This window comes from Prunus mume, linkage group LG1 (genome assembly GCF_029339155.1).
Source record: "Prunus mume cultivar Tortuosa linkage group LG1, ASM2933915v1, whole genome shotgun sequence".
Taxonomy (NCBI): domain Eukaryota; kingdom Viridiplantae; phylum Streptophyta; class Magnoliopsida; order Rosales; family Rosaceae; genus Prunus; species Prunus mume.
The window spans coordinates 23,029,105-23,156,549 of record NC_142698.1 but is presented as its reverse complement, the minus strand read 5'-3'; the positions used below and the strand labels follow the sequence as shown (position 1 = coordinate 23,156,549).

Sequence of the window (127,445 nt, the reverse complement as noted above, 5' to 3'; positions counted from 1 at the left end):
TGGCTACTTCTTTTGAGTTTTTTCCTAAATTTCGCTAACAATTGACGGTGAAATATCAGCTTTTATATAAAATATTAATTTTTTAATATTAAAATTGTTTATTTGTAGTCTGTTTTTGAATAATACGTAAAAATACAGATAAAATATGCTATAATATTATTGCAAAATATTCAGAAAAACAATGTGTGTTATTCGTAAAAATATGTAAGCACATGTACAATATGCAAATAATATGTTGACTTAAAAAAAACGTATACTTTTCCTTATCTTGAGAAGTGTACAGAAAATAAAATATTTTCAAAAATACCTACATACGTGTATAAATACTAAAATTACTAACCCGGTTGCAAACACATATGCACATGTCCAATGATGTTGTAAACTGACGCGAAAGAACTAAGGAAGTATGAATTTATTATTATTATTTTATCTATTTATCAGTATTCGAACTTGAAACATACTCAGACATTTGGAAAAAACAAAAACTACCAAACAAATCAAGAACTAATTGGTGATATCATTTACTTTCAATAAACCATACAAGGAGTGAAAATGATGAAATATTAAAGACGCATTATTAGAACAAGTAACTTTATATACTATAGGCTTAAACAAGTGAACAAACTTGTAAACTACAGACAGCCAGGAAGCTAACCCTTACTCTGTTTTGTTACAAGAAAGTTTATAGTTAAAAAAGATCCAATCTAATAAAACAGCTCACAGCTTCGTCACTAGGAGATCAACTCCATGCTCTGGCTCCACAACCAATCTAAGAGCCGGTCCGTATTTGTACTTGGGAGAAAGTGAGAAGGAGAAGTTGGAGACTATGAGGGCTAGGAGAACCTTGAGCTCAACCATGGCCAAGTTCTGTCCAAGACACACTCTTGGTCCAACCCCAAATGGCATGTACAAGTGGGGAAGCTTGCAAGCTCCTGTGATCCCATTTGCAAACCTATCTGGGTTGAATTCGTAGGCATCTGGACCCCATATTTCTGGATCAGTGTGCAGTGTCACTACTGTGGTCCAAACATTGAAACCCTTTGGAACATTTATGTCCCCAAATTTCATATCCTTGAAAGCCTCCCTTGACACCACAGTAACTGGTGGATATAGCCGCAGTGATTCTTGAATCACCATTGTTAGCTGCACACATTCAACAATAGTCAAGTTTTTATGTTAATTAACTGATATTTTCTACCTGTGAAAGTAAGTCCAAACATGTAAAATATTCACCATTGTTAGACTAAATATATCATGTTGTTAGATTGTAAATTAATCAGGGAAAAGATTTTAGGTTTTTTAGGTTTTAGACATGTCAGATTGTTTGACAACCTAAACTTATTATTTTCATGTCAGATGCAACCTAAACTTATTATGTTGCTACTGCAAGTTGCTCTAGAGCGAAAACATGATGGAAAATGAGACGTGTTTTAACGGTTTCTTTTGACAGACACTTCTTGTTTTCTGTCATGTTTTCCCTCCCTACACTTAATGACGAGCCAATTCACAACAATATATAGGAGGATAGTTACTCTTATATCTTAAATTCTTCAATGGTGTAAAAATATATACCTGTTTCATCTTGCGAACCATTTCATTATCAGGTATCTGGCCTTGGCAAATTTGAAGGACCTCTGCCCTGACACGTTCTTGCCATTTTTGATTTGAAGCCAACAACATGAGGCACCAAGTGGCTGAAACCGCTGTGGTTTCATAGCCGGCCAAGTAAATGTTCTTGCAATTATCAACAATGAAGCGGTCTGTTGCTTCTGGGCTGAGATCAGTGTTTCGAGCACCCTCAAGAATCATTTGCAAGAGGTCTTTCTCATATCCTGCTGCTTGTCTTTCCTTGACTACTTGCAGGATCAAAGTGCTAGCCTCCTTTTCTAATGCCCAAGCTTCCCTGTTGCTCTTCGTGGGAAGGTGTCTGCAACAATATATTATAGCAATTAACTATAAGATTGTGGGGAGCTATATGTACAACATTTATTGACCATATATTTCACAGTACCTATAGGCGAAACTACTTTCAAGTGGAAAATGAGAAAGAAAAAAATTAGTCGTTTGCATTGCATACACTCTCTCTATTAGAGTGCCAAAGTCTCTACCCTAATTTTCTCCAATTTTAGTTGTTTGGTCATGAATTTATGTAAGAAAACCTTAAGCCCCAATTGTGAGTATAAGGTACCTCATTCCAGGAACTCCAGTCAAAAAGATTTTCTTGGACATAGCCTCCTGGAGATTTCTTAGTTTCTGAAATATCTCTTCCCCCTTGGAGTAGTTGCTTCCAAAACAAGCTCTTGAGATTACATCACCAGAGAAACTTCTTATGTAGCTGTCAATTTTTATGTCGGCAACTCCTCCCTCTGCCTCAATCCTACTGTTCCATGAATTTATCAGAGTAGCTGTTGACTCTGTAATTAAGTTGATCATTCCCTGCAAGATTTACCATAGTTGCAATCACAACAATTCTTGGCAGCATTTGCTATGAATTATATAGTAATATACAAATCAAACCTTCTCTAAACATGACATCCATTGTTTATTCAAAAACGGTTGTCAATACGATATCAAGATGTGAATATCATTATTCATAATCTGTCAATATTAAAACATACTATCCACAATATCAATACAAAATACATACCTTAACTTTCTCCATGTATAGTTCAGGAGCAATGATTTTACGCTGGTGGGCCCATGAGGCGCCATTTGAGGTCAAAATACCTTGACCAAGCAAAGGGCCGCGCTCTTTATATTGATAAGTAGGCTTCCCCAAGTCCAAGGACGTGCATGTTGTAATCTCCCTCACTGCGTCTGGTTGGTTCGCATATAATATCTGTGTGTTGCCAAGTGCAAACACAAACACTTCACCTGCAGATAAGCTAATTATTTAGTACAAACAATAAATAAATTAAGATTCACTGAAAATACTAGCATTTTTTTATGAGTTTTCGTAGTCATTTTTTTATTATGAATTTTCTATGGCCCAACGCTGCCTCCACTCTGTTAGTCTCCCTCACAACAACCCACTCTCTGTTTTTCTCTCTCGCTCCTGAACTCACTCTCTGGTTCTATCTGCTTTATTCTCTCCTCCATATTGATATCCCTCTCCTTCTCTCTCTCCCCCCCCTCCCAAACTTTCTCTGGTTCCCTCTCATTTTCTCTCTCCCCCCTGATCTCTCTCTTATTCCCCTTTGAAGTCACATATCCCCTTCGAAGTCACAAATCTCCACTTGGTTCCACTGAGCCATGGTCGGTGGTGAATGATTTTCCGGAAGGTTCAATTGGGTTTGACAGTGGTGGTTCAATTTGGGTTCAACTGGGTTGTGGTTCCACTGGGTTTGAATTAGTGGTGGTTCAATTAGGTGGTGGTTGGTTCGAGTGACTGGGTTTGACGACGGTCTGTGGTGGTTCGACTGGGTTTGTGGTCGTTACCCTAAATATATGATATAGATGAACAACATGTATACTTAAAACGAACAGTAATAATACCATATTGCTTCCTCCACTTCTCAAAAAATGGAAAGAGAAGAGCAGCACAATTGTGAGTGGTGGGAGCTTCCCCCTCCCTGGAAACATTGCTGGAGTCTCGAGACTTCTTTATCTCCATAATGTTTCCTAGAAGAAGAGTAGGCGGGGGTCCGCTAATCCCTTGCTTGGTTAGCAGGGACCTCAGCTTCTTCGGCTTCGCCACAAGCCCATTGTACAAGCGCACCAACAATCCTATAAACCCTAGCAGAACAAGGGACATCAACATTTTCACATCAACTTGAAGAAGCTCCATTAGAAAGGAAGAAAGAAAGAAAGGAAGGAAGGAAGAAGGAAAAAACAAAAACCCCCCGATGCTTCAAACCCTCTGAGAGTGAGAGAGTTCAGTTTTTGTTGTTGATGATTTTCAAATTTTGCAGACTCTCATTGATATTTATACATGAGTTTTAATATTCACAGTAGCTTAGCCGCTTGTCAAAGGCGAAAGTTGCCGTCTAGAGCTGTTCGTTGAAAGTAAAAGTTTGAATACTGCAAATTCTCAATTTTTTTTTTTTCCATTTATATTATTTTTCTGACTTTTCTCTATAGTGATCATTCCAATCTGCTTTTTCCTTTTCTATCAACCACATCCGAACAAAAAAGAACAGGAAAAAGTAACAATGCTACAGAGTCTACAGGGACCCCTCAAACTCATTTAATTTCTCACTCTCTGCTTCATTTTCTCCTGCATTCACCAAAATCCAAGAGTCCATATGAAAATGTAAAATAAAGATCAGATGGTAAAAAGATGTATTATTCCACTGTTTGAGTATATGAGGAAGTTATAATGTTCGTTTTCTATGAATTCCTGAGAACTAGAGAGAGAGAACTTAAGAATCATATGTTGGCGAGGCTTTGTTTATTTAGGATTAACACATCTATGTATAAAAAAGATGAGTGATTTAATTTGGTCCTTAAAGTTTGGCTGTGCTAGCTGATAGAGATAGGCATAAGACTTGAGAGTTGTGAATCTGTGACGAACCAACGGATCCCACCACGGTGGTGGATCCCCCCCTAAGGCACTTAAGATGGAATCTCAGTGGGGTATTCTTTCCTCCAATGTAATGAAGAAAAAAAAAAACAGAAGTAGTTATGTGTGAATTGCTGTGCAGTTAACGAAATTACTCGGAAATCGTTTGCTCACTGCTTAGCTTTGATTTGGTCAGTTGTAAAATGAAGACTATCAACTAGTCAGAATATTATTTTGTTTAGACCTGCATTACGGGGGAAAACTCCTTCATTTCATTTTAAATGATGACTATGTGAGCAATTCTTTTATTATTATTATTTCCTTAAGATATTATTCCCTCAATTACATTTTGCGTTTTTTCTCTTCCTGCCATTTCCGTCAAGTGTGAGATTATTAATTCATTAAATAAAAATCATATTAAAAATTGTATAGGAAGAAACTAGCTAGTAATATAGACTGTTTTGCATGTCTATGGTTCCAAGAAAAAAACTTGGAACTATGGACATGCAAAACAGTCTATGTCCATGGTTCTCTATAGAAGTAGAACTTAGCGATATTAATTATTGTTTGGCATAGTTTCTTGCTCTATTTTGTTTTCTTATACAAGCGACATTAAGAAAGGGAATCGAATCAGTGCAAGGATAAGCTGTTTTAACCACTGAGAATAAACCTCTTGCATAGTTTCTAGCTTTAAATTTTGGTATGATGGTCAAGATTGGCAAACCCCGCACTACAATAAAGCTTCATTATTTTACATAACAAATGGGACTGTTAAAATTTCAACAACATGAGGTTCTCAAAAGAGGAAAGGAAGGAAGTCAAGGGGATTGCCATAGCAATCATGCTCTCACCATTATTCGTAAAATTGCTTGCAATTCCTCTGAGTCAGTGGTATTGAAATGCCTAACGCAGACAACTTTGAAATGTATTGACAAGAACAGGAAATTGGGGGGGTACTGTAGGTTTGATGTTGCTAGGGAGTGAGAGAGACTACTTTCTACATCATGATTCATTGGTTACCCCACAATGAATTACTTCTGTATTCTACCAGACTAACAATTTCAAATCTTCAAATTTTAAATGCTCAAAGTCCCCACCCAGTCAAGGGCACTGATCTGAATATTGAATATTGAATTTTCCAACCATAGCCACTCATATAGGGACAGCAGATCTGAAGTCATATTTAGTCGTATTATTCCAAAAGTGTGCTGCTATTTTCACTCATCTGTCCTATTTTCCCACTCACTTATCTTTAAACTTTTAAAGACAAATTTAACCCTATTGTAAAATGACTTAAAAGGACTTAAGGAAAAAGAAGAGGAAAAAAATAGAGGCAAACTTCTCAATTCTCAAGTAACCCTATCGTTTGACAGAGAGAAAAAAAAAACACAAGAATACGACTCCTTTCTCATGAGAAGGTGAAGAAGGCGAGTATTGTTGTTTTTCCCTTATATGTTTGGCTTTGTACTTTGACATTCTCATGTCTTAAGAATGGGTGTTATATATATATATATATATTTATTATATATATATGTATTGCAAAGTTCAATAGATTTCTAGTCCTTGGATAACTCTGGAGAAAAAGTTTATTTACAATAGTAGAAAGCTAAGAGCATAAATGTGATTATATTTGCATAATCCATATTTGCAAAAATAAAAATAAAAATTACAGCAAAAAACTGTTTTAGTTTAGTAAACATGGGAGATAGAGACAGAGATGGAGTGTAAAAGATGGAAAATAAGATAGAGCAAAAATGAGAAAGAGATGTGTGGGCTGTAAGAGAGAGAGAGAAGACATGAGCATAGAGAATAAAGGAGAGAGGAAATGAGGTAATAATTAGAAGGGTATTTTAGGAATATTGGTGTGTATAAAAATAGGATTGTATTTTTTAAAATTTATATGGTGAGTGGGAAAATAAGATAGAATGGAAATAGCAGCACTCATTGTAAAATTGCTGCCTTAATTGTGCCCATTGATGATATAATATCTTAGATTAGTCAAGTCAGGAAAAGGTCACTAAGTTGTTAAACTCATGTGCTTTGAAAAATGCGTAGTCTTGCATTACTGCACAAAACATATATTTAAGGACCATTTCTGACTTGACCGAAAAAAAAAGGACATTTCTGAAAACAGACTAAAGCAATGCAACAATATTGTTCTTGTCTTATTTCGGATACGGGACTTAAAAATTGAAGTTTGTTGACTTACGTATCAATTTGAAAAGTTTTGTTTGCTACTTTAATATTTTGTTCCTTATAAATAAGAAGTTAGGGGTAAATCTAACCAAAACTATGTTGAGAAAAGTACGGAGAATGTTTCTAGAAAAATAATAATAATATAGGAGTAAAACTCACTATTTTTCTTTTAATTTTTATAGTTTGGATTCTGAAAGGCTTATAATCATTTTAGACGCTACACAGTGATTATTGAGTTTCGAAACTAACGTGGTATGTAGTGTTATATTTATTGTATTCCGAAGTATAATCACCTACCGTATCATTTGATAGCTACTATATTTATTGTATTACTACTATTACGTATTCTTTTCTAGCAATTACTTTTTTTTTTCTTTCACAAAATCAAAGGTGTGATGATGTAATTCTAATTTCTACCAGCCGATCGATCAACACAGGTTTGCCTTGCAAGTTGCAGAACAATTACTATAAACAGTATTCCGACCCATTTGGTCATAAACCCAAATTTCCCCCTCCAAAAAATAATTATTTGAGTTTTGCTTGGACTCAAACTGTTTTTTACCCCAACCCGTTAGACTCAAATTTTAAGCAGCAATTTTATTAAATTTTTTTAAGAATGGTTTAAGTCTAATTTTCTTCATCTAATCTTTTTAGATAACTTCATAAGAGTTTAACTAAAACACCCAAAATGGGGGCTGAAATTATAAAAAAACCCAACACCCAAAACACTTTATAAACACACCCAAAACCCATCATTACACACACTCAAAACTCATTTATAAACACACCCAAAAAATATACAATTGTTGATTTTGGGTGTGTTTCTATATTAAAAAGTGCTTGGGTTTTTTTATAAATACATGTCTAGGATTGTGTTTATTTATAAATTTGTATTTAATTTTTTGAACAATTTGACCTAAAAAAAAATTGAAATTCCACAAATATAATTTTATTTAAGAAATAGGTGGGTATTTATAGAGTTTACGGTTGGTATGATTTAGATTAATTTAAAATATTATTTTAATTCTTGAATTTAAATTTTAGCAATTAAATTTTTTTTTTACCATTAAAATAATTTGAATTTAATATAAATCGTTGATTTGAGTCTTTGTTGGAACTAAAAAACTAAAGCACTACAACACCAGTGCGCGACATCATCTGCAACACAACAACCGCGGGCCCTCCTTGCATGCGGACTGCGTCTTGGTCAGTGGAGATGGCCTTATATCCTGCTTATCTTGACTCAAATGTAGTTATATTGACTTGGAAGTTCAATTTCTCTTGTTCTTTTTCTTTTTTAATAAAAGAGGAACTAATGTATGATGACTTGTTTGAAGTGAAAATTTATGAGCAAATGAAAGTCTAAAATATAAAGAAATAAAACAGTGTGATGTTAGTGGAGATTCAAAATTTTAAGAGTTTTTGGGTAACTATATATACTAGTTGCACGTTCTTTGTTTTATTTTATGATGATATGGTCTATTTTTTAGTTTTCTTTCCTTTGTTTTAAGTTTACTGTTTTTTTCAACTAATAAAATGTCTTACGTTGAGAGCGTTGGTGTAGCGTTGTGATCCGGAAGAACATAGAACAGACTCATGCAACAAAAAAGAAGAAGAAGAAGAAAATAGAACCAAACAAACTCCATAATACAATGTAGAAAAGTTGTAATAGGAAACAGATTTGATCCTCTCTCTCTCCTTGTGAACATTTGGAAGTTTGCATCCGTTAGGCATTTCAATACCACTGGCTCATAGCGCCCATTGGTTGCGTAGATTTTGACTGCTTAGGGATCCTTAACATGTGAGCTATTCTTACTGTTGTTTGAATTGGGCTCCAACTTGTGCTTGTGTTTATAGAATTATAATACTTAAACTTTGGAATTGTAGTTGCATTTCATTTTCTTAACAATCAATCTAATTCTCTCTATTTTTTTTTCCTATCTCAGCCCCAATCAATATTCTTGAAAGAGCAAATGTGGGGACCAAATCTCACGTGTCATGGCTTAACCCATATGCCATGATTAAAAGACGTGTGATGATTGAACTTCCCTCCCACTAGAGAAGTGCATAGCGAGGGAAGTGGGGCTAAACTCAAGAACTCGATGCACTATTGAAATCCGGCTAGACCTCCAGCAAAGGTACGAGAAATTTAATTGAACACTAAGAGTTCGTTGCACAAACATTGACTTGAGCGTCAGAGTGGCTTTTGCAGATACTCACCCCATTTCCACCGTTCGTCCTCGGGAACGCAATTCAGAGTTCTTTTTCAACCAAGGAAGCGTGTGGACTTCAGTCAATAACATGTGGAGGTATTTCTTCTTGAAAGAAATCCTGCTCCAACAGTTGGAGCCGTCTGTGGGAATCGCACAAAAAGTCATAAGGAGAAGCCATGGATACACTCTTGCCTTGGAAGCTACGATGGGGGCATAAATTAAGTCTCCCAACAGAGAAGAATCTCTATACTCTTTTATCATTTCACAACTATAAATTTTTATTACAGTGCATCTTCTTGCCATAACACAATGTGAATTGGGCTATACCAATCACAATGCGTGTCCTCGTCACTGATGGGCTCCCATGCCCCCCTACTAATTAGTTCAATTTTGTTTGGGTTAGAAGCTGTGTTCTAGACTTGCTTTGAGTTCTAGCTGTTTCTTGATCCAACTCTGTTTGTATTGCTCCTTCCCGTTTGGGTTGTTCAATGACATCAGATTTCGACCGAAAAAAAAATTAACGCACGGCTCTAAAATCTCACAAAAGAATTTTCGTGAAATGAGCCTTCAACTTTTCAGAGATTAGTATCCAATTTTTATTGGGATGTATGCAACCGTTTGTAACAAATCGATTGAATTAGGGGCACGAATGGGGGCATGAATTACTGCCCCCAATAGAGAAGAATTTCTACCCCATGCTTTTGGTAGTTTCATGACCTAGCAGCATTAAGTTCGAAATCATATTATGTAGTTGAAGAAGTCATAGCACTGAATTATGAATTTGGAATTGGGCAACAAACCAATTTCTATGGAGGCACGAGCCGAACTGCAAACAGATAAGTTTTCTATTGTCACTTTCAGGATCCACGAATTATAGCATGGAACATGCTTACATGTTTTATCAATGCATATCTTCATGTCTTTCTAAAGTTTATCATGGCCTATATATCTTATGATGTAGATGAGAAGGGGTTGTAATTTACAAAGGAACTTTTCTGTAAAAAATTCTCAAGTTTCATAAAGATAATTGGTATTCAAATTTTAACTAGAACATATGCAGATCATATTCCACTTGTGCAAAAGCCATAACTTTGTGCCATGAATCTCTGAATTGGAGGCAGGTGTTAAATCCTCCAAAGCCAAGGCTCGCACATGATTGAACGAAACCAGAAAAATCTTGTAGGGGCTGAGAATGGAGTAGAGGCATATATGCAAAAATGCTCTGAGAAGGCAAAACCAAAGTTACAGCTTTCATTCGAAAGTAACATATGTCGATCAAAGTATTGGTGATGCCCTTCTATTCAAGATTTCCTGGAAGACATGATACTTGATCAATGAGAGCCAAGAGAACCACGTGTGATGTCTACACTGTACAAAAAGGCAGATTTACCAAGGCCAGTGAAGGTGACTGGTGCAATGCCTCTTGGGCCCAAACATTGCTGCCGTCGGAATTCAGCGGGTGCGCGTCGGAATTCAGTGATAAAGAATGATGATATCAATCCTGGTCTTATGACTCATGAGCTTATGGTATGTCTAGTGCGATTTTACAAACAGCTAATTTTTATTGTTGGTGAAGCCATGGCCTCAAAGACGTATGATCAGAAGCTTTTAAATTGATTATATATACATCTGACACATGCCAAGGCATTTTACTTATTGCTCTTGCATTTGGAAGATGATAACAGTTGCATGTATGGCCCTGAATTTGAATCTAGTCATATGCTGCTCAATATCTAGACACTACTACGCCTACGTATTCTGATTTTTGTTGATGAAATCAACATTATTATCGTGTGGTTAGAATTTGGCAGCCTGTTAACCTCTTGACTACATTTGCGTGGTCAGGGCAGCTACTGCATCACTCAGGATAATCCATAAACCTATTTCTATACGGTGGCAATTTATGAAGCCAATTGCACCGAAAAAAACTTTGTTGACGAACACATTGATAAGCGATAAGATTTTGGGGCTGGGGGGAAACATGCAGACAAAGAAGAAGAAGAAGGAGAAAAAAAGGCTAGAGACATTAGTTTAGGCGTTAGTTAAGTTGGGTTTAATTAAGAGTAAGTTGGGTTTTAATTTTAAGGATAGTGTGTCCAATTTAAATCCCTTAGATTAAATTTTACTAAGGTAGCATGTGGAAAACAAAATTTAAGTAGATCATGGCAAATAAAATCAAAGCAGAGAATCCGGATCCTTTTTTAGCCCAAGAGGCCTTTTGCCATGACAAAAGACCATGAGTGGAAATGCTCTTAAACCAAATATTTTTTTTTAATAATGAAGCTCAATAAATGCATTACGAGGACATAAGATCATACAGGATCCCCTATTCCTATATTAGAATTTCTCCGTCAAATGTGAAAGACATGTTGCATTGCTGCCACAAGCAAGACAAACGCCAATTGTTGGTCAGCTTTGGTACAAATTGAAATTTGATCACAACTTTTTTTTTTTTTGGATAAAAAGAGGGGGACAAGCCCCAAAACAAAACCCGAAAGCCTATTCAGTACAAATCAAATGGCCCCGAGTGACCCCCAACAAATCATCAGCTAACGCAGAGCTAGCCCAAATAGGAGCTGAAGCAAAAAACTGAATATCCAAGTCTAGATTATGGCTCCATTTGGCAAGGCAATCCGCCAATCCATTCTTCTCTCTGAAAATATGCTGGATATCCCAACTCTCAAAATGTCTAAGTATCTTCCCACAGTTTGAAAGCAAAGCAGTTAGAGGATGGAAACAAAGAGAATCCCTTTGTTGGAATAGATTCACAGCAATCTGAGAATCCATTTCAATGAGGATCTTGGTGAAGCCCTTAGCCACTGCTAATCGGAGGCCAAAAAATAAACCCCAGATTTCAGCATCCAAAATACGCCATTTCCCCAAGTTCACAGCAAAACCTCCACACCACTCCCCAACACAATCTCTAATCACACCACCAGCACCAATTTTCCCAGAAACATTCATGCAGGTGCCATCCACATTGAGCTTAACCCATCCATTTCCAGGCGGCTCCCACCTTAGCATAACCTGAGTTCTAGGCATATTCCTACAATTCATACTAGAAGCCTTAACCCAATCCAAAACAGCAGCACAAATAATCTTCCTAGGATCACAAGGTAAGTCCTCAGCATCATTAAAAATGTACTTGTTACGCCACTTCCATACATACCAACAAGTGAAAACAAACATGATATTCCAAGGAGACCTCCCTTCCCACTTAGCTTTAGAAAAGAGATTGCTCCGAAGCCACGAAGGATAATCATATAAGAAAAAAAACATGGAAATTACTTGGAGGCAGAACAGTAAACCTTAGCACGCCCACAATCCCTAAGAGTATGAATGATATTTTCAGAGTGCCAACCACAAACAGAACAAGAAGACTCCACAGCTAAATGTCTCCTAACTCTTTGCTCATTAGTTAGGATCTTACCTTGGAAAACAAGCCATAAGAAAACTTTCAACTTAGGCGGGATAGACATACTCCACAGACCCTTCCAACATGCATTAGACCAACTAGAACCCCCATGGATCAGCTATAACAATAAAGATGCCCATTAGAAGTAGGGTTTCATATCTGAGCATCTTGACTATTACCTCCAAAACCAATAGGAAAACAGGTGATCTTTTGCACCATATCCTTATCAAGAACAGCTCTTAACTTCTCAACATCCCACCACCCTTCTTTAAAGAAATTAGAAACCTTGCAATCCAAATCGATCCCTGACTGCACCCCTGCATACTCTAACAAAGGGAGATCAGCCACCCAATTGTCCTTCCAAAAATTCACCTTGTCCCCATTCCCTACTCTCCAAACCATTCCCTTTCTCAGCAACTCGACACCATAGAGAACACTTCTCTAAGTAGCAGAACAATCTTGCTTGGAGACCCTAGGAGTATCCAAGATAGAGCAGCCCTTTAGGTACTTCTTTTCATAAATTTGAGCCCATAACCCTTGATCACGAGTGTGCATCCTCCAACCAATCTTTGCTAAAAGGGCCATATTCATGTCTGCAGTTTTCTTGAATCCTAGACCACCCCTACATTTAGGACGACAAACCAAATCACATTGGCATAAATGAACCTTCTGCTTTTTTCCATTGCCTCCCCAAAAAAAATCCCTATTAATTCGATCAAGATCTTCACAAATGCTACCTGGTAACTTAACAGTCTGCATTGTATACACAGGTATGGAAGATGTGACAGCTTGGATGAGGGTAGCTCTGCTAGCCAAGGACAGACACTTCCTTTTCCAGGCAGCAAGCCTACTTTGCACTTTATCGAGCAGACCATTATACGTACGTAACTTTAGTCACACGACTATGCAAAAAAAAAAAAAAAAAATAAAATTTGATCACAACTTTGATTTTTATTGGTAGAGAAAAGGATGCATTTACATGAATTTTCTTTCACTACCCACAAAAGTCAGAATACATCTGTAGCTAATAGAGTTGAGGTCGATCCCACCGTACATATACAGTAAGTAAATATGAACTGTGGGGATATGAAGAACTTCTCATATTGTAGTTAAGAAATTTTGAGGACTTATAATTAAGGAGTTAGATCACCCTTCCATTATTAATTAATTTTGGAGTATAACCTCAACTTTTCTTCCTGTATATTTATGCTTCACGTTTCACTTAGTCATGATAATTCTTAATTTTCGTTTAATCACTTAAAAATAGAAAAATTAGCAGACTATTAAATATTAATGAGGATATTGACTTGCAGGGTGTAGAAATAGTAAATACCAACTTGCTAGTTGATCAGTGGGCAAATTTAATGTTGGAGGTCCCAACCATCACCTAACCTCACCCACAAACATGAATTATTAATTTACTGCACAACAAATCACATCAGAAAATCACTTTTGGTTCATCAAAACAGACTCTCGAGTTTGAACATACATGGATGTACTCATGGGTGGCCCTGAGGGAACCAATACTCAACCTGCAAAGCAAGGCCGCAAACTCTATGCTTCCACTTTGACGAATTGGCAACCCCATGAAGAAATTATGCTGCCAAATTAAATGACCCATCTTCTCTCCACTATTTATATGGCAAATCCACAAAGTCTGAAAATCATCAACAACAAAAACAAAAGTCCCTCAGAGGGACTGAAGTATTGGGGTTTATTTATGTGGCTTCTTCAAGTTGATGTGAAAATGTTGATGTCCCTTGTTCTGCTAGGGTTTATAGGATTGTTGGTGCGCTTGTACAATGGGCTTGTGGCGAAGCCGAAGAAGCTGAGGTCCCTGCTAACCAAGCAAGGCATTAGCGGACCCCCGCCTACTCTTCTTCTGGGAAACATTATGGAGATAAAGAAGTCTCGAGACTCCAGCAATGTTTCCAGGGAGGGTGAAGCTCCCACCACTCACAATTGTGCTGCTCTTCTCTTTCCATTTTTTGAGAAGTGGAGGAAGCAATATGGTATTATTACTGTTCGTTTTAAGTATACATGTTGTTCATCTATATCATCTATTTAGGGTAACGACCACAAACCCAGTCGAACCACCACAGACCGTCGTCAAACCCAGTCACTCGAACCAACCACCACCTAATTGAACCACCACTAATTCAAACCCAGTGGAACCACAACCCAGTTGAACCCAAATTGAACCACCACTGTCAAACCCAATTGAACCTTCCGGAAAATCATCCACCACCGACCATGGCTCAGTGGAACCAAATGGAGATTTGTAACTTCGAAGGGGATCTGTGACTTCAAAGGGGAATAAGAGAGAGATCAGGGGAGAGAGAGAAAATGAGAGGGAACCAGAGAAAGTTTGGGAGGGGGAGAGAGAAAAGGAGAGAGAAGGAGAGGGATATCAATATGGAGGAGAGAATAAAGCAGATAGAACCAGAGAGTGAGTTCAGGAGCGAGAGAGAAAAACAGAGAGTGGGTTGTTGTGAGGGAGACTAACAGAGTGGAGGCAGCGTTGGGCCATAGAAAATTCATAATAAAAAAATGACTACGAAAACTCATAAAAAAATGCTAGTATTTTCAGTGAGTCTTAATTTATTTATTGTTTGTACTAAATAATTAGGTTATCTGCAGGTGAAGTGTTTGTGTTTGCACTTGGCAACACACAGATATTATATGCGAACCAACCAGACGCAGTGAGGGAGATTACAACATGCACGTCCTTGGACTTGGGGAAGCCTACTTATCAATATAAAGAGCGCGGCCCTTTGCTTGGTCAAGGTATTTTGACCTCAAATGGCGCCTCATGGGCCCACCAGCGTAAAATCATTGCTCCTGAACTATACATGGAGAAAGTTAAGGTATGTATTTTGTATTGATATTGTGGATAGTATGTTTTAATATTGAGAGATTATGAATAATGATATTCACATCTTGATATCATATTGACAACCGTTTTTGAATAAACAATGGATGTCATGTTTAGAGAAGGTTTGATTTGTATATTACTATATAATTCATAGCAAATGCTGCCAAGAATTGTTGTGATTGCAACTATGGTAAATCTTGCAGGGAATGATCAACTTAATTACAGAGTCAACAGCTACTCTGATAAATTCATGGAACAGTAGGATTGAGGCAGAGGGAGGAGTTGCCGACATAAAAATTGACAGCTACATAAGAAGTTTCTCTGGTGATGTAATCTCAAGAGCTTGTTTTGGAAGCAACTACTCCAAGGGGGAAGAGATATTTCAGAAACTAAGAAATCTCCAGGAGGCTATGTCCAAGAAAATCTTTTTGACTGGAGTTCCTGGAATGAGGTACCTTATACTCACAATTGGGGCTTAAGGTTTTCTTACATAAATTCATGACCAAACAACTAAAATTGGAGAAAATTAGGGTAGAGACTTTGGCACTCTAATAGAGAGAGTGTATGCAATGCAAACGACTAATTTTTTTCTTTCTCATTTTCCACTTGAAAGGTAGTTTCGCCTATAGGTACTGCGAAATATATGGTCAATAAATGTGGTACATATAAGCTCCCCACAATCTTATAGTTAATTGCTATAATATATTGTTGCAGACACCTTCCCACGAAGAGCAACAGAGAAGCTTGGGCATTAGAAAAGGAGGCTAGCACTTTGATCCTGCAAGTAGTCAAGGAAAGACAAGCAGCAGGATATCAGAAAGACCTCTTGCAAATGATTCTTGAGGGTGCTCGAAACACTGATCTCAGCCCAGAAGCAACAGACCGCTTCATTGTTGATAATTGCAAGAACATTTACTTGGCCGGCTATGAAACCACAGCGGTTTCAGCCACTTGGTGCCTCATGTTGTTGGCTTCAAATCAAAATTGGCAAGAACGTGTCAGGGCAGAGGTCCTTCAAATTTGCCAAGGCCAAATTCCTGATAACGAAATGGTTCGCAAGATGAAACAGGTATACATTTTTACACCATTGAAGAATTTAAGATATAAGAGTAACTATCCTTCTATATATTGTTGTGAATTGGCATCGTCTTTAGGTGTCGGGAGGGAAAACATGACAGAAAACAAGAAGTGTCTGTCAAAAGACACCGTTAAAACACTTATCATCTTCCTTCATGTTTTCACTCTCGAACTTCATCACAACATCCAATGGTGAGCCAATTCACAACAAATATGTGGAAGATTACGTGATTTATGTTATAAACTCGGAGTCCAAATGTCATACATCTGGACTAGTAATATTTTTTTGTCAAATATATCAATTACGAATATAGAGCAACTTACAGTCTAGCAACATAATAAGTTTAGGTTGTCAAACAATCTGACAAGAGAATCTTCTCTCTTATTAATTTAAAATCTAACAACATGATATATTTAGTTTGCCAAACAGTCTAACAATGGTGAATATTTGACATGTTTAGACGTACTTTCATAGGTAGAAAATATCAGTTAATATTAAAACTTGACTATTGTTGAATGTGTGCAGCTAACAATGGTGATTCAAGAATCACTGCGGCTATATCCACCAGTTACTGTGGTGTCAAGGGAGGCTTTCAAGGATATGAAATTTGGGGACATAAATGTTCCAAAGGGTTTCAATGTTTGGACCACAGTAGTGACACTGCACACTGATCCAGAAATATGGGGCCCAGATGCCTACGAATTCAACCCAGATAGGTTTGCAAATGGGATCACAGGAGCTTGCAAGCTTCCCCACTTGTACATGCCATTTGGGGTTGGACCAAGAGTGTCTTGGACAGAACTTGGCCATGGTTGAGCTCAAGGTTCTCCTAGCCCTCATAGTCTCCAACTTCTCCTTCTCACTTTCTCCCAAGTACAAATACGGACCTGCTCTTAGATTGGTTGTGGAGCCAGAGCATGGAGTTGATCTCCTAGTGACGAAGCTGTGAGCTGTTTTATTAGATTGGATCTTTTTAACTATAAACTTTCTTGTAACAAAACAGAGTAAGTAAGGTTAGCTTCCTGGCTGTCTGTAGTTTACAAGTTTGTTCACTTGTTTAAGCCTATAGTATATAAAGTTACTTGTTCTAATAATGCATCTTTAATATTTCATCATTTTCACTCCTTGTATGGTTTATTGAAAGCGATGATATCACCAATTAGTTCCTGATTTGTTTTTCTGAATATTTTGCAATAATATTATTAGCATATTATATGCAAACCAACCAAACGCTGTGAGGGAGATTACAACATTCGCGTCTTTGGACTTGGGAAAACCTACTTATCAATATAAAGAGTGTGGCCCTTAGCTTGGTCAAGGTATTTTGACCTCAAATGACATCTTATGGGCCCACCCAGGGCCGGCCCTGAGTGATTGAAGGCCCAAGGCAAAACTCTAAGAGTGGGCCTTTTTATACATAATTTTTTTTTTTCAAATAATTAATTTTATTCAGATTATAAGAGTTATAAGAGTTTTAATGGATGTCCAAGGTTTATTTGCTTCTCTTGGTAACATCACTTGCAACACCTATAATTCTAAAAGTAAATCACTTGCATCCACATCCGAAACATGGTCATTGTTTAAAACATTTTCTAGATTCACACAAGAAATTTTCAATTCATTATCATCTAATCAAGTCAACTTTGCAGCATCATATAAAAACCCAAAAGTGTTCATCAAAGGGAATTTGAAAATAGTTTCTCTTACAGGACCTTTTTTTTTAAATTAAATCTCTCATTTTTTTCATCAAGATTATCCCAAACTCTAGGAATAAAATGTTCAAATCGTTTGCATTCTCACATTCATTTGTGTCATTCTCATTTTCATTTGGTGGTAAATCCTCTGCTACATTTTCAAGTGAACTATCAGTTGTTTATTAAAATATTTATTCAAAGATCCTCTTAAACTTTGAGCAATCTCTTCCTCTTTTTTCTTTCTTTGTCTCTTGAGATTTCCAGAAAGTTGTTTTGTAAATGTGTTTAAATTTGTATCATAAACACAAAACAAAGAAAGCAATAGCAAATTAAATTAGCAATAAAAGTAGAACTAATTAAATGAAGGAACAATAAAACATGAAGTTAGTTGCTGATGCCCATGGGTAGCTGATACAGTTTCACTAAGAATCAGTTTTTCAACTGAAAATTAATTTGGATAATATTTTGGATAAGATTTCCCAGATTTTTAGCGGAGGTGCAATATTGACTAAGTATGAAAAATGGTTTTTCGGAATAATCATTTTCCAAGATAATTTTTGGCTTTTATTCCTTACACATCAAATAAGAAAACTTGATTTTATGATTTTAATATGAATATATATTCACTTAATGAGCCATCATTTTTAGCCTAAATCGTATTTTGCACTAAAACCGATTTTTATATTTTGATTTGTGGGAATTTGATTTTCTAGTATTTTTATTTGAATCCAAATGTACTTATTTACATTGTAAATTTAAGTAAATGGAGTAATATAAAAATAAATAAAAATAAAAGGACAAAGACATTTACTTAAATGTTGAAAATGGAAATAAGGTATAGAGAGGAAAAAAAAAAGTAATTTTTTTCAATTTTATTACAAAAATATTGGCCAAAAGTGAAGAGTATTGGTTGGTATTTATAGAAAAAATTCAGTATTTTTGGGTATTTTTACATTTTTTCGATTTTTCATTTTTATTGCTGCCAGATCTTTGTTAAACCCCATTTGCCCCCAACCCTCCTTGGGCCCTTTGCTGAAAATGCTCTAAGAATCAGTTTTTCAACTGAAAATCCCAGTCCCACCCACTCTCTCTCAGAGAATCACTAAAAAATACTTTCGAGAGTCTGTTTGGTTTATTTTCAGGACAATCCCACCCACTGCCACAGTTTCACTGCTGCCGATGGGTTCTGCTCTGCTTGGTTTATTTTCAAGATTGTTCTTCCTTTATAAATGTTTAGCAGACTTCTGAACAAAAATAAAATAAACATATCCTGGCAGACATACTCATCACGCATGTTTCTTGGGCTTCTTAAGAAAGAATTAAAAAAATAGGCTTTTTGTAGCAATAGTCCCTGAATTATACCCTTCACTCAACTCTAAAAAAGCTGTAAAGATCCCCCAATTATGTATAGTGTTGGTGTTGCATTACTAGTCCATTTCGTCTAGTCTGTCTATTTTTCCATTAAATACATGGATAAACTTAGAAATTCATTCCAAATATGAGTTAATTACTATAGACGTCCTTGAACTTGACTCTCATTTGCAATTGGGTCTGTGAACTTTTTTTTTGGGCAATTACATTCGTTAACTCGATAAACAGTTACAATTATGTAATGTCGTCCAAATCTGTCAATTTGTCCGTCAAAATTAAGGGTAAAAGCGTCTTTTCAGTTAGCATGGATGAACTGCTCCTTCTTCCAGAATTATTTACTGTGCTGGAGAAAAGGTAAATTTAAAACAAAAATAATAATAACAAGAACAAATATATCTTAAAGAATAAAATAACAAAAAATTCAAAAAAAATAAAACTTAGAACAAGAACAGTCGCACCAAACCCAGAAAAAGGCACCCCATCCCAACCTCCCCTTCCGCGTACCCATCTCCGATGCTCAGCGACAGCGGAAACCCGTGCACCCCGCCCACCCGATGACTGCCATAGTGACTGCGACTCCTCGTCCTCCGTCGTTGACGACGGCGATGATTGCGTCATGACGTCGTCGTTTCGGAGTCTCTCCTTTGCCGTTCGATCTCGAACCTTCGGTGAGGTTTGTGGTGATGATAATTCAATCCACCCCTTTATGCCTCTAATTACCGTATGGATCTCAATAGTGCTCCCCCTTTTTCCTTTTTTTAATTTTTTTTTTCTGCCCTTATTTTCTAAGGAAGATCATTATTATTAATAAAAATTAAAAAAATTTAAATATTATTTAAAAAAAAAAGAAGAAGAAGGGAAATCTGGTACTTGGTGGTTGAGAAGAAGAATTTGAGTTTTTTTTTTTTTTTGTTTCCTCTGGTGTAGAAATAGCATATGGGTTTTCATCTTCAACTTGGGTCTGACTGAGGAGGTCTTGGTAGCTGTGAGAGAGATGGGTATTGAGGTTCCTACTGAAATTCAGTGTATTGAAATCCCAGCGGTGCTTGATCAGGTTGGTGAATAGGATACATAGGGCGTGTTGGTGAATGGGGGTGAATGATGACGATGGAGAGCTTGATCGGGTTGGTGAATAGGATACAGAGGGCGTGTACTGTGCTGGGTGACTATGGAGGCAGTGATAATTCTTTTTCTTTGTGGGAAGCTTTGCCCTCTGTTGTCGTCGTAGGTGGCCAAGTCTATCTCTCCCCTCACCGCCTTTGAATCATTTTGTCCCATTTTTTATGATCTTTGTTTGTTAAAGAGGGTTTTAAGTAGAAAAAGTGAGAAAGGATGAGACTTTTTTGGTAGATATTGATTGAAAATTACTTTCAGTGAGAAAAAAAAAACACGAATTTTGGTTTAAGAGACAAAGTGGAATTGATGTTCTTTTTATTATTGTTGTTTTTTAACGTTTGGTTTCCCACTGAACTTCACACGCGGGATTATCCAGTGAAGGAGACTCTTGGAACTTAAAATGACGCTTTTACCCCTCATTTTAACAGGCAAATTGACAGACTTTGATGACAGAACCTAATTGCAACTGTTTGTCTAGTTAAAGAATATAATTGCCCGAAAAAAAGAAAAAAAAATTCACAAACCCAATTGCAAATGGAGGTCAAGTTCAGGGACGTCTACTGTAATTAACCCTTCCAAATATTTATAAAAACGAAATAACAAAAAATAAATAAATAAGGGTTATTTGTAAAAATTATCCTCAATTATGCTCGGAGTTACATTTTGGTCACTCAACTCTAAAAATAATTATAAAGGTCACTTAATTAAGTGTTGTATTGCACCATTAATTCCTACCATTAAGTCTCTCTAACGGTAGGGACTAATGGTGCAACACCATACCTAATTGAGTGACCTCTATTTTTAAAGTTGAGTGACCAAAATATAACCATTGTTACAAAAAGAGTTTCAAAAACACCCAAAATGGTTGAAATTATAAAAAAAGCACTATTAAAACATATAAACACGTTGACTTTGTGGTTGATTTTGTAATTTTTATTTATAAATTTGTAAAAAAAAAACCTAAAAAATAAAGCCCTATGCCTTTTCTTTTTTTGCTGGAAAGCTGTCCATGCCCGACATATATTAAAAAAAAATGAACTTTCTAGTTTTTTAATGAGGAAATTTAGTTTTTTTTTTTTGGCACATACATATATTATATAATCGGCTATAAATTTTTTTTTGGGCCCCTTTAAATCTTGGGTCCTGGGCGATGGCCCTAGTTGGCCTTGACCAAAGGTCGGCTTTGGGTCCACCAGCGCAAATTCATTGCTCCTAAACTATACATGAAGAAAGTTAAGGTATGTATATTTCAAATGAAACATTTATTTTGGATTGATATTGTTTGTTAAACATTAATGCACACTTGTGTGATAAAATTATAAAATTCTAGAATAATTGAGAGAATTACTAAGTATAAGTTGGTTGACTCTTACTAGAGCCATCCTAATAATTATCTATTGTAATTGTAACTACTAGAATTATAGGACTAACTTGTAGCTAAAAATGACTTTAGATAAGTCGGTTACTGTGCAATCGACTTGTCCAAGTAAATTGCCAATTTAGTTAGTCGGTTAGCATATGTATAAATAAGTAGTCAGCCAACACAAGTAATCAAGCCTTGTACCTTTCCTACTTCATTTAAATAAAACTACTTTGTTACTCTTTCAAAAGTTTTCCATTCCAAGTTAAGCTATTGTCCTAAACACTAAACCAACTATTTCCTAAGCCTCTTCTCCCACAAACTAACATTGTTATACAATAAGTATCAAGAACATATTAGTAATACTGATAAGTTTGCTTGCCACTATAATCACGTTTTAATACTGATACAAATCAATATCAACAATTAGTTCTTTAATAAATAATGAACGTCATGTATAGAAAAGATTTGATTTGGCACACCAAAAATTGTTGTGATTGCAACTATATATGGTAAATCCTGCAGGGGATGATAAACTTAATTACAGAGTCAACAACTACTCTGATAAATTCATGGAGCAATAGAATTGAAGCAGGGGGAGGAGTTGCTGACATAAAAATTGACAACCACATGAGAAGTTTCTCTGGCGATGTTATCTCAAGAGCTTGTTTTGGAAGCAACTATTCCAAAGGGGTAGAGATGTTTAAGAAACTAAGAAATCTCCAGGAGGCTATGTCCAAGAAAATCTTTTTGACTGGAGTTCCTAGAATGAGGTACCATATGTTGAGAGTGTTTGTCCCAAATTGAAATGTTAAGGGACCTAGTTTGGGTTTATAAGGAGTTGGGCTACTCCCCTCATTGCCAATTGATTTTGAGGTGGAACCTCAACTTTCTTCATGGTATCAGAGCAAGACTTCACGTGTTGGACCCAACAGCCACACGTGCTCCCACGCCACCCAATATGTGTTGTCCACATATTAGGCTTGAAAGTTCGCCACATATGCGGGCGAGTTGAGAGTGTTTGTCCCACATTGAAATGTTAAGGGACCTACCCAAAACTATTTGGCGGATTACATCTCCACCATGAAAAGTTACATGAAAGATATAGAAGGTGTATGCAACGGGAACAGGCGTTTTTTTTCCTTTTCCCACTTGTACAGGTAGTCTTATCTGGATATGTGTGAGAGATATGGAACATTTGCTCTATAAATAATGTAATTCCCCACAGTCCTAATTAATAGCAATATTATACTGTTGCAGACACCTCGCCACAAAGAGCAACAGGGAAGCTTGGGCATTAGCAAAGGAGGCTAACACTTTGATCCTGCAAGTAGTGAAGGAAAGACAGGCAGCAGGATATGAGAAAGACCTCTTTCAAATGATTCTTGAGGGTGCTCGAAACACTGACCTCAGCCCAGAAGCAACAGACCGCTTCATTGTTGATAGTTGCAAGAACATTTACTTGGCCGGCTATGAAAGCACAATCAAGAATGGCAAGAACGTGTCAGAGCACAGGTCCTTCAGATTTTCCAAGGCCGGATTCCTGATAACGAAATGGTTCGCAAGATGAAACAGGTATAGATTTGTACACCATTGAAGAATTTAAGATATAGGTTTGAAGAGTTACTAATTGCTGACTATCTATTGTCCATATTATTGTGAATTGACTCGCCATTTGGGGTCAGGATCAAGCTTGGGGATGAAAATAAGAAGAAAAATGAGAAGGGTGTCAAAATACTGCATCTCGTTTTCCCTTCTTGTTTTCACTCCCGAACTTCATCCCTACACCGCATGACTAGCCAATTCACAACAAATATGTGGAAGATTACGTGATTTATATTATAAATTGTGAATCAAATGCCATAAACTTAGGCGAGTAATGTTCTTTTGTCAGGCATATGTGTATATTGTCATTTTTCAACTAATATATTTAGGTAGTCAAACAACCTGACAAGAGAATATTTTCCATATTTAGACGCACTTTTATATGTAGCAAGTAATATCAGTTATCAATTACCATAAAAACTTGACTATTGTTGAATGTGTGCAGCTAACAATGGTGATTCATGAAACACTGCGGCTATATCCACCAGTTACTGTGGTGTCAAGGGAGGCTTTCAAGGAGATGAAATCTGGGGACATAAATGTTCCAAAGGGTGTCAATGTTTGGACCACAGTAGTGACCCTGCACACTGATCCAGCAATCTGTGGCCCAGATGCCTACAAATTCAACCCAGATAGGTTTGCAAATGGGATCACAGGAGCTTGCAAGCTTCCCCACTTGTACATGCCATTTGGGGTTGGACCAAGAGTGTGTCTTGGGCAGAACTTAGCCATGGTTGAGCTCAAGGTTCTCATAGCCCTCATAGTTTCCAACTTCTCCTTCTCACTTTCTCCAAAGTATAACCATGGACCTGCTCTTAGATTGGTTGTGGAGCCAGAGCATGGAGTTGATCTCCTAGTGAGGAAGCTGTGAGCTTCCCCTTGGATCGGATCTGGATTTTCAAGAGAAACAAGACAGGAGAGAGAGAGAGAGAGAGAGAGAGAGAGAGTTATTTGTATATTAACTTCTACATGTTTTAAGCCTATGTTTTCCCTTGGATTGGTGAATGTTTTCACATTGCTTGTTCTCATATTGTAATGATAATAAATGTATTGTATAATGTCAAGTTTGTACTTCCTTTTTTCCCATTTAAGGTGAACCATTAGTTGGATTGGACATCTCCAGTATGTGTTTGCAATGTGTTATTTGGCCTTCTTCAAAGAACACAGGGTGTCTACATTGTGCTTGATATTGAACAAATTAAGGTCTTCAAAGTTAAGCAAGAATTAGCTTGTATAAATCTTAAACAATATTATTAATATAGTTTGCTGATTTCGAATTCTTTTCTACCTCTACTTTTATGGTTTTTCTGAAAGGTAGGTTTAAGCTCAAATATGCTGACATGGAATATCAAACCTAGGAGAAAAATGGAAATATGCACAATTAGTGCTAGATGGACGACATTGTAGATCACATCAAATATAGCAAATGTGTGACATATTTATGCACGTAGATCCTAAATATGGTCTAAAAATACTATAGGACACAGGTGAAATAGCATTTTCTGAAAAGACACGTGGCGACAGGCGAGAGGAGTTGTGGACGGAAGTTAAACAGGCACCAACAGAAGAACAAAACCTCCTTGTTCCTCGTATTTATGTTTGGGATTCAGATTTGAGAGAGAAAGAAAGCATGAACTAGTAATGCGTTAATGAAGGTTGTTTGATGGGATTGTTGCAATTCTTAATCTGTTTTGTTGGTCACATGCATTGCAGGTTAAGTTGTCAAAAGAGTAATTGATGCAATTGTAATTTGTAGCTGTATTATAGATACATAGAAACATTAGAACGTTCATAGAAATGCTGGATCCCGTGGATATGGATATTGCTGATTCTGATTTTCTCAACAACCAACTTGATAATGGAGACTCTTCTGACTCTGACATTGATAATTACTGCATGTCTTTTACTTGTAAGAATCGCTTATTCGGCCGCCAGAAGCCTCTTCATGTTGTCCTCGGCGCTGGTGTATGTACGTAATTGTAGTTTTTCTTAATTTTTCTGATTGCTGTGAATCTCAGAGTGTGATTTATTTATGATCCCATTTGTCTCTTTTCAGCTGCTGACATTATACTTTGGAGAAACAAGCAGATCTCAGCCTACATTTTTATGGGTGCTACACTTACATGGCTTCTCTTTGAGAGGACAGGTTATAACTTGGTTGTGTTTGTTTGCCATGCTTCATTGCTTTCATTGACAGCCTTGTTCTTGTGGTACAATTTGGGTTCCTTCATCTATGTGTGAGCTCCTTAATTTTCTTTTATTTAAACTGCATTTCGATTGGTGTTTTTTTTTTTAATTGGTACCTTCATCATATGCGTCTGTGTTGTGATTTCTGGATAGAATATGATGAAACAGGTCTCCACCAGAAATACCAGAGACTATCTTACCACAACATCTGTTTATGAGGACCGCTATTTCCTTGACAGCTACATATAATCAAGCATTAAGGTCGTTTCGGCATGTAGTTTTTGGGACAGACATAAGAGATTTCCTATCGGTACCGCCCTTTTTGTCCCCACTGAGGCTTTATTTATGCTGCAAGGATAGTAAATATTGATTGAATCTTGCAACTTTGACATGATGAATTCATTTGCAGGTGGCGCTGGTTTTGTGGGTTCTCTCTGTTGTCGGACATCTATGCAGTTTCTTGAGTTTCCTTTACATAGGTTGGTATCAGCTCCAGTTTTTTCATGGCTAGGAAGTTGGATAGAGCATTGGCAATTGGTGACTAGCTTTTTTTGTTTCCTCATGCTGCTCTTGGTTTTAGTCCCCGGTGATCTCCACCATCGTTGTTTTAGTTTTTTGTTTTACAAAAATTGATATTGTTTGCTATGTTTTTTCCCCGGTGATTTCCACTTAGTGTCGAGTGAACAACGGTTTATTTTTAGTTTGCTTAGTATGTTAGCAGAGATGAGTGCTGAATCTTTCTTCTTGGTTGTGCAGTATTTGTGATACTGATGATAGTGCCAGCGCTGTATGACAACCTGGAGGATAGCGTTGACTCCTTTGCAGAGAAAGCACTAATTGCAATAAACAAGCAGTACGCAGCGTTGGATGAAAAAGTTATCCAAAAACTCAAAAAGAGTGTAATTTCTTCCAAGAATGGGAAGCAACAATAATTATTTGAGGTTCTGCTGGACCTTTCCTCTTCGTATAGTCGGTACAGTTCATATGTCGTTCTTGCTCGTTTTGTTCCGTCAGTTAATTTTATTTTATTTGTCTGATCAAATCTGCAAAATAAAGATGTAGAAAGGAAAATATATATGCTGCTTTCTATCTGTTTTGCTAGTAGCCTTGTTTAGTTTTCCTTGAGGAGTAAGTAATCATTCATCATCCTTGTTATATGAGAGAAAATGTATTGTTCCAATTTTGGTTTCTGATGCAAACTTCAAAACAAGGCTACTTCCTCCTTTTTGGACAGATACAACTTCATCTAAACTGTTACATATCTGTTTTTGTGGACATAGACAAAGTTAGTTTCCTGATTTTGAACCTCTCTTCACACGCATTCATAGCAACTACTAAGATTTATTAGCTGAGGTGCTAACCACCCAAAACTACTCATTAGCTACATGCATCAACTTCCACTCCAGTTAGTAATAGATGACAAAACCATGTTGATAAGATTGAAAGAGCAAGGCAAAAAAAAAGAAAAAAAAGTGATTTACACTTTGACCTCCTCGTTCGATCCTGGCGGCAAGAAGGGCCCCCACCACCCAGATTCGTACTTGGAATAAGGTGCTACCCATTTCTCCGGTTTCTCAAACTCAATGTTGGTTGGAGTGGAGGCCAATGCCTCTTCTAGACTCTCAGCTTCAAAACTTTCTGCTAGCACTCTGTCCAGTCTCAGCTTCATAAACCTGCAGCCATACAACATTATCAGTTGATGTGTCTGGATGATAAAGAGGGATATTATTATTATCCCTTGTAAGAGTCACAACTTTCATATTTCTACTAATGTACAACCACATGAAGATTTTTCTTATATCACCAACATCATATTCTGTAATTTCTTGAGCTATACTCGCATATTTAACTATGAAACAATAGACTTAAATCATGTACAAAGTCATACTTATCATAAGTCAAGGTGTTAGCTTGATGACATTGTTACTCCATTTCTCTAACAGCTCAAACTATTGGGGCTTAGCTTGATAACATTGTGGTCAAAACCTCTAATCTCTATTCCCCATTTGCTCATTTATGCTTATCTTTGTCTACCTCCGCACGTGTAGAATGGGGCTCTACACGAACACGTTGTCAGCTTGATATACCGTTCCTCTAACAGATTAAGCTTTCGGATTCTAATGGTTGTCTAACAATGAGTTCTATGGTAGAGATCAAGCCAACTTCTTATAATAAAGTTACTTGCACAATTGATTTGGTTCAGCCAGTGATTCTACTACATCACCAATTAAAGTAACAAATATGTTTAGCTTGCAACAATGGCTATCTAAATGAACTTGCGTATGAAGTGCAAGAGGTTGCAGGCAAACAAAACACCAAACTGAAAACAAGCAAAGCTCAGTAGACAATGGTGGCAGGTGCTTACGTAATCCAAGGTCCATTGGTCGAAACCAGAGCCACAGCAGGTCTTCCTAATCTCTTAGTAATGTTGGGAAACTTATCCAAGAACTTGGGCTCGATCACAAGCCAAAAGTCCTGCTCTCTGTTACGCTCTCCATAGTAGCGAAGCCGCTCACACAATTGCTCCTGGAAATGCTCCTCCTCGTCCAGCATGAACTTGGCATTCGCAACAACGAAATAGTACCTGCTCGCCTTTTGCTGCATTGAGAAAAAAGATGAAAACCCAAAATTCAAAACAGGTTCTTGCCTTCTTGGATGAGAAATCAAAACCCATTAAATTAAAAGTTGAATTCATATGAAAGACTGAACCTTTTCGGCGGAATCGGAGGAGCTGAGCTGATCGGAGTCTACGGCGGCGACAGATGTACGGACGGATGAGGAGGAGGAGGGTTTGGTGATGGCTTTGGGGCTGAAGGAGAAGAGGTTGCGGCTGCAATTAGCTGACAAGGGAAGAGCTAAAGATTTGGGTTTTGGGTTTTGAATTTGGGCTTGGGAAATGGCGGTCTTTGCCTTCTTCACCTTTACGCCGGCAGCAGCCCAGCATGCCTGACCAAGAGTTGCCACGCCTGACATTTCTCCTCCTTCTTCTTCTTCTTCTTCCCTGTGTCTCCTCCGATATAATAAACAGAGCCAAAACCTTATCTAGTGTTATCTACATTTATCTTTTCATTATACAAAAAACATGTATATTATATTTATATTTTTTCCCTGGCTTTTTATGTGTTTTCACTTTATGTTGCCTTGCTGTCACATTCAAACTTTCTAAAATTTTCCCATCAAGAGAAAAAAAAAAATTGTCATCATATTTTTATAGTTGGATTGTCTTTTTATTGCATCCTTGTCTCTTACTCTTCTATTTTGCTTCCCTTAATTCACTTGGTTTTGATTGCAAGAACAATAAATATATGCCTTCAGACTCTCAGATCAATCTTAACAACAAAGAAAAGATGAAAAGTATGGGTTAACTCTCTCTGTTGGTGGATGACTTGCCTGATCTTGCTAGGCCTGAACTCATGAGCGGTGTTTAGTTATTTTCTGGGGTTTCCCCCCTATTTCACCAAAAAAGGGTTGTTTGTTAGTTCAGGCCAAACGAAAAATGAGAAGGGTAGTTTCACACTTTCTTCTCCTTTAATAAAGCTCCATTACCAACCAACCCAAGCAACCCGCTTACTATGCCAAAAAAAAAAAAAAAAAAAAGAAGCAACCCGCTTACAGTAATGGTTTTAAGCCTGTATCTATCAACCAGTTAACAACAATTTGACAACCTAAAAGTTCATGACTGGTTTGTAATTGCACGCTGGAGCCATGATAGACAAAACTACCTGCTGCGTTAAGGGTGTTACCCTGTGTGCAGATTCAATTATGTTATGTGTTTTCTCTTTGTATATTGAGTTCAAAAAACCAACTAATTGTGGATTTGAACATCATGGTCCATCCAGATGGCTGAGATGGTGCAAGTAGGACATCCATTTTGTCATTGTTGAGACCCAAAAAAATACATGGTTGGGTCCGAATAAATTATCAGCCTAAAACGACGATCCATTAGGAAAAAGCGTAAAGCAGAGTGCACCGAAACCTATCACATGCGAATTACAATGCACGTGCCACGCTAAATAAATAAATTTGCTCGGGGTTGAGATAAAATATACCATGTTTACAGGCCCATGTAAAAATAAGCATCGCATGACGATGAATTAAAACATGCCAAGCAATGTGCCCTGCCAAGCGCAAAATCATTATCGCACACCCAATCACGCCACAAGCCTAAGTGGGCCCAAGCCACTCAAAAACCGGACTTACTTGAGTGGGTTGTGGCATGGATAATAAATCAATATGAGGCCCATTGATGGGCCGAAATGAAAAGTCTCGGGTTCTTGGGCGCCTCATTTTTAAACATATGGGTAAGATAAGAGAAAAAAATAGCCCAATACCCAAGCAAAACAATCCAACCAAAATAAAGCCCAAACTAAGAAGCCCAATGTTTAATAAAAACCCTTTGCTTAGAAAATCACCTTGGCCCATATAAAAATCCTAAAATAGTCCACAAAAACCTCAGCTTTTGTTTAAAGAAAACAGAGGACACGTGAAGAGAGGTTGGCAGACTCCTTAAGAAAAGCTACTGGAAACAAGTCCCAAGCCAGAGACATCCAAAGAATTGATGAGTACTATCCCGCATGTCGAAGCATCCCTTGGACCAAGATGCATCTTCACTTCCTTTCCTTCGTTAGATTTGGTTAAAACAGAGGAAAGGAAAGAAGAAAAAACAGAAATCAAGAGCGGAAGCTCCCACTTGCACAGCTGCAGGAAAGGAGGATGTTGAGCCCCAAATCCCCTGAATTCATGCAAATAGACAGAAGCAATCTTTGCCAAGAAAGGGAAGTCAGAGAAGAGGAGGAGAAAGGAAGAAAAAACTTAGCCAAAATAAGTAGAAGCCATTAGGGTTTCTTGAAAAATGATGATTTCCAGTAGTTATAAATTGAGCCTTCCCTTATCCAACAAAAAAAACCCACAACTGCAGAGAGCAAGCTTTCTCTCTAACTTGCAAAACTCAACAAACTCGTGCACTGTTCATCTTCTTCTCCAATTTGTTTTTCTGGCAGCTGCCAGAAGAACTCTGCCTTTCTTTTTCCTCTTTCCCTAGTCAAATTCCTCACAAAACACCTCATTCCTTACTTAAACACTTTCTTTTCTCATAAACCAAGCCTAATCTCTCTCTTAATGCTAAACTCATGTTGGTTTTGCTCCCATGCCACATGCCACTCATGCTGAGCTAAAAAGACCATCTGTAAGCATGCCAAAACTATCTGCAAGTCACCATTATCCTCGTTGGTGAAGATTATCCAAAATATCTCCTAAGGTTTTGCTGCCCTTTCGAGGTATTTTGGGGCTTAATTTTCGAACCAAAAAAAAGGGGCAATCTCCTTAGTCTGCCTTCTGCAGCAGCCCAGCCCATTAGCTGCAGGAAGAAAATGTACCCTATAGGCATATTCAAGCATTGTGATTTCTTCAAATTCTGAAACAAAGAACAAGCAGATTATGTGTATCCGTGGCCACAAGAGGGAAGAAAATGCATCAGGCAGAGCACCAATTACAGTAAAAAAATGCCAGGTGGAGCGGAAAGACAAATCTGAAGATGACACAACAAATAGAACAGAGCTGCAAGCATCCGAAAGAGCAATTTATGCGATTGTTTGCATGAAAAGCTTTAGACATCTTATATTTGCACTGAGGAAGGCAATACATGAGAGATTGTTTGCAGCCAAAAGCTAGACAAGCTCAATGTAGGCCATAGGCGCATTATCCCCTTGCCTTGTTGGCAGAGTTCTAACAATTCTTGTATACCCTCCATTCCTCTCCCCATATCTGTCTGGAACCTCTGCAAACAAGGCATGCACAATCTGCTTCTCGTAGATAAATCCGAGAGCTTCCCTCCTTTTATGAAGAGTTCCATCCTTTGCCAATGTGATCATCTTATCAATGTACTTCCACATTGCGCTTGCCCTGGCTCTAGTAGTTTTGATATGACCGTGTCTAAGAAGCTGAGTTGTGAGGTCTTGCAGCAGTGCCCAGGCGTTGGTCAGGGGGAGTTTGGGGACTCGCCTCCCATGTCTCATGGCAAAAACTCGACTGCCATTGTCAATAGTAGTAAAACAATGCTCAAAGCTGCTAAATTCGGTGCCAACAACGTAGAAAAAAAAATCAAGATGAAGAATGGAACACTTGTAAACAGGTCCCATCAAACCGTCACATAAAACTAGGAGAAAGAACCAAAAATGCTGAAACTGAGCACATATAAATGTTATACAGATGCTGGCATTTCATGAGTAATCTAATAGGGCAAAAGGTGGATAAGAATTGTTGCCTTTCTATACAATGTTGGCTCAAAATTCTGGTTGCAGGTGTGGTTCGAAACCTCCCATCCCATTCCCCACTTATTTGTTAATTGCAAGGTTTAGAGTTAGGCTGTAGGCAAATGTTCTATTTATGTCTGCATTTTGTATAGGCTTGACTTGACACACATTGTTGGCCAATTTCATAAAGTGCAAGCTTTTGTCATTGGTTCTTTAACAAAAATTATCCAAAAAGGAAGAAATTAAGCAAACTTTGTATATCACTATCAATAGCAGAACATACTGCAACCACTAACAAGTTAATAGAGCAAAAGATCAAAACTAATGATAGGATGCTAAGGGAACGGGGTTTTAACAACTAGAGGACTGAAGAAGCAGCAAAAGCAAGTAATAAAAAAACCCAAAAGCCGCAAGAACAACCAAATGAAGGTACTATGGTGAACCTTCACAGAAAGACAATCCAAAACAAACATTTCCCATTTTCCATATCAATAAGAGTAGAAGGGAAGGGAGGTTGAGAAATTACCTGGTGAAGCAATAGTGCGGAGAAGGGGTTTAGGAGGAGCAAGGCCAGTAAAAGAGCGCAGCACAGCCACTTTGGACGCTCTTAATCTTAACCCAGATGAAGAAGAAGAGGCAACGGAAGGCAGGGCAGATATTAGAGATGTCATGCTCCATGTGCTTATGGAGGAAGCAAAGCAACTGCATTGCAATCCCATTGCAGACGAGCCACAACCAGACTAAACTGGCTACGTGTTATAAAGAAGAGAGAGGCACGTGCCCAGCCCATTCGATTTGAACCTGCTTATCGAGGCCCATACGTTCTGAAAATTAAACACAGGGCCCAAGGGAGCAAAACCCAGAAAGAGGAATCAGTATCAGCTCAACTCCAACTTCCAAGCGCAAATGCTGCTCTCAACTGTGGCTTCCAGTGTTGTTGGGTGTTTCATTACACGTTCATCAAGAGTCAGAGGCATCCCTGATCCTTCCTTCTTCGCCACCTCCACCAAGGTAAGACCAATTTCAACTATGCCTTGTTTTTTTTGTTTTGTTGTTGTTGGTGTTTTGAATTTGATTTGGGTTTGGCTGCAAAATGGATACAGATGGCTTTGGAGCAATTTACGTTCGGCCCTTACAAGATTGACAGCAGGGAAGTGTTTTACTCTACTCATCTATCCTATGCCCTGGTCAACTTGCGTCCTGTTGTTCCTGGTATTCATCTTTATCTTGCACTATATTAAAACATGAAAGTAAATATGAAATTAGGCACTTGATGATCCATTTCTCTTTTTGCCTTTGCAGGTCATATCCTTTTCTTTGGTCTGAATTATAATGTTGTTTTGATATCAGTCAAGGCAATATTGTATAAGAAAAAAAGTTGGGAAATTTATTTCTTTTGTTCCTTTTCTTGCTTGAAAAAAGACAACATATGAGTTCCAACTTCTTGATTGATTGGATCATGTTTGTGAATTCAAGATATGAGTTCAAAGAAAGGGGTCTTTTTATCAGGCTTGGTTTTGGGTCCAAAATGGTTTCTCCTTGGCACTGAAATGTAATCGATAGTGGACTGCTAGTTGCAATACTCAATGGCATGCTTCTAAGTGCATCATTTTGATTAAAAGATATTGACTGGCTTATTTGGGCAGAGCCTGTTCCACAGCTCTGTATCTAGTTTTCCGTGGACCTATATGTGTGCTTATCTCATCTGCTTATTTGGCTGAAGGATGACCAAGCATCATGTGTATTTATATTGTTGCACTTGCGTGCCTATATACCCGCCCAACATTTTGATTAGTCCTCTTTTGCATGTAATTATGTGTGCAAATTATACCCATTTTGTTGTACAACTATAATCTTAATATGGTCGATTCTTCAACTTTGGTGTAGACTTAACATCATGTACATGTGCTTGTCTGCCCAAGGCGTGAAGTGAAGCGCTTTGTTGATCTCACTACTGATGAGACCAGTGATCTTTGGATCGCAGCGCAAAAGGTTGGTAGTCGGCTTGAGACCTACCACAAAGCATCGTCTCTCACACTTACAATTCAAGTAAGCATGGAAGACCTTTAATTTTTTCCGATTGATGTCAATGTTTATCTGTTTGGCCAGGTTTTCGGTTATTTTTCCATTGAGATCTTAAGGGATGGGATCATTTAAATGTTTTAATGTGTTATTGTTACTAAGCTATTCCTTAATCTAAGGGTACTTGTTGATTAAACCACAAGATATCCTATGTAAAATCTCATTGTGATCGTACTTCAAAACTTCCTACAAGCTTTTAGGTTTGTTCTCTTTCATATATTCAAGCTTGTGTGTCCCCTAAAGCCAACTCCATCATCATTGTTTGAACTGTAGGATGGACCCCAAGCTGGACAGACTGTGCCCCATGTTCATATCCACATCATCCCACGGAAAGGTGGCGACTTTGAGGAGAATGATGAAATTTACGATGCAGTAAGATTCGACATTTATTTCACTGCTTATCAAACACTTCCTAATTCCTACATTTTGGACTCCTGTATTTACTTTCTGTATTTCATCAATATTATAGCTAGATGAAAAGGAGAAGGAATTAAAGCAAAAGCTTGATTTAGACAAGGACAGGAAGGACAGAAGCCTTGACGAAATGGCACAAGAAGCTGAAGAATACAGAAAGTTGTTCTTGTAGAATGTGGATGTTCCTACTTGCAGCGCAATATGTAATTTATTTCTCACTGGATATTTTCAACCTAGTTTAGTTATGGTTTGCGCATTGGATGGTTTGCTATGGTTTTAGCTGGATTAGAGTCCAAGCATCATAGTTTAGTTGTGTTAACTTAAAATCGTATATTATCATTGATTGCTAGAGAAATTATGTTTTCTTTATCATTTCTATGTTTGCCAAAAGAGATAAAATGGTTGACGTTATGCATTATGTAGCTAGTTAAGTCTTAATTGGCGTGGAAATTTTCTCTTGTGAGACAATTTGCTACGTTATGCTCAGACTTTGCCAAGTTAGATAAATATTTGCATAATCTGGTTATGTAATAGCTGCTCTTCTAGGCTCAGAAGCTGGTGAGCTGACTTTGCTTGTTTTGCAGAGTTATGATAAATTCATGTCTTGAGCCTTGGATATGCAGAGTGTAAGCAAAGGTTCACGATTCCATTGAGTTCACGTGGTGTTACGGTCATATACACAATTTTTTTTAAACATAGGCCTAATCAATAGGTCCACCTACCACTTGCCACCAACTGAACCCAAGATAGAACATATGATCAAAATATCATTCACATTTTAATCTCTTTTTTCTTTTTTGAGGACCTTTCCTATTGACAGGGTCAACAATATACTAAACTTATATACACTACACGAATGCTATGACTCGAGCCCGAGACCTTGCTTGAGAAGCAATTTCTTGAAACAACTACACTAGTGGGTCATTTGCATATTAATCTCTCTTTTAGGATATTGATCCACAACTTAAATAAATAAATAAGATAAAAACAAGAAAATAGTCACATTGGGGCTTAGGCCCCTAGTTGCAAGCCCAAATGGAGCTTGGATCATCAAAACTTGGGCAATCTCTGTGGTTATTTGGGCCCCGGGTACCGATTTCTTCCTCAAATAAATGGCGGGAGAAGGAGGTACTGTACTGGTAATTGCTTTAATCAATTAATTTTGAGGCTATATATATATTATCTATTTAATGCCCTCAAAACCTCAAACGCCAAAAATAAAAAAGCTCAAAAACACAAAAAGCATTTCTTTCTCCCTGGTCCTGAACTACACTAATCGTCTCAAACGGAAAAGCTGATAAAATGATAAAAATGCAGTCCATGCAAGCCGTTCTCAAGGTGATGAGCTTATCTTCTTCTTCCTTTTTTAATCTTTAAAAGGAAAATTCAATTTTAGTCATTTTGTAGTTTTTCAATTTTTGTTTTTTGGGTATAGCAATACTTTGGGTTTTCTTCATTTCGGCCATACCAAAAGGACGTGATAGAGAAAATCATAGAGGGAAACGACTCATTGATTGTCATGGCCACTGGAAGCGGCAAGTCCTTGTGGTAAAGCCTTCTCCTTTTTCTCTATCGTTTTAGTAGGCTTTCAGAACTGTTTGATTTATTGGGTTGATTTTTGACAGCTACCAAGTGCCTCCTTTGGTTGTTGGAAAGACTGGTGTGGTTGTAAGCCCTCTTATATCCTTAATGCAAGATCAGGTGAACTAAGCTTGTTGCTTTTGTTGTTGTTGTTGTTGTTGTTGTTGATTAGTGCTCAATAATCTTGTTAAACTTTTTTAAATTTTTGTTTCAAGGTAATGTCTTTGAAACAACGAGGAATCAGAGCTGAGTTTATGGGAAGTAGTCAAACAGATTCCACTGTCCAGAACAGAGCTGAAAGTGGTCAATTTGATATTTTGTACATGACCCCAGAAAAGGCATGTTTGATTCCTGCCAGGTACTTTACTACTTTTATTACTTGCCGTTTACCAGTTTGAAATTTCTTCCCATGTGTGTATGTATGATTTTGGATGAAAACTTTATAGTTTTTCCATTATCAAGATTTTTATTGACACTCGGAAGCATTATAGTGGACATTATGACGTCAATGTTATATTCTAGCATTTGTTTTCTTACAGAAATTGGTATCCTGAATCTTATGTCTTCTTTGCAGTTTCTGGTCAAAATTGCTTAGTGTTGGAATCTGTTTGTTTGCTGTTGATGAAGCACATTGCATATCGGAGTGGGGCCATGATTTCAGGTTTGAATTTTATTGCTTCTTTCTATAGTAAATCTTAATAGCTTGATTTTTGTAGACTTAGTTTATGAACTTTGGGCCTCTGGCCTGTGAAACTTGTTTTGGTATCAGTCTCAGTTATTTGACTACATGGTCATCCTTGTGATCTAATCCTGCAACCTGTCTTGCTAGGAATGGGATTGAGATCAACAAATTTAGTTCCCTATTCTGATCCTATGTCAGTTTTCAGCTGAAGTTGCCTGGTCTTTTGGGTGCTTGCACTAGGCTAGTTTCTTGTTCCCAACTTACTATTTTAATGCATGCCTTCCTTGAAAAAATTGTCTTTTTGCTCATCTCCTAGAGGTTCATGTGTTGACTTTGTTCCTTGTAATGATTTATTTTATGCCTACAATTTCCTTAATGTTATTGAGCCTTTAGTGCCAGGTTGCCATCTCTATAATATATTCAAATAGCTCTCTCTCTACTGATTAATCATTTACCTGAATTTCTTGTGAACTTGGTACAAACTACAAATAATAATGCTCTCCACTTATTGATCATTTACCTGAATTCCGTGCACTTTTGCTCTTACCTAGTATAATGTTTATTGTTTCTTTTTCCTATATTTGTTCCTTGTAATAATCATCTTCGGAGGATTTCTCTTTGTGGCTCTACAGGGTGGAATACAAGAAATTAGACAAGTTACGTGGCATTCTTGTTGATGTTCCATTTATTGCCTTAACTGCGACTGCTACTGAAAAGTAGGTTTCTCTCTCTCTCTCTCTCTCTCTCTCTCTGGGCTTCTAATGCTCTTATCAACTCTTGCTTTTTGATTCGAGTATTGCTTCATTTTGCTTAACATCCTCAGAATTCAAGCAATAAAACTTACAACACACTATTGCCGTAGCAAGTTTGTATTATCTGCTTTAGGTACCATAAATATCATAACAGAAATCTGTGCCTTCTTTTCTTGGTCTCCTTCTTGTTCCTTTAATTCTGCTGACCCTGGGAACTTCATAAGTTAGCAGAACAAATGTATGAACTAGGAAGTGAACTAGTCTCTTATGACGTTTTTGCAATTTACTAGAGCCTAGGGAATAATGGCAGTTGAATTTTTTTTGTTACTTGGCCCTTACTCTCATGATCTTTTGTAGCATAATATATATTTGACTATACTCTCTTTCCAATTGGTGAAAACTATAATAATCCTGCACCTGGATTCTCTTCACTATTGACATTAGTTTGCTTTTAAGGCTTTTCTGTTAGGAAGACTACAATGGTTCATCTTCTCTGGTTTTAACTATTCCAGGGTTCGAATGGACATTGCTAATTCCTTGAAGATGCAAAACCCATACATTACCATAGGCTCATTTGATCGTCCAAATCTGTTTTATGGTGTCAAGTCATTCAATCGTGGTCAATCATTTGTTCATGAGCTAGTGCAAGAAGTTTCAAAATTTGTACGCAGAGATGGTTCAACCATCATTTACTGCACAACAATTAAAGATGTTGAGCAGGTTTGTTCTTTATCTGCTTTATATTATACTTGACGTGTGTACGGGATAAGTGTATCCTGAAATGGTCCCCAAGAATGGTTAATTGTCAATTATCCAAGAAACTTAGGACTGAAAAAGAAAAATATAATACTTAACTGACATTTCCATATTTTGATGTATTGAGCATGAATTCAATTTAGTTTACAGTGTTTCGTTTAATGATTTCCAGAAACCAAGTCAGGATGATGTTACTATTTAGGACAAAGCTTAGTTCAGTTAGTTCGGTTGAACTGGAGACTCATTCTAATTATCTAGCTAAGTCAGGGATGCCTCTTTTGGTAGACCTTATGCAACATGGACACTTCAAAGTTTTCCAAGTCCCTTTTTGAAGCAATGTTATTTGGTCCAACTATCCAAGTATAACATGGGATGGCACATATAACCTACCAGGTGTTCCTAACGCATGAAATCAAGTTAGATTCATGGTTAACTAAAAGATTTTAAGGAGGGTTTTCTTAATATCTTCCTATTAATAGATCAAAATTTTAAAATGTGTGAAGTTTCATTATAAGAAGGCTCTATATCATAAACTTAATTTCGAATTTTAAGTATGAAATCTAAAATATGATAAATTCTTACCAACTCAGCCATGTTTCATTGTCCTGACATTTTATAGTTAAATGATTACCACCTATTGACATACTTATCTTTATGTATGTACTATATCTATGTTACTTATAGTTCATAATGTATCATGTTTCTGGTAAGTTATATCAATGTCTTCTTTTATGCATGAATGTAATTTGTTAAAGAATTGGTTTATATATCCTATAATGTTTTTCATCACCTTATCTTCACTAGGTATTCAAGTCACTCAAGGAGCTAGATATTAAGGCTGGAATCTATCATGGTCAAATGGACAGTAAGGCTCGTGCAGAGTCCCATAGGTTATCACTTATATTCCATGTGTATTTAGAGTAGCAATTATAGTTGCTCCATGTGCTATTAGTGTAATTGTTGACTATAGCACCCTTCCCTTTCTTAACCTTGTATTGCAGCAGACTTGACATGATGCTTATTAACCTGAGTACGCTTCTTATTCATTTTCATCAGATTATTTATAAGAGATGAATTAGATGTCATGGTTGCTACAATGGCTTTTGGCATGGGTATTGATAAGCCAAACATAAGGCAAGTGATACATTATGGGTGCCCAAAGAGTTTGGAGTCCTATTACCAGGAAAGTGGACGCTGCGGCAGAGATGGTGTGGCGTCTGTTTGCTGGCTTTATTACACTAGAAGTGACTTTGCAAAATCTGACTTTTATGTTGGAGAGTTACAAACAGTAAGTGTTTCTGTCATTTCTCTTGTAGGAGGTCACTAAATATGTTTCGAAGATTTTCTTTAATATTTTCCCAAATTTTCTTTAATGCAATACATGAGCAAGTTATGTAACTGAATTTGTTGGTTAATTTCATTTGAAAGTGGCTTTCTTTTTGGCATGTTTTTGCTGTTAAGCTTGTGTTTGAATCCATTTCACTGCCCTCATGGTTTTTTGGCTGCTAATTGCCAGGAAAGTCAACGTAGAGCTGTGGTTGAGTCATTGATGGCAGCACAACAGTATTGTTTACTGACAACTTGCCGAAGGAAGTTCTTGCTTGGTCACTTTGGGGAAAAAATTTCAGCTGATAAATGTGGTATGGGTCTTCTTTATTTATTAAAATGAATGTCCTCAAGTCTCCTTAAATATCAATGTTTAGGTTTCAATTTGTATTCATGTGTTATAGTCCGATCATCTACCTAATTTACTCACTGCTAGCTTTGATGCTAGGGATTTCTTTGTTAAGGAAAATTCTGGACCTTTTTTTATATTACTAAATTAGTAGAACATGCTGGTGGTGGACATGGCAGCAATGATAAAATTTCATATGCAACATGATTGGACTGCTTGATAGCTTGATAGTTTAATTGTCGTTTAAGTTGTTTCTCAAAATGTTTTTAAGGTACAATATTAAAATGAAAAATAATTGTTTTACAGCTATAGCATCATATCAGTATTCCACTATAAATAAGCTTTCAGCTTAAATTGAACCAATTATTATGCGATTGATTGAATTGTTCTTGTAGGTATTTGTGATAACTGCATTTCCTCAAAGAGGGAGCGAGACATGTCTAGAGAAGCATTTCTTCTAATGGCCTGCATTCAATCATGTGGGAGTAAATGGGGTCTCAATATGCCTGTAGACATTCTTCGTGGCTCTCGAGTTAGTTTTTATCTGTTTTTATTTTGAAACATATGTTTATCATTGATAAAGGTGCATAATTAGTTCATTCCTTCTTTTTGATTGGCTTTTGCGCTTTTTCATTTGTTACTTTTAGTGGCTTAAATCAAGAATCTCAAATGTAAATGTTTAGCTTTCAATGATCCAGGAGTTCAAAGAGTTGAAAATGCTTTAGTATGGATAAATTTTGCTTTGGCCTTTGATCTCATGGTCTCATTCCTATCTAAGATATTTCCTCAACTCTGCCACCTAAAAAAAATAAATAAATAAGAGAAGCTCGGAGAAGGAGAAACTTATGTTTTTGCTAGTGATCGAGTTATGTGAGTGACAATAGTGGACAATTGTAACTTCTTTGTTTAAAAAAAAAAAAAAAAAAAATAGGAGTGGAAGTTTGTAGTGTTTGATAGGAATTGCTGAAGTCTGGTTTAATTGTCACAGTTGTATACAATTAGCTTCTGTCAACCTCTGTTCTTTCTGAAAGCTCCCATCATGTTTCATTTCCTGTTTCTTTTTCAACTTTTGCGTGGTTGTTGTATTACTGATGATAGTGACTTTCCCTATGGCATACAGGCAAAAAAAATTATTGATCCCCAATATGACAAGCTTCCACTACATGGACTTGGGAAGGACTATTCTTCAAATTGGTGGAAAGCACTTGGTTACCAATTAATTTCTTCTGGTATATGAGGACACACTTATCAATTATAGTGAACTGTAATTAATGCACAACAAGATCTTTACAAATTATTAATGCTCTATCAATTGGTCTCATTGCTCTAAGTATAATGTTTGACTTTTTAATACTTTAGGCATATGAATGCTTAAGAAATTCACGAATTCTTATATGTTACATCTAGGGGTAGTTTTATAAGTTGGACTGTTGGGTGTTAACCATGTAATGGGCACATTGCCTGGGATTGTAGCTTGACATGAACTTTCTACCAGTAGAATGTGGAACCTACTGTAAGGTTCAGATTAGTGGGTTCTGCCTTCCATATATCTGTTTATTACTGTACCCTTGGTGAGTTCCACTGGGTTATTTTGTCATTCAGTTGAAAATTTTGTTACACTTTTGCTCCATAAAATGTAGAGTCTGGGTTGTATGACTGACATGTTTTGAAACTTGATACCTCATATATCATTTAAATAAGAGTTTACTAGGTTAGCGCTATCCTCTTTACCATTACATTGAGGTGACAATTTCACATCCCTCAGAATCATTGGTATTTGGATTGTTTTAGCTTGCAAAGGATGTGATATAACTTTTACTAGGACATACATATATCTATTGATGGATTTAATTTCATTCACTATGCATCTGTAGAATTTTTAGAAGTCTTAGCTACATAGTTACAACTGATAAGTAGTGAGACTGAGAAATAAGCAGTTTGTTTTATTAACTACATAAGTTCATTGTCATTGATTGTTCATCTGATTTATATGTTAAGGCTTCATGTATTCAGTTCTTGCCCTAAATGGAATTTAATTTCTCTGCATAATACAGGTTATTTGATGGAAACAGTAAATGACATATACAGAACTGTAAGGTACAGTGTTCTCTCATTTATACTGTTTTTGTAAAACGTAACACTTTATAATGAATATTTTCCAAGTCTATGCTTTTTAATGATATTGGATGCCATCAGAAAATGACACTTTTCTGTCATTGATAATAGGTCCTTTCTCTTCTTTTTTTTAAATTACTTTTACAAAACTCGAAAAAGAAATTGATAGAATTTTTTTTCTCATGCATCAGTGTTAGTCCAAAAGGGTACCAATTTCTTAGTTCTGCTGGGCCTGATCATCAAGCACCCCTAATCTTGCCAGTGACCAGTGAAATGGTCGATGATGAGGACAATAAACATGCCTCAGGAGAAGTTGGAGAAATTAAAAGTTTGGCTACTGTGGAATGTGAAGGATTTTCAGAGGTTGGTAATTTCAGCACTATTATGTTCATTGACCTCAAATATTCGATCTTTTCATCGTTGTCTGTTGTCATCCTTGACTGTATAAATTGAGTCATTGAGAAAAGGTTGGCATCAGATCTGCCCAAAGAAGTTTCTTGTTTTGCATGCCCTAACAAACACGCTACAACCATGGAAAGTTAAAAACATAATCTCTTTTCTTGACAGATATAGTAAATCATCCTTGTCCTTTTTATTCAGTAGTTTTTCCTTTCCTTCAGCTTCCTTTGAAACGTTGCCAGAAAAATTTAGATGACTGAACCAGTGAGGCATGTGTACTTGAAAAACAACATAAAGTTGTTATGGTTGATCTTGGCATATTGATAAATGTGGGTCCAAAGTTTTTCTTTCACATGTTTGTTTCGCATCTCCCTGTTTTATTATTTGGTCATTCTTACTTTTACCTTCTTTGTGCATTTTTATTGCTCTCAGGCTGAGAAACAACTCTACCACCTGCTTCTAGAAGAGAGAAGGAAGCTTGCAAGAGCCATTGGAACTGCACCGTAGGATATCTTTTTAGTTATATAATCAAGGCGACCAATCTAAAATAATTTATTCAATAATTTGTCTAGAAAGCTTTTTCTTTTAACCAAACATTGAGTTTCATCCATATTTTTCTCTTTGCAGATATGCTATTTGTGGTGATCAAACGATCAAAAAAATTGCTTTAACAAGACCATCTACCAAAGCAAGGTTGGCAAACATTGATGGTGTCAATCAGGTATGTCTTGTAGGGGGCAATAGCAAAGCTTTCTGTATATATGACTATCACCAGTGCGATAGCGAATCATTTCTTAACCAGGATCTTAGCTTTGAGTAGCAAACTAATTAAGCCCTCGTAGTTAAACAATTTCTTTTCAAAATTGCAATTCTTAACTATGAGGTTTTGATACGTTATCAAAGTTTCACATTTATGTGAAACAGGTTTGGAGACTGATACGTCTTTTGAGTTCTGCCACACTTTTACTTATGGCTTCTAGTGCTATCCGGAATATTTACTGGACATGGGCACAACTAACTAGCCAAAAGTTCTTGGGCAGGGTTGAACACTACAGTGCCTTGCCAATGCAAATAATAATAATTATAAACTCACAGTATATTAAATAATCTTACTGGAGTAACATGGAATTTCTACACATGCTTTAATGCATGGTTCAATTCAATACTAGAAGCATTCTTTCTGCAAGAGTTGAATTTTGTAAATGCCTGAATGTTTTTCAAATGCCTCAAAAGCAGATCAAATGTAGAGAAGTGTTGTACTTCTAAGCAAGAGAGTACATAATATGCACTAAACTTCTGCTTGTCCTTAACAATATCCTGGTTCTGTTTCCTTCACGGAAAAAACAGTTGGTTGGGCTCTCATTCCACCTAGTCATAGCTTAGTGCATCCTGCAATTTTTATATATAATTGAAGATTCAATGACTTCATCCGAGAAAAAATATAAAAGGAACCTTTTTTTTTTCATTTAACTTTTCCTGCTCTTTCAACTTTTTCTAATATATATGAAGGCTAAATGTCAACTTTATATATGTTGTAGCACCTTGTAGTGGCACATGGAAACAATTTTCTGCGTATCATCCAGGATCTATCACAAGGACTAAATCTTACGTTGGATGGAGAGGCAACTGTACAAACTGCTGTTACAAGAAAAGTCTATCCAGTATCCAACCAACCAAAAAAGTTAACGCCAGCAAAGTTTGAAGCTTGGAAGATGTGGCATGAAGAGGGTCTCTCAATTCGGAAAATTGCTGTATGCTTTTCAATATTCAGTATTTTCTACGGTTTATTACCTTTCTTTCATGCTTCGATCCTATGTAACTTTCAATTTTTTCAATCATAGAACTTCCCTGGTAGACCTGCTCCTATTAAAGAGCAGACTGTCCATGAATATCTGATGGACGCTGCTCAAGAAGGATGTGAAATTGATTGGATCAGATTATGCGACGAGGTTGGGCTGACGCGTAAAGTTTTCTCAGATATTCAGTGTGCCATTTCAAAGGTTGGCTCTAGTGAAAAGTTGAAGCCTATCAAAGAAGAATTACCAGAAGATGTGAGCTTCAAAACCTTTCCCTTGTTTTGGGAGTTCTCGTTTAATTATGGTGATTAATGTGTCTGTGACTCTTGAATCTATTTTTATATGCACTTAAGACATATATACAGGCCATTTAGTTCCAGAATCTGATTGAAACTGTTTGACTATGCCAGATAAGTTATGGACACATCAAGACTTGCCTGGCAATGCAAAAGTATGGAATATCTCTGGAAGTGATTCCATCTAACCTCCACGATGCACAAAAAGCTGGTCATCTTTCAAACAAGGAAACAGAATCGTCACCATGTTCTACTCGTACATCCCCCATGGAAGGACCGTGTGAAGCTGAAACCTTGGTCCAAAACTCAGTTGCAACCTTGGGTGAAAATGAAGAAACTGCTTCTGTTCCCTTTACCTGGGGACAAACAGTAAAGCTACCCAAAGTACATTTTGAGGATGCACTCTCAAAGAAACGCCAAAAACTAAGTAGTCCAGATAACGGAAATTCTATTGCATTGAAGGCAACAGAGAGTTCCTTATTCAATTGGCTTAAGAACAAAGATGGGGTAAGTCAACTTAGTCAAATGAAAATATTTATTATCCTCACTCTTTGACAGCATGGCAATGTAAAAACTAAGTAACAAAAACGTGAAATGCTTTGCAGGTTACTCTCGCAGAGATTTTGGAGCACTTCTATGGATCTGAAGAGCAATCTGTCATTGATCTACTCAGTTGTCTTGAAGGTGACTTTCTGATATATAGAAAGAACAACATGTATATGATCATCTAATTCTCCTTTTGTTCTTTTTCTTTTTTTAAGGTTGTCAAATTGCTTAATGGACTTGCCCTTTGAAACATGTTTTGGTTACTTGATAGCGAGAGCCAATATGATTATAATTTATTTGCAATGTTCAGCAGCTGCTGTTCGTTCTTTCCCTTTTCAGTAGACCTGAAATTTGAACTCGATATGAAAATAACACAACAATCTAAAGTTAGAAAAGGGTAAACTGTTTGAATCACATTTCACATCTCTAAAACTCGTCTGATCCGTATCCGTACAAGTGGTCATACTTGTATCAAAGATGTGGTTCATAATGTGATCCCCTATAACATACCCAAGGCAAGGAAAAAAATAATGATAGAAAGTAATGAGCAATACGGGATTTGATACAGGCAGCATTGTGCATTCTTACCAATAAGAGAATACAGTGGATGCAACTAGTTAAGCAAAGCAGTATCCATTACATTCTTCCTAGTAAAAGCAGAAGCTGCATGACATTTAGTGCCAAATAATTGAAGGGTAGGTCAGAAACAACGGGTTAAATTAAAAAATTATGGGCCCTACCTACATAAAAACAGGAGAGGCCAGATTGTAACCAACAGAAGTGTTAATAACCTCCTGCGTTTTTTCCCAACCCCCGCCAAAAAAATCAAAATGGAAAGTGTTACTCCCTATGCAAAGCATCGTCCAGCTCCACTTCCATGCCTACCCGATTCTTAATCGAGGCACTCGCATGTAGAGGTGTGCCGCATTTTTTCTGTATCTCTTTGAATCTTTCAACATCAAAATTATGCCTCTTGATGAGTTTCCTCTGCCTCCTGAGAAAAAGCCTCTTCATCAGATCTTGGTAAGTCGGATCTCTTGAAGTGATCAAGAAGTAAGCATAGCCTATGCCTATGCAAGTTGTTGTTGTGAAATATGCAAGTGGTTCCACTACATCCCACGAGAAGTCCCAATATGTTAGCCTGAAAAAGAGCCCGAGCTGTGCCACAACTAGCACCAGACCAGACCAGAGAATGCGCCGAACCTGCTTATGTGCCTGCACATCAATTTCTTCCTTCTTCTCCTGCAGCACCTTTAACTCCTCCCACATGGGGTCATCTTCAGGAGTCAGGACAAGGGGTACTGCTCTTTGAACCAGCTCCACAACCTGAACATTTAGGAATGAAATGGAGCAGCACGAGTCAACATAACGTAAGGCCTTCGAAAATATATATTTGTATTTAATTAAACTCTCATGACTAGCTCAAATTCTTAATTCTCATCTTTTAAAAACACTAGACCACAACACGGACATAAACGTAAGAAAACAGGGAAAACCAATAAATTAAGGTTGCATATTGCATTTGGCTGGTACAAGTTATAGTGGAACCAGCAGCCAGCACCAAAGCACAGATGACAAACAAACTTAACAAATAATTTGCAACCACACGGCGTTCAACTCTGTAATGATGTCAAGAACATAGAACTAGTTAGAAGTAAAAATTCTGGATACCTAGCCATAGGTGCATGGCTATGCACCTCCATTCAAATGCAAACACTTCAGCCTTGGAAAGTACCCAAGCAGTTTAACCAAGACTCTTCAAAATCTTCTTCATTACGTCCAGCTGGTAGGATTTTCTTAAGCAATTTGAAATCATATGGAACCCTTAATATGAGGAGAAGAACAACGAAAAATGGGTAAATGGACTTGCATTCATCTAATTATCGAATTGGAAGTGATTAGAGCAAGCACTGATGGTGAAGTACAGAAGTAAAGTAGCCAGTATAGTAAATAAATTTTGTTAATTATTTTCCATAGAAGGTTTTTTTTTTGGTCGATTTTCCATAGAAGGTAAAATGAAATATGTCAATGGCTAGACCAATGAACTAAATGAGGTCAGTAAAGATACCAAAATGATGCAGGGATGAATACAAAAGGACAATGCAAGCACAGATCATAATGTTGTGGAATATTACTTATCCATATCCAAAACCAAATTACTCTTTTCCTAAATCCAAAAAAACCAAACAGAATAGATCCTGTAATTGGTATTGGAATCTCTGCATTAGACTTGAAAGATGAGAAGTCTAAACACCACACAAAACTGCCAAAGTACTAACGTAAAAATTCAAAATCACAATCACAGACGTGGAACAATAGAAGCTAAAAGCACATAGATTGAACCCCAAAAGAATTATCAAAATACTATGTTGCGTTTGGTGAATACATAAAAACTGAGCAAGAAGAAAAAGAAGACAAGTTGCTGGGATCTGCTCAAATTCCGAAGCACAGGGGGAAACCATAGGAACCTCTTTATAGTCAGAGATTTATTTGAGCTTTTTGATGGGATACTAAGACCTAACAGGGTAGTTAATTAACACTAAAACCTGTTGCATCTCCTCCTACGCTTGGTAGTATTGAATTTATAAAGTTTTCATCTTTGAAAATAATTCTCATTTAGTTTCCTTTTCCTTCAATCTGTAGGTCTAAAGAGATAAAGACCCAACAGGTGATCCTCTGTGCACTTGATAATCACGTAATCACAGCTTTAAAATTTAAAGCATCAACGTAAAAACCGAAAAGGTCAAGGGAATAATGGGGAAAAGAATTGAAGAGGGGCCAGCCAGAGGGCCAACCAAAGCAAATACGGATAAAAGTGTCCCAAACCCTTTTTCCAAGCGGCGAAGGCATCACTCAGTGTTCTTAAAACTAAAAGGGCCAATGAGAAAAGCATAATTTGACATAAGTTGAAAGTTAAATTTCGTTTAAGCTATAAATTAGAACTAGTTGGAGGTGGCATACCCTATTAGGATGAAGGAGGACCTTGTCCCGAAAGAGAAGGATTACACCAGCCTCATCAAGCACTCGAGCAAAAGCTGCAGCCTCCTCTGGAGATCTGGCAACCCCAATGCTTTGACAGGCTTCAATAAGATCAGAATATGGTATGGCCTCTTTTCCTTCAGCACCAAGCCTCATCTTCAAAGCCTCCACATTGACAAGCCTCATCAGCCTCTTGGCCTCTGCAAAAGATATGGTCTCTCCTCCTCCTCCTCTGTTGATCTCTCCTCCTCCATTGAAATCATCAGAAGATGACAGTGTCCTTCTGGGTACAAGTGATGATGAAGATATTGCCGGATTTGTCAACAACCCACATTCTTGTTTTGCAAAACCCTTTAATCCAAACACCTGCCCAATACATGGGTAGGGGCTGTTGGGCTTCCCAAGGTGGTTGCTACCAACCACTTGCTTCATCACCATACCACTGCTTCTCCACCATCTCCACATTCTGTCCAAAGATTTAACCTTTCACTCACCTGTCTGTCAACTCACAGCTATATATATGTATATATATCACCTATTGCCCTATTGCCTATTGCATATCCCAATTTATGGCTGCCAATCCATCAATTGGTTTTGGGATTTTCATGATCTCCGATTTGGAGTTGTGGTCTGAAAACAAAGAAGGAAAGACAAACAATCTTTAGTTAAAACAAGCCATGGGGATAGTTGAATAAATAATAAAGAGGGTAGGCGAGTAAGGTAAGGCAAAAACACTGCAGTTTACAAGGCAAGGAAGCAAAAACGGACCGCCAAAAACGTTGGTCCGTATGTTTTCCCCTTGCAAAGAAAAAACCTAAAAAATTGGGTCTTGCTTTTATGATTTTTGTTTTGGTTGGTGTGTCGATAAATATAGCATCCAATATGGACTCTCTGTCTCTGTCTCTGGTCTCAACGTTCCAACTAACAGCCTCGGCCTCTCACACACAAATTACACACAAAACACACTGAAACTTTGACACTGACCCAAATCGTATAGGAAGATGTATTGGATTCGGGCTTGGAAAGATGGAAAGTTGGAAGCTTTATCTTATGTGCACAGTGCACAGCGCACCGACCAAGAAGTTTCTGCTCTTTTTTCTTTTTTTAACTGGGTTTGGGTTTTGGTTTTTGTGTGTGGTGGGCTCTGCTTTTATCACCCCTTCCTACGCGGCGCTTGCAACCGACTTTCGCTTTCTTACATGACATGACTTACCGTTTTCGATCGTATAATTATTACTTTTTTCCAAATCTACGGGAAAACTTTTATTTTCTTAACACTTTCTTTTTCTTTCTCAGTCAGAACTTTCTTAATAATATTAACTCTTTCAATTTCATTATTTTATCATCTAAGAAAAAGGAAAGTGTAAATGTGAGTTAGGTCAGTTAGTCAAGATTAATTCTTTCAATTTCATTATTTTCTCAACAACATAAAAAGGCAAAATGCAGATGTGAATTAAGTCAGTTGGTGAGAACAGTATACCCGCCTTCTTAATTTATTATAATTTAAACAATCGCTTTGTTAAAAAATATGGGAAAGTAATAGTTAATAAATTGAGATACAGATCCCCTTGCTTATAAATTCTACTTAAATCTTGCCCTTCTTTTATAAAATATTTGATCAGCCCCACGTGCATATAAATTATAATGCAACCTCCAAAAGTAGAGAAATTTTTATATGTTTCGGGTACACCACGTGACTGGTGTACCATCCAATAAACATAGGACATGTGGAATTATTGTCTAACATAAACACCCAAAAGTTACTCCCAAAAGTGTTACCTTTATTTACAAATATAATCAAATAGTTGTGTTTTTATGCACTAAGGGAAAGATGTTTGAGCACCATTGACTTTGCTTCAGAAATGAGTGGATGATAGTTTTCATAAAACGAAGCCTACCACTTCTGGCACTCACTACTTCTGGTATTTGAATGAGTATTTCAGGGGAAACCGCATTTCAAGCCCTGGCAGGATGAAAGCCTTCAATGTCATGAAAGTTGGCTGATCATACATTCAACCATCGTGACTTTTATCAATTCTCTTAAACATCCATATCCATGCATCCCCTTTTGTTCTTTGACATCATATCAGGGTCATGTTCCATTGAAAATGTGAAAACAAATCTTGCAAATCCAATGAATGTTGTGATAGAAGTTTATGTACAAAATCAAATATCACACAAATGAAACCCCTGAAAAGATAATCATATTTATCCACATGTATTTGTTTTTCTATTCATCTATCAAATTCAATCAAGAAACATAATGGGAAAAAGACACTGGGGACTATAATGTACATTTGGGTAAGTCAAGTTCCCGTCTTCAAGAAAGAGTAGGATCACTGACTGTGAGTGGCCTTCGAAACAGTTTTAATTAAACCTTTAACAATCTTCCAAAACCAAACGAGATTCATTACTGCTAACACAGGAGGCACCACGAGCAAGCTGTAAAAGCCCAAAGGGAAAATTGTCTTGACCTGAAACAATTCAGAGATAATAAGTACAAAGCTTTTGTTTTCCATATCTAGCTCTTTCTTTTTATAGGAGGACTATACAGCAATAACTCACTTGATCAAAATGGATAAACATGTGGATGAAAAAGTAAATGAACAAAAGAATCCTTGCAACCTGAATGGCATGCATCGAAGGAAGTCGATTGTGTTAGACATAATAAATTATGTTTAATTGAAGCAATGAAGTAAATTACGAATATATGTATTCATCACAATGCATGACAGCTAAAAGGAACTGATATTTTAAGTTAGACATTACCAGCCACCCCAGGAACAATGCTACACCATTGATGACGTACAGATTAGAGTTCTTCTTACCAGCAACATCTAAGTACCTGAGTATGCAATTACATAAATTATCCAATATTGACAACCAATAACAAGGGAATTTAGGGATATCTCAGTGTTAAAATTACCATCTCAAGTTCACGAAAGGAGTTGTGCTCTCAGAGAACAGAACCATTAGTATGTAAATCTGCCCTTTTCCACTTACAAGGGAGAGAAAGATTGAGAACATAGATAGTGCATGGTGCAAAACCTAAACAAGATGAATCAGATGAACGTAATGGTACCAGTTTATTTGGACTTCGCCTTGCATATTAAAATTTGATAGGTAATATAATTAATCTCCAAAAATTGATCAAATCATGATACTTATTCAACTGGTGCATCAAAATGCAATTTTCTCCCAACTTCACCATATGAAGTTCGGGGCAAGAAATATTGTTCAAGGTTTGAGGGAAATGCCCTATAAGACATAATGGAGCAGAGATTATTATTATGCATATCAAGCAGGCATTATCCTTCCGCCTATGTACTTACATACTCCAGTCCACCTAAAGCAGGAAAATGCCAAAATATCATTCCCAAGTCTGCCAGAAAATATCCAATGGAGATCTGCAAAAAGAACCCAAATATAGAAGAAGAAAAAAATTCAGTTACAACAATACGAGAATATCACATAGTGTGTTACACTATCTCAGATCCAACAAAATTGTAAATTACCTTAATTTTGGATCTAATCTCAAAATAAACAAGGAAAAGAAAATGAAGAAACAAGAGCCTCTTATTACTTCCATAATATGATTAGTCCTCTTCACAGGGATACATATGAGTCACTTATGGTTTGAGGAAACTATCGTCATGTATATAGCAATGAAGATTCAACATGAAGAATAGGGACTGCAAGTTTTGGCACCACCTGAAAACTCAACTCAAACCAATCTTCCAGTAACAGGTTCATTGTTGGCCTGATTGTATTTAGGTTTAATTTTGGTCAACCAACCAAGCAGATATAATCGACATAAGATGTTAATCTTGAGCTGCCTAACCCATGTGCACAAACATGCGTAGACAAAGTAAAATGTAATTTTTCTGCATTAGTGAAAAAATTAATTAGAAGTTAATTTAGCTCAAAGAAAACAAATGAAAGTAATTGAATTCAGTTTTCAGTCACACTAAATAAATAAATAAGGAAAAAAAAAATCAAATTGGGTTTAAAAAGGATGCAAAGAAAACCAGCACAAGGTTGAAATGGGTAGACGGTCGCAGATACAAAATGCAATATAGTATAAATGACATGTTGCAGCACATCCAATCCATTAAAGATTCATAAGCAAAGACACCTAAAATTTGGATGCACATGAACAAATTATAGAAATTAAGCCATGAATGATGTTTCTTTCTGCATCTGCTTACCCCTAATGTTGTATCTGACAAAGTAGATCTTCTACTAATGATTAGCTCATCACGATTATCCTCATGAAAAGTATCAGACAACAGTAAGAGGTAAAAAGATGAAAATGCTACAGCAATAGCATGAACAGTTGAGAACCCCCTGTACATGGAGGAAAAACGAAAGAAAAGGCATCAATACTTGTGTTTTTGAAGAAAAACAAGTTCAATGTGGTGAAATCTAGGCAGATATAAATATGTGACATGCAAAGATAATCACCGGTTGTTCCATTCAACTCTTTGTGCTTTGCTCAGTTTGTGATATCCCTCGAAGCTAAGAAGGCTGATAAGACGTGTTAATCTGTAAACCTTCAAGAGAGAAATTTCATCAAATGGAAAATTAAGAAGGAAAAAAAAGGAAATATTATTTTGGATAATTATTTTTGAAATTGAAGTTTGATTTTAGTGAAAATAAAAAAATGATATTAAAATGTCAAAAGTCATAAGATGCATTCTTATTTTCGTTCAAGATAAACAAAATCCAAATCCGGAGAAAAGAGAAGAAGAAGAAGAATACATTGCACATATAAGATCAAAATAACTACACCTACTTAATAAAAAATCTTAGGAAAAGAATCTAGTGGTTGGAGCAATCAAAACATAACAACCAGATCTAATCTATCCTCTCATACAACACTCACATTAAAACTTATCCAAAAGAATCATCGAAAACTTGTTTTTATTTTTATTTCCCATTCCACATATTGAAACCATAGTGGCATGTATCTAAATGCATGCTCTTGAATCATGATTTCTTCTTTAATCCTTAAAGACAAGAGACCAAACTTTACTTTGAACATCGAAAATGATGACACTACGAAATTCTCCCTGAAATGCTCATTGAAGCTTTTGCTATATTTTAACATAAGCCAAATCTAGGAATATGGTCAGAAAACTAAATGAAAATGGATTTGAAGGGTCATCATAGACAAATTAAAGCCAGATATCAGTTCACTTTTGAATTTGGGGGCATGTTCCAGCGACTGTTAACCGAAGGGTTTGAAGAAAGAAAAGTTTCATGCCAGCAGTAAACACTAACTCGGAGATTGGTACTTACAATATTGCAGAGAATGATGCCAATGGAGGCAGATGCCAGCCAGTGAAATTCTTCGCTAAGGCTGGCATAGCCAGTGATAGAGGATATTAAACCAAGGGGAAAAGGAAATCCCACCATACTGCCTTGTTGGATTATCCACTTACACTCTGCCAAACATGAAGATGAGTTGAGTTGAGATCAAAACCAATTTCACATACACAACAAAAATGCAGGTGGACTCCTAGTTCTTGATAACAACTCTAAAGCTTTCAACTTTTTAAAGAATTAAAAACAAAAATAATAAAATAATAATAACCCTTTAAAAAACAGCCTACATTAATTTCAATTCAAAGGCTAAAGAAGCTCAGTTAGCAATTAGCAGCAGCAAAGTCGTCTTCTTCTGCTTCTTACAGACAGAAATCAAGAGGAAGGATCAACCAGTCAAACAAAGGCCAAAAAATAATAATAATAACAATAATAATAAAAAGAAAAATATATGCAAAAAGAAAGAGCCATATATTATTCTTTGACTAAGAATTGAAGGGTACCAGAGAAAAGCTGAAGTCTTCAAGTGCTGTGAAGAGCTGTGAGCTCTGCGGATATTGGGTTGGTTTGATTGTGCGTCTGTAATTTCTCTGTAAGGTAAAATTTTGTTCAGTGTTTCTACTTTGTACGGTTTCGTGGCCTGTGGTGGGTTTTGATTCTTGAAGCATATAAAAAGGAATTAATTAGTTAAATAAAAAGTTTAGAAAAAGTATAAGAAAATGTAAAGCAATGGGCTTTCCCCTTTGGTTGTCCACGTCCGTCCGATGTGGGTCTGTGCATAATAAGGACAGTTGAGAAGCCAGATGACGCGTTTTAAAAGTTCAACGTCGTTGTAGGCGAGTTTTATTATTACATTTATTGACATTACTGCTTTGACCTATTTCATCAAAACAAAAGGAAGAAATACGTTGTCTCTTGACCAATGAGCATTGAGGGGAAAGTTCATGTTATTTACCCAAAATAAAAGTTATTTAACGTCTTATTTATTTTAATTCCATCCATCCACCTTCAACTTCTTTTTTCACATGACAATACTATTCACCCCACAAAAAAAACTCTTCAATGCATTTCTTCCGTTATTCGTGAACAATGAGGGAAATTCAAATTTGAACATCTTTCAACATTGGAAAAGAAAAGGGACATCTTTCAAGTTCTAATGAAAATTATACTTAAGGCAAACCATGATTCGATTCTTCTCATTTGGTATCTCCTTTCTGTGAAAAATAGGCCAAGGCCCAAAATCAAAGGAAGCTTGCATTACAACAAGAAATATATAGTGAGGGGTCATATATACGGCTCTTATGTGAAGATTATATCTCTTAATCGTTAAATCACATTGGTTAGCCGTTGGATCAAATTTGTTTGGTTCAATGGTTAAGAGATATGACCTCACCTAAGGGTCATAGATAAGACCCTCACTATAGAATTACTCTAGCATTAGTTTATACTTTATATATATTAATGTGCTAGTTTCGACATCTCCAAAGTAGATATTGAATAAAGAGAAATTTCACAGTAAATCAATATGAGAGTTCAATTTTTTCTTTTTCTTTTTTGTGGGAATGTTTGCCTTGTAAGATAGTTTACTATCTTAAACTCACGAAAGTGGTCTTCTAATCTATGTCGGATTGCAAGAACTCCAGATTAATCTAGGACTTAAATCTGTCTCATCCAGCAGCCCTTGTATCAGTGTTCTAAATGGATTACAAGGCTAAAGGGGTTTCTAGTTCTATTAGAATTAGGAGTCACTGTTCTATTGCAATAAGGAAAACTCAAGAAGTCTCTTGATGGGCAAGACTCCTTGAGTGATGCATATAAATAGGGCAGCTCCCTCTAAGAGCCGACATACACAACTCATCAGGATATTCACCCCATCTAGAATTCCAGAGCTAAGGCAATCGGTTATCTTAGAGAAGAGCTGCTCCCCAGGTGTTCGACAGAAGACTTCAATGGCAGAACAAGGTTAGTGTTCAAGTTATAATAGCTTAGAAGACTTACATGTGGTATCAGAGCTTAAGTTATTATATCTTCTACCTAACCAATTTTGTTGCAGCATTTAGAACTTGAAAACTGAAGGATAATTAAGTTTTCAAGGTTAAAGAAACTTGACACAGCAAGAGTTAACACCTTGCTATGACAAACAGAAATTGATCAAAGTTTGTGTGGTTCCTGCCGTGCTCTAAGCAAGCCAAAGCAACTCAGACACAGCAAGATTTGTACATTCAAGGTTTTATGATCAAATTTGTGTTGGAAATAAAGGCATAATGAATGATTCTCTGTCCAAAGATGTAAATGATTTATCGTGCAATTATTTTCAGCAGAACAGCATAAGAGATGAAATACATAGGCTATCAAGGTTGTTCTTCTATCCAAAGATGTGGAACTTTTCTTGTACAGGAAACTTATGTGATTTTCATGTCTTAGTGTTGATAAACATGTTTTGATTTCTTCACCTAAAGGTGAGAATCGATCATGTTTTAAGGATATGGGGTTTTTCAGTTTTTAAATATATTCATACTATGTGTTTTTCAGTTAATCACAACTCGATTAAAACTCTCATTGGCTCCAACTACTCCAAATGGAGGGAAGATGTGGAAATTGCTCTAGGATTGCTGGACTATGAGATAGCTATTGAAGAAGATGCTCCTGCAGAACCTAATGCAGATGCATCTGCTGGAACAAAAGCAAAATATGCCAAGTGGATTAAGGCAAATAAAATGGCTATTTTGATCATGAGGAGGTCAATTTCACCATCTGTCAGGGGAAGCATTACATCCTGTGACAATGCCAAGAAGTTTATTGATTCCATTGGGGAAAAGTTTCGGGAATCAGAAAAGGCTGAGATTGGAACTCTAATGGGACAGCTTACTGATACAAAATACAATGGGGAGAGATGTGTGAGAACACACATACTGAACATGCTGGAAATTGGGAACAAACTGAAGACACTCAAAGTCAATGTGGATGAAACTATGATGGTACACTTTGCTATAAATTCTCTGCCTAGTACTTTCAAGCATCTTAGAAGCACGTATGTGGCTCAAAAGGAGAAGTGGACAGTGACTGACCTCATAAGCATCTGTGTGCAGGAAGAACAGAATATGAAGAAGGATAAGGCTGAAGAAAAGATTAATATGGTTCAGAACAGTTTCAAAAGGGATTTTGGAAAAGGAAAAGATTTTGGGAAGAAAAACAAAGGAGAAAAGGAAACTAAAGGTTGAAACCAGAAGGACTCAAATGCTATTTCTGCAAGAAGTTTGGACATATGAAGAGGAATTGTGACAGATACAAACGCTGGCTAGATAAATAGAAGGCTAAAGGTAAGTCTGATCAAATAAATGTTTGTTTTGAGTCTAATGCAATTGAGATTTCTTCAGATTCATGGTGGTTGGATAGTGGTGCAACAGTTCATGTGGCTAATTGTTTGCAGGGGTTCAAAACAAAGAGGCTGCCAAGCAAGGCTGAGATGAAGGTGTTCGTGGGAAATGGAGAAAGAGTCAAGGTGGAGTACATTGGATTAGCTAGGATTGAGTTAGAATCTGGTTTTGTTTTGGAATTATTAGATGTAGTTTATATTCCTTCCATGAAAAGGAATCTTATTTCAGTTAGCAAGCTTGTAAAGTCAAACTTACAGTTTGAGTTTGATGTTTTTGGATTCTCCATTTTCAGAAATAAAGTTATGATTGATAATGGTTTTCTAAATGAATGGAATGTTTCGATTAAATTGCAAGAAACCAAATCCCAACACTGGAAATCTAAGCATCAATGTGATAAGCACTAAAAGAAAAGCAGAAAAGGAAGAATCTTATAAACTTTGGCACAAGAGACTAGGACATGTCTCGGCTGAAAGAATGAATTTGCTTAATAAAGAAAATTTGTTGCCACCACTTAACGACCATGACAAAGACAGTGTTTGCATAGAATGTGTTAAAGGGAAATTGACAAATTTGAGAAAGAAAGGTGCTACAAGAAGTGAAAAGGTGCTGGAAATCATACATACAGATATTTGTGGTCCTTTTCCCACTCAAACACATGATGGTTTTAAGTACTTCATAACCTTCACAGATGATTACTCTAGATATGGTTATGTATACTTAATATCTGAAAAAACCAATGCACTGGACATGTTCAAAGTTTATAAAGCATAAGTGGAAAACCAGTTGGATTCAAGAATCAAAGTAGTAAGGTCAGATAGAGGAGGAGAATTTTATGGTAAATTTGATGAGAGAGGAAGGAACCCTGGACCCTTTGCCAAATTTCTACAAGAAGAAGGTATAGTGGCTCAATATACTAACCCAGGCATACCACAACAAAACGGAGTGGCAAAGAGACGAAATAGGACCTTGATTGAGATGATTAGGACCAAATATGCTGCACAAAGCTTCCAAAATTTCTCTGAGGAGAGGCTTTAAAAACTGCAAATTATTTGCTAAACCGAATTCCTACCAAAAGTGCAGACAAAATTCCTTATGAAACATGGTGCAATAGAAAGCCTAGTCTCTCACATCTTAAAGTCTGGGAAAGTAAGGCAGAAGCAAAGTTCTATAATCTATTAGAAAAGAAGCTGGATTCCAAGACAGTAACATGCTATTTTGTGGGATATCCAGATAGAACAAAAGGGTACAGGTTCTACTGTCCCAATCACACCACAAGGTTCATGGAAACTCAAAGAGCTATTTTTATTGAAGATGAAAATGATTCAGACACTGAGGAAAATTTTGATTTTGATGAAATTTTGAAAAACAAGGAACCTGCTGAAAAGGAAAATATGCTGAGAGATAAAACTATCTTACCATTCACTGACTTGAATGACAAGCAAGTCTCACCAAATCATGATCCAACAACTGAAGCTCCACAAATTGCACCAGAAAATATGCAGACAGATCAACAAGAATAGCAACCTTCCAACCCATAACTGAGAAGGTCACAAAGAACTAAGAGACCTGCTCTATCAAACGATTATTATGTCTACCTGCAAGAATCAGAACATGATATCAATACCATAGAAGGTCCTCTGTCTTATAAGCAGGCTATTCAAAGTGACAACTGTGATAAGTGGATAGAAGCAATGGAGTCTGAACTCCAGTCAATGAGCAAGAATGGTGTATGGAAGCTTGTTGATTTACCTCAAGAATGTAACCCAATAGGATGCAAATGGGTTTACAAGACTAAAAGAAACTCAAAGGGACAAATAGACAGATACAAGGCACGACTAGTAGCAAAAGGGTTCACACAACAAGAATGAGTGGATTACAATGAAACTTTCTCACCTGTGTCAACAAAAGATTCCTTAAGAGTTATAATGGCATTAGTGGCACATTTTGATCTTCACCTTCATCAAATGGATGTTCAAACTGCATTTTTGAATGGAAACCTTATTGAAGAAATCTACAAGAAACAACCGGATGGTTTCATTCAAAAAGGGGAAGAAGATTTGGTTTGCAGGTTACAAAACTCAATATACATATTAAAACAGGCTTCTAGGTAATGGTACTTGAAGTTTGATGAAGTAGTGAAGTCTCAAGGTTTCATTGACAATCCTTTAGATGAGTGCATTTACCAAAAATTTCAAGGGAGACATTATATTTTTATGATGCTTGTATGTTGATGATATTCTCTTAGCAAGCAGCAATCTGTCACTACTACAGGACACTAAGAGAATGTTATCAAACCATTTTCAGATGACTGATTTGGGAGAGGCAAACTATGTGCTAGGAATTGAAATAAGCCGAGACAGAGAAAATGGGCTACTTAGTCTATCACAGAAGGGATATATAGAAAGGATACTGAAAAGGTTCAACATGGAAAACTGCACAGGTTGTGATGTTCCATTCTCGAATGGTGATAAATTGAGCAATGAACAATCTCCCAAAACTGAGCAAGAGAAGTTGGAGATGCAGGACAAGCCCTACGCCTCACTTGTTGGAAGCTTAATGTATGCTCAAGTTTGCACAAGGCCAGACCTTGCTTTCAGCATTAGTGTTCTTGGAAGGTTTCAATCCAATCCAGGCCAAGCACATTGGGTAGCAGGCAAGAAGGTCTTGAGGTATTTGCAGAGAACTAAAGAATACAAGCTGGTTTATCGAAGAGTTGAAGAATTGAAACTGGAAGGATATGCAGATGCGGACTTTGCTGGCTGTTTGGATACACAAAAGAGTACATCAGGTGTTGTGTTTTTGTTTGCAGGAGGAGCAGTGGCTTGGAGAAGTGTCAAACAACAATACATATCCAACCTCAACCATGCAGGCTGAGTTTCTAGCAATTTATGAAGCAACTTCAATGGCTATGTGGCTCAAAAATTTTATGTCAATGTTAAAGGTCGTGGATTCCATACAAAGGCCAATCCAATTATGGAATGACAACAGTGCTGCAGTTTATTTTGCAAAAGGAAATAAGAAGTCATGAGGATTAAGACACCTGCAGTTAAAGTTTTTATCAGCTAAAGAAAAGATATGAGATGGTCATACAGCTTTAGATCATATTGGAACAGATTTTAATATTGCAGATCCCCTGAACAAAGGCTTGCCTAATCATGTTTTTCATAGACATGTTAAAAGCATGGGTTTGCAGATTAGTTTTGATGTTTAAGTCAGTGGGAGCCAGAGTTAAGTGTGTTTTCATTTAATTAGTTTCAATCGGAGTTGTTCTTACAGTTTACATTTTGATAATGTTATTCAAAGTTTTCTTAAATTGTGTTTTTCCAATTTATAAATGTTTTGGCATATGGATGAAGGAAGAATCTGCAAAATTTGCTAGCACTTATGTTTTGCATTTTCGTATCCATGAAGGAGCCATGATAGTTTTGCTAAGACCTTGGTAGTCTTGTAAGGGTGAGCTAAGAATTGTTTTGATCATCAAACACATCCTAAGGCAGATCTCAACAATTCTTTGATCCTAATTCAGTTGGCCGCCTCATGTGTTGTTATAGATTTATATGTGTGGTTGCAAAAGACTTGAATGTTATTTATTCAATGTGCTTTGACAGTTCCATATGAGTTCATACCAATGACAGTGGCTTGATAAGAAACTGAGAAATTTTAAAGTCCTAAATTGGCCATTAAGTGATTAATCTTGAGTCACAATGATTATTTGACCAAGTGGGAGAATGTAGGATGGTTTACTATCTTAAACTCACGAAAGTGGTCTTCTAATCTATGTCGGATTGCAAGAACTCCAGATTAATCTAGGACTTAAATCTGTCTCGTCCAGCAGCCCTTGTATCAGTGTTCTAAATGGATTACAAGGCTAAAGGGGTTTCTAGTTCTATTAAAATTACGAGTCACTGTTCTATTGCAATAAGGAAAACTCAAGGAGTCTCTTGATGGGCAAGACTCCTTGAGTGATGCATATAAATAGGGCAGCTCCCTCTAAGAGCCGACATACACAACTCATCAGGATATTCACCCCGTCTAGAATTCCAGAGCTAAGGCAATCGGTTATCTTAGAGAAGAGCTGCTCCCCAAGTGTTTGACTGCTTCAATGTTCCAACATTATAATAGCTCTCTTTGTTTTACTCATTCTAATTGTGAAATTTCACAATCCAAGTAAGTTCTAAACCCTATGTTACTATGTATGATATATTTAATTTAATTGAAACCCAATTTATATTTATTTTGATTATATTGTGAGTTTTTATTTTCATTATTTTGTATATATTTAATATATTTAATTTAATTGAAATCCAATTCATGTTTATTTTGATTATATTGATGGTTTGTTTATATTGTGAGTTTTTATTTTCATTATTTTGTATATGTAGAATATATTTAATTTAATTGAAATTCAATTCATATTTATTTTGATTATGTTGATGGTTTGTTTATATTGTGAGTATTTATTTTGATTATTTTGTATATGTAGAATTATTATGGAACGGTTTTTTAAGAGAAAGTCATCATCGGGTTTGGGTAGTTTGGATAATGTTGATAGTTCAAATAATGTTGGCAGTTCAAGAACTCCAAGTTCAAGACAAAGTCAGTTAGATGGTGTTTTGGGTAATCTTCAAGCGGACCTTGGATTAAGAACTCGAATGATAGATTATGATGCTAATATAAGAGATGAGGTCCGAAGATCATATCTGCAAAAAGGACCTTGTCAACCTAGAGGTCATAATTTCCCAATAACTAATATGTCAAGAATTAATCGACGCTTCATTCCCCAATGGTTTGATGAGTTTGATTGGTTGGAGTATAGCATATCTAAATATGCGGCATTTTGTCTCTATTGCTATCTCTTTAAAACCAATTTTGAACAAGTGGGTAGTGAAGCTTTCACTGGAGATGGATTTAAGAATTGGAAGAAAGGGAGAGAGATTTAAGATGTATGTTGGACTGGTTGGGAGTGTTCATAACAAAACTAGAGAAGCTGCTACAAATTTGATGAATCAAAACACACGTATTGAAACGGCAGTGAGCAAACACTCTAACCAAGCTCGTAAGACTTATCGCACATGCTTGAATGCATCAATCAAGTGCACTAAGTTTTTATTACGACAAGGTCTTGCTTTTCGTGGCCATGATGAAAGTGATACTTCAAGCAATATGGGAAATTACTTGGAACTATTGCAATTCCTTGGAGATAATGATGATAAAGTTAGAGAAGTTGTGATGGAAGATGCTTCGGGGAATCTCAAATTACTAGCTCCTTGCATTCAAAAAGAAATTGTGAATTCATGTGCCCTTGAAACACTTAATGCTATCATGGATGGTCTAAAAGACAGATTCTTTTCAATATTGGTGGATGAAGCACATGATGTGTCGGTGAAAGAGCAAATGGCTATAGTGTTGCGCTATGTTGATGACAAAGGGCATGTAATTGAAAGATTTGTGGGTATCTAATATGTTACCGATACTACTTCAAGTTCACCAAATGATGCTATTGACACATTCTTTTCTTACAACGGTTTAAGCATTTCCAAGCTATGAGGACAAGGTTATGATTGTGCTAGTAATATGATAGGTGAGTTGAATGACCTTAAAACAAAGATATTGAGAGAACAACCTTGTGCATATTATATTCATTGTTTTGCTCATCAACTTCAACTAGCTCTTGTTGTCGTGGCAAAGAATAATATAGACATTGCCTCTTTTTTTGCAACGGCTAATAGTGTGGTTAATCATGTTGGAGCATATTGTAAGCGGCGTGATTTACTTAGATGGAAACTCCAAGAAGAGCTTGTGATAGCTTTTGAAAATGATTGCCTTATAATGGGGCGAGGCTTAAATCAAGAAACAAGTCTCAAATGTGCCGGTGACACACGATGGAACTCACACTATGGTACCTTGATTAGCATAAGTTCTATGTTTTTATCCGTGGTTCATGTGCTTCAAATGGTTATTGATGATAATCCCAATGAAATTGCAGGTGAAGCAAATAAGTTAATGATAGAAATACATCTTTTTGAGTTTGTGTTTCACTTTTTCTTGATGAAAGCCATATTGGGACTCACAAATGATTTGTCATAAGCATTGCAAAAGAAAGATCAAGAAATTTTGAATGCAATGGCTTTAGTGAAATCATGCAAGGAAAAACTATATTGGATGAAGAATAATGGGTTCGATGCATTGGTTGATGAAGTATCTTCTTTTTGTGACAAACATCATATTGATGTTCCTAACATGGAAGATGCATTTATACTTCCAGGGAGGTCAAGGTGTAATGCTCCAATAAAGACAAATCATCATCATTATCGTGTGAAGCTCTTTATTTATATTATTGATGAGCAAATTACGGAGTTAAAGGATCGCTTTAATGAGGTAAATACCGAGTTGCTATTTTGTTTGGCATGTTTGAGTCCGAAAGATTCATTTGTAACTTTTGATAAACCAAAGTTACTTCATTTTGCTCAATTTTATCCTCAAGACATTTTGGATGAGGATCGTTTGGTACTTGAAGATCAACTTGAGATTTATACTTATTATGTGCATTACAGTAGTGATTTCTCTCAATTGGAAGGGATTGCTGATCTTGCAAAAAAAATGGTGGAGACAAGGATGCATCAAGTATTCAATTATGTGTATTTGCTCATTACATTGTCTTTAATTTTACCGGTTGCAACTGATTTAGTAGATAGAACATTTTCTGTCATGAATATTGTTAAGGGTCCACTTAAGAACAAAATGAGAGATCAATGGTTGAGTAATAGCTTGCTTGTTTATATTGAGAGAGATATTTTTGTTTGTATTGAAAATGAAGCTATAATGCTTCGTTTTCAAAATATGAAACCTCGTCATGGACAATTATAGCTTGTAATATTGTTTTCGTTATGAATTATGAATGAAAGTACTATGATTTCATTTTCAATATGTTTTTCCATCCTAAATTTTTATTTGGACTTTTACACTAAGACCCCTTGTGGTAAGATTCCTGGCTCCGCCACTGCGTGTATATACTAGTATTAAATATGAAAATGCAAAATTATTTATACGGGTAATAGCCTTGGAAAAGTAAAAACTCAAAGGTGAACAATAGAGACTCAGTTAATGGCCTAATAGTAATGAATAAGGCTCTAAACTACCCTTCTCGATAAACAAAAATCAGAGAAAAACCATTTTTTTTTTATAAAAAAAAAAGATCACAATGTCTTATGTAAAGAGTATAGCCATTCGGCTATACTATTTATTAAATTTAAAATAAAAAAACAACGCAATACAGCCGCAGGGCTACTCTTTAAAAAAAAAATTATCCTGCATATAGCCGACCGGCTATACTCTTTTTATTATAAAACCAGTGTATGGCTGTAGCTATACTATATATATATTTTTTTTTAAAGGGGACCGGCCTAGCTCCGCCATGTGTAAATTGTATAGCCGGGCGGCTATGTCATTTTTAACAATAAAATTCTTCATTTCGCCACTTTTTTTTTATTATAAAAAATCCGTGTATAGCCGCAGCAATACTATTTATTTATTTTTTAAAACCCCTGGCACATGCCACGTGGCCATGTGTCAAAACCAGTATAGCCGTTATTTTAAAAAATTTCCGATTATAGCTACTCGGCAATACTATTTATAAATAATAAAAATGGCCCACCTGCGCCTTACTTCCATTTCTGTGTCAAAAATAGTATAGCCACTCGGCTATACAATTTTAAATAATAAAACCGTATACAATTTTAAATAATAAAACCGTTGTATATCCGTGCAGTCGTACTCTTTTTATTAAAAAAATCCACGAGTCTAGCCGCTCGGCTGTACTGTTTGCAGACCACCCGCTTTGGACCTGAGCCCGCTTCGCAGGTGTCAAAAATAGTACAGCCGATTTTTTATAATAACAAAAGTAGTAGAGCCGACCGGCTATACGGGTGAAGTATATTATATTTAATTGTAATATAGCCGCAGGGCTATACTATTTATTGAAAATAATAATAACGATAAAATGACCCTTCTACCTAACAACGGCCCTAAGCCACTTGATATTATGGTTTCGACGCATGTATAACATAATAAAAGGGTCATTGGTATATGCATGTGTGAAAATTCACCACAGAAGATTTTAGCAAACACAACATTGCTATTTATTAAGCACTTGATAGTCCACAAGTTTGTAATTAGACATTGGGAAATACAGAACCAAACAACCGGAGATGCACAAACAACACACGATATATACAAGCATTCAGGCTTATTACTGTTGGTCATTCCGGGATGTCAACTAAACAGCATCTCATCGTCTTCGTCATCATCATCTAGTAACCTCCTTGAATATAAGCATTCAGGCGGTCTAGCTCCTCCCGGTGCTCACTCACCACAGCACGAACCACATCGCCAATGGACACCATTCCAATCATTCCCGTGTCATCTATTACTGGAATGTGCCTGATTCGGTTATCTACCCATGAAACACATGAATGTCAAGCTTACATTAACTTCCTTGCTTTCAAAAATATAATAGAGAAAGAGGGCAAGTTAGAAAATCCAATAACATGAAGGAGAAGATATACCTGTCATCAGTTGCATTGCCCGTAGAACTTTGGTGTCAGGGGTGACAGTGATAAGCTTGTTCTGCAGTCACCACGTTTTGGCATTCTCCATCATAAGTTGTTAAGCATTCATGAAGAGAAATGTAATAGAACTTTAACAAATGTAAATCGTAGTGAGCACAAAGTCTCCTGTGAAGAGAGGATGTAACATTAACAAGTCATACCTCCTCAGTCATAATATCCCCGACCTTTGTTGACTTGGATGATCTTCCCTGCACTATGATCTTCCTGAGATAATCTACAAATTATCCACCAAAGCAGAAAACACAGTTAATTGTGAGGAACTCAATTGTGACCGAGAATTCAAAAACATTTCTAATTTGGCAATGAGTTATGACCTATCATTCAAGAAAGATTCTTTTGATCATACAAACCCCTTTACTCCTAGCAAACTTTTTTTTCTAACTTCCTTAAAGTTGCTTTTGAGCAGCAATTATTCTAATTATATCAGGTCAGCTATTAAATTGAATTTAAAATGAAAATCATCTTCTAATCAAGGTCCATGAAAACCATACAAAGTGATTGTTCTTCAAACTTTACCTCATGGTTGCCCAACTGTTATTTTCTTCCGATGTGGTTTCCTATAGGTGCTCACTAAATTACTACTCTATTTTAGCTTTTTTTTCTGCAAGAAGTGCATATATGAGTTCATGCATCCTACTCAACGCTTTTTCTTCACCCTTATTAATTTATGAATTTGTTTCTATGGTCAAGACTAAGGCTCAAATTGAACTCACATAAGAGTTGAACAATGAGCTTCCAACTTTCCATTAGTGTTTTCCTCATTCAAAGTGATCTACAATCATTATTGCCTAAAATATTCTCACGAAACAATTATAGAGTCAAAACAGGCAAAGAAATGAGCCACAGAAGCCTTAATATAAAAGTACCTCTCTCTGTTATGATTCCTGCGATAGATTTTTGCTCTCCAGGTTTCACAACCACCAAGGCTCCAACGTTGTGCTGGGTCATCTGAAAAGGAAATGATTGATTAGTTATGAGTCATAACATAAATCCTCCATGCCTAAAGCTTATCAAATCATTGCAATAAAACGAATTTTCATCAAGCTCAAATATGCTTACCGACTTAACAGCATCATAAACAGTCTCATCTGTAGTGCACCAGAGCCAGGAACCGTCAGCACCTTTACCTTTCCCCCTCAAGATGTCTGCAATTCTGGTGCTTTCAAAACCATGTTCTTCTATGCGAGCAGGCGTAGCAGACTCAAAGCGTGAAAACGCAACAGGCTGAATTAGGGGATTCACAAGACGGATGTGTCGCAAAACTCCATTCTTCACAATGTTTCCATGTGATGAAAAAGCTTTAAATGCTCCTTGCATTTTACCTGTCTGAAGAGATAGGTTATATTTTCCTTCACAATGGATTTAGTAATAAGCCTTTCATGCATATGCTAGGGTGATATTATGCCATTGATTCCATTTAATTTGTATTCCTTCTATTTAGTCTCAATCAGTATAGCTTTCCAATTTGGGTTGGTTTTGTTGATCAATTGGTCTTAGTCTCTGGGTTTTGGATCCCTACATAAACACATTGCGCTACGATAAAGCTACAAAATTGGAAAAATAAAGAAGGAAAATAAATTAGCATAAGGTAATTTCTTGGAAGCCAATTACCCTACAAAAAAGAGTCTCATGGAATTGGGTTTACCAAGCATATACCAAACCAAAATAACCAATTCCCAAATCTACTAATCATTAAGGACTTTAAAGTTCCAAGTGTGTAGCCAGCCAATCTCGAGTTAAGTAAGCTTGACTTCTAAATCCATGTGATCAACCAAAGTCATCCAATGCATCAAGACTATTAACAAAAAATGAATACAAAACTGGAAAAAGTCAAAATCTTCAGAAACAATTTTTGACACACTGATAAAAACAAGTCCTAAAATTCCTTTCTTCCATTAAATTAGTATTGATTATATAAATCCACAGATGGAACTTTCCCTTGTAAAATCAGCTTGCAAAGAAAGAGTGTCCAGCAGCTCACATAATCACTGCTAAGTTACTAATATACTTAGCCGATATGGGATCACAGCAACCAAATAACACTTGATTCGATCAGATAAAGTCATATATGAATCACTAACTTTAGAACCCAAAATCCAAAAAAAAAAGAAAAAGAAAAAATTGAAAATCAAGCACAAGCACCAAAGATCAATCTTTGATAAATGAAAAAAGAAAAGAAAAACCTTTAGAAATCATTGATTTATTTCAACCATATAAGTTTCAGATAAGACTTGGTAAGCTAGCAAAAGGTTGAAGAAGGAGGAGGAAGTTGTGTGAGAGAGAAGGACAATTACCTGAGGGGGCAGGGCAGCTGCAATTTCGGCTCTCGGATAGAGATGGACCTGTCTTAAGGATTAAGACCTAGTTTTGACTTCTTCTGCCACCTCTGAGCTCAGGCAGTGGGTCTTAAACGGCGTTTGTTATGGATAAAATAAACCGTTAGGTAACGTTTATCCACTTTTCCTTTGACACGCGTCGGAAAGGCGTGAATCTAAAGTTATCTAACTGTCGTTCTTTTAGACCAAAAATAACGGTTAACATATAAAGACAAGGGAGACTTTGGAAAAATACAAATGAGAGAGAAATTTTGTAAAATAAGCAAAATTAGACAAAATTACATTTATTTATTTTTGGATTCTAATGAATCCTTTACATTCATGTCTTTGATTTGAAAGTTGAGAGGTTTTTCTGTCTAAAAAAAAAATTTTTTAGCTAAAACCTAAATTTACTTAAAGGACAAATAGGAGGGAATCAAGATAAAATAGTTCGGCCCCTCAAAAATTAGACAAACTGGTACAGTCACTTAGTGATATGAAATAACTTATGTCACTCACAAATAGTGACGTTGAACAACTCTCGGTCATTTGTCCAATAGTGATACAAGAGTTATTTCATGTCATCGACGGACGAATCTGACAAGTTTGTCCAATTTTGGAGGGATGAACCATTTTAACATTTTGTCTTGTATGATGGATTTTTTTTTTATTTTTTTTTTCTGTATTATTTATTTTTCTTATGAATTAGATTTTTTAGTTAAAGATGCTTCTCACACTCCCTTTTTATCTACTTGCAATTCTTCCTCTTCTGTTTGTATTTTTGATAATTAAGTAAGCAAAATGTAAATCATAGTATAATGAAACTAGTGTAAAAGGACAAAATAGGATCAATACTCTATTTTCGTTAATTGATCTTATTAGTTTTTATTTATTTATTATTATTATCAAAGAATTGATCATATTAGTTCAATGATGGTTAGTGATTTATGTCCCACTATTTCTCTAAAATGATGAAACTACTTGCCCTTGTAACTATTTTAAGGGCTTGTCCCTTGAATTTAAGGAATGTCTTGACTTGGACCTTGGACTCTACATTTGTGACTTCGAGAGTTTGGCATTAAACTTGAGATCCCATGACTTTAGATTTAGGATGCCAAACATGAGACCTCAAACTTAAGGGGTGTATTCAATAAGGATTCTAGAGCGTTTAAAAAGATTTTAAAAATCCGGGTGTGTTCAATTTGGGTTTTTACAAATTTTCAAAAAGTCTATAACAGTTGTTGTGAGGTATATTCAATCTATTAACTACCAATTATGACAGTTAATTAAGAAGATTTATTCAAGAAAGCTAAAACAATTTAAAATGATCCAGAGCATCTTTCACCAATTCTACTTAATTTTATAGCCAATTAACCATAATTACTATCCTGGTTGGTTTCTCTAATTCAATTAGGCTCACTTTCTCAATTAACAACCCATTCTCTCTCGGAAATTTAAAAACCAAGAACCCATTAAGTTCCCTACAATAAATTTAGTCCCTTCATTCAAGTATGGTATTTGTTACAAAAGGATCATCAATTAAATATTAGCTAGATATTTAAATCATTAAGATAATTGGAAGAGATTTGGTTAGGCTATTAGCCTAGCAAGGGAAATTAGTTCATGACAGAAGAAAATATAAACAAGAGAATTATTGTCATAAAACCAATTTGGCCGATGGACTTGATCTTCAGAATCTTCACAGGAACACCTTCAAAAGCTTCAAATAATGCAGCAGCAAATTCTTGGCTTCCTCTGATATTTCTCTGGTTGTATGATTGGTGGAAAAATATGGTAGATGATGGTGGAAAAAGGTGATCCTTATATAGTATAAAACAACTAAACCCTACTTCAAAAAGGTCTAGAAAAACTCTCCTAAAGCAAAACAAAATCTCAAACAATTAAGAAACAAACTAGGAAAGAATCCTTATTTGACTTGGAAACACGTCAGCCAACTTGCACGCACGTTTTGGGGTTGTTCCACTTCCTAGAAAATTCTGGAAAAATATGAGAAACGTAGCTTTATCTCTAAGCTTTCCAAGCATATATTACACACCACTAGGAAATATCGGAAAGATATTCAAATCTTCACTCTTCCACAGCAGTGCAGTTCTGGGATTTCAACTTTGTCTTGACTTGCAGGTCTGGAGCATTTGGCTTGGTAGAAAATTATGAAACTTTGATACAATGATCAATGTCTTAGCTTTCTTCTACAATTGGTCTTGCACTAAAATGCATTCAAAAAATTGATTTTCAGTTGAAATCCTTCCAAGAGCGCAGAATAGCTGAAAATAAGGAAAGTAAAGTAATAATACTCTTTTTAATTAACTTTCCCCACAAAACCTACATATAAAAGGTGTAAAAATATAGGAAATAATACACTTATCAACAGTTTAGGTGTATTCAATCTAGACTTGTTTGAACTTTTAAAATGTCCATCTAAATGTAGGTGTATTCAATTAGGACTTGGAAAAAGTCCAAATAAATTTACTTGTATTCAAAAGGAGATAGATTTGGAAGGATTTAATTAAGTGTTGGAGTTTGGAGAATTTGTAGGGTTTAAGTATAAATAATAAAGGCCAACATAAGTCCAATCTCCACCCCAAAGATTTCATACGACATGTTTTTTTTTCCTCTTTGCGTTAGAAATTTTTCCATAATTTGGCAAACAATGCACTAAACCATGCACTGACCTTGGGAGGTTACAAGCGTCCTGTATTAGCAAAGCTCCTCCATTAGTGATGAGAGATTTCTCGATCTCCGATAACTTCCCTTGGAGATCATCTAGGCGTGAAGCCAACTCAAGGCGGTGGAAGGTTGAGATATATTTCCATCACACATAACACTACCAGATGATAGGGCCCTTGCCTTTTTGGACAAAAGGTTGGTTTTTTTTTAAATTGAATTTTTGGACGAAGAGTTTGTTGTTCGTGAACAAAATCAAAGGGAAATTTCCAACTGGTGGAAATTTCAAAGAGAAAATCATTGTTTAGGTATGAAAGTTTCCAACTCGTGGAAATTTCAAAGGGAAATTCATTATTGTGCACACAGGTAGAGGAATAATTTGGGGAAAAAAAAGGGATGGTTGACTAGTGGCTAGGTCAACATAGTTTAAAGAAAATAGTGTTGGGAAGAAAGAGTGAAATAAAAGAAAATAGGAAAATATTGGGAAGAAAGAGTCTATGCAAATATATATGAATCTATAACAAAAGTTCTCCAAACCTAAACCCTACAAGTTGAAATCTTTGGGGTATACAAGTTCTTTTATAGACTATAATAAAAGCCTATATAAGTTTATTAAAAATCCGGGTAAAACCTATATAAGTTATACAATTTCAGGAAATTTGTCACTTAAAAAAAATCTTTCAAATTCGTATACAATTCTAATTGAATACACCCCTTAGTATCCAAGAGTTGAGACCTTAAAGCCCTAAATCATACACTCATGTCTCGAACCCCAAATTTAAGGCATTGAACTCTAAAATTAAAAAATCATATCAAGAACTCTAAATCAAATACTTAGGACCTTGGACGAGAAATCCAAGATCACAATTAAGGAATTCGAATCTTATGGATCAAGAATCCCAAACTCATGATTGAGACTTAAGACTCGAACGCCAACTTACACACCCAACACCCACCATCCTAGAATCTGAATTCTTGGATATTTGATCCTATCATGATGGTTAACCCAACAATGAAATGGAATTAAGCATTGATTCTTCAACTAATTCTCAATTTCAACCAACCAAATGGAATTGATAACATTCTCATTCCATTCCAACAATCAAACACCACCTTATATTAGATTTAGATGCAACCAAAACAACTATTTTAAGGCTACAAGTGTTCTATTGGGGGAAAGGAGGAGACATATTCAAAAGTTGTAATTGGTTTGTACCTCATCTTTGAAACATCGTTAGAACTGAGAGAAAACATGAAAAATTATCGATCCAACTGTAATTGGAGTATCATATGGAATTCTATGTGGTGTGCCTGGTGCTTGTTTGATAGAGCTTCAACCCAAGATTTATATAGAATATGCCAGCTCGGAGAAACAAAGGCACGAAAGCTTTCATATTCAAATCAAAACCATTTGCTTGTTCTTAGCAAATAACACCACATAGAAACCATGTTAAGGAAAGCACAAAACAAAACCATGTTAAGGAAACAATAAGTGTGTCATATTTCCCCCACTGCCCCAACAGATTAGACAGTCCATGAAAGAAGAGAGTTAACTCTTTCGGTTGTGGACGGACTTGACGATGTCAATGTTGGATCCAAAACTAAAACCCTAAATTATTCACTTTATAAATTTAAAAAAAATCTGATTTTTTCTTCTAATTTAAAACTTGAGGCAGTGGGGTAATAGCAATTAATAGTGTCTTTCTCGTGCTTGTCACATGATGCAACCGATTATTAAATGTTATGCAATGGACCAGAGGTGGTAGTAGATGAATATTTATGCACAACTTTATTTTATGGTATTTATTTATTTACTTACTTAACTTTGATCTTTCCAAAGGTGGAAATTAAAGAAATGAAAAAGAACCCACTTTGAATAAGAAGAGGAAGAAGGTGAATGAAGGTTGAAGAAGGTCAATAAATTCTTGCAAAATAGGTCACCGTGTACAATGTCATGAAGCCTTTTTCGTTATAATTATAATTATTAAAATTATTTTTATTTTTATTTGTGTGGGTTATTGACTAGTCTGGGTCTGTGACTCTGTGCCAAAGTTTTGTACCTACTCAAATACTCATCTCCCTACAGTGGTCTTATTCTTGTTTGAATTGAATCTGTGAGACAAACAAAACCCACATCATAAGAATCTGTGGATCCGATTTGGCAAGTTGGGATTTTGGTAAAGTATCGAAATAGTATCGAATATCAAATGGGTTCTTGTTGTTCTACGTCCAAAGGCATGGGAAAGAGGATTGATACGGTGGAGCTGAGCACAATAGACTCGGCTGATGATGCTTCTCCAAAGACCAAGAATAGCTCCAAAAGGTGGAAGAAAAAGAAGACAGGAGGTGACCAAGTTGGTTGTAAAGATTTGGGTCAGGAGATTGATATTCCGGGTAGATTGATCGCCAATGGAGGTAGCAAAGTTGCGTGCTTGTATACTCAGCAAGGCAAGAAAGGGACCAATCAAGACGCCATGCTTGTCTGGGAGGTTTGTCTTCACCTACTCATACTGAAAGTTTCTAACTTTGATTGCTTATCAAAACCCCATTTCAGCAATCCTTACTGTTTCTGTACTTGTGAATTGTCTTGTTACATTTGTGGGGACAAAATGCATATTTTTGCAGCTTACTTGGAAAAACCCATTTGGCAAATGTATTTGGTTTTGGACAGGATGATTTGTATAGTAGAGGGTTTTAATGGAAATGGGGATAGATAAATATGGATATTGTTGCTTCAATTGCACTGTTGCTAGGTTTCCTTTCATTGGTGCTATTTTATCCAGGTTGACTTGAATTGTGAGCTACATAAGTCTATTTTTAGATTTTTTTGTTTTGTTTTTAGTTATCTATCTACCCATGTTCACACTTCAGATCATAGATGGCTAATTCAGTACCTTAGTATGATTTTAGAATGATCCTTGTGAGGAATCACGGTACAAATGCCCTGCATGTAGGCACACTGAACTTTGTTGCAGATTTACAATTTTCTAGTTAGTCTGGTATTACTTTTTGTGCTGCAAGGCCCCTTCTTCATCCTGCCATCCCTGTGTGTTTTGGTTAGGGTATGGCTAACTGACATTTCAAGGGTTGGGAGACTTGAATCAAAAGAAAAAAAGGGGGCACTTGCAGAACATATTCAGGCCAAGTACCATACCTGAATCGATATAGTACTACTAATTTTAATTTTATTCAAGCCTTGGAATTTGTTATGTTTACAGAATGATGATGTTTGTCTCCATAATATTGAATTCCTTACGTCAATGAATTAGTATAGTCAAATTGCAAGAATTTTGAAAGGTTGTTCCTTCATATGACATATTTTCTATTTCTCTTGTCATTAGTTTGAATAACTTCATACTGATTTGGTTACTATGTTTGTGCTACAGAATTTCAGTACAAGAAATGATACAATATTTTGTGGGGTATTTGATGGCCACGGTCCATTTGGTCATATGGTTGCCAAGAAAGTTCGAGATTCTCTTCCTCTTATACTACGTACTCAGTGGAAAGCTAATTCAAACAGTGAGCTGAGCAATCTCGGTACGACTGAAAATGCAAATGGAAACTCTAATATTGAAGAAACTGCATCTCCAAGCATCGATGATGAATGGTGTGAGCCATTGGAGGTTCAGGAAAATGAAAAACTACCCGACATGTATCTACCACTAAAAAGGTCATTCTTAAAGGCTTTCAGGTTAATGGATAAGGAATTAAAATTGCATCCAACAATTGATTGCCTCTGCAGTGGCACGACTGCTGTTACACTGGTAAAACAGGTAAACATTCGTGAAACATCCTCAATGGTTTCCTGTCATATACCTGTGCACGTGTGTGTTATGTATGTGTCTTTCTCTTTGTGTGCTTACATGCATACATATATAAATGTATATATGATAGTAAAGAAACTTAGAATTTAGGAAAATACTGTTGATGCAATGGAGAACGTAATTCTTATAAGTATATGCTGTGTATAACTTAAAGACAACCCCTCCTGAAAGGAAATAAATATGCGAAAAATTAAGTTTCAAGAAGATTAAATGCTGATGCTTTTTGTCATCAAGCGTAACCTTAAATAAAATGGTAAGATATGTTGGAACTTAGTTTGAAGATGTTTTGTATTTTATATCTTTCATATAAGTACTCACTCTGTAGTCGAAGGATTCTGCAAACTTTGAGGTTATAGAGTTCTATACAAAATTTCTTATTTTTCTTTCTTCCTAATCAAATTTTATCTAATATGATAATAAGAAATCTGATCATTGGGTAAGTTATTTTAGTTTTTTTTAATCATTATTATGAGTCTATGACACCGAGAAGTTTAAAGTAAGTCATCCCTGTTCTATTCTTCTTTTCTTCGTAATTATTATTTTTAAGATGGACATTCTTTATCATAATGGCATTTGTTGGAGTGATTAGAAGTGGTCGAAGTAGAAGGCTAAACTAGACTTGCCGAAGATGATGAAATTTCATGGGAGTTTTGAAAAAACTAACTTGTAGATGTATGGTTTTTCAGGGTCAGAATCTTGTACTTGGAAATGTTGGGGATTCGAGAGCTGTACTGGCAACAAGAGACAAAGACAACTCTTTGATTGCTGTACAATTGACAGTAGACTTGAAGCCTGATCTTCCTGGTATTTCTCTCTCTCTCTCTCTCTCTCTCTCTCTCTCAGCAATCACACAGAAGTCTTAAATAAAGGTCCATTGATCAAAATTTATTGAATCTTCTGTAATTAGCGGAATCTGCTAGGATCCATCAATGCAAGGGAAGGGTATTTGCTTTGCAGGATGAGCCAGAAGTTGCTCGTGTATGGTTGCCTAACAATGATTCGCCTGGTTTGGCAATGGCTAGAGCCTTTGGGGATTTCTGTCTAAAGGATTTTGGTTTGATTTCTGTCCCTGATGTTTACTATCGCCAACTTACAGAAAGAGATGAGTTCATTATTCTGGCTACTGATGGGGTATTTTCTTCTTTCCTTTCTATATTTTGTGATTTCTTGCCCCTAAATAAAGGAGATAAATAAATTGCACATTGTACAGGTCTGGGATGTCCTTTCAAATAAGGAGGCTATTGAAATTGTAGCTTCTGCCCCAGGTCACACCACAGCAGCCAGGGCTCTTGTAGACTGTGCCGTTAGAGCCTGGAGGCTCAAATACCCTACTTCCAAGAATGATGATTGTGCTGTTGTGTGCCTCTTTCTAGAACAGTTGTCTGGTGCTGCTGAGGCTGTGACAGAAAATGACGTGTCAAAGATTAATGGAGAGGCAATGGAGAGGATGGCAATAACAGATGAGAAGACTGAAGATTTAGAAATCAGTGATTCTCAGGCCGTTCTTCTTGAGCATTCAGGTACTGTACGAAGCTCTAATGAAATTGTGCCCATATTTGAGTCAACAGAACAAAAGCTTCCTACAAAGTTTGAGGGCCAGTCTAAAAGAAGCTTAGCAGAATGTATTTCAACTACAGAGGATGAGGACTGGTCAGCCTTGGAAGGTGTTACCAGGGTTAATAGTCTGTTAAGCCTTCCCAGACTCTTATCTGGTGACAAAAGAGCTGCCAGTTGGAGAAAAAAGTGGCTATGAAGCATCTAAAGGCTGGCAATCCATTTCAATCTCAGGAAAAAAGATCATAAACGATACCTGTGTCACGGCCTCTTTCTCGAAAAAGCGGATTGTTCAAATTCACATCCAGTTAGAGAATCTGGAGGCCTCAGGTTGCCAGATACGATATCCACAGGTATCGAACAATTCCTAGATAAATGAGTTAGCCACTATATGTTAAGAAGCTTCTATTTTGTTGACCATAGTGGTGGCCGCGCAGATGTTGTTGGTGATATTGTCCTTTGGAATATGGATGGACAACTATATTGTAGTCTAGTGCAATTCAGCTGTCGTTTTGTGTTACTTTGTCATTTTCTCTGTAAACATTTTTGCTTACATTACACACTACAAATTTGATTTATTTGGCGGGGGAGGATTGTCAACGCCATGCACACCCTTTCTTGGTGCAATCCTCTTCAGCCTAGTTTTTTTATTTTAATTTTTAAATCCCCACAGAAGCAAAGCCTAGCTAGCAGGCAGCTTGGCATTTGACATGTTTTTAATAAGACTTTGACAAGTTCTCATAAAATAGGTTGTGAGTTAAGGATAGAACAACTGGAGTAAAACTAATTGTGGATTATTCTCTTTTGGTAATTTCACTAATTTGGCTGAAAATGCCATTGGTGGGTCAGAGTGCATTGGAGCCTGAATTCACTGAGTTGAGGCAAACGATTGATACTCAAAAAGACATACTGGACATTTCAGTCAGGCACTACCCTCTCTTTTTGGGGTAGGCATCTCTGAAGCAAGATGCTATAAAGAGAGATCCGCTTTGCAAGGGGCTTGTATTTTAAGTGATTAAGAGTATTTATCCCTGTATTAGAGATCCTAAGTTCGATTCTCCTCTCTCACAATAGTGAATGTAACAAAAAAAAAAGGAAAAAGAAAAAAGAAAAATAGGGAGGTTGGGCTTTTGTAAGAAGAGGGAGCCCGAGGGCTGTACTCTGGGTTTGGCCCAATTAGGTGTTTATTCTAGGGTCCATTTCTTACATACTAAACTTAATAAAATAATTCAGTCATTTGCAATATTGGGTCGTATGTACGGGAGAATGGAAAGCTACTTGTAAAATTATATATAGATTGGACAAAAGCCTATGGCATTTGAAAACTAGGCAGAAGAATATCAATGATGATTGTTCATCAAGAGAAACAAAAAGAAAATAAAGAAAGAGAGAGAGAGAGAGAGAGAGAGAGAGAGAGAGAGAGAGACCTCTGTGTATATAGTTGATGATCCATAGTTTGTTTCTGCTGTTATGCCTTTTCCTTTCTTTTTTTTTCTTTCTTCTTTGCAATTTTGAACCCTTGATGTTCTGTTTTTGTTGCTGTCACAACTTTGTTTATGACTGTTTGGGACTCTGCACAAAAGTGCTAAGACGGAAGATTCCTCTGCAGGTTGGAGCATGATTTTATGCCATATACTCATTAATCATCCTGGGAAAGGCATAAAATTAAAAGAAAATTGTATTTGTATTAAGATGCCTTTTAAATTTAATATATATTATACATTATTGTTAGTGACTATCAGAAGACAGTGGAAAGGCAAGAGAATTGTGGATGGATATTTCCTCAACCAAAAAAGATAAAGAAAAAAGAGAAATGTGTATAAAGTGTTGAATTGCGATGCTTTCTACATATATCTGGGAATGAAAATTGGAGAGGAAAAGAAAAAAAAAAGCAGCAATTATGAAATATCTCTTGTCTTGTGCGAGCAGACAAAGGATCTTCATCAGAACCTCTAATTGATTTCCACATAGAGCTAGAGAGTGCATACAGGGATAGCGAGCAAGTGTTTCTATCTTTGGCCTGCATGTTATAAATACTATTGTTTGGTAGTGATTTGTTTCTAACCTAGATGCCTTTTCACCTCAGCTGGCATATCATGCTGAAATGTATGCATGCATGACGCAAAGTAAATAATGTGAAGCAATAGAAACTTTCTCTTTCTCTTGTATGTGAACCATTATTTAAGTATATTAAATCTTGGTTCGGAACTTCAAATTAATAGTCTAATAACATCACATGTACGACTGTTGAGTAAGATAACAATCTCTATCAATGAATTCGGACGATAAAATAGAATAAGAGCATAGTTATGTTGTCAGATTATCTGGTAAAACAAAAGTATGTATCTATCAACGGACTAAGTTATAAAAGTGTTTTGTAAGATCCTTTTACTATGGACTTTTGGTAGCTAGTCATTTCTGAGTTAAAATTTTTAACACAATTGAACAGAAGAGAACTGTTGCATGCGCAGATTCTGATGCTCCATCGAATCTAATGACGTTCATCTTATGCTAGCACCTGCTTAATTAATCATCAGCAAAAACCAAATAAAACTATATTTCCGCACGTGCGAGGGGGGATGTAGGGGCCACACAGCTGGGACAGAAAGAGTTGAAAGGATTGCTTGTGTAAATCATTGATCATTTCTGATTCTGTGAGCCCAGTAGTACCCATTGAAATACTGCTGACACCAAATATATATATATATATATATATATATGGGCTTCCAGGCTCCAGCAAGGAATTTTAGCAATTGATTGCATCACCTATAGGGAAGAATTGAACAGAGCTTTTTGCTATGTGGGGCTTTTACTCCTTTTGCTTCTAAAAATTTTGTGTTTTCCCTTTATCTGACTTCAGATGCTTCTCTCTTCAATTATTTTTCTGAACTTAGAGAAGTGTAATCTCTCACTTTCACAAGATAATAAGATTATGTTATAGAATTTGGACCATCAAATCATGTTTGATTTTTTCACATAAATGTGTATATGATTTAGATTCACAGTATGTCTATATAATATTTGAAAATATGGTTTAGAATTTAAGTTAACCGGGTCTAGTCCAGTAAAAAAGAGCTTTAACTTGCAGATGAGTGATCTCAGATAACCCCCTCCCTTTTACTAGTGTGATAGGCAAGTCATTTTTAAAGTTAAGATAATTATGTTATTAGACTTTGATTCGAACCATTGATCATGTTGATTTTTACCTCATTATATAAGCACTGTTTGACAATGTACATAAACCCGATAAGAAAACACAACCAACTAAACTTCAAACCTTAAAATGTTTAACTCAAACTTCAAAACTAGGATCGATGCTATTTCATTTTGTTAATTACTTGTTTAGTAACTTTTTTCGCATTATTATATTACAAATTATAGTATTGGCATAGTGAATAATAATGAAATGAAAAGGAAGGCATGCAGCCCCATCCACATGGGGCATGATGATGCTGAAGACCCATCGAATCCAACAAAGAGAGACAAACAAGGAAACACACAAGTGTCAGCGTTAAGCGAAGATCAGGGTTAAGCTAGCTAGCTAGCTACCATGTCCACCAGCAGCAGCATCAGAAGCAGAAGCAGAAGCACGAGCTGCTTGTAAAAGCAATATATTCCACATTTAAGGCTTTGCGTGTTCACTTGTTTGTTGTAACTTTGTAAGGAAGGAAGGATAGAAAAGGAAAAGGAAAAGAATAAGAAGGAACAAAAACGAACTGCTCCAATGTTTTGCCCTAAAATTCCACCTCTCCTATTTACTGCTTCATACATTGCAGATGCTTCTCGCCTTTTCTTTTTTCTTAAATTTTTTTTTGGGTGTGTTTTCTTTGCTGAATATTTATATGTATATATTATTAATATTCTAGTTCTTTCATTTCATACTTGCATGTGTGCACAACCGGCCTGCAGAACCGGTACACATTTATTATTTACTTGCACTGTTGATTTCACATCTCACTGAAATAAATTTTTTATTTACTTTGCAGGATATCAACAGTGTCTTCCTTGTACTTGTCTACATTGGAACTTCTTAAATCATATCATAATTAATCAAAGAATGATTTTCAGAAAACATGTTTTCTTTAATTAACGGCAGTTTTATTGAGTTTCTAGAGTTCTAAGATGTTCAGAAAACACGCAAATATATTTCATATGGTTCTTTCTCAAATAATCTTATCTACGGAAAGATAACATAATCAAATAATGATCATAAGATACGTGATAACTCCTAATTTTTCATATAAATACCCAGATGACCTAATTATATATATAGGGCACAGAGTAGATTCTTTTATATATACATCTTTCTATTTTTCTGGCCATAGCAATAATATAGAAGATATTAGTAAAAAGGAGGGTAAGATAAATTTGAAGCTATTTCGTACATAACATACTGACATTTCTTGTGGTGGGTTGTGGGGCGTGGGGCTCAACTAGGTACCTTAGGAGTTCTGTTATAAAAAAAAGAAAAAAAAAAAAAAAAGAAGAAGGTATGATATGAATGAGGTGGTATTTTCTATTTTGACATGACGGTGAAGAAGCCTCTTGCAGGGTGTTTTTCTGTCAACAACTTAACACTTTGGGAAATATGCATAGATCTAATATCGAAAACACACTTGATTGCAACCAATAAAATAAGAGCAACACAAGGAGATAAGACTTTTTTTTTTTTTTTTTTTTTGAGAAGAGAAGAGAAGAGAAGAGAAGGCTTGGCTTGTTGTGTGTCCCTTGAATCTTCATTGCCTAAACAGAATAGCCTTCTTCTATATCTCTGCCGTTATATATATATATTTTCCTTTTTCTCAAGATGCCAATCCGTGCTATATATTGATCATATATCCAGGGCTCCACCCCAGGTGAAATGAACAAAATGGAATCAATTTAAGGGGAGTGAGGGCACTCTATCTGAGGTAATTAAGGTTACTTCTTTCGGTACGATTGAGAGGGTGAGCAAGGGTAGTTAACCCACATAGGGTAGTTAAATTTTTTAGCCTAATTATATTCTTCCGCTACTTACTGCATCTGTAATTGTGGGTTAAAGGATAGCCTTTGCCAATTAAAGAACTTTCTTTTTTAATTTTTTATTTGGTGAAAAAGGATAGCCTTTGCCAATTAAAAAAAAAAAGAGCACACTTCACATAAAATTAAAAAAAAATTACAAACAAACAAGGCTGTTAAGCGATTAGGAGGAGAGGATTCGCTCAAAGCAAATGGCAGACTTGAAGGGCCATATAGATATAGGTTTATTTATTTATTTTGTTCAAAGTTTACCTAGGCTACAACCCACCATAGCTCTGGTTGTAGTTATGCTAGTGAGGGTAAGGCTACTCAGTTAATCTGACGACCGAGCCTGTATGTGTAGAGACACTCATATAATTCCTTAGAAGATTGTCCGGTTTTTGTATGTGGTTCTCCTCTTCTCTAATAAAACTCTATTGTTCTCTTTTTTTTTAATTTAAAATTAAAAAAACACTATTTTTCCGTTCCTTTTTTTCTCTTTGCAAAGGGTTTTTTATGTTTTCGAATTGGCAATCATACATGACATAAATATAAACAATATTGAAATCTTCTAGCTGGGTAGCCAAGTGTACTGTTGCAGACATTCCATTAAACTACTGGAGCTGCATGCACGTAATAACAAGTAAATATTATTATAGCAATAGCTCTAGCTAGCTAGGCGATTGGTATATCAAAATGGGACATCAAATACTTTTTTTATATTTTTTACTTTATAACTAATAATATTATGCATGTATGACAAACCTAGCTACAAGAAGCTGGGGAATATTATGTTCACCTCATCAAGATTCAAAGACCTGGATGCATGAAAGCCATGCTCCTATATTGACAAGTCCTATTTCAGACCTAAATATATATATATATATATATATAGAGACAAGTCCTATATATTTATGTACCAAGAAGTCCTAGAAAGATTCTTTCTCTGCACAGAAACTGACCAGAAATTTAATTTTTAACCATGAATATGGTTAATTTCGAAACTTCACGTTGGGACTTAATTAATTTTCCATTTTGGTATTCCAATTTCTTTCTTCTTTCTTTTTTAAGGAGGAAGCAACTTAATTACACCTCCAATTCACAAACCCGAGAAATTATAGAATACTATGGTAATACGATCACAAACCTAAAAAAGGTTGTAATTAATTAATTAACGGCCATTTCTAACAAGAATATCATGAGGAACCCCCAAAGCAAGAACACGACTTTCTTTTCTAGAAATTGTTCATATTATAAAAAGAAAATCAACAAATTTTGTTCACTCCAGCTTTCATAAATGCACGTTCGATTCGAAACACAAACTCCTGCATGTGCGAATTTGAAAGATTCAAGGTCATCATGGCGAAGGTGAACGTAGGTCATAGAATTTGAGATTAGAAATTACATATTCAAGTACAAAAGTAAATAACGATATGGTAACTCTGTGTGGTTAGTCTGTTACTGTTAGGTAACTTTCAATGTGTACAAGTTTAGGCGTGTGTGGCCAATTCATCCCATAAACAGTTTAGCTATAGCTAGCCAGTACTTTAGACCATGATTTGTTTACTAAATAATCCAAGGGACTAAGTTGACTTCCCAGGTCAACCATTGATTCTCATTGACCAAAATCTATCGAGGCAGATGATTCGATCAAACTTTGAAACAACAGGAGCCTCGAATATAATTCAATCTGAAAAGACCAACATTTTTTTTTCATCTCAAATTGAATGGTCCGTTATATACATATCCTAATTTAACTTGATTATACTGTATAGATATACAAAGATGTTCCCTTATCAGACACAATAACATATTATATTACGTTATTAAACCTTTTAAATTATCGATTCAATTGAATATTATCTTATTAACATTGCCATATATACGTATATGTATTTCATTTAGGAGATATTGTGGATGCCCACCATTGTTGGATGGAGTACTCAATGTGATCAACAATGTTAATGTGACTTGAAAGAGACATCTTATACATCGTTGTTGCGCAGAAAAAAACAGATTAATTACATAAAAAATATATATATATAGCACTATTATATATATTGTTAATCTATAAGTGGGCTGCAAAATATGGGATCGATATGGATATCTGAAAAACAAAGAACACTGGTTTGCTCGCAATATGCAAGAACCAAAATGTAATTAGAAAAAAATCTATATTAAATAAAAAATAAAAAATCGTGAGATGAGAGGGTAATGTTTGTGCAGAGGCACTGTTACTGACTGCTGCAAGCATTTCAGTTGCTGCCTGTTTCTGGTAGATAATGCTTCCTCATGGAAAGCTGCTCCACAGCATTAGAGATCATCATATATATAATATATATATATATGTATATCTATCTTATTAATTATACTTTAAATGCCAAAAAAAAACCCTCTCATAGAGAGTAGATCTGAATCTGCTCATGATATATATATCTTCCTTCCTCATTTTCATTTTCAACAAATTAAAGAACTGATCAGATATCGTACAATTGATATATATATATACCCTCCCTCCCTCTCTCTCTCTCTCTCTCTCTTCCAAACCCTTGTTCTGCAATTAATTTGTTATATATCCCATTTATATACAATAATATGTGTGTAGGAGAGAGACCAGTTCCCCCAAATATACCTGGTATCACAGTTGCTGCTACTACTTATTGCCACTGCTGCATCTATATATGACTGCGCCTTTACATTCTATACACTCAGCAGCTAGCAGATGCCAAGTTCTTGAAGAAAGCAGCTTGCTAGAGCTAAGCCAGCTGAAAGATCAAGAAGTAAATGCTCATGGGCTCATTCAATTCTTCCCATCTGCAACAACAAGAAGAACAAGTGCCTCTTGAAGATCAACAAGAAGATCATCCACATCATAATTACCAATTACCCAACATCAGCAATATCTCAGATCTGCAACTATACCACCACAACCACCACCATCTCCATGCTCACCAGATTTCTCACCAGCCATTTGTAATGCCAAGGGGCTTGATGACCACCTCACCAACCCACATGCGCCAATTGCTCATTACCTGCGCCGAGCTCATTTCCCAGCTTGACTTCTCCTCCGCTCGCCGCCTCATTTCCCTCTTGTCTTCCAAATCCTCCCCCTTCGGAGACTCCACCGAGAGATTGACCCACCAGTTTGTAAAAGCCCTCTCCCTCCGCCTCAATAATCCTAACCCTAGCTCTAGTGCGGCACTCACAACTGCCGCCACTGCGGCTGCATCCTCCTCCTCCAACTACTTATTGTTGGAAGAGGAGGACGATAACAACGAGGAGGCACTCCACTCGTGCTACCTAACCCTAAACCAGATAACCCCATTCATAAGATTCAGCCACTTGACAGCCAACCAAGCCATCCTCGAAGCCATAGACTCATCCCATCATTCCATCCACATCCTCGACTTTGACATCATGCACGGCGTCCAGTGGCCCCCACTGATGCAAGCTCTCGCCGAACGCTCCTACAACAGCGACAGAACCGTCCAACATCCGCCTCCCATGCTTCGAATCACCGCCACGGGCCACAGCCTGGCCCTCCTCCTCAAAACCGGTGACCGCCTCTTAAAATTCGCCAACTCCCTCGGCCTCGCCTTCCATTTCCACCCACTTGTCCTAAACGACGCCGTCCGACCGTCAGACATAATCAGCCCTTCAACCCTCGGCCTCCTCCCGAACGAAGCCCTCGCCATCAACTGCGTGCTCTACCTCCACACCCTCGTCACGGACGACTCAGGTGAGCTCTCTCTCTTCCTCCGGAAGATCAAGTCATTAAACCCAAAGGTGTTGACGATCGCCAACAAAGAGGCCAACCACAACCACCCTCTCTTCTTCAACCGGTTCGTGGAAGCTCTGGAGCACTACGGCGCCATTTTCGACTCGTTGGAAGCGACGCTGCCGCCGAACAGCAGGGAGAGGCAGGCAGTGGAGGATGTGTGGATGGGGAGGGAGATTAGGGACGTGGTGGGGGCGGAGGAGGGGAGGAGAAGGCAACGGCACGAAAAGTACGAGACGTATTGGGAGGTGATGTTGAGGAGGGCAGGGTTTGAGAACGTGGCTTTGAGCCCTTTTGCTCTTTCGCAAGCGAAGCTGCTTCTGAGGCTTCATTATCCTTCCGAGGGTTACCAGCTGAGGATAATCAATGACTCTTTTTTCTTAGGTTGGCAGAATCGTCCCCTTTTTTCTGTTTCTTCTTGGCACTAATTATGATTAATTAATTAATTGATCAATTAATTTGCAAGCTATATATATATCTAGCTAGCTAGCTAAAGCTATCCTCTCTTTCTTGTTTCATTTTCTTTTATATATATATATATATATAGGCATATATGAAAAAAAAGGATGCATTTAAGAAGCAAGATATGAGTTGCCATTATAGTGGGTGTCCAGATAAGAAACCCACTGAAATTCCAATCAAAGAGAAGACTCTCTCTCTCTCTCTCTCTCTCTCTCTCCTAACTAAGCTGATGAATGATCAGTATATGCATATAAACATGCAAAGAGTAGAAGTACCATTTAATGTGAATCTCTCCCTTTGGACGTTGCAACTTGCATGTGAAATGAAGACACAGCAAGCTATAGCCTATAGCGAGAGCTTCTGAACCATCACAGTTTGTTCTTTTTGTTATCGACTGAGATTGATCATTGATTCATGAATTAATGTGTTATATAAATCCATCTTACAATTGGAATTTATTTATTGTTTTTTCTTCGCTTTATTTAATTGTATGACCAAACTTCGGCCTTTTGGAAGCAAAGACAGTGGCGAAGTGGAGCATATCTTATTGATTAAATATTTATTAGTTTCAACATCTGAAGTACTTTAAGCATCATTTTCTTCTAGAGGGCTGTTTGTCTCCTTCCATGTATATATATATATATATATATATATATGCTACTTAATCAGATACCTTCTTTAATTAATTAATTAATTAATTAAGATGCTTCACTTTTGGTTGAAATGACAAATACTTTATCCATCATGCACTCCCACCTTGCCACCTTAACTTCCTCTTCTAATTAACTAATAAACTGAGAAAGGGAAATGTTTAAATTAGTAAAAATAATGGATGCTGTTTGCAAATGAACCACTCCCTTGTTCCCCAAAATTCCTTTGTATCCCTTCCTCCAATGAATGCTTTTCCAAGAGATTAAAGGGGGCTGTCTTTTGATTTTGCACCATTTATTGCCCTAATTTATGCCCTCTGTCCCCTCAACAACACCATCAAAGTTCTCAAAATAGACCATTTCATGCTCTCCCCTTGCCTCCTCTACCACTATACATCCATCCCTAAACCCACCTGCTAGCTAGGGATCTCTCCTGTCCTCTCTCTCGTCTTTAATTAATAATTAGGACCACTTAATTAATCTCTTAATAACAATATATGATCTCCTCTAGCTAGCTAGCCTTGTTTTATATATATACACATGTATGTACATATATGTATAGCTAGATTTTCTCTTATGCGGACGTTCAGACGTTATAATCGTGCGAGTGCATGCATTTTATATCACACCTTCCTACTTTCCTCCATATTTATAATGACGTTCACACGGTAATAATATCAGGTTATCTGCATAGGAGAATAATTGTATATATAGCTTCTTCCTATATGTTATAAACAATGGGAAATTAAATGTAATCGACCTTCCACTTAATTAATATGGTACCAAAATTATTGTTTGTCAATATACAAGCTCTATATGTATATGTGGCTAGCTAGGTTCTAAGTCTAGTTTGGTGTTTGGTTGCTTGCTGACATGAGTGATAAGATGGTTACAAGGCATGGCGATATGGCAAAGGCTTACTTACCTTAGGTTGGGCTTGCGTGTTGAGAGTCATATATGAGTGAGGGATCAGGGCAGGGCTAGCTAGGGTTGGTGCAACATGGCATTGACAGATAGATATATAGACATCCATCCATCATTTCGTTTCCATCTGATTCAGACGTAACCTTTTGGCCAATGTAGTGTTGTGTTTGTTCGGACGAAACCCAACCTTTTTTTGGTCATTTCTCCTCTTCTCTTGATATATTTGGCACTGAATTGAATTGATGCCTCTCTCTCTCTCTCTCTCTCTCTCTCTCTCTCTCCACATGCCGATTAATAATGACAATGGCAGACGGAGATGATCCATTAATTAACTCCTAATTTGGACCATCAAAAAATCATATAATAATAAAACATAATTTATCTCTTTTTTTGGCTGGGATTTTAGTGAAATTGCCACTTAATTTTGTTTGTTAATTAACAGAGAAAATTAAGTACGACCAATTTTCATGTTTAATTTATAGCTAAAATACAATATATATATAATTATTTAAACAACCGCACTAGAAAAATAATATTATCTTTTTGGTGGAAGAAAATGTTGTAACTAGTATTTGCCTCGAAGTTGTTGTATATAAACTTGTCATTCTATGCATATGTTTTATTAGCAATTCTATGCATGTGTCCGTTAAGTGATTCGGAGAGAGAAAGATGAGCTACCGGAAATGAGGATAAAATTGACCTCGGTTCTTACTCGTCTTTTTCATATTCCATCACTTTTTTTGTTTGTTTTGTTTTTGCTTTTCAATTTCCGAGGAATAATATTGACCTACTTTATCTCACATTAACTTGATGGAAAGAAAAAAAAAGTCAAATCGTCCCCAACCTCTGTGTCCACTGAACATATAGTTGCTTCCAGGGTATGGCTATGGGTTACTATCTGAGTCTCTGAGACACTAAAACTTTTACTTATATCTCAGAGAATATGTAAACTCCTGAGATTTTTTTACCTTATCCTTATCTGTCGGCCAAAACAAGTTTGCACAGCCCTATGTTTTTTTTTTAATCAATTGGTTTTTGTTTTCTTCTTCTTTTATATTGGGTAATGGGTACCAGGGTAGGGAATGGGGATTCTAGGGAGGGAATTAATATTTTGTATTTTGTTGCTTTTTAATGAAAAGATAAATGATAATAGCGATGGATCGATATTGATGTAGTGGCTATAGCTATAGGTCATCAAGTAGGGATTAGTAATAAGACCAACAAAATATGTCAGGCCTTCTTTTTTCACAGTATATGATGAGTAATCTCTGTTTGCAGGCATTAGAAATATACGAAATTGACCTACTTGTTCAGTATATAGTCTGATTTTGATTGTGACGCTAAAACCTTTCTCTTTCTTCCATCCCAAAAGAAAAAAAAAAAAACTTGTGAAGCTCAGCTGTGTAAGATATTCATGTAAGTCATAAAAAACTAATATAGAGAGAGAGAGAGAGAGAGAGAGAGAGAGAGAGAGAGAGAGAGAGAGAAGAATGGTGTTTGATTCTTCTCCCAGAGAGAGAGAGAGAGAGAGAGAGAGGATCAGCTGGAGAGGGACAGACAGATTCGACAGAATCGTGAGAAATATCATATAATAATATTACTACAACCAACCAGAACTATTAAATTATTTTAAAGGGTAGAGAGGTAGAGTGCATATAATTAATGGTGGGGGATGGGGATGGGGATGGCGTAGGTGGGGTTAATTCTATAGAGGATATGCCAAAGTGTAGGGTTGGGATATTGTGGCCGTGCACAACAAGTTAAAGCAAAGAGAAGAGAGCAGCAGCAGCAGAGACATTGCTTTGCGCTTTGCTTTGAGTGCATGTTTCTCTGTGTGTGTGGTTGGTTTTCTCCTTCTCTTTCTTTATTTATTATGTTATATACACATATATATATTTATTTGTATATATTTTGGTACTGCATTATCCAGCACAAAATGATTGATTTAGAGTGAGAGAGACCACTCTGGCCTTAGCTTTGGTTTCAGCACACACGCAAGGGATTGGATCATGGATGGATGGATGGATGGGTGTGAATATCAAATCATCTCTCATTTAGGACATGGGTGTGCAGGTTCAGTCTATCTATATGCATAGCCTTGTAGGTGAAGAATAATTACAAGCATTTTCTAGCCCTCCCTCCGTCACGAGTCATCACAAAGTATACAATTATGGGTGTATTATTTTATGATTACAAGATCGAAAAAGTTACCTTAGCATTTTGGGATTTACAAATTTTCTACAATCATTAGTTCCCACATCTTATTATGATGCTAAAGGAATCTTTGGGAACTCGTGGACAAAATAACCTTTGCAATCCTTGATTGCTATGTCGTTCATTTAGGAAGAACTTTCATACAATGGGTATGCCACAATAGCAGTATTTCAAGCTAATCACGCACTACTATGTGCAAAAGTTAAAACAAATTTAGGAAGAACTTCCACGAACAGTGTCATCCCCAGTGTAAGTAAGTTTCTCTTCTCATTTAGATACAAAGATTCACCTATTTTTTATGTTCTTTTAAAGTAATGGGTAATCTCAACTTTTATACCTGAAATTTCTTCTAAGAATTGACAAATAATCTGTTTTAAGTTCATCAGCTATAACATCATAGCCTAAATAACTACAGCAGCTATAAACAAGGCCCACCCCCATTATGCCCTTTCTCATTGTAAACTATAACTATGCTTTGCTGTGTCATACATAAGAAACGTTACACATTGACGTATTATTTTTTGAAGTACTTGAACTTATTTCATTTGGATGAGTTCTTATTGCCCCACTTACTCTTCCGACTCTCGGATAATTTTACCAAAACCGGCACAGGATGAACCATAAGCGTGAACCTGTGTTCTTCATTAGGAGCCTCTGCATATTTTGGTTCTCAATTCAGTGATGGACCCAGCTATTCTCATCCACCAATTCAAAAGAACTATAAACATTATAAAGGAAACTCCTTCTGCAGAACATCTAGATTCCGAGAATCGCAGGCTTCCAACATGTCATTCCTAGAAGCACAGCTGCAACGAAGGCAAGAAAACAAGATATTTAAAAGGAACATTGCGAAGAGCGACTTCAATAATTTTTTTTTTTCTTTTTCTTTTATATTAAAATACCTCAAAGAAATTCTCAAATATTGCCAACCGTTATCTGCCTTCGGATTCATGGTAAGTGCTCGGACATAGTAACGAATGGAATCCTCATACATACCCTAGATGCATTCACAATAGGGAAGAAAGTTAATTGGTTAGACAAATGCTGTAAATCCCAAGATATTTGGGAAACTTTGATCACTTATAGCAGAAATTAAATAACAAGCCATAAATAGTTGAAATTAATACCCACATGAACAGTAAGAATTATGCACTTGTAGCTCTACTAAATGCAATTACCTCGAAGAAAAATATTTCAGGCTTTTGAGTTTGTTGGGAAACTAGTTGTACAGGTTTCAAGTAGGATAGAGGAAAGGGACCTACACATATTTTAGGGACAGACTTGGAGCTTGGATATGTTTTAATGATATTTTATTATTAGAATCCCAAGTATCTAATTACTCGCTATTGTTAGGTAATTGTGTAATTTTATTATTTCTGGACTGCTACATAAATAGTTAATAGTGTAATTGGATTTTCAGTTTTGCCATATTGATTGGGAGTAGACATAAATTCACCTTGTCTCTCCCCTTCCTTCTCATTCTTCTTTTTCTCTCTCCTATATATTCCTTTGGTTGTGCATCTATGTAGTATAACCACTTGCTTTTTACTTATTCGCAGAATCTCACTTCCTTTTCCATTGTAGTAAACATCAAAGTTTCAAACCAAACATTGTACACTAGTCATTCTAAATGGATCTCCGTACTAACATAGCTCAAGGTTTGTTGGGCTCCTGTAGTCTAAAGTACAAATGAAAAAGAATCCATTTCTACAAGAATTTTCACAGCCAGTTATACAAGAAACCCAAAACAAAGTAGGAATAATAAATTCAGTTCCCATCTAAAATTTCAAAGTGATAAAGAGTCAACCATAAGAACTAACCTGGTTGGCATAACTGATACCCATATTTGCCCACGCACGAACATAATTAGGCTTCAAATCTAGTGCCTGTACCCCGGGAGATAAAACCAAAAGTTAGTTCTAAGTTGATAATATAAAGTTTTCAAGAAAGCCAATTACAGATACGCAGAGTATATTAATTAGATTTGTTAATTCAATTAAAGAATACAGTGTAATCTATAAAGAACAATCTATTGAAAGGCACTGAAACCCAGTGGTAAACCCAAGCTCTAAGATCCATCTTTGAATTACAACCCACACATGATTCCCAATTGATGCACTAAAAAGACACAAGTAATAATTATAAATAAAAAATCTTAAATCATGGAATTGTTTATTTTGTAAATTAAGAAAGAAAAAGTACAGTTACTTTCTTGTTCAAGGCATGACAATAAGACAGATCAAGCATGTGGGTTAAAAATTAGCAGGTTTCTACTATGTTATTAGTGAATTCTCTACAAACAAACTACTCCAATCCAGAATGCATATAATTTTACAAAATACTAAGTCTTGCTTACAAATGCTTATCAGTCAAACATAAGAAGGGCTGCAGGGAAATTGTACGCTACATCTTCGCACAATGTTGGAAAGCCAACTTGTACAAGCAGCATCTGAATGACCATTTTCCCTTAACACTTGCTAACAAAAGTTTAGTTCAAATATTATAAATTGCAGACAATTTTTTATATGCTATAGCGACTAAGGTGACTATTCCGTTCTTCATTCGGAATGCAATGATTATTTTCTCCCTAAAGATTAACCGTACGAGCATATGAGGGTTGATTACACAAATTACCTGTTGATAAGCCAATATCGCATCAGCACTCTGAACACTGTTTGCCTGTGTTGCTCCAAGCTTGTTCCAAAGAGAGTAATCTTGCGGCTTTAGTTTCAAAGCTAATCGGAAGGACTCAATGGCTTTGTCATATTCTCTTGACAAGTTGTAAAGGACACCAAGTACTATATGCACATCAGCATCTTCAGGTGACATTTGAGCAGCTTCATTGAATAATCTAGCAACCTGCAGATTGCAAATAAAGTTTATTCATACCCTATCTTATCGAGTAGCAAGCAAGTGGACTGAGTAACAGAAATCTAACACGGTCAAAAAACCAATTTTGGGAACAAAAGTTCCAGAAAATGATGTTCTTAAACCATATGTAGTATAATGGTCACCGAGACTTAACTAATGATTTGAACTGCAATGTCTTCAAGCCCCACTTTATAGTGCAACAGACCACATCCAAAATTTGGAATGGAGAGTGCAGCCCTAACATTCTTGGGAATTTTGGGCACCGTGAAGGTCCAAATGGAACTCATCTTTTGCATGTATGCCAAATTTGTCTGTGCCCTTTGTCACTATTGAACATTATGGGTCCTTACCCACTCACTAGTCCTTCCTTCTATACTTGTGTTACATATTAAAACTGAATAATTTGTTAAGTTGACCAGGAAACTTTTTCAACCAGAATAGTCTATTAGATAATTTTGTAGGTGTACGAATGAATGCTGACAGCAGAATCTTAGTATACAGAGAGGAGAGTACACTCTCAATGCACATGGTTCCATTTCTCGTCACTACTTGCTTATAGATTAAAAAATGACCAGATCCACTGAAGTAACCATATACATAAGATATTCAAAAGTCAAAAGAGTATGAATTTCAACCTAGGGAACCTAAAAACATGACAATTCTAAATCCGAACACTTACATCAGCATAGTACAGAGAATCCGACAGCTCTGGTCGGGCAAGCACCCCATACTTTTGGTGATGGCGTAGCCATCCATATAGATACTTTAAAGCAGCAGCCTGCTCCAATTCTGCATATTTGAAGAGTCTTATTAGTTTCTAAGAACTCTAGAGAAGCATATTTCTCCGCTTCCCAGAGTTTTTGTTTCTAAAGGAAAAAACCACATTTATTCACACAAACTATGTGCTGCAGGGGCGTCATTGACTCAATACAATGATTAATTCCTTAAATAACTTTCAACTAATGACTACTCAAATGAAGTTCTTCTACTTTACTCATAATCATGGAGAAGGAACAACTTACCATTTGTATGACTCACTCCAAGAGCAAGAAGCACTTCGAGATTTGTTGGATCAGCCTCCTGTGCACGCATCATAGCTGCAATGGCCTGCAAAGATTATAGTTCAGAACAGTTGTCATTCTATGAAGTAAACTCATCATATGTATGACACAGGGCGAAAGAAAAAGATGCTTTGAGCTGAAGCACTGTATGAAATTTGCAAAACTAATGGACATATTATAAGGAGTTAATATAGTAGTACATATAGTCGTGTTATAGGAAGTATGCTGAAAATATACAATTTGTAAACACTAAATATCAAGAAAATAGGATTACCTGTTGATCATCATCATTTTCTGCATGTGCTATTCCAAGTAGCCTCCAACCTTCAGCATTTTCAGGGTTCTTGAGAACTTCAGCTTCTAATGCAAGCACTGCTTCACTCAAAAGACCCTTGTGGAACATGTCCTGGCCTTCTTTTAGTGGGTTTGGGTGACCGACATAAGGATTCATATCAGAAAACACATAGACCCCCCTTGAAGCATCAGAATGTTGTTTAGAAGCTACTTGCTCATTTAGGTACCTGCTTGACGATTATGGAAATTCAGTTTCTTGAAGCAAGAAAATAATAAATATCATAAAGGGAAAACACATGATAACCGCAAACCCACATGGCAAAACTATATAACATTTTAAAACTAAACAAAAATTCTCACACAACCCATGCTCATGAACTGCACAGTTCACTCTTCATCACTCAACTTTCCCCTTTTTCAACAAAAGCATATTAACAAAGAATGTTGAGTGACATGTGCATAATGAACAGTGAAATTCTCTCCAGCTAAGGAGCAAGCACCTGCCTGGTATGCAGGAATTAAAAAGATTATAATGTGTACCAATTTAAGAACAATTTATCACTTGATTCCTCATAATGTGAGCCATCAGCTCTATGCATATAAGCCCTAGGTGTCAATCTAAAGGCCAAAATCACCAACAGAAAAGCATGACTCACTTAATTGATATAACTGAAAACTTAAGAAGTTACAGTGGCTTTAACCTTACAAATCTATGCCACAAATTCATTAACCATTGGATTAGACATCAATAAACAAACACCTTGAATATGCCATACTAACCTCTTCAAAGTAGAGTATAGAGTAAACAAAGTAGGACAACAATTCTCTCAAAGAAGATTGATTTGACTTACTCATCATATGCATTAGCCCAGGTATCAGCTGAAGTATCCCCCAAGATTCCTTCACCAACCTGATTTCCAAATTCCTCTGCCCAGTCATCAACGTGCAACTTAGAGAACTGATTGACCCACTGATCATCAACTGACCCATGCTTCTCTTGTTCAGAAGCAAACTCATTTGCCCATTGATTGGGTCCATGAGATAGCTGGAAACCCATTAAAATTAGGCAGCATAAATTGGAACTGGATGTAACCTCATTGCATAACAGTTCAATGTATTAAAAATATGCACTTATATATGAGTTTGGTACGTTTGAACAGGAGGTTCTTGTAAATCAACATTAGTCTCAATCTTTTTTTACAACAAATTGCCCAAAAAAAATATGGTACTGGAAAAAAAAAAAGGTAACACATGGACACAAAGCCCATCTCAACACAGAGTTCATATCTTTGTTGACATCCCATGTCACAGATTGCAGCTTTGCTGCCAAAGGTATAGTTTCATTTGCCTTCAAGTATGAATTGCTAGCCTTGTTGCATTAAAATAAGATATTTTGTTTTATTTATTTTGTAAATCTTTACGTATTTTTATGTTTCAAAACAAATGATTAGTTGATCGCTCCAAGATATAGAAGCATCTTCATTTATAAGGGCTCTGTGAAAAAAGTTAATAGCATTTGAAATATTATTACCAATTCAATTAAACTAGTTTTTGTATGATCAAGTTTCTTTCATGTGTCAGCCAATACCCATAAGTCATGCCAGAAACAAACTCAGCCCTTCATTCCCTTCATAAATCAGAACCATGAACAGCTCACCCCCACACCCCACACCCTGCAACTCTCAGGAGAACAAGTATTTTGATAGAAACACTTAAATACATAGGAAATGTTCTTAGAATATGGGTGGGTATAATTCAGAAACTGAAGGGAAATATAAAACAAGTGAAATAATATTTCATGTTCAGACCAGATTCCTACCTCACCACGGGCATATTCGTCAGCCCAATTAGGACCTGCATTATACTGTTGTTGATATTCCCCTGCCCAATCCCCAGATGCAGATGATGTGGCAGGCTTGACTTGATTATCATCGATAATGAGTTCACCACGACTCATCTTTGACACAAACTGGAGAAACCTCGACTTCTGCATGCCACAAAAGGTAAACATATGAACAATGATGATGAAGATGATGATGATTCTAAAAAGACAAGTATGCGATGTGAAGCAATTATTAATGCAATACAGATTCCCTATGACAAATTACATGTGATTGGGCCCAGCATTTGTTTATGACCAACGTCCTGACTAAATGTCATGTTAATTAACCGCCCCCAAGCTATTTGTTGGCCAGACATCAGGGATTAATTCATGCGTCTGCTAACAAAAACTGAGAGATGGACTTCTCAAGGACATGTATGAAATGAAAAAAAAAAATTCAGTCGGTTGGAGCATTTCTTGAGATTTTTATGAGACTTTAAGCAATGAATCATTTTTTGGGAATTCCAAAATTAGTCTCCAAAATGACGAATTTCAAACAATACTTGTCATTTGCTCTTCCGTAAAGCATAATTTGGAGATCAGTAACCTGCTAATTTCTGAAACCAATTGACCCTATAGAATATGAAGTGCTTCCATAACAGATTATGCGACTATTGTGGTTCAATTGGTTCAGCTGAAAAAAGATAAGTCAATTACAAGGTGTGCATTAGCATTGTTGGAAAGAGTATCATTGATTCCAAGTTTCATTTGTTGATGCATTATTCATAACACTAAAAAAGTTCAAAATTTATTTGGAAACTAAGGAGGTGCATGCACACACATGGAGAATTTGTATAAACCTGAAACTTTGGGTCATCATTCTGAGCTAGTGTATTTGCAAGCATACGAGTCTGCTCCATTGCAGCTAAGTTTGCCATATTTGCACCTCTCATATGATCTGCAGACATCAACTGGGACTGTTCCTGTAACCAGGAGAAAGAGGTAAATATCTATCATTTTAGCTATATCCATTTAACTTGATTCTAACTTCGGAGTCCAAATCCTATTACAACTAGGAGTATCAAGCAACATATGCACATTGTCTTACTCTTTCAGTTCAAGGTGAGCACATGAACAATAATGTGATGGAACCTAAACTAAGGTGATAAGCCTTGCTTAATTAAGGTGTCAAACCTTGAATATCTCTTCTGCTTTTTCATTTTTTTTAAGGGAGTTTCACTAAAACACCCAAAATAGGGGCTTAAATTATAAAAAAACCCAAGCACTATTTAAACATATAAACACACCCAAAACCCATCATTACACACACTCAAAATCCATTTATAAACACACCCAAAAAGTTGACTTTGGGGTTGATTTTGGGTGTGTTTCTATGTTTAAATAGTGCTTGGGTTTTTCTATAAATACATGTCTAGGATTGGGTTTATTTATAAATTTGTATTTTTTTAATTTATATTTCAAGCATACTCCACCATTTATCACTTGTTCCAAACCTCAAAAAACATCTGTAAGGCTCTTTTGTCTTCACCATCAACAAGCCCCTGCTTCCAGGATTCCCAAAACTATAAATATTCACTGCCTACAAATAATCCCCAAATCCAAGCGACATCTATAGCTGAAGAAAATTGCAACTTACCCTAAAAAAGCCAATTATTTTTCTACCACCAATTTAACCTCATCCACACATTTACAGATGTCTTTAGTTCAACTAAAACAAAACTATGATAGCAAGAACTACTTGCAACTGTTGTTCTGCAATACATCACAAAGGTCAATGGTTGACCAATAGCACATAAGTCTAGAATTGATGGATGTGATTGAAATACAAACTACAATACTCCTTTACCTGCTCAAATTCAGAGGCCCAACCATTGGCACCATGTTGTCGCTCAAATGAGTGAGCCCACGCATTAGGATCACCATGATCTACTCTGTGTTGGTTAAATTCAGTCACCCATCCTTCTGTAGCGTGAGCACCAGGTTTCATTATAGCTTGGGATTCATTCCAATAATCCTCCAGTTCCCGAAACCTTGCAGGCAGAGGTCCTTTACTGTTGACATCACTCTCGATATCTAAAGAAGATAGAAGTGCATTTACCTGGAAAAGTAAAAAGTATTAAATCAACCGAAACTGTTGAGAAAATGTCTTGCAGAGAACAGGACAAGGCATCTTTAACATGAACAACTCAACAAACAAATTGCTGATACAGATCCGAAGACATGCAAGAAATGACAATGATCCGGAAAAAAATTTACTCTAGGGTGCTCATAGAGCAAACCAAAATAACATATTTTACTAGAAAATAAATAAATTTAAATTTCTAACTGAGAAATTCTAAATATGTATGCAAATCGCAGTAAAGAAAATAAGAGAAAATTAGAGGGATAATGATAAAATGTTCAGTCAAATCTCAACTTGTGAACGCCTGAACTGTTGACAATGGTGTTCATCCCTACTTAGCTTACTCCATGAAGGAATATTCATAATTGGAGCAAATAAAAGCAACCGAAGAACTTTTGAAGGATACGATACAATTGAGGTAAGAGAAATAAAGTTCCAAACCTGCCCATTAATAAAATCTTCACTTTTATCTGCAAAAAAATGTCGGGCCATGATGCTGGTGCGATCACGTATGCACCGTTTGTCACCGGCGGACAATCCTAACACTGGAAGTGGAGCCGGACGGAAAGGCATTCCACCACGGCTACTTTCAACAAATGAGTGCAAAAAGCTTGACAACACCCTTTGTGGTGGCCCTGAAACACACAATTAGAAAGGAGATAAATCTCAAAAATAATCTTCAATCCTTTAAGCTGAAGATAGATACTGCTCCTGGTTATTTGATCAGAAAGAGACCCTCGCGCAATTGAATATAAAAGAAAGAAATTTCTACATGTTAAATTCCTTGTTCTTTTTTTTTTCTTTTTTTTTCAATCTACCTGTTAGCGTTTTGGGGGAAAATAGTTGTTTTGTGTGTGGTCCATATGCCACATTAGGCCAAATGATGATTGGCCATCCCGTATATAAAGTTCATTTACCACTTTCAAAATGTCCTATTGCTCCATTAAGTCCATAAACACCAGAAAAAAGATAAACAAGCTGCTTTCTATGTCCAGAAATTCTACTTGATCTTAGAATGTTGTGCTCAATACTCCCTCTCTCATCCATAACCCTACTTTTGAGTGGACATACACACGGACAAGTGAACTCTTCTTTGGGTGACCTGGAGCACTTAGGTAGTCCCTATTAACATGGAAAATATAAGGCGGTTTGGCATCATATTGTAGTATTCAACCTAAACGCCTAGAAGGATAGGCTCAAAAGGTGCATATGGCCAGCAAGATTGAGGCACTAGTGCACAAAGCAAGAAGCTTCAAGCAGACCTTTTGCTTTATTATAAAATACTACCATGAAGCTGGAAGAGGATACACATCTTATAACTCATCTGATAATAGAAATAACAAAAGATCATTTCTCTTTCCACCATGAACTATAAAATCTCAATAATGCATCGCTAAGATTCTTAAATGTATAATGATCGCTTCCTGGACTCACTTGGGCCAAAGAACTGTTTCACACATTAACTGGCAATTAAGAAAGTTTAACTAAACTTTTCAAGCTTCTTCCTTACTTCAAAGTTGAGCCCTTCAAGAAATATCATAAAGTAGCTCTGACATCCAAACCTTCAAAAGTATCCCATACTGTGTTTTCTTTTCATTTCTAAATGCCAGCTTTTGTCTCTTGATCTTCTGCCAAACACTCTTCCTCAAGCAACTCTACTAATCTTTAATGTTGGTAAACAGAACCCAATTCTCCTTTCTTGAACAAGCATCTTGTGATTTATATATTCTCTAATGTTACTAAGCTCTAGCGTTGGCAAGCAATTAATAACATGTAGGAAACAAATAGTATAAAAACTAAAAATTTGAGAGATTTACCATCCAAAGTCGGTTGAAGCTGAGGAGCAGCTCCAAGATCATAAATGCGGTCAAGTTGAGGAACATGCATAGGCGGAGGTTGAGAACTCTGTATCTCATCCCACGCATTGTCAAGTAGTCTATTGCCGTCAACAGAGTTGAAGTTTCGAAGAAAGTCCGAGCTCTGAACAAAACGACAACGCAAACTAAGTACAAGACTAGAAGAGAAGGCAGTGAAAAAAGATTAGAGCTTCGATTGCCAGTACCTGAGTGCCAGGTTGCATAAACGGCTGCTCAAACTCCGAGCCAGGGAGTTGCTGCAGGTGGCCATGGGCGTCCGGATAAAACTGCGGCTCAGAAGCTGTGGGCGTGGATTGAGGTATCTCCTTCAACCTTTCCTGCGCGTGAATTGTACAGAAGCATGAGAAAACGACGCCGTAGAAGCCACTGATGATGAAATTGAGGATCGATAATTCAAAACGAAGAAGAGAAACTGAAATTGAAAAGAGCGAAGAGGGAGACGACGAACCTGTGTCTTGGAAGAGGAGCCGATAAGAGCGTTGGCGAGAGCACCGAAAGGATTGGCGGAAGAAGATGATCCTGGAACCGCACAAGCTGCACCGCCAGTCACAAGCTCGCGCATCGCCATGGTCGATGGTGGTCTTCTTCTTCTTCTTCTTCCTCTTCAATCCACAACAGAATTATACAACAACCACCACCACCACTGTTTTTTTTTTTCTGTGTTATTAAATATGTAAAATAAAATAAAAATGAATAAATTTAAGTCGGTTGGTTGGGTTGGGAATTGAGAATATGTAGAGATTAATCTTTTGGGGATAACAGCTTTTGATGGCTTCCAGTTCCTCTCGGTTGTCTTCGCCTGCCAAAGTTATCAATGAATTTCAATTTTCCTTTTTCCTTTATTATTCTTATTATTATTTTGGTTCATCTTCCTCGTTGGGTCGTGTGACGCTGCTGACGTGGGCGAAAATACACAACTTGCCTTTGTCCATGACCTCTCTATCTATAGTTGGGTAGAATTTTGTTTTTAACAATAAAACTCCAGCTTTCGTCCAAAAAAAACAATAAAACTCTAGTAAATTTCAATTTTTTTTACTTGCAAATTGGGAGAGTAAGAATTTGAAGCTCGTGCGTATAAGTAACTGCCCGTAACTATTGAAGTTACATTTTTTGCTCTAAATTTTAAATCATTCAACTTGATTTATCAAGGCCATTATGAAGACTCAATCTTAAAAAATTGTGAACAATTATTTGAAGTAGAACTTAAAAAAGATCGATCATTTTATACCATAAAATTGAGTAAGGTTGAAAGAGTGATTTGTATTTTTTATGAGTTGTGTTATGGTCAATCTTACATGTGCGTGAGTGATTTTTTATGTATGTAATCACAATGTATAAAATTTAAGCACATAAATCTTGTGTTACCCTTAAGTTACATATAGTTGAGTGCATAGTGGCCTCTCTTCTTTGTTTTTCTTTCCTTTTAATAAGGAAGGGATATCAGAAGAGTGGTTTCTATCATTTATTTTTATTTTTATTTTTATTTTTATTTTTATTTTTATGTAAGGAAGGGAATATAGGAGTTTATTATGTTGTGGGCCCATAAGAATTTGTGGCCTGGGCCAGATTGCATTGAATCGTTCCAAAACACAGGCTGAGGCCCAACCCCTGAAACGAACTGAGCGAGTGTGAGTTAGCAACTCGAAATTGGAAGAATAAAACAGTAAAAAAAACTAGAGAAAAACGAAGCAAAAGAGCAAAGAAGCAAAACGAAGAGCCAAAAATCCCCAAATCGGAAATCGGGAGAATGGCAGAGTCGTCGAGCAGCGGGCTGACGTTCAAGCTTCACCCTCTGGTGATCGTGAACATATCGGATCACTATTCTAGGGTTAAGTCTCAGATGCACCCGCCCATCACCAACACAGCGACAACAACAACAACGCCACCAAACAACAATGGCGCCGAAGGAGCAGTAGAAACAGCGCCTTCTTCTTCTTCTTCCTCTGCCTTGGCCTCGTCTCCGAGGGTCTTCGGCTGCGTTATTGGGGTTCAGAGGGGCCGCACAGTCGAGATCTTTAACAGCTTCGAGCTCCTTTATGATCCTGCAACTCACTCCCTCGACCGCGCCTTCCTCGAGAAGAAGCAAGAGCTCTGTTGCGTTCTCGTTCCTTAATGAGTTTTCATTTTTTTGTGTGATGGTTTTAGGGTTTCAATGAATGTTTGCGCTAACCCAATAATCTTTTTCTTTCTTTTGTCAGATAAGAAGGTGTTCCCGCACTTTTACATACTGGGATGGTACTCTACGGGTACTGATGCTCAGGAATCTGATATGAACATCCACAAAGCTGTAATTTTCATCACCTTTCTCATTGCATATGCTTATGTGCAACTTTTACCTTTTGGAATCCCTAAACACTATATTATGTGACACTTTCAAAGACCTAATCACGTCAACTATGAACCCATCAAGGGTTCTTTCTTGAATTTGAAATTCTATTGCCAAAGTTTCAATTAATTGCACACTAGAGCTTTGTGCTAGTGACCAATGCTGTCTGGATGCATGTTTCTTTTTAGTTATGATGATTAAGATGCATTTTAGTTTCCGCATTGATAATAATGCTGCGTGTTTACTTTGTCACAGTTGATGGATATCAATGAAAGCCCTGTTTATGTTCTCCTCAACCCTTTGATCAACCCTGCCCAAAAGGATCTCCCAATCACTATTTACGAAAGTGGTATGTCAGCTGCATTGTTATCTTACTATGTATATGAGCTTTTGTGAGCATTGCCAATTAGTTGTACACCTAGGATTTTCCCCCATTTTTTGAATTACCTATGATATCTTGTGTCACTGTGTCATTATCCATAGCTGATGTGTGAGTTTGCATGTGTTATCTTCCTGCAGTATACATGCAGTTCATTCTTCTTCCTATATACTAGCATGGATCACTTATTTCTGTTTACACTGGTTGGTTGTTGTTTGTTTGAGGTTCTGTATTGGAATCATCCATTTTTTGTGCTGCCTAAGCAGCAATGCTCGAGAAACTATGGCAAACTAAAGTGCTATAGTGCCAGTGCCATTTCTTTCTAGATACTCTTTAAGATAAGGTTGCCCATTAAACTTCGTTGTTGTTCAGGCTTTGTCGTTTTGTAGTAAGTAGGCTGTTCTTTGCGTCTTGGCATGTTTAGAATTTCCATATAAATAAATAAAAACCCTCACATTGATGATGTGCTGCTACAATTTTATCAATTTCGGGCTCTCCTTTCTCAATGTTATATAGGATTTTTTTTTCTTTGTTTGTTGTATAATTAATAGTTCCTTTAATTCTCATTAGTTCTGTTAAAGTCATGGTCCCAAGTGAAATCCATGTGCTGAATTTTGTGATTTTTTTTACTAGTATAATTCGTTAGGGTCTCCCCCCTTTTGTAAGTGAATGGTCTTGGAAGTTCTTTTTCTTTTCTCCCCCCAAATATTCTAGAGTTCATTCTTATGAGAACTTATGTGATTTGAACAGATTGCTTGCTTCATATAGTTTCTGTTTATATGTTCACTGTCTTAACTATTTTTGGTTTTGTGGTGTTAACATTACAATTCCAGAGCTGCATGTCATCGATGGGATTCCACAGCTGATTTTTGTCAGTTCAAGTTACACGATTGAGGTTAGACATATTCATTCTTATCTACCTTAAATGTTATTAACTATTATCAAGCAGGGTTACTAATACATTTTATTTTTTATTTTTGTGTGTTTCAAAGACGGTAGAAGCTGAACGTATCTCAGTGGATCATGTCGCTCATCTTAAACCATCTGATGGAGGTTCAGCAGCAACTCAATGTGAGCTCTCTCTCTCTCTCTCTCTCTCTCTCTCTCTCTCTCTCTCTCTCTCTGTAATTGTGTGGAGGTATGTGTTTCATCTATTTCTGATTAGAACCTGGTCTGTGGATTTTGTGCAGTGGCTGCTCATCTTACAGGAATTCACAGTGCCATCAAGATGCTAAATAGCAGAATTAGAGTGCTTCATCACTATCTTCTAGCTATGCAGAAAGGTGTGTACATGCTTTTAGTAGAAGATGATGGATTCATTATTAACGTAGATATCACTATGTGAGTACATTAGTTTTCATAAAGAAGCGAAGGCGAAGGTTACAATCAACCCCCAGAACTTTAAAAAAAAAAAAGAAGATAAGACAAGCCCCAAAAACATAATTTAACCCCTCTTTAAACTGAGTTAGATGCCTAAACGAGTCTTATACCTCAGAACTAATAAAAACAAGAATTTGTAATAATTGCTCTTGTTTCCTTGTATGCAGGTGATATACCTTGTGAGAATTCTCTGCTAAGGCAAGTATCAAGTCTTCTGAGGAGGTTGCCTGCCATTGAATCGGGGAAATTTCAAGATGATTTCTTGATGGTGAGTGTTGCTTGTTTCAAGATGATTTATTTTCAGTATTTACATGTGATGTCTGATTGCAGATACTGGCTGCAGATAAGCTGACATCTTTATCTCATTACTTGCTCTGTTGCTCACTCCTTTGTTTATTCTTTTTTTCTTTTTGTAGGAATACAATGACACATTATTGATTACATCTTTAGCTGTGCTTACCAACTGCTCAAGGTATGAACTGAACTGAACTTTTCAATGTCGATCATTCTATTACAATAGAATCCTGTAAGAGCTATTTTAACAAGATAGAAGATAAACAGTACAGTGTCAACGTAAACTATTCTATGTCAAACCATTTTGATGCTAGGTATGAAATTGTGGTCTTACACCTGGAATATTGTTTATTCAATGGGAGTTGTCATAGGGTTTAGCATACAAATAAGGTTCGAATCTATGATCGCAATCATACTAATGCACTTACCAAGTTTGCACTCAGAGCAGGTGTATATTGTGTCGATATTCGCATTGAGGGATTATTATACTACAGTAGTTGAATGACTTTTTATCACCTTTTCATTGTTACCATAAGCATTGCATTAGTTGAATATGAAATTGTAATTGTCATTTCATAGCTTATTGTGATATTGTAACAAGATTTTATTTTTGTTTTCTCAGTACAATGAACGAGCTAGTCGACAAGTTCAACACTGCATATGACAGGCATACTCGAAGGGGTGGACGGACCACTTTTTTCTGAAAGCATCTTTGCCAATCTGGCAGTCTTTAGTTTCTTTGAGAACATTTTGGGTGCTGCTATTTTGTTTTTTGACTCTGCATAGCACATAGAAGCTTAGAAATTATTGCCAAGACCTAGACAATTCAGAAAGAAATATAAATCTCATAGCTCTCTCTCTCTCTCTCTCTCTCCCCCTCATATTATACCAATGAAAAAATATCATTAAAATAGTTCCTTATTCAGACATCAGTGTACGGATTGAAAAAGAAAAAGGAAAAAAGGACACGAGTGTAGGGGCTGTGTGCATCTCTGCCTTTAGAAAACCCACAAAGTCTCGTTGACCGGTATCTTTGAGACGGATTTGGCATCTTCCTTTATCAAATTAAAATACACTGAAAAAAAAAACCCATAGCCCAAAGAAAAGTTGCACATAAACCAACCAAACTCTAAACGAACTGCACATCACACTTGAAGAACCGCCGCAATCCGGCTAGCAACAGCAAAGCAGGAAAACAGTTTACTTTGCATCAAATTCCAAATGACGTATATTGGCTCAGCAATTTAAGCTGTGACCATCACAAGCAACCTACATTAACAATGCACTGACTAATTAGGGTTCAAATAGACAGTTCGGATGAGGAGACAAGGATGCCATCTCCATCCGCGTACAACCATTCTCCCTCTTGAATCAAGACGCCTCCAATACTTACAGGAACATGCTTTTGGCCAGACCCAGAGTCGTTTTTGATAGGTCTCACTGGACAAGTTGCCAAAGCTCTCAACCCAATCTCACATTCATTGATCTCATCCACATCTCTCACGCAACCATTTATCACAATCCCAGCCCATCCCATAATCTCAGCCGACCGAGCCAGCATCCCTCCGGTGACAGCACGTCGCATGCTTCCTCCTCCATCAACCACTAAAACCCTACCCTCGCCTTTCGTGGAGAGAAGCTCTATAACCAAAGTATTGTCCTCAAACACCTTCAGCGTCACGACAGGGCCTGCGAATGCCTGCCATTTTCCATATTTCTGGAACACTTGCGGCACAAGACGCAGGTCTCCACTGGCCAGAAGGTCAGGATGTGCATCGCAAATGTCGGTTGTTGCTAAAGCAGCGGCCGCCAGGTTTCTCCTGTACTCCGAGGACACGCCAACAACCTGAAATCTCTTCTCGAGGTTTAGCCAAAGCTCACGCGACGAAGCGAGTCCTGCTGTGAATGGGAGGACGTGTTCCGAACATGTTGACCTCATCCAGGTTAACATGGCCTGATCCTTGTCGTGCCAAATCTCAAAGGCTGGATTAATTTGATCAGTGAGATCATTTCCTTCCTTGTCCGTCAAGAACTGAGCTGGACAAGGTTCGCTGCCATTAATAATTCCCATGAGCTTGTAACGACTAAAGATTTGCTCGAAAAGTAGCTTCCAGAAAAAGTAATTCTGGCGCTGCAGCTTTGCAGGTATCACTGTAGCTATTTTCTTTAGGGTGACAGAGGTATATGAATATCCTTGAATTCCACGGCTAGTAGGAACAGATTCGATCATTGTAGTTTCAATGTGTTTAATTGATTAGCTATAAAGAGTGTTTGTTTGGCTAGAAAATAGGAAAGGAAAATTTCTATTGATAGAGAACTTGTAATGCCCTACTTGAGGATTTTAATTGGTTGCAGCTGCTGGAAGATCGAATCTGGGTAAGGCCCCTCAAAAAGATTTGATAAAATTTAATATTTGTAATAATATTGGAGAGATTATATAAATAAGCCACATTTGTTTTCTTTTCTTACAAAAAGTTTCTCATGCATTGAAAACGAGACCAACTTGAAATAGAATACAAGCCACATGACACATGCGGTGCGGGGTTCAAAATATTTTTCCTTTTCTGCCGAGGTGTCAAGTATATTCTATTGATCAAAGGTGCAATAGTGCATAGCTCAGTCGGTCTCTTCCACCTCCACTCACATGGGAAGAGATTCAAAAATCATAGTTACCCGATAAATATTTGTGTAAACCACCATCCCTAATTGCTTGTACCAAAAAAAACCGCTCCTAATCAAGGCTTCATGTTCAAAGTTCCAGTAATGAGTGTTTTCTTCCAGTTCATTGTTAAAAAAAATATAGCCTAGATTAGTTGTGCACCTAGGGCTTTCCTGATTTTGTGAATTCCCTATCATATCTAAAGTCATATCTATGGCTGGTGTGTGAGTTTGTATATGTTATATGCCCATTAGACTTGCCTTTTGTTCAGGCTTGGTAATTTTGAAATAACTAGGCTGTTGTTTCAGCTTCTTGCTTGGCATATTGAGAATATCCATTTGACTAGTTTTCTATCAAAGACGACCCCTCACATTGATGATGTTGTGCTACAATTTTATCTATTACAGGCCCTCCTTTCTCACTGTTGTTTAAAATCAAGAAAAGACCAACTCGATATCCAAAAATAGTTTTGGTTTTGGATATATGCAATGCAATAATAACTTCTGGATGTCTATAGAAGCACTCAAAACAGAAACAAACAAAAAACAATTAAAATTTAGCTATATGAATGCATTGATAACTTTTGGATGTTGGTGTTACAGCTTCATATATATGGATGAATTCTTACAATAAAATGGGTTCATCAAATAAGATAGAGAAACAACTCTTCGTATAAGGGGGGGGTTTCATTGAGGATATCCAGCTCTATGGAATTGCCATCCATCATAACATCCCATTTCACAGCCCTCCAAACATATTGTCAGCCATGGCCTCTGGTTATGAATTTTGCTAAGAGTTGGATATCCTTTGCTAGCAAGAGGTGTGCCCCCAATACCAAGCCAGTGTAGTCCAGGGAAGGAAGGCCTCTTAAGAAACCTCAGTGAATTAACAGACAAACCAATGCATTTCAGAAGGTCAAGCCTCCGAAGTAGTTTACATTCGTCCCGAAACGTTTTCCTCATAGCCAAACAATCTAGAGAAACATCAGTCACAGAGCAATGCCGGAGACACAACTCAGTAATCTCAGTACCAGCCATGGCAATTGTAAAAATGGCTTTATCTGATATTCTAGGCATGTGTCCTAAATCCAGGGCTGACAATGTTTTGCGAATTGTGCCTCCACCATGGAACAAAAAAGAAATTCCCTCATCAGTCACCCTCTCACAGTGTCTGAGACACAAATGTGTTATGGATGGAATCCCCTGGGCAAGAACCGATAAGCCATAATCTGTAATATCAGCTCCTGCGAGATTCAGCATACTTAAGCTACGAAGGGATGAAATGGAACCGAGGCAGGAATCTGCTATGCTCCTACACCCACACAGGTCAAGCACCTCCAGGACCCTAGAACGGGTCAGCTGCTTCACGGTTTCACTAGTTATAAGACTGCAGGACAGCAACTTCACCTCAACAAGGGAACATTGGAACTCAGTAACATCAAGAAAGGCCAAGTCTGACAAAAAAAAGGCATTCCGAGCTTCAAACTTCTTCAACTTCAGACACGAGTGTAAGATCGATGCATAACCTGCATCACTGACTTTGGAAAACCCACAGAGTCTCACTGACTCTAGACATTTACAGACTTCAGATAGAAGAAACATGCCCATATCGTTTACCCTTTTGAATGAGACTTGCTGGTTATGTCTACTTCGTATAAGAGACAATCCCATCAAATGATGGAAAGAGGCCAAATATTGAAGCCCGGTGTTGGTTAAGTCATGATTTGGTAATGGTTGCTTAACTGGTCTGTCTTCAAGATCTAGCTCTACCAAAGCAGGGAGATTTCCGGAAATGGCCATGATTAGCTCATCGGATATAGCATCTAAGACAAGGGACAAGCGCTGCAATGTGAATACAGATGATAATGGAGAGACGGGGATGCTGACATGAGCTGTTTGCACACTGTTCCTATCAGCACCAACTCTAATCTTATCCATGAGACGAATTACATCTTGCTCAAGCACTGACTGCAACTTCATACTTTTGAGAGCACTAGGCAGGAAGAAATCAATGGACTGAAAAGCATTTGCTCCTACATCTCTCCCTCGAATCTTAAGAGAAAAAGACTGTTTGATTACCAAAGAAACAAACTTTAGCTTTTATACATTCCTTTTCTCATGAAACATGCTTTCTCATATGAAGTTTTACATTATATATCAAAGAGCAGCATTCAGACACAATAATATTACCTCCAAGCACAAGCATCCATTAAGCATTTGGTCCAGGTTGGTCTTAAATGCTTCAGTTGAGCACTGGTCTACCAACTCTAACACAAGCACCCTAACAAAAACCTTCTCGTTACAGAAAAGATCAAGATGCAATCTTGGGTTGGGCAAAACTAGACAAAATATCAAAATGGATTACCTGAGATTGGGGCAGGCCTCCCCGATGGAAGTGAAGACTTGATAGGACAGCAGGGAGCAGCTTAACAAATTCAGTTCTTGAAGATGTGTGCCCAGAATAACTCCGAGTGACAAATTGTCAAGGTGGAGACAATTTAGGGTGAGGCTGTGGAGGCCCCTGCAGCCACCAACAATACTATTTAGAATCTGAGCATCAGGAGAAAATGCCTGCATATACAATTGCAATTGCCATTCTTTTTATAATTTTCAGTTCACAAAACAAAAGGCAAATAAAAGAAACCCAAGTATAATTCAGAAAGAAAAAGACTTTACAGAGAGATTGATAGACGAGAGTAAAGGCAGGGCCTGAGAGACTGAGAAGCTCATGGCTTTGTTAACGCATGAAACTGAGCACAGAGCCTCTATTTCCAACTTGAGCAGAACTTCCTCTATCAATAAGCTGCTGGGCAGTCTCTCCAAACCCATCCTCCTTTCTTCTTTTCGCTTCTTCTGCTCCATCTTCTCTAATTTGGCATCAACAACTGCCCGGTTTCGACCTATCTGTATGAAGAAGAACTAGTTTTGGGACTAGTCACCATGGGGTTTACAAGGCTCTTTCTTTACGGGCTTTTCGACCTATCTGTATGAAGAAGAACTAGTTTTGGGACTTGTCACCATTGGGTTTACAAGGCTCTTTCTTTTCGGGCTAACCCAATAACCCATCGCCAATGCAAAGCAATTTAACAAAAAGGCAAAGCCCATGAAGTCACCAGTCCATTCATGTAGTTTTATATGATAGTTGAATCTTGAAGAAACCTAATGTGTTGCTACTATTGGAGAAAAGTTGCAACGGGGATGGTAATGTTTTGCCATCCCTGATAAATAATGTTGTCATATGGAAGTGTTATCACGCGTGTCATAGCATTATTCGTCAGGTATTGCAAAATAATGTTATACCCGTTTCATGGAACCCTTTTTCCTAATATTGGCAATATGGTGTCATAATTGAATAATAATTGAAAATACTCGGCCATACCAGCTGATAAAAACTAACACATTCTTTTGTTGATAAAGAAAATTTAATGCGTACACAGATGCTAACAAAAGTGAAATAACAAGTTCCAAATACAATTGACTTCAGAACTCAGTGCTCTTATTGGTTTGACAGTTTACATGTGAAGCAACAATGCTGATTCAAAGAGACAATTCAGATGTGGAGATGAGGATGCCATCGCTATCTGCATACAACCATTCGCCTTCAAGAATCAAGGTTCCTGCAATGTTGATCGGAATATGCTTTTCGCCAATGCCTTTTTTGCTTGATTTCACCGGATGAGATGCCAAAGCTCTCACCCCAATATCACATCCGTTTATCTCATCTACATCTCTGATGCAGCCATTTACCACAATACCAGCCCATCCCATGTTTTGAGCCAACTGTCCCAAATTCCCCCCAACCAAAGCACATCTCATGCTTCCTCCACCATCAATTACTAAAACTCTTCCCTCACCTCTGGTTTCCAGAAGCTGTCTTACTAAAACATTGTCCTCGAATACCTTAAGTGTGACAATGGGGCCTGAGAATGCTCGGCATTGTCCGTATATCTGGAATATTGGTGGCAGAACACGCAAATCTCCACTTCCTAAAAGGGCTGTATTCGTATCACAGGCTTCAGCAGTTGCTAAGGCAGCCATATTTCTCCTGCAGATACAGTCAACATATCATTAAAATGCGGTACAAAAAATAAAACTACTTTAGCACAAGTTCAACAAGCCTTTGTAATAGTTTATAGATTTTTATCATCCTTACAATATTGCTGGAATACTTAAGAGAAAACAGAGGGCCTAAAAGAACCATATGTTATGTACACGCAAATATAGCACCGGCGTCATGCATAGAATTGTCCTACATATCACTAGCTTAGTAAATTTATTGACCATATTTACACTCCATATAACCAAATAAGGAAAAGAACATAGCTTTTTGAACTTTCCACCTCTCATCTTCCACCTATCTTCATTATCATCTTCACCTCAGTTCTACACACTTCAAAACTATGGAGGCAAGGGATTTGCTACATTGTACAACTTAGCTGAGGGAGAGAGAGCTAGATTTGATATATGTGTGTGTCTTTCTGTTTCAGATCATCACACTTCACAAAGGAGAAACTAATTTATCTATGGCTCCTGCTATCAGAGCTTATGTTGCATGAACACCAAAAATAAATATATCCACAATGTTTATTGACATGAGGAGAGACAAAGACCAACTTCTTTATGCACAAATGTGTTTGCAATTGCACTTCAACAACATTCGGGATTGCGGACATTCAGAACTATAAATTATGAAAGAATTCAGGATTGGCATCTCTGTTCTCCCCATCAGCAGCTTCAGTACAATCACCTAATCTCAACCCATACATCAAATTTGGATTTTGAGAGAGACAGTGACAATCACCCAACACCTCTGCCTTCAATGTTTTCTTTCCCAATGCATGCATCAAGAACAGAATCATAGAAGCATGAGTTAAAACCAATTGAAAGTCAAAGCCCCATCTTCAGATGAAATCTAGAGAAAGCTAATCAGGCCAAGCTCAAATCTTCCTAGATGCCCCAAAAGTGGAATGAGCAGCAGAAGATTAAAGAATGTTTTAGTTAACAGAAGGACAAAAAGATCCATTAGATCCATTGAAGATCACATACTGGGATGGGATGAATACTTTTGATCAAGTGAGTAGATAGAGGCACAAATTGACAAAATTTTATTTAGATATAAAACTTAACAAAGAAAACTTCAATGAAACCTGAGGGTAATAGGAATAAATTTTTCATTTAAACTTCAATAATTACTGCTGCTCTAATTATATAATGAACTAATTGGTAACAACTGACAAGATGCTAACTTCCAGAAACCATGAATATGATATTAGCATTTAGCATTGAATTGAAACAAATAAATAAAATAAAACCAAAATACAAAAAAAAAGTCGATCTTGAGATTCTTGACAAGACTTTGTGACAAGAAAAGCTGAAAACAAGAAACTGAAGCTTACCCAATAAAGAATGAAATGGCTGTATGAAGGTGGAGAGCTTTGGGGTTTAATCTTCACCCATCAAATGTGAAACAGGGTCTCTTTGAATTGTGATGGTGGTGGTGGTCAGCGTTTTCTCTTCTTCTATCTTTGCTCAGTCAAGTCTTCGTTCTTTAATATATTGTGAAGTACAAAAAGAGTCAGAAGCTGATATCAGCCTCCCAGTACTAGTTACCAATTTCTTAGTAGATTATCCTCTTGGTTTTTGTGCCTCTGTAAAATTGCACCAGGCGCCAAAGGTAGTTGGTCGAGTTCCACCCCAAAAGGCTAGGGGCAATATTGTCATGGCAAATACTATTCATTCTACTTTATTTTTATTTTTTTTATACTTAAATTATTAATTTTGATAAGCTTTGTAGATAATATTTTCGGTTGTCACGTGTCACTATTTATTATAAAATTCTCACTTAAAATTTCAGATAACATTTTTCGGACAAAATTTTCAAATTAAATTTTCGGTTGCCACGTGTCCATATTTATTATAAAATTCACATCTCACTCATTATACAATAAAAATACCTACTCACTCATTATACAATTGAAATATTCTCGGTCTTCATAGTCCGACACAATGGAGTACAAGAACGACTCAATTATTGACGGAGGCGGTTTCACCAAATCACAACGTGAGAGAGTATTTTCCTTCGGAGGACATAATAGTGTTATAATTTCATACACGGAACGCACCATTGGAACCAACTGCAAGCATTATCCACTTGAGGAGCCATGTGTAATGGTTTTCCTCTTTTTTGTTTTGCCTTGACTAATCTATTAAAAAATGAAATTGAAAATGCAAGAAATATATGAATAAAAAATGACATTAAATTGAATAAAAAGGAAATTTTTTTTTACCTCGTTGCCAAGATTTTGACCTCTTCGAACATTTGTCCACGACCCTCCAGCTTCGATGGAAGAGGTCATTTGTATTTTTGCACAAATGAAATTTTGGTGTGGAAAGTGAAAAATATTGGAAGGAGATGAGTTTGTATGAAGATTTGGTATGGAAAGTGAATAAAATTGTTAGGTATTTATATGGAAAAAATCCAAAATTTTTTTGTATTTTTTTGCAATTTTTAACCAAAAAAATCAAAGCCATCATATTTATAGAAAATATTGCATCGGAGCGTTCAGAAGCACCACGTGGCATATTCCCGTTGGGGCTTATCACGACGTCAATGAGCAAAAATCACTCGCCAACGGTAAAAAAATTGATTTTGCTTGTCGACGTCAAGACCTTCTGAAGCCCAAGCAATATCTGCCCGTGAGCTTGCCCGAGCTCATTTGGCTGGAGTTGGATTTGGGCTGGTGGGGCATGTTGCCCTGGCAGGGCTTGTGCGCTGGAGGTGCTCTTATGCATGGCCTGCATGGGATTGGCCCAGATCAAGTCAAAGGAATTAACTTCTAGGCCTAGGCAAGGTCTAATTTTTGGGCTTAGTTTTAAGCGTTGGGCTGCCTTGAAGTTTAATCTCATGGGTTGTTGACTAGTCTTACGGGTCAGGTTGTGTTAAACCCAGGCTAAAGGAGAGAATGTCGCTCAAACCCTACACGTAGTTTGACAAAGAAAAGGGAGTTTCTATAATAAGAGAGCTATGTTGAGGGTTTCAATTTAGCCATTCAACAATAGTTTTGTAATTCATCATATGGCTATTAAGGACCCCCTAACGAACGAGTAGTTTTTGAATTATAATTTAGGTCGATCCAACCCAACCCACAACTTTGACCCAATATATAAAACTTCAAATTCAGCTCCACCAAGTCCAATCCCAACCAGGCCCAAATTAGGTATAGCCAAAAATTAGGTGGCATGCATGAACTTGGTTGTATCGAATTATTTTTGCATATGTGTCAAATTGTGATTAGCATGAATGAGAAGTATCTCCTTACAATGAAGAAAATAAGTATTATCCTTTATAAAGAGACCTCGATTATCACGTAATTCAAATGAATAATAAAATCTTTCTTGATGTATTTTATTTGCTAGAGAAGAGCAAATTTTTTTAATTGATAAGATTTAATAAGCTAGATTCGCATACATGTTGAAGACAAGATGGAAAAAACTTGTAATAAGTTGTAACAATATAAAGAGAGGTACAACAGACAAATCCTCTTTTATGCAACGTTTACTATAATATATCTCAGTTTCCTTTTTATTTGGTAAATGTTGAACCTTGTTGATGTATTGAGAGTCGATCTCAATTTTTTTTAAATAAATATATTTGTGTTGGGATTTGAAGACTGTGTTTCCGAAAACCACCAAGGAATATATCCCACTTTGTTCTTGGTACTTTTAATTGTAATTTTATTAAAATAAAAATGAGAGAGCGGGAAGCTGAATTCAGGACCTTAGATATAAGAGTCAAAAAAAAAAAAAAGGAAAAAGAAGATGAAATATATATATATATATATATATATTTGCTACAATAATTATATTAATTGTACAATGAGACTTATAGAAAATGAGTCCTCTAAATATAGTAAAAAGAACTATACTTAATAAATGTGATAGATGTAACACTAGATAAGAAGGAATATTAGTTACCATTCTCCTTTGACAATGTGAACTGGAAATCCAACTGTTCATTTTATAGATCATCTTTTACCGTTAATTTTTAAAATAAAAATCAACCAATTTGAAATAAGGAAATCCAATTATTATCAGGTAAATAAGGAAATCTAGTGTTTACTTCAAAAATGGTGACAAAATAATAACAATGATAATAAAAAAGGAAGGATGTCACAATCAAATTTAGAGACGTACGTGCGGGGCGGGGTAATCCGTCCAACTGCCAAAGAAGATTGGAGTGCAAAGTGCGAAGATTGGAGTGCAAAGTGCGAATCTAGCGGGGTGTTGGGTGTTGTTTAGAAATCGATGCACTCGTGTGAAAAGCATACTGACAAAATGCACCCCAACTCGGCTACAAGCTTACCAACAACAACTACACAAATTTTGGCAGACTTGACTTGGGTTTTGGGTTTTGGGTTTTGGGTTTTGGGTTTTGGAGAGTTGAGTTTAGTGAGACACCCCGAGAGAGATCCCCCCACAACTTGAATGGAATGAGAATAGATGGATGTGTTGCCTCTTCTTGGCCTAGATTCTTTCACTTTCTCGCGCTCGAGAATGGTTAGGTTTCGTACGCGATTAAACTAAATATGCTATAAACGTAAAGACAATAATTGAAATGCAGCGATAGATAAAGCAAGAATTAAAAGCGATAAGAACGAAAAGGAAATAAACTTGAAGTTAAATTTAATCTATAACAATTAAATGTAAAGGAATCACTTGAATTGAAACGATATAAATTGAACCAAGGAAAATATAAACTTACACTAGAAATACGAAGAACTCACTACACTAGCCAAGTCCTAGGTCTTCTTATTTTATATAGGGCACTCTTAATTGAATGGCCAAATGTCAACTCTTCTTTAAAATCTTTCCTTTCGAAGAAATCCGTGAGATTGCGTTGATATTCTGACAGGCTTGATTCTTAACACTAGTTACTATAAAAACTCCCTTGATTTCTTTCCTTGCCCTCCATCATGCGGAATAGGATTTCAATAGTTTACACATATTTGTATATGTATACAATAATTATATATATATACAATATATGCACGGTATTGTGGTCAATAAGTTGGCAGCCGCATTCATCCCTTTTAACTATTCAATTGTGTCCGGCCGCACTTTTAATATTGCATTGCCTGTGCCCGAATGACTTCCAGAACATATCTCGACACATGAGACTGAGTGAACAAAATAAAATAAATATTAATTAACTCTTCATCAAGTGTTACTCTTTTTATTTTTGAAAAACTTACTTATATAAAAAACGCGTTCAATCACACGGTACTTATGACACATGAGACTGAGTGAACAAAATAAAATAAATATTAATTAACGTGTTACTCTTTTTATTTTTGGCGTTCGACTATGTCTCAAATTCGGATCCATTTGAAATAAAATGAACGAAAGAGTTGAGTTAGTTGAAGTGCAGATATTGTTGAGTATAGTGTGAAGTTTTCTGTGTGAGAGATAGAAATTCTATGTTTTTGCTTTATAATTTGCCTTATTATCTTGGTTGGTTGGCACTCGAAAAAGCTATTCGCCACCCTCAACCTTTAGTGACAATTTTACTCCTTTTGTAAAACCACTAAAATTGAAGCCTTACAGAAGAAGTAAAAGAAAAAAAAATCTCAATTAGTTTTTAAACATAAATTATGGATGTGGGGAGGGGAGCAGTTTTTGGGGGACCAATACACTTAACGAAAAAAAATATATTAATAATGTTATTAGGTCTCAACGTGCCTATCCAATAAGCTTCTTACTTCTCCCCCTTTCTCTCTCATGCAATGGACGTCCAACTTAAAAGTCATTGCTTGCTATTTCATACTAACTTTTTAGGTCATAAGAACATGTTTTTTTAGTACCATTTATTCAATGTTATGACGTAAAATTCGAGTGCATACTTTCATATTTATCCTCTTTTTCTATGTAACTAGTAGAGAATTATTGATGCATATAATTTGATGGAAGATTCTTTAATAAGTATTTAAATTAAGGATTTGTTACATATTTATCATTTTGGTGAATTTGTATCTAAAAGACTATCATGTAAGTAGGAGCTTCTACATTTCTATCAATAGCAATGTGATACATGTGCATAAATTTTTCTTTTTGTGTTTTTGATGAATTATTTTTGCATATGTGTCAATTGTGATTCACATGAACGAAGAGTATCTCCTTACAATGAAGAAGACAAGTATTATTGATGGGGATCGGGATCAGGACACAGGTCACCAATCACATACACGAGCACCGAAATCTAGGGCTAGTGCAAACTCACATATATCGTAGCAAATCCATGCCACAAATAAACTATTTCATTAATCATCAATATTCAATCTTTTACAACTATTACAATAGCCTTATTTATAAGCTTTACAAGACTTGGGCACCAAGACTGCTTGGTCCAAAAGTAAACTAATTAATTATAAAATCACACATAAATAATAAAAGATATCCTTAAACTACCTAAATAAGAAAATAACAATATATCAAGAAATAACTAATTAAATGGTAAATATCTATCTTGATCCACTCTTATGCTCCTGCATCAATTATCCTTTATAAAGAGACCTCGATTATCACGTAATTCAAATGAATAATAAAATCTTTCTTGATATATTTTATTTGCTAGAGAAGAGCAATTTTTTTAATTGATAAGATTTAATAAGCTAGATTCGCATACATGTTGAAGACAAGATGGAAAAAACTTGTAATAAGTTGTAACAATATAAAGAGAGGTACAACAGACAAATCCTCTTTTATGCAACGTTTACTATAATATATCTCAGTTTCCTTTTTATTTGGTAAATGTTGAACCTTGTTGATGTATTGAGAGTCGATCTCAATTTTTTTAATAAATATATTTGTGTTGGGATTTGAAGACTGTGTTTCCGAAAACCACCAAGGAATATATCCCACTTTGTTCTTGGTACTTTTAATTGTAATTTTATTAAAATAAAAATGAGAGAGCGGAAGTTGAATTCAGGACCTTAGATATAAGAGTTAAAAAAAAAAAAACAAAGGAAAAAGAAGATGAAATATATATATATATATATATATTTGCTACAATAATTATATTAATTGTACAATGAGACTTATAGAAAATGAGTCCTCTAAATATAGTAAAAAGGACTATACTTAATAAATGTGATAGATGTAACACTAGATAAGAAGGAATATTAGTTACCATTCTCCTTTGACAATGTGAACTGGAAATCTGTTCATTTTATAGATCATCTTTTATCGTTAATTTTTAAAATAAAAATCAACCAATTTGAAATAAGGAAATCCAATTATTATCAGGTAAATAAGGAAATCTAGTGTTTACTTCAAAAATGGTGACAAAATAATAACAATGATAATAAAAAAGGAAGGATATCACAATCAAATTTAGAGACGTGCGTGCGGGGTAATCCGTCCAACTGCCAAAGAAGAGCCCAAATTGTCAGAAATTGACAGAAGAAAGAGAGAAAGAGAAAGAATCATATCCCAAGTTTGACTGGACCCCGAAAATAGAGAAAAAGATGGGGCATCACTCCCACAATTTACTCCCTCTCTCTCTCTCTCTTTTCCCCCAAAGCCCACTAACTTGCCTTTGTATTCTATATTCTTGTTTCTGTCTCACTCTACTTCCTCTAAGAGCCACTCCATAAGCCCAGCCCGAGGCTAGGGAAAAAAAAATTTATGCGTTCAGAGCAGCCAGCCGGGGTGTGGGACCCACCAACCTGGCCCAAAGGCAACTTCCGCCGAGGTCCAAAACGCGGGGTGACGTTAGCTCGAACGTCGGTGGCGTCGACACGCGGTAATCAAATTTTTACCACACGCCCAACGGTAAAAAATTTGAACCACCGTGATGTCGCGACGCAGCCCAACGGAAGCCACGTGGCACGCCTCGATTTGATTCCATAGCCTTCATCCAACAATGGCGATTTTCCAGCAATAAAATTATGAAAAAAAATCGAAATTTTTTTTTAAAAATACATTAAAATTCTGATTTTTTTTTTCCTATAAATACCTATAAATACCCTTCACTTTCAACACCAATTCTCATACATTTTATTCTACTTCTACAATTACTCAACATTTTTTTCACTCTTCACTCAACATTTTTATCTCTTTCACCTTGTATTTTTATTTCTTATTTTTATGGCTTCTTCTATTGAAACCGGAGGGGCGTGGAGCACCATGGAAGATGTTTCTTTGTGTGAGGCTTGGCTCCGAGTTTGTCATTGTCCCGTGACAGGCAATGAGATGAAAATTTTCTATATGTGGAAAAAATTCATGCCGAATTTTAAAAAATTCGAGTCGCCTCACGGAAATGGCATTGTCGAGTAGGTGGAAACTTCTCAACAAAGAGATGGCAAAATGGAGAGATGCTTTGGCAAAAGCGATGAACTTGTATAGAAGTGGGAAAATCGTACTAACGAGGTAAGTATTTTGTAATTTTCATTTTTTAAGTTTAATGCCCTAATATATATATGTTGTTAATATTTATTGCATTTTCAATATTTTGTTAATATTTCTTGCATTTCAAATATTTTGTTAATATTTCTTGCATTTTCAATATGTTGTTAATATTTCTTGTATTTCCAATTGTTTCTTCATATTTCTTGCATTTTCAATATGTTGTTAATATTTATTGCATTTCCAATTGTTTCTTCATATTTCTTGCACTTCCAATTTATTTGTAAGGTTAATTGCATTTCCATTATTTTTATTTTGTTACTTGCATATCCAATATATTTTAAATATTTATTGCATTTCCATTTTTTTGTTAAATAGCTCATTCAAGCACAGATATTGTTCGGTGCAACCGGGGGTGGCAAAAAAAGTTTCACCCATCATGAATGTTGGGAGGTGGTGAAATATTGTAAACGCTTCATAATTATTCACATGGGTCCCGACGTTGTGTTAAACGAGATGCTCTCCGTGATTCAACGACATCGGATTCACCTATCGATTCCCCTATGAGTAAAGACTCACCCATCCAAAAGGAACCGAGGCCCATTGGCGAAAGGCTGCGAAGGCAAAGAAAGCGGGTAATTCAAGCAATCATAATTCAAAGTTTTTGGAGGAAATTGCAAGGCAAAACGCCATAAGAATTGAAATGGAGCAGAAACGCCAAGATATGGAGGTGGCAATTCAAGCCGAGTGTGCACGAGAAAAGGAGTATTTGCGCAAAAAAGATGTAGAGAAGACAGATCGGAAACTATGACGATTGGATACAAGCCATATGTCCCCTGAAACAAAACAATATTGGAAGCTAGAACGAAGGGATGTTATGAGAAGAAGACTTTTCCAGGATGATGGGCCTAGCAACACGAATTGATTAAATGATCAAAACCATTAAATTAGTTGGCATACCTTTTATGTATTTTTATTTTTCATGTTTTGTATTAAAGTTGGTGTACTTCATGTATTCTATTTTAGTAGTAGTAATTCTTAATGACTTGTATTGGATTTCTTTATTTAATAAACAAAGCATTCAATAAAAGACCATTTTATTCAACATATTCCATACATCAAACAAAATATAATTCAAAATTTTAAAAAAACTACAAACAAGGCACAATAATAAATAAAAAAAACAACACAACCAAACCATAAGTAAATAAAACATAACCAAAGCATCTATACTCCATCATTCATCTTCATTCCCGCTCACCACCCATAGATGCTCCATCAAGTCAAGTTGACGCCTTTCATGAATATACGAATATTGCATCTCTGTATATCAATCTATCATCCGGGTCATGAAACGATTGTCCCAAACCAACGGTTCCGGCTCAAACGGTTCTCCACTTGACCCCATAGGCCTTTCATAAATTCGGGTCAAGACCGTGTTCATTGGATCCGGTTCGTAGACCTCTCCAGCATCATAATTGTACTCATCCTCCACAATCATATTATGGAGGATAATGCAAGTCATCATAATGCTTCGGAGGATCTCTTCATCAAACATACGGGCCCCACCTCGAACAATCAACCACCGAGCTTGAAGGATGCCAAAACACCTTTCGACATCTTTCCTGTATCCCTCTTGATAGGTAGCAAATAGTTTTTACTTCTGAGATCGGGGATTCGGAATGGATTTAACAAATGTGGTCCACCTTGGGTAAATACCGTTAGCTAGATAATACCCCGTCTGGTAGACTGTATTGTTGACTTGATAGGTAATATTGGGGCCTTTACCTTTCAAAACATTGTTGAAGACCGGAGATTGACCCAGGACGTTGAGGTCATTTTGGGCTCTGGCAACGCCGAAGAAGGCATGCCAAACCCATGTGTCGAAGCCAGCGGCTTCGGATGATACTTTTTTGGCCTTTTCTATTTTCGTAATCACCTTGCAAGGCAGTTGGGCAATTCTTCCATTGCCAATGCATGCAGTCAATGCTACCAATCATTCCTGAAATCCTCGAGCCGGCTTTTGTAGAAGCCGTTGGAGGTCCCTGGGAGTAGGTCTACGTAGGTAATCCCTAATGTACAGATTTTCAACTGCATCACAAAATCTTACCAAAGCCTCTAACGTAGTAGATTTTCCCATTCGGGCAACCTCATCCACATGATCAGCAGATGCTCCATACGCCAATATTCGTATAACAGCTGTAAGCTTTTGCTCCGAAGAAGCCCCAAAACCCCAGCAGCATCACACTTTTGAACAAAGTATGCATCATAATTGCAAATATCATGCATGACTTTATTAAACAAATGAGGTTGCATTCTAAATCGCCTTCGAAAATCAACATCATAGTTGTTGAAGAAAAACTGTAAATCTCTAAACATAATTTCACCACCACTAATCAATTAATGGGGTTTTATTATTTTAGGTTCGGAGACGCAAGTTCTTAATTACAATCCCTCGCTACAAGGAAAACCCTTTAAAATAAAGAAAATCTTCCAAAAGATTCTTACCCCGAGAATGCCTATGTCTATCCACATTCGGCCCAATAATTTAGAGTTGGTGTCTTTGAGACGATTTGAAGGTTTTCATAGGTAGATAACCTATGGAAAAAATTAGAAATCAATGAGTAAGTGTGGCCCACATTGACCTATGGGAAAAATTGGAAATTAATGGGTAAGTGTGGCCCACTAATTGAGAATTTGTGTTTGGGATATTTGAATTTAATCTCATTGGAATTTTCATGGGTAGATGGCCCATGAGAAAAATTGCAATGGGTGAGTGTAGCCCACTAATTAAGAATTTGTGTTTGAGAGATTTGAAATTAATCTCAATGAAATTTGCATGAGTAGATGACCACGTTGTCGTCCACCCACTAATTTTCTAAAATTAACATTATTTGGACTTGGGCCCAAATATTGAGGATTGTTGAATTAATCCATTAACTATCCTACATCTTAAATACTATGAGCTTTTGAAAGTTAATGGGCAATTATTTTTTACAGCCCATTTTTTTTATATCGGGCCTCCCACGAACAAGGAGCCCAGAGGAACTCTTGAAACAACCTGATAGCTAGCTTCAGACTTTGTAGTCATATTTATCTGGAATACTGGTGATCAATCTTAAGAGCAAACATTATTACAGTCTTTAAAAGAGTACACAAAGTCAAAATCAATACAGAGCCTCTGCAAACAAAAGCAGGAAATCAGAAGAAAAAGTTGGCATATTAAGAGGTTTCAGACTTCTTTTGTCTTTTTCCTCTTTTTAATTCTCTGCAACACTAAGTTTCTTGTGGCCTTTTTTCTTCCAATCTCCAACAAGATGACGTGAGCCACCTTCTTCTCTTTCTTTTTTTTTTTGTTTTGACTTTTCTTCCTCTTTTTGATGGCTATAACAAACCTTTTTTTTTTTATTTTTTTATTGTTTGTCCTCCAACAGATCATTCAATGTATGGGCTGCCCCAACGTGGCTCTTCCCAAGTTCACCTTTCTCTCCTTTAACCCAGCAACATCCACGAAGTGGCATACGGCCACTTTCTTTTCTTTTCTTCTCGGTGGCTGTCTCTTTTTGTTTATATATGCAATCTTCTTGCAATTTTTTTTTCTGCACAACTAACTTGCTTTTTTTTGTTTCAGTGATAAGGCTTTCAGAGACAGAGATTGAATGGTCATTAACTCAAGCCCTTTTTTTTTTTGAATACATTTTGGGCTGAATCAAAACACCATTTCTCACATGATTTTCTCTCGGCAGAGCTTTGTTGAACAGAAATGGAATGATTTATTGCCACCCATCATGGATATCATCCATGAGTATTTGAAATTATGGATTTATCATCCAACTGATTTAAGGGTTGCCACCCAACAAGCATTAATTGAAAGAATGTGAAAAGTATTCTTGTGCTTATGAATTTTTCTCCTGCAGCAGTTTTCTTCTTCTGTCGTTTCTTTTTCTTTTTTTTACTGCTGTCCCTTTTATGATGTATGAAAACTGAATAATCAACCCCCCCAAAAATAGGAGCCACTAACCTCTCTTAAGAGTTTTCAGGTTTAGACCTCCACTTTTCTACCCTCAACTTTCTGTTGTTAGATGTGGCTGGGGCTTATCCAACCCACGTTTCAATTTTTTTTTTTGTGAGTACAAAGATAAAATAATCTTCCAAAAGATTCTTACCCCGAGAATGCCCACTCTTCCTCTTCCATTGCCACTGCTCAACTCCAAGAAATGAAAATATAGAAAGATGTGGTGTTAGAGGTATGGGTGGAGGAGCCTCTGGTTTTATAGAAAAATTTGGCAAGATAGAGATGTCACGTGGCTTGATTTCATTGGATGAAAATCTTATCTGAAATTTGAAATTCATCCAAAATTTGAACATAAATTTATCTGAAATTTAAATTTTAAAATTCATCCGAAATTTGAACCCAAATTTATCTGAAATTTGAATTTTAAAATTCATTCGAAATTTGAACCCAAATTTATCTAAAATTTGAATTTTGAACCCAAAAATTTATATAAAATTTGAATTTTGAAATTCATCCGAAATTTGAACCCAAAAATCTTATCCCGAAATTTTATCCGATTATGAATACTCTTGACACGTAGGAACCCGGAAATCTTATACGAAAATATTATCCAAATCAATTATTAAGGTAAAAATTTGTGAATAAAACAAAAAAATGAATAATGCTTAGACATAAAAACACAAAATACTATTTGCAACGGGTGAACCCTTTTTTTTTCCTTCTTTTTTCCATTTCTTTTTCTTCTCCTTCTAAACTAAGCCATTTATCTTTTGTTCATCATTTCACCCTTCTAATCCTGCAAGCTGCAGACTTGTGTGAATCTGCAGAAAGCAAGAGTGTCACATTCACATGAACAGTTTTGGGGGTGTTTTGCCTTCTGGGTTCCAAAATTGGCAGTCAAAGAGAAAAGAAAGAAGAAAACGTTAAACGACTGAAATGAAATGCTAGTACTGTACTAGCTGGTTTGAGTATCAAAGCCCGACATTTCTGAACATCGTACCCAGAGGTTCTGTCACTCCGAGGTATCTTCCTCTCCTTTCTTTCCCTAACAATATCTGATTGCCCATTATAGCTCAGCACGAGCTTCTCTTCCTTTAAGACCCCATCACTCTTACTTTTTCTTTTTTTCCATATTTGTCATTTTCTCTTTCGTTCATGTTCATGGTATTTGTTAGCTCATAAATGTTTGTGTTCTTGACGTGTTTCTTTCAAAGTTTGATGCTTTCATCATGTTTGATACTTGATAGTGATTTCCACCACCAACCCTTTGGTTTATTTAATTCTTTTTGGTCTTTTGATTGCAGCTTCCAAGCAAGAGCCCACTTGAGAAAATGTGTGGGAATTTTGCCAGGTTCAGCTCAGACCTGAAATGAAGCAAACTGGTTGAGTTTAGGTGAATGAATTTTGTATAGTTGGTGTTGTTTTCATCAGCCTTCTGCAAAAAATGATTCTCTTTTTCATGAGTTTCTGAAAGGATGATGATGATGAAGAGAGATTAGATCAGAAAAAGGAGGGGGTAGCTGTTAGTACATGATGGGATTCTTCTGCTTTCTTTTGCTGTTTGTTTTTCACTTCTACCTGCTCCTAAGTTTGGCCTCAGGCGCCAGAAATTTGTCTTCATCTCAACAACTACAACAAGAACAAAGCCAGAGTGATGATGATGAGGTGGGGCTGCTGTTGGCTTTCAAACAATCCTCTGTTCAATCTGATCCCCATGGTTTCTTGTCTGATTGGAAAGCTGATTCTGCCACCCCTCTCTGCTCATGGAGGGGCCTCACCTGCTCTTCTGATGACCACGTCATCACCATCAACCTCTCCAACGCTGGTCTCATTGGCAGCCTACACTTTCCAACTCTCACGGCCTTGCCGAGTCTCCAAAATCTCTATCTACAAGGCAATTCATTCTCTGCTGCTGATCTCTCTGTCTCCAACATAACCTCATGTAGACTTGAGACTGTGGACTTGTCCTCCAACAACATCTCTGAACCTTTTCCAAGTCGATCTTTTCTTCTGAGTTGTGATCATCTTGCTTCTGTTAACCTCTCTCACAATTCAATCCCTGGAGGCAGTCTCAGCTTTGGTTCTTCTCTGCTGCAGCTTGACCTCTCTCACAATCAGATTTCTGATACAGCCTTGTTGACATGTCAAAATCTGAATCTGCTCAATGTTTCCACTAACAAGCTCACTGGAAAACTGAGTGATTCTCTTTTTTCTTGCAAGAATCTATCAACCCTTGACCTTTCAAACAATACTTTTTCTGGGGAAATACCAAGCAGCTTCCTGGCAAAGGCCTCAGCATCTCTCGAGTATTTGGATATCTCAAGCAACAATTTCACTGGAAAATTCTCCAACCTTGATTTTGGGCAGTGCAGAAGCATCACTTTGCTGAAGCTAGCACACAACGCACTCTCTGGGGATCAATTTCCTGTAAGCCTTGGTAACTGTCAGGTTCTGGAGACACTGGACCTGTCCAATAATAAGCTTGAGAACAAAATTCCTGGTGTTTTGTTGGGCAATCTCAAGAAATTGAGGCAACTGTTTTTGGGTCATAATCATTTTTCTGGTGAAATTCCAACTGAACTAGGAAAGGCTTGTGGGACTCTTCAGGAGCTTGATATCTCGGTTAACAATCTTTCTGGAGGGTTGCCTTCAAGTTTTACATCCTGCTCTTCTTTGGTTAGTCTCAACCTTGGTCACAATCAGCTCTCAGGAAATTTCCTTAGTTCCATTGTAAGTAGTCTTCCTAGTTTGAGATATCTCTATGTGCCATTCAACAACATAACTGGTCCTGTGCCACTGTCTCTTACCAATGGTACTCGGCTTCAAGTGCTCGATCTCAGTTCTAATGCCTTCACGGGGAACGTCCCTTCAGGGTTTTGCTCCTCCAATGCTCCCTCAACTTTGGAAAAGATATTTCTAGCCAACAATTTTCTCTCCGGGACTGTGCCCACGGAACTTGGAAACTGCAAGAACCTGAAGGCTATTGATCTTAGTTTCAACAATCTGATTGGTCCAATTCCTTCAGAAATTTGGAGCTTGCCAAATCTCTCTGACTTGGTTATGTGGGCAAACAACCTCACTGGTGAAATCCCAGAAGGTATTTGCATCAATGGAGGAAACCTGGAAACTCTGATTCTCAACAATAATCTCATCACTGGAACCATTCCCCGGTCCATAGCCAAATGCACCAATATGATTTGGGTGTCACTAGCTAGCAACCGCCTTACGGGAGATATCCCTTCTGGTATTGGAAATCTCATTAAGCTTGCTATACTTCAGTTGGGTAACAATTCACTCTCTGGACAGATTCCAGCTGAGCTTGGCAAGTGTCAGAGCCTTATTTGGCTTGATTTAAACAGCAATGACCTAAGCGGTTCTATCCCATCAGAGCTTGCCAACCAAGCTGGTCTAGTCTCTCCTGGAACTGTTTCCGGGAAGCAGTTTGCATTTGTGAGAAATGAGGGTGGGACATCCTGCAGGGGTGCAGGAGGACTAGTTGAGTTTGAGGGAATCCGAGCAGAGAGACTAGAAAAGTTTCCTATGGTGCACTCTTGCCCATCAACTAGAATTTACTCTGGCTTGACAGTTTACACATTCACCAGTAATGGCAGCATGATCTACCTTGATCTATCCTACAATTCCTTGTCTGGAAGCATTCCCGACGACTTAGGTACACTGTCCTATCTGCAAGTTTTCAACCTTGGGCACAACATGCTCACTGGAAATATTCCTGATAGCTTTGGAGGATTAAAAGCAATTGGAGTCCTTGATCTCTCTCACAATAATCTTCAGGGCGCTGTCCCAGGATCCTTGGGGACTCTCTCTTTTCTGAGTGATCTTGATGTGTCTAACAACAACCTCAGCGGTCTCATCCCTTCCGGAGGTCAGCTGACCACTTTCCCAGCATCCAGCTTTGAAGGAAATCAAGGCTTATGTGGCCCTCCAACTCCCAAGCTTTCTTGCCCTCAAAGCCCTCCACAAGTACTTGAAGTTACTCAGAGATATAAGACACAGACCATTCTTATTGCACTCAGCTTTGGGATCTTCTTTGGCATTGGCTTTGGTACTGGTTTTAGCATGGATTATAAAAAATTTCCAATAAATGGCAGGCGTATGAAGTAACTAATTTTGTTTGTGTGTATTTATACCTGATACGTAGGTTTGATGTGCCTTCATTTTGATCAATGTATGGGAATTCATATATCAAATAAATGACTTCGAATTTGTGTTGCCAAGATGAACAAATGTTTTAGAGATAAACATCTAATCAAATTACTCTCGACGTGTGACTTTCCCATAAAATTGAGAAGTGTTTTAGATTAAACTAACCTGATAACATCCAATTGCCAAAACAAAAAATGAATTATATGCTAACATCCACAATATTTAAGCATTGTGGGAAGTTTTCATGGCTAGAGACAAATGGTAAAGCTGTTGATTTCAAATATAAACCCTACAAGGGATTACATCAATCATTAACGATTATCAGCGTAGACGAATGGGCAAGGATCCATGTACGATTATCAAACACAAATGGTAAAGCTATTGATTTTCAATAGTATTTTAGTGAAATCAAAAGTATAGTTATTAATTATGAATATATTATTCTTACTATTTTGCCCTCCCTTATGCATGGCCTGCATGGGCTTGACCCAGATCAAGTCTAAAGGAATTAACTCATGGGATGTTGATTCGTCTCACGGGCAGGTTGTGTTAAGCCCAGGCCGAAAGAGAGAATGTCGCTCAAACCCTACATGTAGTTCCAAAAAATCAAAAAAAGGGAGCTAAGTTGAGGGTCTCAATCTAGCCATTCAACAATAGTTTTGAGGACCCCTTGTTATAAGAAGCCTAACGAACGAGTAGTTTTTGGGCTTAGTTTTAAGCTTTGGGCTGCCCTGAAGTTTAATCTCATGGGCTGTTGACTTAGTCTCACGGGTCAGGTTGTGTTAAGTCCAGGCCAAATAAGATAATGTCGCTCAAACCCTACACGTAGTTTGACAAAGAAAAGGGAGTTTCTATAATGAGGTTTCAATTTAGCCGTTCAACAATAGTTTTGTAATTCATCATATGGCTATTAAGGACCCTTAACGAACGAGTAGTTTTTGAATTATAATTTAGGTCGATCCAGCCCAACCCACAACTTTGACCCAATATATAAAACTTCAAATTCAGCTCCACCAAGTCCAATCCCAACCAGGCCCAAATTAGGTCTGGCCAAAATTAGGTGGCATGCATGAGCTTGGTTGTATCGT

The 127,445-nt window shown here is 36.7% G+C and overlaps 15 protein-coding genes, 2 long non-coding RNA genes and 5 pseudogenes across 24 annotated transcripts; 12 read left to right on the top strand and 10 right to left on the bottom strand.

The window, feature by feature from the left end:
• Nucleotides 1-495: 495 nt before the first annotated feature.
• On the bottom strand, nucleotides 496-3,950 carry LOC103336735 (cytochrome P450 714C2-like). Its single transcript, XM_089044092.1, has 5 exons — nucleotides 3,496-3,950; nucleotides 2,648-2,874; nucleotides 2,189-2,436; nucleotides 1,573-1,927; nucleotides 496-1,143 (listed from the first exon to the last, which is right to left on the bottom strand). The coding sequence occupies exons 1-5, from the start codon at nucleotides 3,785-3,787 to the stop codon at nucleotides 718-720; spliced, it is 1,548 nt and encodes a 515-aa protein (XP_088900218.1). The 5' UTR covers nucleotides 3,788-3,950; the 3' UTR covers nucleotides 496-717.
• A 4,677-nt stretch (nucleotides 3,951-8,627) lies between these two features.
• Nucleotides 8,628-10,662, top strand: LOC148921356 (uncharacterized). Its single transcript, XR_016123393.1, has 2 exons — nucleotides 8,628-8,835; nucleotides 8,910-10,662. It is a non-coding gene; the product is annotated as an uncharacterized LOC148921356 (long non-coding RNA).
• Nucleotides 10,663-13,798: 3,136 nt separating this feature from the next.
• LOC103342829 (cytochrome P450 714C2-like) lies at nucleotides 13,799-17,445 on the top strand (annotated as a pseudogene). The gene is made up of 5 exons (XR_016123377.1): nucleotides 13,799-14,337; nucleotides 14,966-15,192; nucleotides 15,404-15,651; nucleotides 15,915-16,269; nucleotides 16,804-17,445. The product of XR_016123377.1 is annotated as a cytochrome P450 714C2-like (transcript).
• Nucleotides 17,446-19,522: 2,077 nt separating this feature from the next.
• Nucleotides 19,523-20,733, top strand: LOC148921355 (uncharacterized). Its single transcript, XR_016123265.1, has 2 exons — nucleotides 19,523-20,016; nucleotides 20,271-20,733. It is a non-coding gene; the product is annotated as an uncharacterized LOC148921355 (long non-coding RNA).
• Nucleotides 20,734-23,056: 2,323 nt separating this feature from the next.
• Nucleotides 23,057-24,542, top strand: LOC148921354 (cytochrome P450 714C2-like; annotated as a pseudogene). Its single transcript, XR_016125315.1, has 2 exons — nucleotides 23,057-23,394; nucleotides 23,870-24,542. The product of XR_016125315.1 is annotated as a cytochrome P450 714C2-like (transcript).
• Nucleotides 24,543-25,043: 501 nt separating this feature from the next.
• On the top strand, nucleotides 25,044-26,731 carry LOC103318588 (reticulon-like protein B2). The gene is made up of 5 exons (XM_008219992.3): nucleotides 25,044-25,393; nucleotides 25,481-25,661; nucleotides 25,780-25,921; nucleotides 26,021-26,090; nucleotides 26,368-26,731. Exons 1-5 carry the CDS (start codon nucleotides 25,222-25,224, stop codon nucleotides 26,541-26,543), a joined length of 741 nt encoding a protein of 246 aa, XP_008218214.2. The 5' UTR covers nucleotides 25,044-25,221; the 3' UTR covers nucleotides 26,544-26,731.
• A 201-nt stretch (nucleotides 26,732-26,932) lies between these two features.
• EMB3143 (YCF54) lies at nucleotides 26,933-28,688 on the bottom strand. The gene is made up of 3 exons (XM_008219983.3): nucleotides 28,321-28,688; nucleotides 27,977-28,209; nucleotides 26,933-27,284 (listed from the first exon to the last, which is right to left on the bottom strand). Exons 1-3 carry the CDS (start codon nucleotides 28,582-28,584, stop codon nucleotides 27,089-27,091), a joined length of 693 nt encoding a protein of 230 aa, XP_008218205.1. The 5' UTR covers nucleotides 28,585-28,688; the 3' UTR covers nucleotides 26,933-27,088.
• A 2,304-nt stretch (nucleotides 28,689-30,992) lies between these two features.
• On the bottom strand, nucleotides 30,993-32,738 carry LOC103318692 (large ribosomal subunit protein bL17c-like). The gene is made up of 3 exons (XM_089048666.1): nucleotides 32,389-32,738; nucleotides 32,296-32,305; nucleotides 30,993-31,821 (listed from the first exon to the last, which is right to left on the bottom strand). The coding sequence occupies exons 1-3, from the start codon at nucleotides 32,579-32,581 to the stop codon at nucleotides 31,278-31,280; spliced, it is 747 nt and encodes a 248-aa protein (XP_088904792.1). The 5' UTR covers nucleotides 32,582-32,738; the 3' UTR covers nucleotides 30,993-31,277.
• Nucleotides 32,735-34,730, top strand: FHIT (FRAGILE HISTIDINE TRIAD). Its single transcript, XM_008219973.3, has 5 exons — nucleotides 32,735-32,873; nucleotides 32,966-33,076; nucleotides 33,765-33,911; nucleotides 34,218-34,316; nucleotides 34,414-34,730. Exons 1-5 carry the CDS (start codon nucleotides 32,769-32,771, stop codon nucleotides 34,528-34,530), a joined length of 579 nt encoding a protein of 192 aa, XP_008218195.2. The 5' UTR covers nucleotides 32,735-32,768; the 3' UTR covers nucleotides 34,531-34,730.
• Nucleotides 34,731-34,866: 136 nt separating this feature from the next.
• On the top strand, nucleotides 34,867-45,287 carry LOC103318544 (uncharacterized). Its single transcript, XM_008219942.3, has 20 exons — nucleotides 34,867-35,696; nucleotides 35,794-35,906; nucleotides 35,984-36,059; nucleotides 36,155-36,297; nucleotides 36,514-36,600; nucleotides 37,254-37,337; nucleotides 37,886-38,093; nucleotides 38,934-39,019; nucleotides 39,186-39,417; nucleotides 39,646-39,769; nucleotides 40,200-40,336; nucleotides 40,925-41,033; nucleotides 41,859-41,901; nucleotides 42,111-42,282; nucleotides 42,751-42,821; nucleotides 42,946-43,039; nucleotides 43,857-44,069; nucleotides 44,160-44,369; nucleotides 44,525-44,917; nucleotides 45,016-45,287. The coding sequence occupies exons 1-20, from the start codon at nucleotides 35,661-35,663 to the stop codon at nucleotides 45,139-45,141; spliced, it is 2,757 nt and encodes a 918-aa protein (XP_008218164.3). The 5' UTR covers nucleotides 34,867-35,660; the 3' UTR covers nucleotides 45,142-45,287.
• A 227-nt stretch (nucleotides 45,288-45,514) lies between these two features.
• LOC103318553 (calcium uniporter protein 1, mitochondrial-like) lies at nucleotides 45,515-49,004 on the bottom strand. Its single transcript, XM_008219961.3, has 3 exons — nucleotides 48,704-49,004; nucleotides 47,918-48,565; nucleotides 45,515-46,282 (listed from the first exon to the last, which is right to left on the bottom strand). The coding sequence occupies exons 2-3, from the start codon at nucleotides 48,398-48,400 to the stop codon at nucleotides 45,797-45,799; spliced, it is 969 nt and encodes a 322-aa protein (XP_008218183.1). The 5' UTR covers nucleotides 48,401-48,565; nucleotides 48,704-49,004; the 3' UTR covers nucleotides 45,515-45,796.
• A 997-nt stretch (nucleotides 49,005-50,001) lies between these two features.
• LOC103318530 (TRAM, LAG1 and CLN8 (TLC) lipid-sensing domain containing protein) lies at nucleotides 50,002-53,922 on the bottom strand. Of its 4 annotated transcripts, XM_089042404.1 has the most exons (10): nucleotides 53,764-53,922; nucleotides 53,551-53,621; nucleotides 53,237-53,382; nucleotides 52,400-52,488; nucleotides 52,144-52,282; nucleotides 51,268-51,342; nucleotides 50,862-50,983; nucleotides 50,705-50,780; nucleotides 50,501-50,560; nucleotides 50,002-50,409 (listed from the first exon to the last, which is right to left on the bottom strand). In XM_089042404.1, exons 3-10 carry the CDS (start codon nucleotides 53,351-53,353, stop codon nucleotides 50,272-50,274), a joined length of 816 nt encoding a protein of 271 aa, XP_088898530.1. In that variant the 5' UTR covers nucleotides 53,354-53,382; nucleotides 53,551-53,621; nucleotides 53,764-53,922; the 3' UTR covers nucleotides 50,002-50,271. The 4 variants fall into 4 exon arrangements, with proteins under 4 accessions (XP_088898530.1, XP_008218145.1, XP_016648705.1 ...); XM_008219923.3 differs by lacking the exon at nucleotides 53,551-53,621 and having other exon boundaries at nucleotides 53,764-53,906; XM_016793219.2 differs by lacking the exon at nucleotides 53,551-53,621 and having other exon boundaries at nucleotides 52,400-52,480; nucleotides 53,764-53,906.
• A 7,205-nt stretch (nucleotides 53,923-61,127) lies between these two features.
• LOC148921353 (uncharacterized) lies at nucleotides 61,128-63,504 on the top strand (annotated as a pseudogene).
• Nucleotides 63,505-64,751: 1,247 nt separating this feature from the next.
• CBSX3 (Cystathionine beta-synthase (CBS) family protein) lies at nucleotides 64,752-67,709 on the bottom strand. 2 transcript variants are annotated; one of them, XM_008248326.3, is made up of 6 exons: nucleotides 67,559-67,709; nucleotides 66,324-66,590; nucleotides 66,131-66,212; nucleotides 65,405-65,478; nucleotides 65,202-65,262; nucleotides 64,752-65,089 (listed from the first exon to the last, which is right to left on the bottom strand). In XM_008248326.3, the coding sequence occupies exons 2-6, from the start codon at nucleotides 66,579-66,581 to the stop codon at nucleotides 64,947-64,949; spliced, it is 618 nt and encodes a 205-aa protein (XP_008246548.1). In that variant the 5' UTR covers nucleotides 66,582-66,590; nucleotides 67,559-67,709; the 3' UTR covers nucleotides 64,752-64,946. The 2 variants fall into 2 exon arrangements, with proteins under 2 accessions (XP_008246548.1, XP_008246556.1); XM_008248334.3 differs by having other exon boundaries at nucleotides 66,324-66,586; nucleotides 67,559-67,690.
• A 4,587-nt stretch (nucleotides 67,710-72,296) lies between these two features.
• LOC103344694 (putative protein phosphatase 2C 6) lies at nucleotides 72,297-76,301 on the top strand. The gene is made up of 5 exons (XM_008248314.2): nucleotides 72,297-72,753; nucleotides 73,651-74,040; nucleotides 74,778-74,895; nucleotides 74,999-75,222; nucleotides 75,302-76,301. The coding sequence occupies exons 1-5, from the start codon at nucleotides 72,472-72,474 to the stop codon at nucleotides 75,842-75,844; spliced, it is 1,557 nt and encodes a 518-aa protein (XP_008246536.2). The 5' UTR covers nucleotides 72,297-72,471; the 3' UTR covers nucleotides 75,845-76,301.
• A 6,739-nt stretch (nucleotides 76,302-83,040) lies between these two features.
• Nucleotides 83,041-85,441, top strand: LAS (GRAS family transcription factor). The gene has a single exon (XM_008248303.3). It carries the CDS (start codon nucleotides 83,428-83,430, stop codon nucleotides 84,847-84,849), a length of 1,422 nt encoding a protein of 473 aa, XP_008246525.2. The 5' UTR covers nucleotides 83,041-83,427; the 3' UTR covers nucleotides 84,850-85,441.
• Nucleotides 85,442-88,921: 3,480 nt separating this feature from the next.
• PEX5 (peroxin 5) lies at nucleotides 88,922-99,562 on the bottom strand. The gene is made up of 15 exons (XM_008248291.3): nucleotides 99,188-99,562; nucleotides 98,925-99,056; nucleotides 98,680-98,842; nucleotides 97,304-97,497; nucleotides 96,587-96,838; nucleotides 95,580-95,702; nucleotides 94,717-94,884; nucleotides 93,749-93,942; nucleotides 92,878-93,124; nucleotides 92,565-92,649; nucleotides 92,222-92,331; nucleotides 91,306-91,530; nucleotides 90,492-90,557; nucleotides 89,574-89,668; nucleotides 88,922-89,477 (listed from the first exon to the last, which is right to left on the bottom strand). Exons 1-15 carry the CDS (start codon nucleotides 99,305-99,307, stop codon nucleotides 89,399-89,401), a joined length of 2,253 nt encoding a protein of 750 aa, XP_008246513.2. The 5' UTR covers nucleotides 99,308-99,562; the 3' UTR covers nucleotides 88,922-89,398.
• An 845-nt stretch (nucleotides 99,563-100,407) lies between these two features.
• Nucleotides 100,408-103,982, top strand: LOC103344664 (COP9 signalosome complex subunit 6a-like). Its single transcript, XM_089043847.1, has 9 exons — nucleotides 100,408-100,832; nucleotides 100,938-101,026; nucleotides 101,321-101,414; nucleotides 102,278-102,339; nucleotides 102,437-102,515; nucleotides 102,635-102,727; nucleotides 102,992-103,092; nucleotides 103,241-103,296; nucleotides 103,741-103,982. Exons 1-9 carry the CDS (start codon nucleotides 100,487-100,489, stop codon nucleotides 103,820-103,822), a joined length of 1,002 nt encoding a protein of 333 aa, XP_088899973.1. The 5' UTR covers nucleotides 100,408-100,486; the 3' UTR covers nucleotides 103,823-103,982.
• A 297-nt stretch (nucleotides 103,983-104,279) lies between these two features.
• On the bottom strand, nucleotides 104,280-105,348 carry LOC103344653 (putative 4-hydroxy-4-methyl-2-oxoglutarate aldolase 3 pseudogene; annotated as a pseudogene).
• Nucleotides 105,349-106,324: 976 nt separating this feature from the next.
• Nucleotides 106,325-108,731, bottom strand: LOC103344643 (RNI-like superfamily protein). The gene is made up of 4 exons (XM_008248257.3): nucleotides 108,453-108,731; nucleotides 108,142-108,347; nucleotides 107,967-108,057; nucleotides 106,325-107,843 (listed from the first exon to the last, which is right to left on the bottom strand). The coding sequence occupies exons 1-4, from the start codon at nucleotides 108,636-108,638 to the stop codon at nucleotides 106,464-106,466; spliced, it is 1,863 nt and encodes a 620-aa protein (XP_008246479.2). The 5' UTR covers nucleotides 108,639-108,731; the 3' UTR covers nucleotides 106,325-106,463.
• Nucleotides 108,732-109,159: 428 nt separating this feature from the next.
• On the bottom strand, nucleotides 109,160-111,314 carry LOC103344632 (Ribonuclease E inhibitor RraA/Dimethylmenaquinone methyltransferase). Its single transcript, XM_008248246.3, has 2 exons — nucleotides 111,173-111,314; nucleotides 109,160-109,821 (listed from the first exon to the last, which is right to left on the bottom strand). Exon 2 carries the CDS (start codon nucleotides 109,812-109,814, stop codon nucleotides 109,314-109,316), a length of 501 nt encoding a protein of 166 aa, XP_008246468.2. The 5' UTR covers nucleotides 109,815-109,821; nucleotides 111,173-111,314; the 3' UTR covers nucleotides 109,160-109,313.
• A 12,198-nt stretch (nucleotides 111,315-123,512) lies between these two features.
• Nucleotides 123,513-126,438, top strand: LOC103344612 (serine/threonine-protein kinase BRI1-like 1 pseudogene; annotated as a pseudogene). The gene has a single exon (XR_016128302.1). The product of XR_016128302.1 is annotated as a serine/threonine-protein kinase BRI1-like 1 pseudogene (transcript).
• Nucleotides 126,439-127,445: the final 1,007 nt, after the last annotated feature.

Bases quoted from the DNA above. Each gene is read 5' to 3' on its own strand.
- LOC103318588 (XM_008219992.3), top strand. From the start codon at position 25,222: ATGCTGGATCCCGTGGATATGGATATTGCTGATTCTGATTTTCTCAAC. The intron at 25,922-26,020 runs GTACCGCCCTTT...ATTCATTTGCAG, and splicing joins ACATAAGAGATTTCCTATCG to GTGGCGCTGGTTTTGTGGGT. The intron at 26,091-26,367 runs GTTGGTATCAGC...TTGGTTGTGCAG, and splicing joins CTTGAGTTTCCTTTACATAG to TATTTGTGATACTGATGATA.
- LOC103344632 (XM_008248246.3), bottom strand. From the start codon at position 109,814: ATGGCTGCCTTAGCAACTGCTGAAGCCTGTGATACGAATACAGCCCTT.
- LAS (XM_008248303.3), top strand. From the start codon at position 83,428: ATGCTCATGGGCTCATTCAATTCTTCCCATCTGCAACAACAAGAAGAA.
- LOC103318692 (XM_089048666.1), bottom strand. From the start codon at position 32,581: ATGGGATTGCAATGCAGTTGCTTTGCTTCCTCCATAAGCACATGGAGC.
- EMB3143 (XM_008219983.3), bottom strand. From the start codon at position 28,584: ATGTCAGGCGTGGCAACTCTTGGTCAGGCATGCTGGGCTGCTGCCGGC. The intron at 28,210-28,320 runs GTTCAGTCTTTC...TTCTCAATGCAG, and splicing joins CCTCCGATTCCGCCGAAAAG to CAAAAGGCGAGCAGGTACTA. The intron at 27,285-27,976 runs GTAAGCACCTGC...GTATGGCTGCAG, and splicing joins ACCAATGGACCTTGGATTAC to GTTTATGAAGCTGAGACTGG.
- FHIT (XM_008219973.3), top strand. From the start codon at position 32,769: ATGCTGCTCTCAACTGTGGCTTCCAGTGTTGTTGGGTGTTTCATTACA. The intron at 32,874-32,965 runs GTAAGACCAATT...AAATGGATACAG, and splicing joins TCTTCGCCACCTCCACCAAG to ATGGCTTTGGAGCAATTTAC. The intron at 34,317-34,413 runs GTAAGATTCGAC...TCAATATTATAG, and splicing joins ATGATGAAATTTACGATGCA to CTAGATGAAAAGGAGAAGGA.
- LOC103344694 (XM_008248314.2), top strand. From the start codon at position 72,472: ATGGGTTCTTGTTGTTCTACGTCCAAAGGCATGGGAAAGAGGATTGAT. The intron at 74,896-74,998 runs GTATTTCTCTCT...TTCTGTAATTAG, and splicing joins CTTGAAGCCTGATCTTCCTG to CGGAATCTGCTAGGATCCAT. The intron at 75,223-75,301 runs GTATTTTCTTCT...CACATTGTACAG, and splicing joins TTATTCTGGCTACTGATGGG to GTCTGGGATGTCCTTTCAAA.
- LOC103318544 (XM_008219942.3), top strand. From the start codon at position 35,661: ATGATAAAAATGCAGTCCATGCAAGCCGTTCTCAAG. The intron at 36,060-36,154 runs GTGAACTAAGCT...TTTTGTTTCAAG, and splicing joins TATCCTTAATGCAAGATCAG to GTAATGTCTTTGAAACAACG. The intron at 44,918-45,015 runs GTAAGTCAACTT...AATGCTTTGCAG, and splicing joins GGCTTAAGAACAAAGATGGG to GTTACTCTCGCAGAGATTTT.
- LOC103318553 (XM_008219961.3), bottom strand. From the start codon at position 48,400: ATGTGGAGATGGTGGAGAAGCAGTGGTATGGTGATGAAGCAAGTGGTT. The intron at 46,283-47,917 runs GTATGCCACCTC...CTAAATGTTCAG, and splicing joins TCCTCCTTCATCCTAATAGG to GTTGTGGAGCTGGTTCAAAG.
- LOC103344664 (XM_089043847.1), top strand. From the start codon at position 100,487: ATGGCAGAGTCGTCGAGCAGCGGGCTGACGTTCAAGCTTCACCCTCTG. The intron at 102,516-102,634 runs GTGAGCTCTCTC...GATTTTGTGCAG, and splicing joins AGGTTCAGCAGCAACTCAAT to TGGCTGCTCATCTTACAGGA. The intron at 103,297-103,740 runs GTATGAACTGAA...TTGTTTTCTCAG, and splicing joins GTGCTTACCAACTGCTCAAG to TACAATGAACGAGCTAGTCG.
- LOC103344643 (XM_008248257.3), bottom strand. From the start codon at position 108,638: ATGGAGCAGAAGAAGCGAAAAGAAGAAAGGAGGATGGGTTTGGAGAGA. The intron at 108,348-108,452 runs GTAAAGTCTTTT...TTGTATATGCAG, and splicing joins TCTCGTCTATCAATCTCTCT to GCATTTTCTCCTGATGCTCA. The intron at 107,844-107,966 runs GTAATATTATTG...GTAATCAAACAG, and splicing joins ATGGATGCTTGTGCTTGGAG to TCTTTTTCTCTTAAGATTCG.
- PEX5 (XM_008248291.3), bottom strand. From the start codon at position 99,307: ATGGCGATGCGCGAGCTTGTGACTGGCGGTGCAGCTTGTGCGGTTCCA. The intron at 93,943-94,716 runs GTAGGAATCTGG...ATGGGTTTCCAG, and splicing joins ACGAATATGCCCGTGGTGAG to CTATCTCATGGACCCAATCA. The intron at 93,125-93,748 runs GTAAGTCAAATC...ATCGTCAAGCAG, and splicing joins TGGGCTAATGCATATGATGA to GTACCTAAATGAGCAAGTAG.
- LOC103318530 (XM_089042404.1), bottom strand. From the start codon at position 53,353: ATGGTGGGATTTCCTTTTCCCCTTGGTTTAATATCCTCTATCACTGGC. The intron at 52,489-53,236 runs GTAAGTACCAAT...TCTCTCTTGAAG, and splicing joins GCATCATTCTCTGCAATATT to GTTTACAGATTAACACGTCT. The intron at 51,343-52,143 runs GTAAGCAGATGC...TTCTTTTTGCAG, and splicing joins TGTCAGATACAACATTAGGG to ATCTCCATTGGATATTTTCT.
- LOC103336735 (XM_089044092.1), bottom strand. From the start codon at position 3,787: ATGGAGCTTCTTCAAGTTGATGTGAAAATGTTGATGTCCCTTGTTCTG. The intron at 2,437-2,647 runs GTATGTATTTTG...TAAATCTTGCAG, and splicing joins TATACATGGAGAAAGTTAAG to GGAATGATCAACTTAATTAC. The intron at 1,928-2,188 runs GTACCTTATACT...ATATTGTTGCAG, and splicing joins ACTGGAGTTCCTGGAATGAG to ACACCTTCCCACGAAGAGCA.
- CBSX3 (XM_008248326.3), bottom strand. From the start codon at position 66,581: ATGCAAGGAGCATTTAAAGCTTTTTCATCACATGGAAACATTGTGAAG. The intron at 66,213-66,323 runs GTAAGCATATTT...TTTCCTTTTCAG, and splicing joins TTTATGATGCTGTTAAGTCG to ATGACCCAGCACAACGTTGG. The intron at 65,090-65,201 runs GTATATCTTCTC...TTTCATGGGTAG, and splicing joins GGCAATGCAACTGATGACAG to ATAACCGAATCAGGCACATT.